This window comes from Canis lupus, chromosome 7, assembly GCF_048164855.1.
Source record: "Canis lupus baileyi chromosome 7, mCanLup2.hap1, whole genome shotgun sequence".
Lineage (NCBI taxonomy): Eukaryota > Metazoa > Chordata > Mammalia > Carnivora > Canidae > Canis > Canis lupus.
In genome coordinates this window covers 26,030,080-26,174,258 of record NC_132844.1, presented here as the reverse complement: position 1 = coordinate 26,174,258, position 144,179 = coordinate 26,030,080, and the positions used below count along the sequence as shown (strand labels likewise).

The following is a 144,179-nucleotide window of genomic DNA, read 5'->3' as shown; positions in this document are numbered from 1 at the left end:
TAAATAAGTAAAGTCTTTTTTTTAAATCCAATTATACCATTTTGATGCTGCAGAAGCCACCAAAGCCAAGTTAAGAACCAAAGGTCACAGGTGTTTATCTGGTTGGAATGTTCATTTTAGCCGGACAAAAGCACCACAGTGTTAACAAATCCATAACTGAAGCAATAGGTATGTTTATATTACAGCATTTATTCTAGCTGTGTGTAAATTTCACAGGAAAAGCTTTCCAGTAGAAGTGTCTGGTCTAACCTCTTTTGTACCTGTCATATTTCAGGAGGTGAGTTTTATGGCTGTGATTTTTACTTGTCCTACTTTGGTTGCATAATAATGAGATTTTAAATCAAGGATTCTGCCTCTTGTTTGCTACCTCAAAACAAAGCTGGGATTCATGTGATATTTTCTTCTCTCTGCATTTCTAGGGACTGAATGTCCTTAATTTATCATGGTCAAGTTCTTGAGGGAAATGCACACTGGACACATGGGTGGGACTGGCTGGGTCTGAACAACACAGTAAGCTCATTTCCAGAAAGAAAGTCTTTAAGAAATTAAGGACCAAAAGTGATGCAAAGGAGAGTCGTTGATAGAAGGATACTTAGTAGCAACTTTACAAATAATTTTTGGATGGTTGGATGGATGGATCAACGGGTGGATATAAGCATCTTGGAAGAACCAATGGTCATAGAACGTAATGAGGGAGGAGATGCAATTATGGAGAGGAAATATGAAATAATAACCTTCCTTATTCCTTCTGTCAATTTTGGAGATTTTGTTGTTGTTTATGTATTCAGGAAATCGGGCAAAAAGGCAAATGCTTCACCATGACTGTCAGTCTTCAACAAGACAATACCAAATCTCTGGAGAAGGCAAAGCTAAGAAAGAATCTCAGTCATTCTAAGATTCCACATATACAATGGAGTTCAGAAAGTGCCAGAAAACTGAATCATAAAGTAAATGTAACTCTCAGTCTTATATACCCACCAAAGAAAGGGACACCATACCAGGCGGAGCAGGTAAGGTGAAAAGGTTGGGCCAGCTGAGGTTGCCCAGAAATTTCTGAGTATTTAAAATAGGTTCTCTCCTGGCTTAATGTTTGAAATTCATATTATTCAATGGTTTTCTATTATTTGAAACTTTTAGGTAAGTTTTTAATGAAAGTAGCTATGGCAGAGACTTGCCACTCATCAAATATTCTTTACTACCTCACATTTCCTACCCTTCTGCAGTTAGAAGGGACCACACAACTAGCTCTGAAAAATAGGCTGCAAGCAGATGTGGCTTTTGTCAAGCCAGAAAGAAGCATTTAAGAGCCAGCATGTGATCCTCTGGCTCTCTTCCCCTGATGCACAGACTGAAAAGTCCACATGTCCTAGATAGTGTAGCTAGAAAATGCAGATCCTCAGTTAGCTTGTGTCTCTAGACAGGAAGATCTCAAATTTCAATTCTTTTGCAAACTAGCTGAGTGATCTTGGGCATGTAACTTAATATCTCTGGACTCAATTTTCTCAACTGCAAAATGAGTATAATAATATTACCTATCTTGGAGTGCCTGGATAACTCAATAAGTTAAGCATCTGTCTTTAGCTCAGGCCATGATCCTAGGCTCCTGGGATGGAGCCCCAAGTCAGGCCCTCCTACCAATGGGGAGTCTGCTTCTCCCTCTTCCCTTTCCCCTGTTTGTGTGCTCTCTCTCTCTCAAAAATAAGTAAATAAGTAAGTATATAAATTAATAAATAATAACTCTTTTTAAAAAATAATAGTACCTACCTCAGAAATTCATTTAGGCTAGCACAGAGTAAGCACTCAGTAAATGCTATCTATTATTAATGATCTTAGGGATAATAAGAAAGGACACATAAGGGATCCCTGGGTGGCGCAGCGGTTTGGCGCCTGCCTTTGGCCCAAGGCGCGATCCTGGAGACCCGGGATCGAATCCCACATCGGGCTCCCGGTGCATGGAGCCTGCTTCTCCCTCTGCCTGTGTCTCTGCCTCTCTCTCTCTCTCTGTAACTATCATAAATAAATAAAAATTAAAAAAAAAAAGAAAGGACACATAATAAATACATCCTTTTGGCTTCTCTCTCATTTTTTAAGAAATGAAGGCAAGGTTGAACATTTTAAAAATAACTAAAAAGTGCTATAATTTATACTATCAGTTATGTGTCTTTTTTACCTTGTTACAGCATTCCCTTCCAAACTCACCACCAGCCCTCTATTTCAAAAAAGTCTACCACAACCACATTTTCAGATTACAAATATTTTTATCAGGTATTGATTTTTCTCTTTTAAAAGGAGTGTATCTTTCCAGAAGAAAATAAGAATAAGTGATATGAATTTACTGTACCATTTAATGACCATTTGCAGAAAGGATTACAATGAGAAAAAAAAATGCAAGAGAATAAAGGAAGAGTTTTGAATGAAGTTTTGACTCTGAAATGAGACTTCCAAACCTTCATAAAATTTGGTTCTCCAATTTAATTTACACCTAGTACATTATATTTATCAAACACTTCAGACTCACTAATAAAGCAATCAGAAATGAAAAAAGCCATGGTGATGCCCAAATTGTATATTGTCGAGATATTATCTTAACCATAATTTTAGGCTTAAATTTTCATGACCATTCAATATCTCTGTAGCTCCATTTTCACACTGGAGGGAGAGTGAAGTAATTCTGCTTCCACAATTATAGAAAGTTGAGAAATTGAATCAAGACTACATTTTCTTGAGGAAACTCAAAATGTAAACTGAAACTAATTAACCTTTAAGCACCCATTTAAGGTACGTGTAATATGGGGGCAACTGGGTGGCTCCGTGGGTTGAGTGTCTGACTCTTGGTTTCAGCTTAGATGATGATCTCTGGGTGGTGATCTTGTGGTCATAATCTCACGGTCCTGGAATCAAGCCCCCATGTAGGCCTCAGCACTCAGCACAGAATCAGCTGGGGATCCTCTCTCTCCCCCTCTGCCCCATCCCTTTCCTACACACACTCTATCTCTTTCAAAATAAATAAATAAAATCTTAAAAAAAAAAAAATAAGCATAACATGGAGACCACAAGCCATTTCCTCCATCCAGAATGTCTCTCTATTCCTTGCCTACTGGTGAGCTCTTTTTATACCATCCAAAGCCTCCCTTTTCTTTCTTACTTCTCCTTCATGCCTAGAAGTAGCTGGTCACTCCTCCCAGTGTATCCCTCCGCTGGCTGCACAGCCTCCATTTTTGGAGTAATGTTCGTTTGCATCTCTCCCTACCATGAAAGTAGGGTTCATGCCTTATATACCCTAGAGTCCCCCAAACTACACAGGCTCTTAAACTTCAATTGAACATACTTCTTGAACATTACAGAAACTACTGTCCAAATAGTTGAATATGTAGACAGTAAACAAGATGGTATAAATACATAATACGTATTCATTTTGTTTATGTACCTATTTTATACAGCACTTTGAGTCATCTATTTTAATAGATTTTATGAGTCTTGTTCTTCTACTAAGTAGTGCAGTGCTAGAGGATAGCAATTTTGTGTCATCTACACCTGTATACTCTCATATTATTCAAAAACAAGTTTTAAAGGCACTAAGTGCTATTCGCTAAAATTTAAATTATTATAGCAGGTATAAGTGCTAGATGACTATTCACTAACAAATGAAGTTAGGTCTTCGTGTCATGTGATTCTAATATTTATTACTGATACAGCCAATATACGTATCATTAATTGACCCAGTTCTTTCATTTACTATGATTCTGAGGCTAAGCACAAGACGTGTTCAGTTAAGTCTGATAGATCATCAAAGTGTCAGCAAAACTGCAGCAGCTTTTTTGGAAAGTCAGTCTACAGTAATACTATAGACTATGTCAAAAGTGTATTAAATTTCCTTTTTTAAATTCCCATTGAAATCACAGTCCTCATAATTCAAGAATCAGCATCAATTTCTTACCATCAATATTTCTTTCAAACCCAATAACTTGATATCTATCTCTTTAAAAACCTAAAATATTAAACTTCCCCATAATTTTCATATGATTTATACCCCTCTACTATGTGCAGTAATCTCCCCAACACACACTGAGATACTTTGCAAAATACTGAGAAGTTACCTAGTGATTCATCCTCAGTATAATATGAGATAGAAGCATAATGAAAAGGTAGAAATCAGGTTCTGTTTCCAGAGATTTTAAAACAATATCCAGACACTATTCACACAGAGCACTCAAATTTTTCCTTTTTCATTTCTTCTTTTTTTACATCCTCTTAGTGTCAAATGAGGAAAGATAGACCAACAAAAGTCTTATCCAACCTCTAATGCTACAGCTGAGTAAAGCTAGTCACTAAACTCAGAAACAGAATACTGTTGCTACTTATCAGCCCTGAGACTTGGGTAGCTCACTTCATATCACTGAGACTCAATTTCCCCATCTGTAAAATGGAGTAAATACCCTTCATCTTTATTGAACAAAAGGGTTTTCCAATAATTTAATAAAGTAATATATGTGAAGCATGCCTTAAATTACTTAAGAAAATAAAAAAGTAAATCATTAAACATGCAAGGAGGCAAAGAATATACCAAACATTTTCCTTATTTATAAGAAGTTTATTATTTCTAAGTAGATTTTAAAGATGCATATTGGTTGAACAAATGGATATATTACTCACAGTGGAAAGAACCATACCATAAACATGAAGCTGTAGAGTGTCTTCAATAATTGCTAAGGGGCCAGAGTGGGAGGATAATTGACAATGAAATTGCAAAACAGAAAGGAGATGTTGAGCTACAGACAGAGGAGCATGGTTCAGTGATGAAGAAAAAAACCTGTTTCACACTGGAGGAAGATACTGGCTTATGGAACACCTATGAGGCCAGAAACCACACAGTCGAGTCTTCAGTCATGCAATGAGGAAATACAGTGTGACAGCCAAATGCCATTTCAAGAATATCTCAAGTTCTTAACTTGCACTTATTGAACATTATGAGGGATATATGTAGATCAAAGCAAACCTTTGTTAAAATGTCTCCTCTCTGTTCACCTCCTTCCCTCAACCCTTCTCTCATGTACAACAGCCATTCTGGATAATATTCTTGTTCATCTGGGAATTACCCACTCTAGCTAGAAATAAGTATAAGTTAAGTATATGTCACCTCTCTCTCCCACCACAGTCAGAGGTCCAAGCATCTGGGAGCACAGCCCCTGCCACGCCACTCCCACCAACAACAATAATGATAGCCTCCTGTGCCAGGTATCTGGGAGGTGTCATTTGTCTCCTGCTCCCAGTGTTTTTTCTGGTGGTAATTATGACAAACGCCAACACTGTCTTCTTCATTTCTGTAGAGGCAGGAGAAGATTGTAGACTCCATGTTAATACTTTTTATCCCATCACTTTTGTTAAAGTTAAAGTTAGTACAGTGAGTTGGAAGTTCCAAATTCAGGGAGGATAGAGAAGGCTAGCTTGACATTTAATGGAGGGATCTGAACAGGCAGCTGGGGCACCATTGATGCAGGCCCATGATTCACAACGAACACAGTGACCAGGACTCTAGGGTTTATCTGATCACAAATGTTCTGATGAGGAAGTTATTGAAAAGTGGCCAGACCCATAGTATCAAATGCGTGAGTTATGTTTCCTGTGTGTCCTAAACATGGATCTTGAGACCTTGTGTTGGAGTTCCAGCACAGGTACACAAATATTCAAATATTCTTAACCAAAGAATGATCTGTATTTGTGTCTCTATCATAATAAAGACTTAGAAAAAACTTACCACACACTACTCCTAGCATTTTATGTATATTAAATAATTTAATTTCCACAGCAACAATATGAGCTAGTACTTACTAGTAATATCCTTATTTTTCAGATGACAAAACAAGACCCCAAGAAATTAAGTGATGATCCAGTGGCACAGCTAGAACTTGAGACCAAGCAATGTAGCTCCAGAATACTAGCTTTTAGGCATTACATTATACTGCCTCCCAATTAATGGTATAGAGCTTTTACTCAGATGGGACAGGAATAAAAGAAGAAAAAATGGTGTGTCCTCCTGAGATGGAAAATTATCACTGCAAGATATTTCCTTCCCTTCCTTTTCCTTCCCTTCTCCATTCTTAACACATTTCTAAGGAACAAAAGACAGAAATTAAAATGATGGTTCAGAGAGCAATGCAGTTTTTGGTGTGGACATTAACCATGTGAAAATTGTAAGGGAAGACTTGTGTTTGCAAGACTACTCATTAAGGATGGCCTAAAGACAAGTGTGCAACAATGCAATGCATGTCAGTAGTGTCTGCATTGTAACTACTTAGTGTTTGAGGTACAGGCCATGGACTGATGACATACTAGATACCAGGAGGGAGAATAGGGCCTGAACTTTTAAGGTAGCATGACCAAATTTTGACCAAAGCATTGCTGTACTTTTTTTAATCTCTGAGACTAAAAACACCACCAGCAGTCTGTGCCCTGGGCTCAACTTAACCCAACCTCAAAAGCAAGACATTTAATCATCTCGAAGATCTCTTGCATTTTTAAAATCTATGACCCTATAAGTATTAACCTAATTATAGCATTGGCCAAAATAGCCCAGTGCTCTGTCACTTAAGTCCCCTTGTCTCACATTAATTTCCACAGTTACAGGTAGATAAAATAAACTCACTACCAAAGTCAAGGCACCTCCTGACACCAAATGTGTTGAGGAACATAAAACATCAAGTTCAACATCTCTGGCACTCTGTCTGGCTCATTCTGACACATTCTGGCAGAAAAAAAAAGCTTGAACTGTCACAGTTTAGTTCTTTAGAATGTCAGCCTGTAGAACTCAAAGCCTAGAAGTTTTATTAAGACTTTTTTCTGTTCCAAATAAACAATAATAAAACGTGATGGAAAAAAACCCTTTATTTGCAGCTGAGTTATAGTTAATGATGCGACATAAGAAAAGCATTGTAGAGTGCAAAGCTACTAACAGATTCTGCCCCCTGAAATATCTGTACCTAAAACCACATCAGCATGCCTCAGATACAGGCTGAGCAGTTCACCAAAAGTTATATGGAAGTAGAAAGAAAAATTGGAGTAGGGAAGAGAAGGTTTTATTCTCTATTTTTACAAGACCTCTGAGAACATTTGAATGCTAACAACATATAACAAAGAGAGTGAAAGAGGCTCTTCTACTCACTGTTGAATCAACCTTTCTAAATTTCAGGCCATTAACATAAAAATATGTTACCCACTATAGGAAAATGTTTAAAGCAAAGGTTTACTTTTTGTGTCTTTAAATTACTTTGAAAAATATCAAGGCAGAAGTCTAAATGAAGTAATATATTCCTATTATGTTTGATTTCCAAGATTAATTTTATTTTTATACATAAAAACAATGCATGTCAGATTCAAATACATCGTAATTACTTAGTATCTAGACAAATGTGCTAACTCTGTGCATTAGAATCTGAGTTTATAACCTAACACTAGAACCAGTCAGTTTAATTTTAGCTCCTATAGCTGTCTTATAAACATGTACCCCCCCCCCCCAATATCATCAGAGGCAGGAAGAAAAGGGCTGGACAGGGCAACACAAGCAATGCACTTACTGCCAATTTCAGTTTGATGGGCACTCTATATAAGCAATGATTCAGACACCACCATGATCTCTGAACAGAAAAGCAGATCATGGTAATATTTTAAATCAATATTCAAAGCTCTTATTGATCATGATCATAAATCACAGCTCTTGGAGATAAGTTATTTGGACTGAAGAAGTTTCTTGATGCCAAGAACAATAGCTTTATTTTGATATTTTGTTGTATCTCCTCCACAGGCACATATAATTATTGGTCTATCCCAAAACATTTTGGAGTGTCAATTTTATTGGTGTTCATTTTTACAAATATTATTAATACATTTGTTAGTGTACTATGACAACTGCCTACTATAGTATAGTCTTGGGACTATCAATGTCTTTGTGGGTATAAGAAAGTGTACATCCCAGCCTTGCATGATGCTTATACAAACAAGTTACCTTGTGTGATATATTTTGAGGCAAAACACCTCAAATCAGTTAATAATTAATAACTATGACAGACCCTTGCCTTACTAAAACCACAATACTAATAAGATTGCCACAATTTTGGTTAAGCTAAAATGGTAGATTATAATGTCACTCTCAAGTCTCTCTCCCTCTGCCAATATGAATAAGGCAATAGGTCATCTTATAGGTGTCCAAGGAAGTTGGGTTCTACTTTCAGCCTCACTACTATAAAACTATAATTTACTTAAAGAATGACATTAATGTACATTTTCCATTTATGCCAAATGGAAAATCACAGGTAAAATTACTTTCTATAACCTCCTTTCAGTGGTGTTATTATAGTATCATTATTGTAGAATCCACATAGCATCCATTATTTGGTGGATCTCATTCCACTTTTGTGGTTGTGTTCATTAAAGGTCATCTCACACCAACATATTAATTTATCCTTTTACAGTAAGTTTCTCCAAGAATGCTGGGGGTTGTACTAATTATATAAATACATATTGAGAATGCACAGAATATCCTCCAGCCCTATAAAAATGTAATCAGTTACATAAACACACTTAATGGAAGTTTCACCAGCAAAAAAGGTAATCAAGCTAATAATATCAGATCAAAAAAACAAACCATATCACTATTTATCAAGCACTACACAACATAGATACAAGCAATCCCAGCACTAGAGAAATGTTCCACAATGAGGTCTGGTAACATATTATCATACTTTCTCAAGGCTTAGCAGCAACATACCAACAAAATGGTCTGTTATTGCCACCAGTAGCACACCAGGGTGACTTGAGTAATATGAAAAGAAATAAGTCCATCTATTTTAACAAATGCCTCTATCAACTGCAAAATATAGTGGCTTGAATAAGATTGAAGTTTCTTATTCTCTCACAGAGCCATGTGGATATGAATCAGCCTAGTAATGCCAACTATGCCATCTCCCATATTCAGCTCTAGGGTTGCCCACTTCTCACCATTCCCTAGTCAATATCAGGAGGAAAAGGAGGAGGGCGTCTAGGTCAAGTGAACTAATTTTGAAGGAGATAACCCAGGATTCACACATATCTTTTCTGTTCACATCCAACTGATTCATAATTAGCTGCAAGGGTGATAGGAAATGCCACTTCTAGCTGAGAGAGTTTTCTCTTACAAAAAGGAGGGGAGAAAAGATATTAGGAAGAAGTTATTAGTCTTTGTCACAGACCAACCCTCTGGTCATCCAGTATTCGTGTATAGCCTTTTTCACACATGCAGAGCACACTCACATCCCCTCCAAGTCCCCTCCAATTCTTTCAGCTCAAAGCCCTGGGTTTCTAAGTGTCTCAAGGTCCTTTCCACCAGGACCAAATGAGGCTCCTTACATTTCAGTGATCTATAGACTGATATGCAAGTATTCTCTCTCTCTCTCTCTCTCTCTCACACACACACACACACATGCACACACGCACATACACACACACATACACATTTGCAATGGTAGAGAAGGATCAGGATAGTTGTCATAAAATTTCCAGTTTATAAAAGACAGGAATGGCACACACATAGAAGTGAATGGCCTGCAGGAATGATGAATCCTGCTGACAGGATTTGTGAAGACCCCTGCCATGAAAGTATAGGAGATCCCTTGGTTGGAATGTGGTTCTGTTCATCAACAAGTACCTCCTCATCAATTATTCTCTGTGGTCACTGGCATTGTTCTCTGAATGGTTTTCTCTTGTTCACCATTGTAGTGGTTCCATAACCGAAGAAGTGATCCTTGATACATATGCCAGCTTTCTGCTGGTACACATTCAGAGAGAGGGAGGTTCCTTGAGAACAACCATAAGCTTTTGTAGGCCAGGTTTGTTTCTTTGGCAAAAGAATCCTCTAAAAATTGTGGTAAGCTCTTGTGGGCTTGCTTCTGTCAAGTTCCAAATGCAATAACCATTCCTAAAGTTCTCCTTCAAGCATAGTTCTTAAACTGAGTGACTCTTCTCTTTATTTATTGATCTCTGTATTTCCTCAATTTTATGGCAGCTACCCTAAGGCCATTCTAAACAATAAGCTTGGAAGGAAAAGCAATGCCCTTAATCAGATTCTTGTTCTGGAGTTGCTCCCTGGTCTGGATGTGATGTCTTAACAGGTCTGTGAGAAAAACTCTGAACAGTAGTTTTATCTTTAGAAGTTTGCACCAGAAGAGTTGACTTTTCCAACCTTATGAATCCCCAAATTTAATCTGCAGATCACAGGCAGAGACTTTCCTTTAGCAGATCTATATTCCTTTCCATCTCTGCTTCCAAAACTGGCTAATCCAATCTCTCTCTTCATCTCTGTTGTAAAAACAAGGAGGAAGAAGCCAAAAGACATCAAATGTTTGAGTTTTTCCATGTAGTCACCCTAGGTCAATAGACTCAGTAAGCATGTAATCTGTTATTGTATATTGGTTTTGTATACTTCCAGATTATTGTATACTGATTTTTACTAAATATTTTCCAGGTTATTGTATACTGATTTTTACTAAATATTTTTTTAACCATCTATAGTCAGCAGCATGAGAATTTGCAAGATATGTTGCCTTGCAACCCATTGTCAGACTGCTCAGTGTAGTTTTAACTATCATTATCTAGGACCTCATTTCTGGGTGTCTCATTATAATCTACCTATAATGAAAGGTCTCAAAACAGAGTGGCTTATAATAAGAATGAAGCTGAAAGAGATAACCAAGGCAAACAGGTGCTAAAGAGATGACCTAGAAATTACACATATTTCTGCTCACATCCTATCAGCTTAAATTTATTTATACGGCCACACTTTGATTCAAATATGTTTTCTAGCAGGGCAACCACCTGGCCCATTAAAACTAACTTGAAAGGAATTATTAAAAATAAAGATAGAGATGGTTAGTGAAGAGCAATCAGTGTCTGCCACATGGGAATTTCAAAATCTCAACCATTATTTTGATTCCCTGTTTTAACATGGGTTCCTAAGAGTCTGAAAAGCAGAATATGCAATGCAGTATTTCAAATAAAGACCAAAAGTCTCACCCTGGATTAGTTTACATTGATTACAACCCACATACATTTTACCATCCCAGATCTACCTCTTGTTTCCCATAATAGTTTATAGCCCATAAAAAGGAGCAAAGAAGGAGGCAAATTTAGCATGTAAGTCTATTGCTTCTTTTTGGAATATTTGTAGTTGAACATGGCCTTTATTATCTTTTCCACAGGCTGAAATTTTTGAAATTCTGTGTCATACAGCACTCACTCATTCGCTGTAGTGTCGTCTCTAGATAGATTTGGGAGTGGCCAGTGTTCAGAGTTTTTCAGCTCAGATATTATCCTCCTTCAGTTCCATAAATACAAAAATTATGATTCATGGGTATATGATTTAATCAAAACATGGTCACATAAATGTGCCATACAACATTCTAAGATAAAATGGAAGAGAAGTTCCCTACTGATTATAGTACATTGCCTCTTAAGTCAGGTGTCCAGTATACTATTTGAACCTTTTTAGTGGTACTTCAACACATACTACTTCTAGTGGTATAATTCCATGTTCATCTTGTGATTCTAATAAGCTTACTTCCCAGATACTTTAATACATGGAAGTGCAAATCTTGGATAAAGGATTCATAAAACGTTTAGCCATCTAGCATAAATTGAATATGATGCTATTATGTATGAAATGTAGAATTTAATAGAAGTGAGTTTGTCATCAAGAGATGATAATCTCTGGTTGAACAAAGCAAATCTTTTTAGGCCCGCAGGGAAATAGAACAAATGATAGAAAATTATGACTCAAACACAATGTTTTTCCTAAAAGCCTCTACTTACAAAGTGTCCCTCAAAAAACAGCCTCATTGGCCTTCCTTCAAATTCCTATACATACATTTCTATTCTCATAAGTAGATCTCTTGTGAGCTGTAAATCTGAAGGAATGGTGAGGTGATCTTGCCAGTTGTTTTTTAAAATGCCTGAATGGCAAATACTTCAACACTAATTAAAGAATTATGACTATTCTTCACTTTTTTAAAACCTAACCCCTATTTAGAAGGAAGAAACACACCTCTCATGCACCAGAAGATCACATACTGACAATATAAAAATTTTATCATATGGGCGGATACACAACATTCTTCATTTATGCCCATAATAGATATTCTAAACCAGTCGTAGCACCTTTTCCTACAAATGTCAGGAGTAGACTTAGAATCATTCTTTATGCAAAAATCCAATAAATTGTCATCTATTAGAGTAAGTCTTCAGGATAAAATCTATTCAATCATTCTCTGACAAATACATACACACATTAAGATCTAAAGCCATGCAACAAATTAGTGATAGATCTAGGACTAAGATCTGGGACTCCTATTTCCTGAGACTAGTGTCTTTTCTTCTATAAGGTATTATAGCTAATTAGTAAATTATAGTTCTAACAGCTTGAAATGCCTTTATTTGCCAAGAAAAAATTAATGCAAGAAAATGAAAAATTGATCCACAGCTCCCTGGATGGCATTTTAAAAAATTTGTGCTATAAAAATAATTTCTAAAAGCCCTTCTAAATTTTAAGAAGGTGAGAAAAATTGCTGTTAATTAAATGTTCAATTAATGCTTAGTATACATGTTGTGTCATTTTTAGGCTACATTTATGACACAGTAGAGCTATATACATGATGTTTCTTATATTTTATAGTATATCTGTGCTTTCTTGTATAATCAAAGTATATAGAATGTCAATGCCAATTTTATAGGCCTTCTATAAGGAATACAATGAACAGTATACTGATAAATTAGAAGAAATAGGTAGGATCTGTCCTGATCTTAGAGTATGGTTATGGGTTAGTCACTGATTTTTCTGCATCCTTGTTTTCTCATCATTAAGTTGAGAGGGTCTTTATGGTCTCTGAAAGTGCTCAAGCCCTATTGTTCGAAGTATAATTTTGTTGTTTTCAAATTATTATCTTTAGGATTTAGGATACTTAATTTAGGAGTTATGAAAATTGAAGTTTTGCTTTACAATGTACCTAAGATTTGGAAATTTGGCATCAATTTTGAAAAATTATATACCTCCTCATATATTTTTAAGCTGAATCTAAATATTACCTCAATTGTAATAGTTACAAAGGTGCAATTTCTAATATAATAATATTATTTATGATACCTAAATATCTATTAAGATAGAGTAATAGAGATCTACATCTTAAAGTGTACTTAGAGTTTCAGGTTTAGCCTATTCAGTTAATGAAACATAATTGCTATATGAAGTCTCACTTTCAAGGTCAATCCTCATGGTCAAACCAATTAGTCAAATCATACCTTTTTTTGCAGTTAAAAGTCCAACTTCATTTTTCAACTTAAGTACAAATGTCAATATGTGTTCCATAGCAGCACTTTTGTTTCTAAATCCCAAAACCAACACACTTAGAGACAAGGTGGGCACACAGCCAAGTTTGTGGCCTGAATGAAATGAGGGATTGTTCCCTTCCATTATTTTTGTTTGTTCGTTTTACCAAATCTAGGGTCTCTCATTCAAGAGCTCTACATCTTCAAACAAACCCTCTGTTTTAATGCCTCTAAGTTTTTTATACCCTGGTAAATGCCTCATAATAAGATTCAGATGGGCAAGAGGTGCACATTTCTTTTGTAAAGTAAGAGACAGTCAACTGTGGAAAAGGAAGCAGGAAAAGAGAAATGCTGACTATAGGAGTGGTTCTGGGACAGATCAGCTTTAGGAAGGGACACACTAGAAGTTGAGCACCTACAAAATGATTTCCTGAATGCTGCCTAAGCTGTGTATACCCCTGGGAGACTTATTTAAATACTTTATTTAAAGATATCTGGACTAGGATTCCTCTAAGAATATAAATATATTAATATTTAATAATACAAATATAAATATATTATATATTAATATATATAATTTTTTTTCCTCTAAGAAAGCAGCAAGTTATAAGATCCTCATCGAAAGAAGTGAGACAGAAATCAAATTCAAGTAAGAATTCACTTCCCAGGGCTCATTTATCCTCAAGTCCTCAATGCAAAACTGCTTGCCATGCCTACACATACATAATGGAAAAGAGGTTTCATCTTAGGAGCCCCTCCTACTAGCTGTAACTTGCTGGAGTTATGATGAGGTTTGTGAAGTTGAGTCTGAATTCTTCAAAAGAGTGAGAGAACCGATGAGCAATATTTGGCAGGATGGGGAAGTGACAGCATGAATGATGTCCTGGTCTTCCCCTCTTACAGTCAGAATGACTCAACCAAACTATTTTAATGTCATTAGGTCATCTCAATTTTGGTTCCTAGAATTCTGAAGGTACATTCCAAAGAATATTCATTTTTAAAGGATATATGCACAAGATTTTTACTTTGTCATATACGTAATATCATGTGTAAATGTAAACAGATTTTCCCCATGTAAGAAGAAAATATAGTGCATTTATCAATCGATTGAGAAAAATGGGATTTATTCACACATTTATTACTAGACAGACTTAAAAGGGAGTGCACATGTTTTATTTAAGATACTGAATTAATATTAGTATGGCTGGAAAATAAAGGATTAAGCAGTAAAGACCTCCTGGCAGAGACTAGGTCATGAAGGACCTGTAACCCACAAGGTTGATTCCTAAAACAATGGAAGCCATCGGCATTTTAATCTTATCTGTAGAAAACTCCCCTGGTGGCGGTGCAGGGAATATACAGACTAAAGGGCAGTAAGAAAGGAAAAGCACTTGAGAGACATGAGGTATTCTAACTGAAAGATAACGTTGAGCCCAAATAATAGTACTTAGAGTGGGAATAAAGACAAATGGACAGATCCAAGATTGTAACAGTTGGCATCTCCAGACAATAATTTGTTGGATGTAGGAATGGAAGACAGTGTTACTAAACCAGGGAATAGAAGAAAGGAGGACAGGCCTGGAGTGAAAAACAGACTCCAGATTTGGATATACAGAGATTAAGCAAGTTAGACATGTGGGTCTACAGCTCAGAAGAGAGGTCCAAGCCAGAGACAGAACTGGGGACTCTGAGCACAGATACCAGCTGAAGCTAGGGCAGTATGTGTAGTAGAAGTGAGGAGACTATGTAGTTGCGAGGGGGGGCGCAGGGCTAAAACAGGAACACCAACATTCAAGGCTGGTATAGAAAGAAGAGCTTGCAAAGGGGACTGAGAGAGATGAGAACAATTAAAGAACTGGAGTAGGTGGAGTCATGGAAAGCAAGGGCAACATGTCCCTCAGAAAGAGAGCATCACAAGTGTAAAATGCTGCCAAGCTGAAAGTCAAAAAGGACTAAGGTATGTGGACTGAATGTGTGTCAGAATATTAATGGGTGAGAGTTTTTTTTTCCCTGCCTCAGTCCTGTAAGAGAGAATGCAGTGGATTGAGAAGCAGAGAGGTAGTGAAGAAGGGAGCTGCGCTAGCTGTAGAGGGACATATGGGCTCCAGGAGAGTTTGTTACCAACACAGGGAAGATGTGGGCAGTTTTAAAATGATAGGAAAAGCGTGTACACAGAAATGCATTTAAGGACTGAGGAGACAGAAAGTATCCCGGATTTGAAGTGGAAGTAAGAAGAGGAGGCTTTGCTGAGGAGAGTTTAGAGGGGAAAGCCTTAGACACAAGGAGGAATATCACAGGAGGAAAAAGAGGGGGGAGGTTTGCTGATGGAGCATTAAGTTTGTAGACTCACTCCAACTCTCCTCTGAACAAAGCTGGAGGAAAGGTCAACGCCAATAGAACTAGGAGGAGCAAAGGATGGGGATGTAGGGAGATCCACGAAGAGCAGAGAATGTGTGAAGCAGCCATGAGAAGAAGAGAGAGAGGAGACTGTGGAAACAGAGTGGAGTTGTTCTGCAGCTTGGACATCCTTGTTGAGGCTGTTAGAATGAATTTATGGCAGCATCAGTCTAGGCGTACAATCTTTATCGGAAGCCAAATGCAGGCATCAGAGGGCAAGCAGTTGTACTCATCTAGGTTAGAGTTTTGTGGATGTGACAGAAATTAGAATTGGAGAGTCTAGCAAAAGTGTAGCTCAAGCAATAGTCCTGGGACTTTAACCGGATGAGGAGGAGGACTAAAAGTAATGAGAAAATAGTTTTTATAGCTGTGTTTATAATGCCTCAAGAATGAGGATACAATGGAGATGGACAAATTTAAAATACAGTAGAGGTCATTGATGGAATCAAGATCCCCAAGAAGATAAGAAAGAATGAAATTAATGTGTGAGTAACCGGATCTACTCTTAGGAGGAGAGGCACATGTTCCTCTGAGACAGTGAGAGACACATAAGGATTGATATAGGTGTAGAGTCATAGCTAAGCAGCATTCAAGAATGATCTGTTGAAGTCCTATTATTTTTGGTAAAATAAATGTTTACAAAAAATAAATAACTATTTGCCTAGTTTTAAAAGAATCTACACAGTAACTTAAACTGGTTAATTAGAGACAGATTGAGAGATCTTGGTAGTTTCATAGTAGTTAAAGTCAATACACTATGGAAAATGTAGTTTAGAAATTTTTGTGAGCAAGAAAATTTTCTACAACAAGTATTTTAACAAATGTAGGTCACTCTAACAAGCATTTTTAATCTCAATGTTCTAAGTCAACATTCACAAAACAAGATTCTTCAGCAAGCTGCTAGTTATTGTTTATAGTTTCAAACTCCCATTATGTTTTCTAACCAAGTTTGAATTAAAGAAAATGGAGCTTAGCTCTAAAAGGAACCAGAGGTCCTCGGAGAAATGGCTAATTTCAGGACTGGGGCAGGGAAAGTACAAAAAGAACCTGAACATGTTAGACCAGGTAGGGCAGTGCTGAAAACCTGATGGACTCAGACATGAAAAGCAAATCAGAGTCAGACCAAAGAAACTTACATAGGCTGAGTCTGGGATAATTTGAGCATTAAAATTAAGAATGACAGAAATGACTATAACCCCCCAAAACAGGAGTCCACACTAATAATTTTTTTAAAAAAGGGAAAGGGAGTGTATTATGGGTTGAATTGTGTTTCCTCCCAGCCAAAAAAAAATTTCATATATCCTAACCCTCAGTATCTGAAAGCATGATCTAATTTGGACAGAGAGTCTTTATAGAGGTAGTCAAGTTAAAGTGAAGTCAGAGTGAGCCCTAATCCAATATGACTGGTGTCCTTATAAAAGGGGATATTTGAAGGAAAATATGTTCTGCATCACTATTCATCAGGGAACTGCAAATCAAAATTGCAGTAAGATATCACTTCACACCTGTTAAAATGGCTAGAATCCAAAAGACAAGAGATAACAGGTGTTGGTGAGGATGTGGAGAAAATTTGAATATAAATTGGTGCAGCCAGTTGTGGAAAAGTATAGCTGTTCCTCAAAAAACTAAAAATAGAAATATCGTGATATCCAGTAATTCCACTACTGGGTATTTACCTAAAGAAAATGAAAACACTAATTTGGAAAGATATATGCACCTGTATGTTTACTGTAGCATTCTTTACAATAGTCAAGATATAGCAGCAATCAAGTGTCCATCCCTTGATTCGATGGATAAAGAAGTGGTATGTGTGTGTGTGTGTGTGTGTGTGTGTGTGTGTGTGTGTTATGGAATATTATTCAGCTGTAACAAAGAATGAGATCTTGCTATTGTGACAACATGGATGGAGTAGAGGGCACTATGTTAAGATGAAATATGTCAGTCAGAGAAAGACAAATACCATATGATTTCTTTTATGTGGAGTCTAAAAAAACAAAATAAATGAACAAAAAAACAGAAACAGACCTGTAAATACAGAGAACAAACTGATGATCCCAGAGAGGAGGGGGTCAAGGCATAGGCAAGATCAGTAAAGGGGAGTGGGAGATGCAGGCTTCCAGATGTGGAATGAATAAGTCACAGGGATCAAAGGTACAGCATAGGGAATATAGTCAGTGGAATCATAATAGCATTGTGAGGTGACAGATGGTAGCTACACTTGTAGTGAGCATAGCATAATCACTATGTTGTACACCTGAACCTCATGTAACATTGTGTGTCAACTCTGCTTCAATTAAAAAAAAAAAAAGGGTGGGGATATTTGAACACAGGGACATACATGGAGGGAAGACAATGAGAAAAGACATAGATAGAAGATAATCATCTATAAACCAAAGAGAGAGGCCTGGAGCAGATCCCTCCCTCACAGCCCTGGAAGGAGCCAACCATGCAAACACCCTGATCTCAGACTTTTCGCCCCAGAACTGTGGGACTAAAAATAAATAAATTACTGCTGTTTAAGCCACTCAGTTTATGGTATTTTGTCATAGCATCCTTAGCAAACTAACATAGGAGGAAAAGCCCTTTCTTCTAGTAAATATGAAAAAAAAAACAATAGAATTAGAACATCACCATAACAGTAACAGTTCATTCTGGCAAGAACTATCAGTAGATGCCAAAATGCATTGGGTGCAAGTTTGATTAGGACAAAATATTTGCACAGTTTCAAGGGAATCTCCCCAGAGATTACTTAATAATTGCAGAAATGGTAACTTCAAAAGAAGACTGGAAGACAGAGCCTCAACTAAGCCATAGAGTTAATATTACCAGTAAATGGGAAAAATTGACATTGTGTGAAAGATAACTCTTGAACATGTAAGCTGAATCTAATCATGAAGACGCACTATAGATACACAAACTGACATTTTATAAAACAACTGACCTGCACTCTTCAAAAGCATCAGTGTCATGAAAGACCAAAAAGTCTGTTCCAAATTAAGTGAGATAAAGGAGGGCAGCCCCGGTGGCGCAGCGGTTTGGCGCCGCCTGCAGCCTGGGGTGTGATTCTGGGGACCCTGGATCGAGTCCCACGTCGGGCTCCCGGAGTGGAGCCTGCTTCTCCCTCTGTCTGTGTCTCTGCCCCTCTCTCTCTGTGTCTATGAAAAGTGAGATAAAGGAGAAAACTAAATATCACACAACACATGATACAAGATTTAATCTTAGATCAGAAAAATAAACTGATGCTCAAATGCTTTGGCAAAAAAAAAAAAATAACAATAGTGATATATATGTGTGTGTGTGAAATGTAAGGAGTCTATTCTACTATTCCTGCAACTCTTCTGTAAGTTCGAATATTTTTCAAAGTAAAATGTTAAAAAAGGAATTAAAACAGAAAGGATCTATTCAAAATACAGTTTAAAATCATACCAAAAATTAAATTTATAGAAAATTATGTTTACATACAGTTAATCCGTTTCTTTTTTTTCAAAGAACAATATTTACATTTCAAACAAAATTTTATAATCAGTTGAGTATCTTGTTTACTTGACATTTGCTTTCTCCAGTACCCTGAACAATATTTGTACTTATTGTATTTGAACTATATTTGTACAAAATTATAGCACTCACAGAACTGTAAGATGGTAAAGATCACTTCTACTATAAAAGGAGACTTAAAGGGAAAAGAGGAAAAAAAAGAATTTATAAAACCTTTAGCTTTCCAGAAAATTTGTATAGCGTAATTTATTTGTTTAAAGGTTTTATTTATTTATTCATGAGAGACACAGAGAGAGAGAGAGAGGCAGAGACACAGGCAGAGGGAGAGGGAGAAACAGGCTCCATGCAGGGAGCCTGACGTGGGACTCGATCCTGGGTCTCCAGGATCACACCCTGGGCTGAAGGTGGCGCTAAACTGCGGAGCCACCGGGGCTGCCCTATACCATAATTTATATAGCATAATTTGCTGATTCCTAAATCACTTCTGAAGTATTAGTTCTTAATATTTATAATTTATATGACCATTATGCAAACACACATATGAGGAATAAGTGTTCCAATTAAATTCAAACTTCCAAATTCTTTTTTTTTTATTTATTTTTTATTGGTGTTCAATTTACCAACATACAGAATAACCCCCAGTGCCCATCACCCATTCACTCCCACACCCCCCCCGCCCTCCTCCCCTTCTCCCACCCCTAGTTCGTTTCCCAGAGTTAGCAGTCTTTACGTTCTGTCTCCCTTTCTGATATTTCCCACACATTTCTTCTCCCTTCCCTTATATTCCCTTTCACTATTATTTATATTCCCCACATGAATGAGAACATATAATGTTTGTCCTTCTCCGACTGACTTACTTCACTCAGCATAATACCCTCCAGTTCCATCCACGTTGAAGCAAATGGTATTTGTCGTTTCTAATGGCTGAGTAATATTCCAGTGTATACATAAACCACATCTTCTTTATCCATTCATCTTTCGTTGGACACCGAGGATCCTTCCACAGTTTGGCTATTGTGGACATTGCTGCTAGAAACATCGGGGTGCAGGTGTCCCGGCATTTCACTCCATCTGTATCTTTGGGGTAAATCCCCAACAGTGCAATTGCTGGGTCGTAGGGCAGGTCTATTTTTAACTCTTTGAGGAACCTCCACACAGTTTTCCAGAGTGGCTGCACCAGTTCACTTTCCCACCAACAGTGTAAGAGGGTTCCCTTTTTTCCACATCCTCTCCAAAATGTGTTGTTTCCTGCCTTGTTGATTTGCCCCATTCTCACTGGTGTGAGGTGGTATCTCATTGTGGTTTTGATTTGTATTTCCCTGATGGCAAGTGATGCAGAGCATTTTCTCATGTGCATGTTGGCCATGTCTATGTCCTCCTCTGTGAGATTTCTCTTCATGTCTTTTGTCCATTTCATGATTGGATTGTTTGTTTCTTTGGTGTTGAGTTTAAGAAGTTCTTTATAGATCTTGGAAACTAGCCCTTTATCTGATATGTCATTTGCAAATATCTTCTCCCATTCTGTAGGTTGTCTTTTAGTTTTGTTGACTGTGTCCTTTGCTGTGCAAAAGCTTCTTATCTTGATGAAGTCCCAATAGTTCATTTTTGCTTTTGTTTCTTTTGCCTTCGTGGATGTATCTTCCAAGAAGTTACTGTGGCCGAGTTTAAAAAGGGTGTTGCCTGTGTTCTTCTCTAGGATTTTGATGGAATCTTGTCTCACATTTAGATCTTTCATCCATTTTGAGTTTATCTTTGTGTATGGTACAAGAGAGTGGTCTAGTTTCATTCTTCTGCATGTGGATGTCCAATTTTCCCAGCACCATTTATTGAAGAGACTGTCTTTCTTCCAATGGATAGTCTTTCCTCCTTTATCGAATATTAGTTGCCCATAAAGTTCAGGGTCCACTTCTGGGTTCTCTATTCTGTTCCACTGATCTATGTGTCTGTTTTTGTGCCAGTACCACACTGTCTTGATGACCACAGCTTTGTAGTACAACCTGAAATCTGGCATTGTGATGCCCCCAGATATGGTTTTCTTTTTTAAAATTCCCCTGGCTATTCGGGGTCTTTTCTGATTCCACACAAATCTTAAAATAGTTTGTTCTAACTCTCTGAGAAAGTCCATGGTATTTTGATAGGGATTGCATTAAACGTGTAAATTGCCCTGGGTAACATTGACATTTTCACAATATTAATTCTGCCAATCCATGAGCATGGAATATTTTTCCATCTCTTTGTGTCCTCCTCAATTTCTTTCAGAAGTGTTCTATAGTTTTTAGGGTATAGATCCTTTACCTCTTTGGTTAGGTTTATTCCTAGGTATCTTATGCTTTTGGGTACAATTGTAAATGAGATTGACTCCTTCATTTCTCTTTCTTCAGTCTCATTGTTAGTGTATAGAAATGCCACTGATTTCTGGGCATTGATTTTGTATCCTGCCACGCTACCAAATTGCTGTATGAGTTCTAGCAATCTTGGGTGGAGACTTTTGGGTTTTCTATGTAGAGTATCATGTCATCGGCGAAGAGGGAGAGTTTGACTTCTTCTTTGCCAATTTGAATACCTTTAATGTCTTTTTGTTGTCTGATTGCTGAGGCTAGGACTTCCAGTACTATGTTGAATAGCAGTGGTGAGAGTGGACATCCCTGTCTTGTTCCTGATCTTAGGGGAAAGGCTCCCAGTGTTTCCCCATTGAGAATGATATTTGCTGTGGGCTTTTCGTAGATGGCTTTTAAGATGTTGAGGAATGTTCCCTCTATCCCTACACTCTGAAGAGTTTTGATCAGAAATGGATGCTGTATTTTGTCAAATGCTTTCCCTGCATCTAATGAGAGGATCATATGGTTCTTGGTTTTTCTCTTGCTGATATGATGAATCACATTGATTGTTTTATGTGTGTTGAACCAGCCTTGTGTCCCGGGGATAAATCCTACTTGGTTATGGTGAATAATTTTCTTCATGTACTATTGGATCCTATTGGCCAGTATTTTGTTGAGAATTTTTGCATCCATGTTCATCAGGGATATTGGTCTGTAATTCTCCTTTTTGGTGGGGTCTTTGTCTGGTTTTGGAGTTAAGGTGATGCTGGCCTCATAGAACGAGTTTGGAAGTACTCCATCTCTTTCTATCTTTCCAAACAGCTTTAGGAGAATAGGTATGGTTTCTTCTTTAAAAGTTTGAAAGAATTCCCCAGGGAAGCCATCTGGCCCTGGACTCTTGTGTCTTGGCAGGTTTTTGATGACTGCTTCAATTTCCTCCCTGGTTATTGGCCTGTTCAGGTTTTCTATTTCTTCCTGTTCCAGTTTTGGTAGTTTGTGGCTTTCCAGGAATGCGTCCATTTCTTCTAGATTGCCTAATTTATTGGCGTATAGCTGTTCATAATATGTTTTTAAAATCGTTTGTATTTCCTTGGTGTTGGTAGTGATCTCTCCTTTCTCATTCATGATTTTATTAATTTGAGTCTTCTCTCTCTTCTTTTTAATAAGGCTGGCTAATGGTTTATCTATCTTATTAATTCTTTCAAAGAACCAACTCCTGGTTCTGTTGATCTGTTCCACAGTTCTTCTGGTCTCGATTTCGTTGAGTTCTGCTCGAATCTTTATTAACTCCCTTCTTCTCTTGGGTGTAGGATCTATTTGCTGTTTTTTCTCTAGCTCCTTTATGTGTAAGGTTAGCTTTTGTATTTGAGTTCTTTCCAGTTTTTGAATGGATGCTTGTATTGCGATGTATTTCCCCCTTAGGACTGCTTTTGCTGCATCCCAAAGATTTTGAACGGTTGTGTCTTTGAAACTAATTCTCATTAGTTTCCATGAATCTTTTTAATTCTTTCTTAATTTCCTGGTTGACCCTTTCATCTTTTAGCAGGATGGTACTTAACCTCCACGTGTTTGAGGTCCTTCCAAACTTCTTGTTGTGATTTAGTTCTAATTACAAGGCGTTATGGTCTGAGAATATGCAGGGGACGATCCCAATCTTTTGGTATCGGTTCAGACCCGATTTGTGACCCAGTATGTGGTCTATTCTGGAGAAAGTTCCATGTGCACTTGAGAAGAATGTGTATTCAGTTGAGTTTGGATGTAAAGTTCTGTAGATATCTGTGAAATCCATCTGGTCCAGTGTATCATTTAAAGCTCTCGTTTCTTTGGAGATGTGCTTAGAAGACCTATCGAGTATAGAAAGAGCTAGATTGAAGTCACCAAGTATAAGTGTATTATTATCTAAGCATTTCTTCACTTTGCAAACTTCCAAATTCAATCCATCTTTTTGTGCTCAGAAATACCATTCAGACTCAAACAAAAGAAGAAAATTACATAATCCTATGCAAAGAAAGGTCTGTCTGGATCAAAACATGATGCTTGAGATCACTCAGTCCAGTAACACTTGCTAGGACCCAGAGTAATACTTTTTTTAATAGCCATTTATTTTACATATATATGGACTTCCATATTTTCCCTTGTAGACAATTATGATCAACAATTGGTTAAACAAATTGAGATTGTCATCAACTGTGAAATAGGATAACCCACAACTCTTTTCCCAACATTCTACAGTTAGTCTAATTCAATATTTCCTTGTAGTATTTCCTTGTATGTTCTTTCTGACATACAGTTATCAGAGTTCAGCTTATTGTGACAGCATCTAAGTCATTGTTAATCTCTCATTTGGGGCTCATGCTTTGACCAGTAGGAATCTCATGATCCAATAGTGTTTCATAGGCTACTGGCCTATAAAATTATGAAAAAGTAACACAGTAATATTTCTCTGATTCAGTCCCCTTCCATAAAATGAATTCAGGTAATAGACCCATGTAAGACCCATCTAAGACCATCCCACTTTTTAAGTCCTTTCTCCCAACTCAAAGCAAGAAAAATGCCTGGGAAGTCATGCACTAATGTCTTCCTCCTTATTCCCTTGTCTCTCCTGACTTCTCTGTATGTAATGTTTGCCAATATATCTAAGGCACAGGATGTTTCCAATGCCCAATAAAATCCCAGCTCACTGAGGATGCCAACTTGGTGTCAACACAACTGCTCAGGACTCCTTTAACATGTGCCTTTCTTGTCTATAGTAGATCTCAAAGCGGTATTGTATGTGTCCTCTTAGTTTGTCATTTTTAAGTTTTATTTATTTAAGTAATTTCTACATCTGACATGTGACTCACACTCATGACCCCAAGATCAGGAGTCACATGCTCCTCTGACTGAGCCATTCGGGTGCCCCTGTTAGTTTTAAATAGAAGCTCTTATGACACACACTTTAAATTTCTCTCTCTCTCTCTCTCTCTCTCTCTATCTCTTTCATACAATTCCCTCTTGATATCTGTTGAAAGATATCTGGGTCAGAAGCTTAAAGATTATCACATCTTGGTGCAAATATGTGCACCCTACCCCACTCCCACTTAGGCTAGAATTTGTGGAACATAATGCCACAGAGGAAGGAGCTGTACAAAGAGAGAGAACTACAGAGATTCACAAGAAGGGTCCACTCAAACCTCTGACTGAATTTTTTTAATTAAAGTACAGTTGACACACAATGTTACATTAGTTTTCAGTGTAAAATACAGTGATACAACAACTCTGTACATCATGCTGTGTTCTCCACAAGTGTAGCTACCATCTGACCATCACATAATGCTGTTACAGGACCACTGACTATATTCCTATACTATATCCCTTTTATCCCTGTGACTTATTCATTCCATAACTAAAAGCCTGTATGTCTCACTATCTTTCACTAATTTTGCCCATCCCCCTATCCTCCTCTCCTTTGATAGCCACCATTTGTTCTCAATATTTATGAATCTGTTTCTGCTTTTTGTCTGTTTGTTCATTTGTTTTTTTAGATTCCACATGTAATCATGTGGTCTTTCTCTGACTTATTTCACTTAGCATAATACCCTCTCGATCCATCCATGTTGTCACAAATGGCAAGATCTCATCCTTTTTATGACTAACATTCCACATATAGAATAGATATATCTGTCCATATATATCTATCTATCACATTCCTTATCCATTTATCTATCAATGGACACTTAAGCTGCTTCCATATCTTAGCTATTAAAATTATGCTGCAATTAACACAAGGGTGCATATGTCTTTTCAAATTAGTGCTTTTGTTTTCTTTGAGTAAATATCCTGTAGTGGAATTACTGGACCATATCATATTTCTATTTTTAGCTGTTGTTTTTGTTGCTTCGTTTCCATTTTCAGCTTTTTAAGGAACCTCCATACTGTTTTCCATGGTGGCAGCACCAATTGATATTCCCACCAATAGTGCACAAGCTTCTTTTTTATCCACATCCTCACCAACACTTGCTATATCTTATCTTTTTTATTCTAGCCATCTGACAGGTATAAAGTGATATCACACTGTGGTTTTGATTAGCATCTATCTGATGATGAGTGATGTCAAGCATCTTTTCATGTGTCTGTTTGCCATCTGTATGTCTTTGAAAATAGAAGAATCTTCTATTCAGGTTCTCTGCTCATTTTTAAGTTGGATATTTGGGGGGTTTTGGTGTTGGGTTGTATTAAGTTCTTTACATGTTTTAGATATTAACCCCTTATAAGATATGTCATTTATAAATATCTTCTCCCAATCAGTAGGTTGCCTTTTTGTTTTGCTGATGGTTTCCTTTGTTGTGCAAAAGCTTTTTATTTTACTGTAGCCACAATAGTTTATTTTTACTTTTGTTTCCCTTGCCCAAGAAGATATATCTAGAAAAATGTGGCTAAGGTCAATGTCAGAAAAATTATTGCCTCTGTTTTCTTCTAGGATTTTTATGGTTTTAAGTCTCACATTTAGTCTTTAATCCATTTGGAGTTTATTTTTGTGGATGATGATAAAAATGGTTCATTATTTTTCAATAACTGTCCAGTTTCCCCAGCACATTTATTGAAGAAACTGTCTTTTCCTTTTTGTATATTCCTGCTTTCTTTGTAATAGATTAGTTGACCATATAAGCATGGGTTTGTGTTTGGGATCTCTGTTCTGTTCCACTGATCTATGTGTCCATTTTGTACCAGTACCATACTGTTTTGATTACTATTCTTTGTAGTATAACTTGAGATCTGGGATGTGATATCTCTAGCTTTGTTGTTCTTTCTCAAGATTACTTTGGCTATTTGAGGTCTCTTGTGGTTCCACACAATTTATTATTTGTTGCAGTTCTATGAAAAACTCTGTTGGTATTTTGATTGAAATTGCATTGAAACTTTAGACTGCTTTGTGTGGTATGAACATTTTAACAATATTAATTCTTCCAATCCATGAATAAGGATGGATTTGTTTGTATCATCTACTTTGAATTCTTTTTTAAAAATATTGTATTTGTTTATTTGAGAGAGAGAGAGAGACAGAGATAGCGACAGAGATAGTGACAGAGATAGTGAAAAAGAGTACAAGCAAGGAGGAGAGGGAGAAGCAGATTCCCCCCTGAGTAGGGAGCCTGATGCAGGGCTGAGCCACTCAAGAACCCCTATTGAATTCTTATCTACCCATAAATGTAATGGAAACTCTATGAGGCTGATAAGGAAACTCCAGAAAACAAAGACTGAACAATTCCCAGTTCTCACTCAAGGCTGAGAATGGTTCACATTACCACCTGCCAAGGTACAGAGACTTTGTAATACATGGACTATTGGGTAGAGTCCTCAGAAGGATATCACCTTAACAAATAAGCCCATAAAGACTATTCTGGACCTGACCTAACAAATTTTAAAACCAACCTTTAGGAGAACCAGACTAATACCAAGTAACTAAACTGTGCCAGAACGAAGGCCTTGAACCAATACTCCTTAAAGGAATAAAATACAGGGGCGTGTGGGTAGTGCAATTAAGCAACCAACTCTTGGTTTTGGCTCATGTCATAGTTCAAGCCCCACGTCAGGCTCTATACTCAGCACAGAGTATGCTTAAGATTCTCTTTTCCTCTCTTCTACCCATTTCCCCCCAACAAATAAATAAATAAATCTTAAAAAAAAAAAAAGAATACAAGTCAACATCTAACAAAATCATAATGTGTAGCATCCAACCAAAAATTGCTAAGCATTCAAAGAGATAGGAACATATAACCCATAACCAAAAAAACTCAATCAATATATATAATTTGAAAAAAAAATTAACAAATGAAAAATCAATCAATAGATATAATTTTAAAAAACAAAATTAAAAGATGATGAAATTAACAAATGAGGATGTTAAAATAATTATTATATGATCTGACATACATCTAATTGTAATCCCAGAGATGAGTAAATAATTTTTAAGAAATAAGGACTGGACATTTTTCAAATTTGATGAAAGCATAAATCTATAGGTCCAAGAATAAGGATCAATGAAATTCAAGAGTTAACATAAGTAAAACCATAGCAGGACACATCATAATCCAATTACTAAAACCCAATAATGAAAAGAAACTCTTAAAAGCAGTCAGAGAAAAATAGAAGGATATAGAAAGGAAAAAAATAGGAATGGCAACAGAATTCTCATCTGCAGTTATGCAAGCCAAAAGACAATAAGACTACATCTTTAAAGTGCTGAAAAACTTCAATAAATAGTTTAAATAAAATATTGGATACAAATGATGAGAAAACAAGTTAACTGGAAAACAGAGCTAAGAAACTCTCACGGAATGTCGTACAATGATTCATTCACTCAATGATTATTTGAATGCTAATATGCATCAGGCACTGTTCTTGGCATTGGCGATATCTCACAGAGCTAAATAGAAAAGTTCTTTTTCTGACCTTGTAGAGTTTATAACCTAGAGGAGAAAAAGTAATAATCAAATAAAACAAAAATAAATATATAATGTTGTGTCAAGTAATAGGTTTGAAGAACAATAAAAATAAAATTGAGCTAGAGACTGAAAATAGATGCAATTTTAGATAAGCTTCAGAGAATTTCTGAGAAGATGACTTTTGAGCAAATACCTAAAGGAAGTGATGATTTATGAAAATATCTGAAAGAACATGATTGACCTGCCAAAAAGTGGCAACGAGATGGCTCAGAGAAAGTGATGAAAACTATGAAATAGAGGTTAAGAGACACGGAAGATAGATAGGAGATCTTAAAGAACTTAGTGTAAGGATAGAGGAAAGTTACCATTCAAAGAAACCATGACTGATAATGTGCCAAAAATCATGAAACATGTGAATCATGAGATTGAAGAAACATTCTGAATCCCAAGTAAGAGAAAAACATCCACACCCAGACAAGTTATAATGAAACCTTGGAATACCAAAAACAAACAAATAAAAATCTTGAAAACAACTCTTCATGGTAAACTGTTTTTTTCTCACTCCTCATGTTTCCTGGATTTTCTCCCCAATTTATGCCTCATCCTAAAACAAAGAGAAGTGACTAATGCAACTGAAGAGAAAGCAGACATGCCTGGCTCTTTATGAGTATTTTCCTATATGCTGAAGAAAGTGTGTATTTTGCCTTGTGTGAAAGGACCCTGCATCTACAGAGAAGGTGTGAGGTGATCCACTGTGTCAAGGATTATGTGATTTACAATTGTAGTTTATTCAAAAGAACATCCAGCTCTGACTGCAGCAATCAAAAGAATAAGCTTTTAATTTTCTACCCTTTAATATTTATAATAAAGTAGTGAAATTTCTAAAGTCCTAAAGAAAACTATCTTCATTTATTAGTCAAAAGCTGACCAATATAATCTTAAGATGTAAAAAATAGCAATGGTTGAATTACTAAAATAGCATAGAAAATTTGAAATATCACTTAGATTTCTTCTCAAAGTATGTTTTTTGTGTACTTTGTTTCCACTAGCATTTCTGAATTGTTTAGAAAATGCCGTTTTCCCCCCGTGAGGTGAAATTTATATAAAATTAACCATTTTATTTTTTTAAGAGTCTTATTTATTTGAGAGAGAGAGATAGGAGAGAGTGAGCATAAATTGAGGGGCAAAGGGAGAGAAAAAAGCAGATTCTCCTGCTGAGCAGGGAGCCCAATAAGGAACCAGATCCCATGATCCCAGGATCATAATCTGAGCCAAAGGCAGACACCTAACCGACTGAGCCACCCAGGTGCTTCAAAATTAACAATTTTAAAGTGAACAATTCAGTGGCATTTAGTGCATTCACAATGTTGTGCAACTACCACATCTATCTAGTTCCAAAGCATTTTCATTATCCCAAAGGAAAACTCAAGTTCTCCAACAGTTACTTCCCTTTCCACTCCCACCCCACTTCCTAGGCCCTGGTAACCACCAATCTGCATTCTGCCTCTAAAGATTTATCTATTCTGGACACTTCATATAAATGGAATCACAAAATATGTATGATTTTACTTTTGCACTCTTTTACTTACTCTAATGTTTTCAAAATTCATTCACATTTTGAAATGTATCAGTACTTCTTTCCTTTTCAAAACTGAACAATCCATTGTATGTATATACCATAATTTGTTTATCCAGTCACCCGTTCATGGACATTCAGGCTATTTCCACCTTATTCTGTTAGGAGTGTTGCTGCTATGAGTATGCATGCACATCTATTTAAGTACTTGTTCTCAGTTCTTTGGTATATAGGACTAGAGCTTTAATTCAATGTTTAATTTTTTAAGGAAGGCACGTTTTTTTAAACTTGAAAATGCTACATTAAAAAAATGCTACATTATATTCTGTCATAATTCTAAGATATTCAGTTATCCCATTCAACTTTTGTCCTAAAATAATATTTTTCTCACTGTTTTCAAACACATCATTTATTTTGCACGGGTTATTACATATAAGTATAAATGACTAGAGAATTGCTACACACTTAAACACTTAAACGCTCTTCAGCAAGTGACATCTATATTTTCAAATTTCAAAGATAGTCTGAGATGCTACTTTATTGGAAAATAACATTTTTTAACAGCTATGTGCTATTTGATATAGTAAAAACTTCTCCCAAGAACATGATTTAGTTCAAATTCTGAAATGAGTATTTGTTAAATTTAGATTTATAAGCCTGTAAAACAATCTAGTGATAATTCTGGTGGTTCTTTTTCATTGGCTGGCATTCAAAATCTATTATTTTATTTCTATCCAACTTAACTGAGTGCTATCTGATCAAACTACCTGGACCTATAGTAAGTTAAATATATTCCTAGCAAATTTAATCTCTTATCACTTATATTAGATGAAATCCACATTATAATTGTAATTCCAAAGGTAAAAAAGTACAACATTTTCTAACATTTCTTAATGGTCAATTTTCTTTACTATCCACATACCTTATTTCCAGCATTAAGGTATACTTTGAAATCATCCTAATTTTACAAACATTATATGGTTTCATTCATTTGGGAAATATTTTTAAAAATAGTGAAAGGGATTAAAAGGGAAAAGAGAGAAAATGAGTGGGAAATATCTGTAAGGGTGACAGGATATGACAGACTCCTAACTGGGAAACGAACAAGTGGTAGTGGAAGGGAAGGTGGGCAGGGGGACCGGGTGACTGGGTGACAGGCACTGAGGGGGGCACTTGACGGGATTAGCACTGGGTGTTATACTACATGTTGGCAAACCAACTCCAATAAAAAAAAATATACAAAAAAAAGTTTGATTATATGCAGAGCAAAAAAAAAAAAAAGAAATTATCCTAATTTTAGTCTTTAATCATCAGTTCTCTCACAAAGTAAAAAATACAACTACATTCTTGAATCATCATGATAGTTTTGTCGTCAGAGCACTTGTCACCAAATAACTGCCTTTAGCTGAAATAATTCCTCATTTATGAACCATATCATGATTTTCATTTACCTAATCTGGCTATATGGACATATAAATACATATATCCACCATCTAATAGATAAAATTTTAAGAAAAGAACACCAAAAAAAGCTCTGATTATCTGGTATTTCATTTTTTCTAGCCACCACTTAGAGTCATTATACCATGAGGAAAGCAGTATTGTATACTGGGTAAAACCCAGATCTAAACAAGTAATCACAATGTATATCATGATTGCCACAACAGATATGTGACAGGTATAGAGCTTTACAAAGGAGGAGAAAAACTGCTGACTGAGCCTGGGTGTCCCGTGCTTTCCCAGAGAAGTAACCCTGACAGGAGTTTTACACAATATACAGGGAATTACCAAACACATAAGGAGGGATCATGATTAAATGCAAGGCTCAGAGGCCAGAAGCACCATTGTGGCTTCAGGAATCACAAGTCTGCTGCTTCAGAAAGTGTTAAAGATGTTAACCAGAAGAGGTAAACAGGGGCTAACCCACATGCATCTTCACAGGCCATGCTAAGGAGATTTAACTGAATTCTGTAGGTAATAGGAGCTACTAAAAGGTCTTAAAGGAGAAAGGTCGGGAGCTCTTTGCTTAGTCCAGTTAAGACATGACAGAGTTAGAGTGAATGGCATTTAGCAGTGACAAAGGAAAAGATGGAGTTTGTACATATATGTAGGGTACCGGGGTGCCTACTTGGCTCACTCAGGTAAGTGTCTGCCTTTAGCTCAGGTCATGATCCCAGGATCCTGGGATTGAGCCCCACATTGGGCTCCCTGCTCAGCAAGAGGTCTGCTTCTCCTTTTCCCTCTACCCCTCTCCCCTGCTTGTGCGCTCTATCTCTCTCTCTCTCTCTCAAATAAATAAAGAAAATGTTGAAAAAAAGAAACAAACAAACATCTAGGTAGGGTATAAGATGATCAGATCTCAGTGTCTGATTAGAAGCTCAAGCTGAGGTGTGGCAGGGGTAAGGGAGAGAAAAGTAGAGTATGATTCCTAGGTGGAACTTGTCTTGGGTTGAGCACAGTTCAATCTTTGCCATGAATTTGTGACCTTGGTATCCACTCCTCACAAGGAGGAGTGAGGTGAGGAATGGCTCCTTCCAGGACAAATATGCTCTAATCTGACTATGAACCTAGCCTTTTTGGGGACACAGAGGGACAACTCCAGTGTGAGCAGGAGGCTGGAGGAACAAAGATCGCCATAAAAACCCAGGCTTGCTTGTTATGAAAGACATTTAATATTAATAGCCACAACTTCTCAAACATCTTTAGATACAGACTTGACAAGTTTGAAGCCCTAACATTCACTTAGGTTGTGTATAAAAGGAAACAATAATGTTAGTTTTTTTAAAAAAAAAACATGAATTTTGAGGGTACCTAGGTGCTTCAGTTAGTTAAGTATCTGACTCTTGATCTGAACCCAGGTCATTTTTTTTAAAAGATTTTATGTATTTATTTGAGAGAGCACAAGCAGGGTTCAGGAGAAGCAGAGGGAAAAGCAGGCTCCCAGCTGAGCAGAGAATCTGACATAGGGCTCAATTCCAGGACCCCAGGATCCCAGGATCATGGCCTGAGCCAAAAGCAGACACTTAACCTACTTAGCCACCCAGGAGCCCCTCAGCTCAGGCCTTGATCTCAGGATCATGAGTTCAAGTCCTGTATTGGGCTCCATGCCAGGCATGGAGCTTACTTAAAAAAAAAATTTTTTTTAATATACATTTCTATAAAACTCAGTATCTACTATATTGTACCTACTTTACTCTTAATAAAAATCAAATTCAATTGCTTGATTATGATATTCTGAGCATTGGAAATTAATTTCACTTATACCAACATCTGAAGGAACATGTAGTAATCAATAGAGTATACAAAGTGCTTGCCACAAAAGGTGAACCTTAGTTTTCTCTTCCTCTATAAAAGACAAACAAGCAAACAACAAATCCCCAAGGAGCTTATAAATGTTACAGGAAGTTTATGGGTTAAGCCAGACTTTTGTAAAGCTAATGATTTTTCAAAGTTCTTACAAAATTAATTTACTTGATCAAAATAGCAACATTCCCTTCCTTTATACAGTTTTCTTCCTACAAAATCAGTTTAAATATATGATCCCTAATACTATCAACCAATAACCCTCATTCTTCCTGTGTCCAAACTATTTCAAAATTTTGAGTTATATGCCCTTTTATATCATCAGGGTCTCAAAATCTATGACCTAAGCCAAAGGCAGATGCTTAACCATCTGAGCCATCCATGAACCCCTCAGAATCTATGGTTTTTTAATATGAGTGCCCATGGTAAGCAAATAAATGTTAATGCTTCTACTAACGGTGATTAACATATAAACTATAAACAGGAAGCATTGTATAATCATAATAAAATCAGAAATTTCATCAAACGCCAATAACAGTCAACTTAGACTTCTTTTTAACACAGGAAATATTATTACAAGTTTTTAGTCTGTGGACTATAGTGCTTCTAAAACAAACAAAAAAACTCAAAAGCCGTTACCAAATGGTTTTCAAAGTTTTCTGCCTCAACCACATTCACATGTGCAGCCAATTTCCCCAATAATATGTATTCATTCAAAAAATACACTGAATTCCTTTTATGTGCAAAGCACAGGCATGTTTACTTAACTATACAGAAATAAATACCACTGACAAGGCCCCTATCCTCACAGAGATTAAAACCTCCTGGTGGAGATAAATAGTAAATTAGCAATATAAATGTAAATAGGACTAATGGGTAAAAGAAAAGATGTAAAATGCCATCTGCCATCTTGTTCTTTCCACTACTGACCCCCAGCCCCAGTCCCAACTTTTTCCACATGCTAAGATAAAGATGCCCAAGTAACTCTGGTAGCTATTTAACTCTTTATTATGCCAATGGAAGTAGCAGGCAAGATAGTAGAAACAAAGAAAAACTAGAAAATCCAAAGATGTTAATGATAGAGTGGAAATAATAGAGCTGCTTCTAGAAGGAAAAGAAGCACTATTATAAAAAGAGAAACAGCTTTAGTTGACTGCATTTTGATCACCTTTGCTGGCCATGATGGAGTTACAGAGACTGGATTTATCCCCACCTCCCATTCCCCAGCTGAAATAAGTAGAAAAATGGACAAAATATATGAAACAATGGCTTTGTGTTTTCTCAAGAAGAGGCAGTAAAATCTGTCATTGTTTTTTACAGAATGCCAGATTGTGTTATAATTGGGCAGTATCTTTAGAGATTTGGGGCCTAAGGTACAGTACTCATCTGGCCTCAGGCAAAACACTTCATATTTATGCAAGGAGAGCACTTTTATTCTGACAGAAGAAATACTGCAATTACCCAGCCCAGAAGTAGAAAGTGACCGTTTTTAGATATTAACATGGAGCCAGAGGGAAATGGACATTACCCTAGGAATGCTTAATGGATTTACCAAACTGAGTAAGCTGAAGAAACTGGTAATCTATTAATAACCCATCTTTCAAAGACATCATATTTCTTAAGCAATTAGGGTCCCTGGATGGAGAAGGAAGTGAATGACAGACAGACAGAGTACCTCAAGGTCTTTGCCATGTTCCAAACACTAAGATCAGATCCTCTGGAGATTCAGCTGTCACTATGGGACAACTAGCTAAACATGCTTCAGATGAGAATGTTACTTGAAATTTGAGAAAGAAGGCCAAGCATCCTGTAGGCACTGGGACTGAGAAGAAAGAAGCAGAGTCATCTTTGGAGAAATGCTGCTAAAATGGATGGAAGCAACAGAGAGAAATCCTACTCTCTAAGCATGATCCCGGCTGGCCACTAGGTGTGATACATGTAGTCCAAACGCCCAGGACCTCCATAGCTGCTTCAGATACCTTCAGAATCCTATAAAGAGTGAACCATGGAATGGAGAAGACCCAGATTTCACAACTTGAATTCATATACCTGAGCCAAAGTGCCCAAGTCAGAGGTCACAAGCTGGTCACAATTGACCATTAAAATATTTTATTTGGTCTACATGGTGCTTTAGAAATCAGAAAATTTTTCACAAAAATTTAGATTTCTGGCTTCTCTGAAAAGGTTAGAAAATCGGCAAACACTGAATAAAGGCAGTCTCTTTTATTTACTGGAGTATGTACCCTCCAGTCACTTCTCTCCCCACCTTTCTCTATGATCTTACATACAATGTGGTAGCATCCTTCCCTATTTCTTTCTTTCAAATAAACCAGTTTTTTTGTTTTCTTTTTTTTTTTTTTGAGGCAGTGATGAACCCAGCCCCCAGCAAAGTACTCTCACTTTTGAAAACATTCTTTTGCAGCTAAGGGTGACCAGATGACAATGTTCTAGCCAGTGGAACATAAGGGGAAGACTTCTGAAGATTATAAGAAGCTTTTCCTCATAAAAAAAGGGGTACACCCCATGCCTCCTTCTTCTGAACTTGATCCAGAATGTGATGAATGCTTTTGAAACAACCATCTTGTCAAGTGAATAAATCCAACTAGCGGAACTTAGTCCTCAGGCACTGGACTGGACTTGGAGAGGTCCAAGTGAAGTGATTATATGTCAGCTGTCTGAATTCAGGCCCTTAACAAGCAAGAACCCAGGGGAGGAGAAACAGAACGGGCCTGGAGGTTGAATTGGGGAATGTAATTTTGCTAATTAGAATGCAGTAGATTCACTCAGCACTTTCACTGTGACCACCCAGACATCATTCCTTCGACATTCCAGAGATCCTGTCTTCTTTCTTAGGTAGGATAATGTGTCCCTGGAAGGAAAGAGGATAAATTCCTCACTGTCACATTTTCCCCTTGGAAAGTTCCAAACTCTGTTTCATCTGGCATCAAGTAGTCAGATTTTTATTCAGAATCAATTTTTTATTTTCTTAATGTATCCATGGTTCTCTTTATCTTGTAATGGCACAACTTTTATAAATGTCATGGTCAGTCTATCAGTGGAAATAAAGTTATAGAGATGAAAAATAATAGTATATAGCAAAATTTATTTCTATCTTACATAAAAGTGTGAAGTTAGGAGTGCAGGACAGACATGAGGTTGTTTCCCAAATCCTCAGAGATCTAGTCTCTTTTCAGCTCACCACTCTGCCATTCTAAGACAAAGTCATACTCTGTGAGGTTCAAAATGGCAGCCATTGTATCCATGATTCAGTCAGCAGGATGGAGGTAGGGATGAAGAAGTGTGGATTAAAGGTATGTAATAGTTGCCTTTTAAAGAAGATTAAAGAAGATTCCCAAAAGCTACCACAAGATACATACGTTTACATCTCATTGGCCAGAATTTGGTCACTTGGTACAAAGAAAGCTGGTAGAGTCATTATTTTTATTGTCATAGTGGCTAACAAATAAATTAGTAATAATGGAAGAACTGAAAAAGGTTGAGAGAGATCTATCAATGTCTGCTATAGAAAGTTATAGAAACTGCCCATGAAAATTCTTTCCTATCTACAAATATATATATGAATTAGTCTTTTCCTTATTTAAATCAGTGGGTAACTCAAAACAAGACACTATTTTTAATATACAATTGTCATTAATATCTTTTACTGAATATACACTTGGACTTTGTAATATATCATGTCAAAAAATTATCCACTAAAAATTTAAGTGAAAAAAATAGCAGTACATTGTTCTACTGAGAACAGTTATTTATCAACCTTTCTGATCTGTGTCAAACTTAGAGGAGGAATATATTTCAGTGTAGTTTTAATTTTATTTGTATTTTAAAATAAGTCCACTAAATAACACAACTTATATATATATATATATTTTAACAACTTATATTAATCCATTTAGAGCTTTCCTTCTAAGATCTTAAAAGATAAGATACAGCCATATAAGGTGCCTGGCTGGCTCAGTTGGTGGAACATGCAACTCTTGATCTCGGGGCTATAAGTTCAAGCCTCATGTTGGGTGTAAGGTTATTTAAAAATGAAAACTTTAAAAAAGTAAAATTTGATAAGACACAGCCACAGACTTGAATTTAACTTGCACAGGAGTTCACTTATCTGCTTAGGTACCTCATAAATTTACTGTCTATTATCTCTGTTTCCAAATATATTGAATCTGATGTTTGTTTGTATTTCCTGAAAAGATGTTTCTTTATTTGGCATGACTAGAATTTTAAGAAGACAGTAATATCTAGCTTTGAGAGATTTCTCTATATACCCTTTAGCATATAAAACCAATAAAAGTGAAATTATTTGTAATGAGCATATGTATTCACTCATTCATTCTTGTTAGTTACATAATAGTACACATAGACATACTGTTCTAATCTAATGTAGAAGAGCATATGTACATGTAATATAAAAAGTATGGTATGGAAATATATCTAAGTATATTAGAATGATTATGTAAGTATGCCAAAAATCTCACTAAATCTCACTAGAATTGAGTTAGTCTGCTTTATCATAAATTTCAATAATATATTTTAAAGAAATTTCAAATTAATTAATTAGAACCACTTGGGATAATGACAAAGACAATATTGTAAATTCTTTAATAAAAGGTTAAACCTAATTTCATAAGCATATTGTTGACACAACTAATAACATAAATTTATAAGTATTTAAAACTGCTGTATATACTGCCTTAAATAAAAGGTGCAGGGATCCCTGGGTGGCTCAGCAGTTTAGCACCTGCCTTTGGCCCAGGGCGCGATCCTGGAGTCCCGGAATCGAGTCCCACATTGGGCTCCCGGCATGGAGCCTGCCTCTCCCTCCTCCTGTGTCTCTGCCTCTCTCTCTCTCTCTCTGTCTATCATAAATAAATAAATATTTAAAAAAAATAAAAATAAAATAAAAATAAAAGGTGCATAAAATTTGGTACGTAGGGACACCTGGGTGGCTCAGCAGTTGAGCATCTGCCTTTGGTGTGAGGTGTGGTCCCAGGGTTCCAGGATCAAGTCCTGCATCCAGGTCGCCACAGGAAGCCTTCTTCTCCCTCTGCCTATGTCTCTGCCTCGCTCTCTGTGTCTCTCATGAATAAATAAATAAAATCTTTTTAAAAATTGATACTTAGGTTTATCAGTTATGATATAGGAAAATTGCTTGTAAAAAGTACTTCAAAAAAATAGAAGTTGATTTCTATCTTCCACAGTAGTGCCACAAAGTCATTCAGATTCCCTCTGTCTTGTTGCTCCATCATTCCACAGTGTATTCCTTTTGGTAGCATGATAAAAACTGGCCCATCAGCGTCGTGTCTACATTCTAACTTCAAGGGAGGAGGAGATGGAAAGCAAGCAATTTCTTTCTTAAAGGACATGACCCAGAAGTTGCACACATCACTGCTGCTCTCCTCCTGTGGTGTAGGATTTAGTTGCCTCCCCACATCTGCAAGAGTGTCTGTGAAGTATAGTCACTAGCTTGGTGGCCATGTGCCCAGCTAAACTACAGGGGATCTTAGCAGTCTCTGCCTTACCTAATCAATACATTAGAAAGATGTTAACTGAACAAGGTAATTAACAACTGTTGTAGAAAATCAGATCATAAGCATATATGACCTCTCATATCAATTAATAAAATGATTAACTGAGTATTAAAAGAGTTTTTGTCTTTGATCTATTATTTCAAGAAAGTTGGAGATGGAGTCTTATAAAACTATTTATCAACACGTAGGAAATACCCAAATTTGGTTGCTAAGTTACCATTTTATTTGATATGAGTTAAAAATCTAACTGAATTAAGTAATCTTTAATAATAGGCAAGAAACTTCTTATGTAAACTTAAACTAACCTAAATTAATTCCAAATAATGATTGTAAGTGGTTCTAAACAAACCAGTCAAATAAGAGGGCAGTGCTTAAAAAAATAAAAGTTATTGAAAGAATAAATATAAATTATCATGTTTACTTGAATTATTTTCCAATTTCTGACTCTTACAGACTTGGTAATCTTTTCTGACAAGTCCCACAAGAAGACATATATATGAGACGTATGGATTCATTGGCATTCTCAATTCAAATTACAATTAAGAAAGATGTGCATCACGATGAATTCAACAGAGCAGACAGGGATTTACTGCCTCCTCTTTCCTTCACTTGTGTTAATAAGGGGAAAACAAAACCATTCTAGATGTGTACATCACTGAAGTCATCTTTTGAAAGAAAAAAGGAATGGAGGGAGGGAGGGGTAGAGGGAGGAAGTAAGGAGAGAGAGAGATAATCCCAAGTAGGCTCCATGCTCAACATAGAGCTCTATGTGGGACTCAGTCTCACAACCCTGAGATCACGACCTGAGCCAAAATCAAGAGTCAGATGCTCAACCAACTGAGCCACCCAGGCAGCCCTTCTTTTGTGGCCTTTAAAGAGTGCTTTAGATATTTACTTGAAACTACAGATTTTTAATTCAGATGTTTACATAATAATAATAAACCTGTCATTTTTCAAAATCTTTTATACAAGTTATTTGTATTATAATTTTATTTAACTTCATTCCTATTTAATTCTTATTGTCAAAAACCTTGAAGAATCCGTCAAAGGAAACTAACAAGACAAGCTGTCTTCTAATCAAGAGGGTACCTTTGGCTGTCTGACATGAAACTAATTGCACAAAACATGCCATTCATTATCGATTGTATAAAAAATATTTTTTAAAGAACACGGCATTTCTCTATGGCAACAGAAGACTAAAACCTTACTTTCAATGGCACGGGTTTTTAAATTGTGTTAGAAGTTGAGATGAACATCTCTTCTGAGCTCCATATACACAAGTAAGCTGAGGCTGTCCTGTCATGTCAGTCTGGAATGGTGGCTCACCACTTTCCTTTAAAACAAAACAACTGACTACTGCAAGAGAGAACAACCTCCTCTTGGGAGGGGAGTCTCCACTCTAACTTCAAGATTCCTCTTTGAGCATTCCTACTACCACCTTCCTGGCTTCAAGCATTGACCTCCATTAATAACCAGATCACTGGGGCACCTGGGTGGCTCAGTGGTTGAACCTCTGCCTTTGGCTCATGTCCTGATCCTGGGGTCCTGGGATCGAGTCCCATATCAGGCTCCTCACAGGAAGCCTGCTTCTCCCTCTGTGTCTGTCTCTGTCTCTCTGTGTCTCTCATGAATGAATAATAAAATATTTAAAAAGAAATAACCAGATCACTGAAGGAAAACAAAACTCTGAAAATTCACTAAGGCTTTATTAAAGACTACAATAAGAAGGAAGTAAATACGGAGTAACATATAGGGTGCCTGGGTGACTCAGTTGGTTGACCATCTGACTCTTGGTTTCAGCTCAGATCATGATCTCATGGGTTGTGAGATCAAGCCCCAAATTGGGCTCTGCACTCAGTGTGGAGTCTGATGACTCTCTCCCTCTGCTCCCCCCCACCAACTTGCTCTCTCTCCCCCACTCCCTCTCCAATAAAAAAATAAATCTTACACACACAAAAAAAAGGCAAGGAGTATAACATGAAACTAACTAAATAACAGCTCACAGGATACTGTGGCAATGGTGCCATCCTCATGTACTTTTAGAAAGAAGATGGAACTATGATTCCCACATTATTTCCTTCATCTCTCTCCCACACCTGTTTTTTTTCTCCAAACTTCTTTTTTTTTTTAAAGATTTTATTTATTTATTCATGAGAAACACAGAGATGTGTGAGAGAGAGGCAGAGACACAGGCAGAGGGAGAAGCAGGCTCCATGCAGGGAGCCTGATGTGGGACTTGATCCCGGGACTCCAGGATCACGCCCTGGGCGGAAGGCAGGGGCTAAACCACTGAGCCACCCAGGGATGCCCTCCTCCAAACTTCTGAGATGCAATCATCTCACCATGAGAGAATTTCCTGACTTTTGTGTCCAAAATGGATACACATAATTGATTTTTTAAATTAAAATATAATTTGAAGAGTATGCTATATGACAATATTTGCTAATATTGCTATAAAGTGATCATGGAAATGCCATTTTTGTAAGGATTTTATTTATTTATTCATCACAGACACAGAGACAGAAGCAGAGGGAGAAGCAGGCTCCCTACAGGGAGCCCGATGTGGGACTCAATTCCAGGACCCCAGGATCACACCCTGAGCCAAAGGTAAATGCTCAACCACTGAGCCACCCACACATCCCAGAAAAGGCATCATTAAGCCAGCTCAAAAAGTAAGTTGTAATCTCAGGAACAAAATAATAATTAGGTGTTCAGTGTCTGTCAAGGAATTAGCATTAAATCAATCACATACATGATCAACTGGATATAATTAAGGGGTAATGCTGGTGTGAAGTGTTGCCTGCCCCATTTTCTTTTTGTATTGCCTGACTGAGCCTCTCAGGCCAGGCTTTTCTCCCTTAATGTTTTACTAATGGAATTCCAGCACTTTGCCTTGAAACTGCAGGCCAATTTGAATTCGCAGTAAGAAAATTTTTCAAATGATAATAAGAAAATATTATTCTCTCTTCCTCTACAGTTGCAGAAATGGAGATTTAGCTTTGTGACACAAAATTGAACTTACAAATGTAATTTCTAACAAATAAATCTCCTAAAATATCTGGCCTTCAAAGAAAATTGCTATACCCTATAAAAATAAACTCTAACTTCTATAAAAGCTGTAACTGTAAATGATGTCTAGGAATTGTTTTTCCAAGTATTAATATTTAAGCAAACAAAAAATTCCTTATTGCCCAGGAATTTCCCCCGTTTTAGCATAGGAAGTCCCATATCCCAGGAAAACTCTGTCCTAGGTAAACCCATGGTTGGCCGATGTAATCGACACCTTCATGTTCTAGAAGGTATAAATGCAAGCTAATGTTCTTTCTAAAGTCAGAAAAGGATTATTGACATTTAGTTCTTCTCCCTCAAGCAGGAAAATTTTAAAACCTATGATTGCAGTATTTCTTGTTAAATGATGAGGTTAAGAATTTGTGCTTCATTTAATAATGCAAGCAACTGTAATCTATAAATAAGCTAATATGCTCCAAATGGGCATATATTTTTATGCTCAAATATTCATAACAAAAGGAAACATGTTAAATAAGTCTGTCGTGTAATAAAGCAGATTTATGATTAAGTTTAAGCTGCTAATTAGTAATAATTATGGTGTTCACTTAGAATTTAGTGGGACTTTGAGTAGAATGGATTAATGGACTCAATACATTTCAAAAATTTCAATTTTTTTTAATAGGGGTGCCTGAGTGGCTCTGTTGGTTAAGCATTCAATTCTTGATTTTGGCTCAGGTCATGATCTCAGGGTCTTAAGGTGGAGCCCCAAATACAGCTCCACACTCAGCAGGGAGTCTGTTAGAGACTCTCTCTTCCTCTCCCTCTGCCCTTCCCCCCACTCATGTTTTATCTCTCCCCCTCTCTCTCTCTCTCAAATAAATAAATCTTTAAAAAATAAAATTTTAAATTTGCCTCCCCTTCACTGAACCCTGTAGTGCTAGATTAGAATCAGAGACATCAGTATGAACTCATGTTTAACTTTATATAAATACAGATACAAAAACAAGTATAGACATGTGTATGCATAGGTTAGTGCACTACATATATTACCTAGCTCTCTCTGCAGAAGAGGACCTAGAAACAATGAGAACGCAATAGCAGTAAGCACATCCAGTTCCTGGTCTTGGATCTGCAAGCAAACTTAAGAGCTTTCAGTAACCAGAGCTGGAACAATTTGAGCAACAAAATAAATAACATAGTATGGGATCATAACATAGAGTATGATATAAATGTGAGATTACACTAAATTTTTAGCAAAGGAATTAAAGAAATGGCTGAAATAAAGAGTGTATATAAGCAACAAATATTTCCCAAAAAATTATAGAAAAAGGAAGGCAGTTGGAAGTTTCTGGCAATTAATTAATGTAGATGGAAACAAATATAGACCACATCACTCATAGAAGGAATCAAAAGAAGAGTGACAATTTCCCACATCAGATCCTGAGGATGTTCAATCCCTGAAGATGTCAGATCCAGATTTGGAGTACAATTGAAACGGCCGAACAAGGGCTTTAGTTAAAAGTTTGTATGTAAAATACTTATTTCCTCCATTGCCTTCCACGCTCTAGATGTAAAATCTTGGGAAGATGCCCATTCCCCAGAGGGTCTGTTCTCTAGGAAAACTGAGAGGTTCCAGAGAAGAAATGATCTCTGAGATCATAGATAATATCCTCAGAAATAGCTGAAAGACTTGGTGTCTATAAAACAAGAATTAGATACTGGTTCTCCCAGTTTCAGAGGTGAAGAAGAAAAATTGAAAGATGCAAATTATCAGAGAAATAATACTAAAGAAATTCCCAGAAATTGAAACACAAGTTTTTATATTGACCATTCCTGCCGAGTGTCCAACATACTGAAAGAAAAACAACAAAACAAAACAAAATGTAGGGAACATTATTAGAAACTCTGTTACACCAAATCTGAATAACACAAATGAGAAAATATAGGTTATTTGCCAAGAATAAGAATAGCATGTAGTTTCTCCTTGGTAATCCTGTATGTATAATACAGTAGACCAAAACCTTCAAAAATATGAGTGAATATGATTATCAGCAATTAATTCTCCACTCTGCAAAATTATCAGTCAAATGTGAGGTAGAATAAAGATATTTTTGTAAATACATGAATTCAAATAAATTCTCTTCAGGCCCATCTTTTCTAAGGATTCTACTTGACAGTATGCTCCACAAAAATAATAAGCTAACCATGAAGAAGAAAGTTAAGGAAACCTGATATGGTAGATTTAACCTAAAAAAAAAAAGTGGAGAGTCTCCAAATGGTAGCTAAATAACATGTTCAGGGAACAGTCAGGCCAACCATAAAGAGCAAAGGAAGACAGGACCTCAAGTCAACTCCAACGACTTAAAGGAATAAAGGGAAGGAAGACAACTAGAATACAAAACATCATAGACCACTTAGAAAAATTAAAGGTATGTGGATGGAATTTGGCCAAAAGAAAAAAAAAAAAAAAGAATACCAGAGTACCTAGAAAAAATTTAACCTATACAGTAATGAAAATATTCATATAAGTACTGGTTTCTGATCGCTTAAAATAGCAATATATGTATATTGGAAAAAATGGAGGAGAGGAGTGAGTATCCCAAAATTGATAAGTCCTCACCAATCAAAACAGGAAGTCAATAAGGAATTTCTCAACTTGATTACTAACACTATAATCGTATAAACATATCATTGTAAGTAAGGATATAACCACTGAAAATAAAGCAAACAAAAGCATTAAAAATGATCGCTTCTTAAAAAGCAAGAGGGGCGCCTGGGTAGTGGATCAGATGAGCAGCTAACTCTGTTTTTGGCTGAGGTAGTGGTCTCAGGGTTGTGAATCAAGCCCCTAATCAAGCTCCAGACCCAACAAGGAATCTGCTTAAGACTGTCTCTCCCTCTCCCTCTGCCTCTCCTCCTGCTCTCTCTCTCTCTCAAACAAATAAATAAATCTTTTGAAAAAAATATGGGGGGGGGCACTGGGTGGCTCAGTCAGTTAAGTGTCAGACTCTTGATTTCCACTCAGATCATGATCTCAAGTTCTTGAGATCAAGCCCCACATTGGGCTCCCCATTTAGTGGGAAGTCTGCTTGAGGATTCTCTCTCCTCTCCCCCCCACTCACTCTCTCTCTCTCTTTCTCTCTATCAAATAAATAAATGAATCTTTTTAAAAAAGTTCTCATCACAAGACAAAAATTATGTAAGGTGATGGATAACTACAATTACTGAGGTATTAATTTCACAATATATACATATATCAAATCATTGTGTTGTATTTCTAAAATTAATACAATGTTATAGTTAATTATATCTCAATTTTTTTAAAAAAATGACTTTCTCAGTGGGTAATGGGCAGTGGAATGTGAGTTTTTATTAAAAGCATTCTATGACTAAGTAATTTTTTAAATTTTGTACGTGTTTCATATTAAATTTTTGTATTTGAAAAACTAGAATATTGGAAACTTCACATCTTAGAAATCAGAGAAATGATACTAGAAATTTGCTCATCCCAGAGATGAGCAGTAGACACGTCCCTATTTACAATGCCCTCATATGTCCAGCACCTGTTAACATGACATGTGCCAGGTTATATCATTGTAAAATTTTGGATCTTTTTTTCTTTCTTTTTCAACAGATATTTTTCAATAGATATTTTTCCTGAGCATCTAGCAGGTGTTAGGCATCATTCTAGGTCTGGAGCTATAGTAATAATCAAAACCAAATTCTTACTCAATGGAATTCATTCAGGGGTTGGGAGGAGCAGGCAATATAACAACTGAATACAGAAAGTGTCAGAGATGGTAAGTGCTTAAAATGAAAAAAGCTGAAAATTAAACATAATAATTTCGTAGTAAATTTTGCATGAATTAAACTATCAACCTGATAATATTTCCCCAACCCGAGATTCCAGCTATTCTTAAAGCTACTTAAAAGTTGAAAGAATAAACCAATAAATTATTGGTTTATACAATCATATAAATATTTTATATATTCAAAAATAAGCAAAAAAAGGATTAAATAAGAAGCAAACACTAAAACTTAGTACAAATACGAACAATCCACATTGTGTATAAAGTTGGTATAACTACACAGAAAAAGGAATGAATTAAAGTAACTTTGAACACAATACTTTGATCATATACACTTAGAAGAATATATTTCAAGGACAAAAACAAATAAATTCTCCTAAATTCATCAATTCTTAACAAAATTCTTCTTTTACATGATTGTATAAAATATCCCAAAAGTCAACATTCTTTAAAGGTATATTCAAGAAGTCTAGTTCCCACCCTACACCTTCCTCAATTCTCACCCACCTGCTTATGTAATCACTTTACTTTTGAGTTTATCATTCCTATGCTTCTTTTTTGAAAAACTAAACAAAGTGTATGTGTGCTTTTATTTATTTATTCTTTATTACACAAAAGTTCACTGCATACCCTGTTGGCACCTTGCTTAATTTTTTTTAATGACATATTCTGGAAATCATTCCATATAGTTACATAAAGATCTGCTCTATCACTTCTATAATGGCAAATTAAACCATTTTGTGGTTGTTAAACTAATCTAAGAGTGGGGTATTTAGATTGTTTCTGGTATTTTACTAATACAAGTCATTTTGCCATGATTAGTTTGGGGCATTTTTGTCTTGTGTTCAGGTGTATCTTTAGGGGCTTACTTTTTAGTGTTTGGCATAATGACTGGTTAAATGCTAGAGAAATAGTATGATAGTTATCTATACAATATTCAATTTCTCCTACCCACTAATAGAATCCTGGATTAATTATAAGCCTCAGTATGCCAATTGAAAGACTATATTCCTTACTATTAAGGACACAAACTCAACAAGGAGAGGGTTTTGTTGTCCTACTGTCCTCTGCATTATTTCTGCCTAAAACTTAAACAAAATGTCTGGAACCCCATTTGCTACTTTGCACCATAAGACAACCTATAAAGTTGGAAATCTAAATACAAAGGATGGGATAGAAGAGAAATGATACACTGGGTTCTGGTCCTAAAATGCCTGCCTCCAGACTTCTTTAATATGAAAGAGAAATAAATTTTTATATTGCTTGAACTATTTGCTTGAATTTTTCTTATAAATAGCCAAATAAAATCTTAGTGACATGGAAACTAGTACTTAAAAATGGAATGCTACTAAGTATTTAAGCCAAAGAATGTCAACAGTTAGTGAAGGAACAGCAGCTAGGAAGCTGGTGATCCTTATAATGAGGTAGCAAAATACTTAGTCAAATGCTTGCTTCTGAACTTTGGAAGAAGGTCCATGTTCTGATAGAGACTTCAGTGTTAAGGGTAATAGTTGGAATATTCATAAAGATCCATGTGCTGGCTCATATTTGTCATTTTTAGTAAAGTCTACAAGGGAGAGACAAACTCAGATCAGAACTACTACATCTATAAAGTGAGATGAAAGGAAACACTGCCTTAGTGAGGAAGGTGTTCTCTGCCCGAGGTCTGCAATCTAAGTTGAATGAAAGACCCACAGTTTGAAACTTCCAAGCTACGAAAGCAACCACTGCTTCCACACTTTCAACCAGAGCAGTAATGAGAGGTGTCTATAAAACTGCAGTCTTAACAGAATTTAAGATGGAAGGTGGATCTGTTGGCAATGACAAGATTGAAAGTGCAGCTTCCTAATAGAGACATTATTTCAAATCAGCCTTCAAGTTGAGAATGTTGGCCAAAAGTACAAGTTAGAAGTCCTCACGCTTTAGAATTATCTGTCTATGGGATAGCTAGGGTAGTATCATACTCTTTAGAATAGATATAAGGCCACCACAGCAGTCCCCAGACTATAACCATGAAAACTGTCCCTGCTTCCTTGATTTCTACCTTCCAGAGTAAAACCAGCTGCTACTAATGCTCAAGTGTTTACCTTAAAGCAGTTATAGCAGAAATGCTGCCCTGGGAGGGGGGGAGGATCTGTTATTGTCAGGAAGTCTAGCTGCTAATGGCTGCACTAACAGCAAGTTCACTAAATCAGAACACTCTTCCAGCTGGGTCTTGCTGACCAATACAACGTTATCTCATAATCCCTGATTCCTCTTAAATCAAAAAACTTGAATGCTGGTCTTTGACTCTTCTCAAGGGAAGGAAAAAGCATCTGCTTTTTTCCTTCTCTTGATTAAAATCTGCTTTGCCTTTTTTCAAATAAATCCCCTGGGTGAAATCATCACAAGGCAACTTGAAAAATGGATGGAACTTAAATTACTTGTACTTATTTCAAGCATAATAAACAGCATGCACAAAGGGATGGTGGAAAGAAGGCTCAAACCTGTCTGAACAACAATGAACAGGTTTGGCTGAGGCTTTAGGCACAGGAGAAGAGATATATTTGGGGAGGGCCTTGAAACCAATGCTAAGACATTTGGACTTTGTCCTGTAGGTGACAAGAATTCATAGAAAACAGTGGATGCTGATTGCAAACACTGTTTTTGTACAATTTATAGAGCAATGCCTAAAACTAAATCATGGAGTCAGCTCAGGACCTGTACAATACTGCACAAGTTCAACCGAGGACAGTTAATAAGCAAAATGGAGTAAATTAGTGGTTAAACTAGCAAGCCTCTTTCATGCTCACTAGCACAGGCAGCAATGGCAGGGTGAAAATGAGGCCAACTCTTCTTGTTAGGAAAAACTCTTCTGTTTGAATCTCTACAGAATCAGACAAACCAATGAAGAGCCTTATGTAGCATATCATGTATTATCCCAGGCACCTGGCTCAGTGGTTGAGCATCTGCCTTTGGCTCAGGTCATGATCCCAGGATTCTGGGATAGAGTCCCACATCAGGCTCCCTGCAAGGAGCCTGCTTCCCCCTCTGCCTAGGTCTCTGCCTCTCTCTGTGTGTCTCTCATGAATAAATGAATAAAATGTTTTTTAAAAAAATGATATATTATCCTTGCCAATTGAGAAGTTCTTAAATGTTGCCTTCTTTCTCTCCATCATTACCTGATAGTGGGTCAGCATTGGAATGCAGCTAGGAGCACCAAAAGTCAGATTTGTGACTCATCCACCATCCGCATTAAAAATCTCTTCAAATACATGGCTAAGTGACTATTTACGAATGCACTGGCAATGCCTAGCCAAATACAAAGACGGAAACCCTCCTAAGCTTGCTAAGCAATTTTGAATTTTTTGCATCGATTTGTATAGTTCTTTCTATAAGCCTTAATCAAAATAAGATACAAAATATTTATGTCCAATAGACTGTGTCACATCACCCTGAGAGTGCACTATAATTTTTCTGAACTTTTGACAATGTGATCCTGAAACATGGTGTAATCTTGGAGAATTTAGTGAACAGCCATTATACCCACATCTGTGCAGTCATCTTGGCTGCAAGATGACAGTTTAGAATTTTGTCTCTAAACTGTCAGCTCCAGATTGCAAATTTGATCTGCCAGTTCATGAAGCCGGTCTCAGAGAGAGACCATTAGTCCTGGCTTTAAAAAGGTTTTGGAAAGCAAAAATGGATTCAAAGGTAAAATGAGTATTGAAAAACAATGAAAAAAAAGAAATATACTCTCAGTGTCTCTCTAAGCAACAAAATAAATTATCCTAACATGAATGCAAGAGGAATATTACTATTTGTTAGAGCTTATCTTCCTCCCGCCTTCTCTCTTTCTCTCTTTTTACCACTCTCCTATTTGGTTCAGTACATTTTTTAAATTATGTCTTGCCCAGGGCAAAGATAGTTTCTGTTGGTGCTTCCCTCTGGAGGAAAAGCAGGGGTGAGTGTCATCTGAAGGTAGACAGCATTTTATTTGTTCTGTTGAAATCCTGGCACACTGCAGAGACTTGATAAAAGCTTAAAAAAATAAGGAAGAAATCTCCTATCGGTGGTACCATCAAGATCAATGTCCATGGTTATACTGAGAAAAAAATTTTTAACTCCACAAACTTCAGAGTTTGTGTTCCCGTGGATACATGAAAATCCTTCTGAATTCAAGCATTTCAGAGTTCCGATTATGATTTTTTTTCCTCCATAAAATAATATTTTCTGCTCCTAAAAAGAATGCAAAGCTATCAAACAAATTAACTAGACATTATCTTTTTGGCTTAAAGATTTGTTTAAATTAGTAATGTTCTCTAAATTATAGAACAATCTCCTCAGTGAGATAGCATACTGTATTAATGTAGAGACAAAGGTGATTGTCTGGTACAGAAATCCAGGAGCTCTTACTGGGCTACCAGATATTGTGAGTTGAATCGTGTCCCTAGAAAGATATGTTAAAGTCCTAATTCCTTGTACCCAGTATATATGACCTCATTCAGAAATAGGATCTTTGCAGATGTAATTCAGTCAAGATGAGATCACTAGACTGGGCCCTAATCCAATATGACGGGTCTCCTTATAGGAAAAGAAAAATGCCATGTGAGGACAGAGACACAGCAAGAACACTGTGTGACAAAGGAGGCAGAGATCGAGCTGATACAGCTGGAAGCCAATGAATGTCAAGGATTGCTGGCCGCCACCAGAAGCTGGAAGAGGCAAGAAAGGACTCTACCAGAGTCTCAGATGGAGCATCACCCTGCCCAAATCTGGATTTTGAACTTCCATCATCAAAACCTGTGAGAGAATAAATTTCTGTTCTTTTATTTATTTATTTTTTAAATTTCTGTTCTTTTAAGCCATTTACTTTCTGATACTTTGTTACAATATTCCAGGAAATATAACAATACTGTATTAGAACAATGGCAGGAAATAGGAAGTCAAGCTGGATTGGGAAAAAACACAAATTTCTCTCAGACAACTTGGATTTGTATCTTGGTTCTGCCACAATCCTGGTACATGTATATTATGGTTATCATTATATGCTAATAAACTGTTTTTACCTGAATTACAGAATGATTAATCCTTAAATAAATCGTCAAAGTCTATAATCCCATGCAAGTGGTCCAAGAATCAAGAGTTGGACTAACCCAACTATTCTAGACTGCTAGGGTTACTCTGATATGTCCTACCAAACAACCAGATATATCACTTTGATGCTTTAAAAATAATTTTGTTTCTTGATATCACAGATTTTTTAAAGTTTCCACTTGGCAGATTTTAAAACAGTGGTGAGAAAGTAGGTAAAGTGTTAATAACTGTAATGAAGGCAAGTTAGAATGACACTCTGTGTATGTATGTGTTATTGTTGATAGTCTCACTTGAGATAGTGAGATTGGCTTTGTAGACCACTGCAATGGATTGAACTGTGTCCCTCTAAAATTCATTCATTGAAACCTTAACCCCTCATGTGACTGTATTAGAGACAGAGCTTTTAAGGAGGTAATAGGCTTAATGAAACCATAAGGGTGGAGCCTTGATCCACTAGGACTAGTGTCATTATAAAATGAAAGAAACACCACATCTATCTCCCTCTGTCTCTCTTCCTCTCTCCCTTCCTCCCTGCAACCATCTCTGTCTGTCTCTGTCTTTCTCTTTCTCCATTATGTGAGGACAGAAAAACACAGTCATCTGCAACCAGAAAGAAAGTCTTACCAGAAACCGAACCAGGATAGAACATCCTTGATCTTGGACTTTACAGTCTCCAGAACCATGAGAAAATACATTTCTTTTTTTTTTTTTACATTTTTTTATTTAAATTCAATTTGCCAACATATAGTATAACACCCAGTGCTCATCCCATCAAGTGCCCTCCTCAGTGCCCACCACCCAGTTACCCCATCCCCCCATCCACCTCCACCTCCCCTTCCGCAACCCTTTGTTTGTTTCCTGGAGTTAGGAGTCTTTCATGGTTTGTCTCCCTCTCTAGTTTTTCCCACTCAGTTTCTCTCCTTTCCCCTATAATACCTTTCAGTGTTTCTTATATTCCAAGTATGAGTGAAACCATATGATGATTGTCCTTCTCCGACTGACTTATTTCACTCAGCATAATACCCTTCACTTCCATCCATGTCAAAGCAAATGGTGGGTATTCATCCTTTCTGATGGCTGGCTAATATTCCATTGTATCTATATGCCACATCTTCTTTATCCATTCATCTGTTGAAGGCCATCGTGGTTCCTTCCACAGTTTAGCTATTGTGGACATTGCTGCTATGAACATCGGGGTGCAGGTGCCCTAGGCTTTCACTACATCAGTCAGTATCTTTGGGGTAAATCCCCAGCAGTGCAATTGCTGGGTCGTAGGGTAGCTCTATTTTTAACTTCTTGAGGAACCTCCACACTGTTTTCCAGAGTGGCTGCACCAGTTTGCATTCCCATCAGTAGTGCAAGAGGGTTCCCCTTTCTCCACATCCTCTCCAACATTTGTTGTTTCCTGTCTTGTTAATTTTCCCCATTCTCACTGGTGTGAGGTGGTATCTCATTGTGGTTTTGATTTGTATTTCCCTGATGCCAAGTGATGTGGAGCATTTTTTTATGTGCTTGTTGGCCATGTGTATGTCTTCTTTGGAGAAATTTCTGTTCATGTCTTCTGGCCATTTCATAATTGGATTGTTTCTTTCTTGGGTGCTGAGTTTGATAAGTTCTTTATAGATCTTGGATACAACTTCCTTATCTGATATGTTATTTGCAAATATCTTCTCCCACTCTGTATGTTGTCTTTTAGTTTTGTTGACTGTTTCTTTTGCTGTGCAGAAGCTTTTTTTTAAGCTACCCAGTCCGTGTTATTTTGTTATGGCAGCCTGAGCAGTCAAAGACAACCATTAAACATCTGGCAAGGTAAAAAAAAGGGCTGCATAATATGAACAGTTAGAGAAAATCTATTCTAAGACAAAACTACTGTTTTGAAAATACGTTGTATCTGAGTCTTCAGCAACATTTTGGTTCTCTTTTTAACACATTAAGGAATCCTTTGGGGAAGTCTTTGGAAAACACAGATTCCTAGGCTACTGGGGGCCATAGCCTCAGAGATTATGATTCAGTAGATCTAGGGCAGGTTCTGGGTTTTGTTGCTTTTGTGTTTACATTCCCCAGATGATTCTGATGCATCACCAGGTTTAGAAACTTGCTGTGCCAGGGAAACATATCAGAAGGAATAGAGTTAATAAGTGAAATCCCCTTCTCTCATATTTTCTTCTCTTCCCCTCAAACCTACCTATCCCTCACCTACCTTTTTCTTACCAGTTAAATGATTTTAAGTTCATCAGAGTGTTGGATTGAAATCAGCATATAGAAATTTTCTGATAAACAACAAGAAACCTGCCACTGTCTGGTCCAACAATTAGACAGTGTACACAAAAGCAGAACACAGATGTGGGGAGGCCACATAATTAGTTGTCTGCTCAAGAGGTCTGCCACAGACCTCCTGATACTTGTATTCAAAATGGCCTTCTAGGTTCTTCTATTTACTTTCTTTTTACCTTTGCACTTTTTTTGTCTCCCAGCCTAGAAACAGGTGAAATTCCAACATTCCTTTTCCTTCCTGACCCTCCTCGAGTTAGTCATCAAATCCTATTGATCATGCCTTTTTAAGTCTGTCTCAAATACTTCCCTTTTTCTATATTATCCATAACCTCTTATTTCTGATTCATATAACTTAACACATATTTACTAAAATAGCTCTGATTTTCCTTGCTTGCAGTCTTGACCTGCTGTGATCCAATCCAGACTAAGATCCTTCATACATTTTATAGTGCCCGGCAGGGTTGCTCTTCCTTTCAAGGTAAATTTCAATCGTCTTACCTCAGCCCTGACTCCTAAACACACACCCCAGGGCCAGTCACACTGAAATATTTTATTTGCTGAGCACTTTATCCTATTATTCAAACTAATTTCACAAATTAGCTATCATAAATTGCCTCTCTGCTCAGACTAGGACTTCCTCAAAATTTGTCCATACTCATCATTCCTTCCAGGCCATCCTAAATACTGCCTCCTTCCTGAAATGCTATAGATCTTCACCTATAGGGTTAATAGGAAAAAATCATTTCTGTGAATAACTCAAATCTCTGAATAGGCCTGTTTTGGGTAAGAAAAGAATATGGAGAGGTAAAAATCAAGCCTTGCATTGTGCCTCTAGAGCCTGGGATATGAAGTAGAGTCTGATGAAGCTATGATAAAGACAAAATCCAGTGCTTGGAGGTAGTCAGCTCTGCATCCCTTATCTCCCCAATGACTCCCCAACAGTGCTGCGGGAGGCACAGTCTTTCCTTCACCATTCAACACAGCCATGGAGAACAAAATGACCATGAAGGGAAGGCTCGAACCATCTTCCAAATAAGGAGCCATTGAAGCTGTAACATCCTTATAATGTAAGGATAAGGGAAAGAGTTGAAAATCCACTGAGAGAAAGGTAAAATAGCAGAATATTCCACAATTGGTGCTGCCATTATGATGTTTGAAGTTCCTAGGCCTGAAATTTCAAGACAGGCTCTTGTGGAGAAACTCTATCTACTTTCCTTCCAAGGACTCACTTTGGGAAGTACTTGGTGATAATAATTTCCAGAGCCTGCTGTAATTAACTTTAAAAACCTTTTTAACCTGCACCCCGATTTTATAGCAGCAATGTCCACAATAGCCAAACTGTGGAAGGAGCCTCGGTATCCATTGAAAGATGAATGGATAAAGAAGGTGTGGTATATGTATACAATGGAATATTACTAAGCCATTAGAAAAGACCAATAGCCACTATTTGTTTCGATGTGGAAGGACCTGGAGGGTATTGTGCTGAGTGAAATAAGTCAATCTGAAAAGGACAAACATTATATGGTCTCATTCATTTGGGGAATATGAAAATTAGTAAAAGGGAATAAAGGGAAAGGAGAGAAAATGAGTGAAAATATCAGTGACAAAACATCAGACACCTAACTCTGGGAAACGAACAAGGGGTAGTGGAAGGGGAAGTGGGCAGGGGGTTGGGGTGACTGGGTGATGGGCAATGAGGGGGGCACTTGGCGGGATGAGCACTGGGTGTTATGCTATGTGTTGGCAAATTGAACTCCAATTAAAAAATTTTTTAAATAAAAAATAAAAATAAAAAAATAAAAATCTTTTTAAATACCAACTCTTTCTGAAAGGATTGTGGCCAATTATCTCTGTATAGACACATGGCACACATGGAATTCCCATGCTAACCCAGTCACCTGTGAATTCAAGAATTTGCTGGAACTGAAGTAGATTTGGGACCCTCAGACATGCATTCTTTTCCCCTCAGACTCAGAGAAAAATAATTATGTCTCCATGGTGCTTTTACTTCCAGTTTTAGTATACTCCTTAATACAAGTTCACTGATTTTCTGTTTCCTATCACATCAGGCTTTGTGTCAATCTTTAAGGAGGATGCTAATGATAAAAGCACCAACTCTGGAGTCAGGAGATCCAGGATCTAATTAATACAGACCCTGCCTCTGGCCAGATGTGTGGCTTTGGAAATAGCCATACACACGTTTCTTTTTTTTTACTCAGACAGAAAAATCAGCCATACATAGGGCGAGCCTACACGTCTTTCCAATTCGGCTTAGCCCCAATTCCTTCACAGAGGCTTCTCTGCTCCTTTAGCTCTTTCATGTAGTAATCTATTTAAGTGCTTTCTCTTACCTTGACTTTGGAGTTCCTTGAGGGAGGGACAAGACATATGTCTTTCAAACTCCCAAGCTGGAGTTGTTTAAGAAATATTTCTTGGAAATGTTTCTTGGAAATGTTAACTATTTCTACTCTTTACTGAGTGAACTGCTTCTCATGATTATTTTCAGTGAAGAAGCACGTTGATCACTAGCCACTGCCATTACCACTAGAGCCTGAGGTTTGGTTCCATGATAGGGTTCTCCTAATCCACCTAGTCTGCCTTACAGATTTCTTTATGGAAATAGAGCATGGAGAAATAGCCAGTGTTTGCCCAGAGAATAGAGCTTTTTCTTAGTGCAAGGCCAACTGTACCTATGAAGTTGGACCTTGATGACATATTCTCATCAATTAAGCTAAGCAACCTAGATTCATTATTTTGTTCCTTATATCCTGAGGTTGGTGAATACCATTAGCCAATAGAGTGAATGGGTTTCTTTTTCTTTTCAAATTTTTTATTTAAATTCTAGTGAGTTAACATACAGTGCAGTATTGGCTTCGGGAGCAGATTTCAGTGATTCTTCACTTACATACAGCACCCAGTGTTCATCACAACAAGTGCCCTCCCTAATACCCATCACCCATCTAACCCATCCCCACCCATCTCCCTCCATCAACCTCAGTTTGTTCCCTGTCCTCAAGGGTCTCTTATGGTTTGTTTCCTTCTCTCTTTTTTCTTTTTCCCCCTTCCCATATGTTCATCTGTTTTTTTTTTTCCTTGAATTCCACAAAGGAGTGATATCATATGTATTTGTCTTTGACTGACTTATTTCACTTAGCATAATACTCTCTAACTCCATCCCACATCATTGCAAATCACAAGATTTCACTTCTTTTGATGATTAATATTTCATTATGTGTGTATATGTATATATATATACATATACACACACACATCACATCATATCACATCTTTATTCATTCATCAGTCAATGGACATTTGGACTCTTTCCATAGTTTGACTATTGTTGATAACGACAAGTAAATATTTTAAAGAGAAAATGCCTTCATTCAAAAGCATCGATGGAGAATGTCATCAATTGATAATTTTTTTCTTAATATTTTTGTCACCACCAGGCACATCTCTATAGAGCCCCTACTGGAATCCCTCCTTGGAGGAAGTACATTCAGCCATATGACTTACTTTAGCAAAGGGAATATGAATAAGAGTGATTTATCCTATAATGAAGTAAAAGCTTTAAGAGCCATAGTGATATTCTATCATTACTCTTCCCTCTAAGGATTGGTCTGACCCCATCAGCCTAGACTAGGTCCCCTAATGAACATGGGAGTGGACCTGCTGCAGCCAATCACAGCTAATGTTTACTGTGGGCAAGATAAACACCTTTGCTGTATGTCTTTGAAGTTATGCTTTGATCCCATAACATAACTTACTAACAGCTGATTAGTGTAGAAAGTTACCTATAGACATTTCATCCTCTCCCTCTGGCCTTCATCACACCAAAAACATGGAATGCAATTTGAAGTTCAGTCTTTAAAAGCAACAGTAGGGCAGCCCCGGTGGCCCAGTGGTTTAGCGCCACCTTCAGCCCAGGGTATGATCCTGGAGACCCGGAATTGAGTCCCACATCAGGCTCCCTGTGTGGGGCCTGCTTCTCCCTCTGCCTGTGTCTCTACCTCTGTGTGTGTGTGTGTGTGTGTGTGTGTGTGTGTGTGTGTTTCTCATGAATAAATAAATAAAATCTTAAAAAAAAAAAAAAAAAGCAAGAGTAAAGAGGCACCTGGGTGGCTCAATCAGTTAAGCACTTGACTCTTGATTATAGCAGGTCATGATATCAGGGTTGTGAGATGGAGCCCACATCTGCTTAAGATTCTCTTTCTTTCTCTCTGCCCTCCCTCTGCTCCCCTCCCCACCCAAGTGCTCTCTCTCTAAAAGCAAAACAAAACAAAACAAAAACAGCAACAGTAAAAGAAATAAGAAGTATGTCATAGGGTTGTTGGGATTGTTTGGTAGGATACCAGACACAGAGAACCTAGGATTGTGTAAGCTCAGTAAGCATGAGCTCCTCCCCCACCACATTTCCTTCCTTTCCCATTTTATTTCTACTTCCGCAGTGGAGGTAGGAAACTACAGGCAAATGTCTACTAGAATATTGATTTTTCTCCATACTGGTGACATTAAAAAGATCATATATAGTCCTAACCATAAGAATCTTCTAGTCTGACTAGTATGAGGAAAATGCAACATATGTATGCTTGCTTTCTCATATAAAGTAAATTTCCAACATCCAAGCAGAGAGCTAACAAATGAGATTAGGATGTGTTTTGGGGATGGATACAAGCTATTGTTCATCATTTTTCCTACTCCCCACCACTACCAACCACCCCTTCCTATACACACATAACCATCACCCATACCTCCAGCTGGTATTCCCTGATCTCAAGGCTGGATTAGACTGCCCTCCTTTGTGTTTCCACAAAACAGTGTCGTTCCCTCTTCTCCCAACTATTATTTAAGATTGGGTTTGTTACTTTGTGAATCAGCTTTCCCATTAGATTCTATGGTGCATCAAAGAAGAAACTGTTTTCTTTATTGTATTCCTAGAAGCTGGCTCATGCCTGGTAAAGGGTAGGTGTTTATCAACATTTTGAATGAATGAATGAGTTTTATCAATTAATTCCTTCATATGACTTCTGAGTTCTCACCACAAATTGATAAATTTGTTACACTATGTGCCCAAGTCTTCAGTCAATATCTTTATAGATAGTTTTTTAACTGACAAGGAATTCGCCATTATGAAATCAGCATGTAATTTACATATACCTACAATCTTAAAGTGCTCCTAGAATCCCATGGAAAATCAAATGGGCAATCTACAAATTGACAAAAAAAAAAAAAATCTACAAATTGAATTATCAGCTCCTAGTTAAGCAGATGTTGACTTTTATTAAAACTGGTAAAGTATATTCTAGAAATTAATTGTTTGAGAATAACCATGAACCTCATGCTAAGGTATGATGTATGCTAAGTTATGTTCAGGATACCTTATATAAGATATGTTTCCAAATATATAAGATATGTTTCCATAGTTGCTAACGCTGTAATAATCAAAGAACAATTAAGCTAATTTCCTTTTAAAAGGACCAAAATGAAGTCAAATTTTATTCATCTTTTGAAAAGATTCTGGAGTTGCCAGAATAGGACCATATCCTCATTTACCCCTGGGCTATCTAAAAAAAACCTTGATCCTATGAGGTTCTTTTTTAAAATCGGGAAATATTCTTGTTCTATTTGTTTTTACATAAGAGCTCTATCATCAAACATATTTCAAACTGATGTCTTGGAAGTCCTATCTTTCTTTGGTAGGAAAATACCCTTCCATCCCATCCTCCTGTTTGGCTTTAGTCCACTGAAGCCTTTTCTCTTGGTGTATTAGGATTAACAGAAGCAAATCACAATTCGAGACTAGAGTTTACCAACCTTCCTTTCTCTTCTTCAGTGAAATTCCCCTTCACACCACCACCCAGCCCTTGCTGATACTGAGAGGCACTTCAGAAGGCAGGAAGAAGGGCATGCATGCTTGCTTTCTGAATTGAAGAAGACGGATTTCATTTGTTTTCGAACAGCCAAGCTACCAAAAAATTAAATCAAATCAAATAAAGCCTTTTCAATTCAGCAGTAAAATCACACACTAGAAAGGGAAGTGTGAGACAGGTATTTTGGGGAACTATGTAGGTTGTCTAGAGGTTCCAAAGTCCTTTCAACTTGTATCAGGCTATTTACAGATCATGTAGTCTGCATAGGATTTGCTATTCTATTTTTGTAAGTCCCCACCTCTCCCATCTGCCAGGGTGGTAGTTCAAACAATCTGATTGTGTTTCTCCCAAAATATCAGGGAATCAATCTACATAAAGCTTCAAGGTTTCAGAGCTACCCAAGTTCCCCTCCGGACAGTAACCTACTAGCCCCCAGGAAGCTTCTTTCCGCAGTGCCAGAATCCTATAAAGTCCCTCCCAAGTCAACTCTTCTGGCCTTGCAGCAGGTGGATACTCCTGGAACACTGCAAAGGGCCCAGAGACTTGTCAACCTGAAATCTCACCTCCAACACTTCCCCTTTTCTCCTCTGCTTTCTCCACCTCTCTGCCCCCTTCCACTTTACCCTACCCCAATGTTCCTCTACTTCTTCCTCACCCTCTTCTTCCCATCCCTCTCCCTAAAGCACCCTGTGGATGTTGACTGTAATTTTTCCAAGGCAAGATGAATAATTCACTTCCGTAGGGTTTGCCTGGAGGAGCCACAGAGACGCCAAGTCCAAATCTGCCAACTACCGTATTCCCTCTCTCCCCCCAGCCAAGCCTGGCCACAGAAGAGCGGCATGGGACCTGCCTTTCCTTGCAGTATCTGGACCCTTCTCCTCCTGGGCCGCCCCCAACAACGGGCTCTGGAAGCGGGGGCCCTGGTCCACGCCACCAAACCCATAGGCCAGGCTTATAGCATGGACAGCGCCGCCCTCTAGTGTTTGCAACCGGGAGCCCTGAGGGCGCTGCGAGCTCCAGAATTTTTCTTTTACAGCCTAAGCAAGACCTGAAGCACCTCGGAGCTCCGACCCCCAAGTTCTCCTCCACAGCCACGGCCTGCATTGCACCCCGGCTCACCTTTTCGTCCCACCCACCACCACCCCCCCTCGCCGTTCAGTGTTGCCTGGGCGCTTGCAACCTGCCGGGTGATTTAGCAGACTGCCCCCTGCTCCTGCTCTGGTTCCTGCTCCTGCTCCTGCTCCTGCTCCTGCTCCTGCTCCTGCTCCTGCTCCTGCTCCTCCTCCTCCTCCTCCTCCCAGCTCTCGCTCTCGCCTCCTCTTCCAGTCCGGGCGCCCAGACTTCGCGGAGCGCAGCGCCCGCCGCCCGCAGCGCCGCAGGGCCGCCCAGGCCGCCGCGCTCCAGGCTCCTGCTGGCCGCAGCCCGGGGGCACCGGCGCGGGCAAAGGACGCTCGGGGGCCAGCACGCCCTGAGCTCAGCGGGCCCCAGAGCCCGGCGCCGCGAGAAGCCGGGCTGTGATACGGCTCCGGACAGAAGCGAGCGCGTTCCGAGGGAGACTTCGGGAGCCAGCGGGGCGCCCCGGGTCACCCAGTGCGCCCGCTGCACGCACCGTCCACAAGGTGAGGGGCGCACGCTTCCGGGGACCACCGCGGCTTCCCTGCGCACCCCCTCCCCGGGCCCGGGGCTCAAGCGCCGGCTTGGAGAGGTTGGCGCGCTCCGGGGCGCGCAGGCGGCGGGGCTGGGGCGTGGGGAGGGAGAGCGCGGGGGTCGCGTGGGCGCGGTGCCTCCCCTTGGACCTCTAGGGAGGGGACGCGGTTCTCGGTTAGCGACCTTCACACGTGCGAAGCCGAGTGTCGACACTGCGTTTAAGAATTCTGTCCTGCCTCCTTGCCAAAGGATTTGAGGCGGCTCGAAGATGAAGGTGGGAGGGGTGCTGGGGGGGACTTGGGTGGCGATGACGCGCAGATGGGCGCGCGGCGAGGTCCGCTGGAGGACCAGGTGATCGCGAAGCCACGCCGGTTGAGAGACCTTTGATTAGGAGGGACTGTGCGGTTGCTCCAGCCCTCAGAAAGTAACGAGGTGCTTAGTCCCGATAAAGAAAATACCCAGATGGGTAGGTGATGGGGTTGACTGGTTTTTCTTAAATTACAAAATAAACCTGGAAAGTGAGAGTTGAAATGGGAAGTTTAGTTAGTATCGTTAGTGTCGCCACCCGGCAGGGCAAGGTGAGAGACTGGCCCCCCGCGTAATGGAGACGAAAGGGCATCCAGGCCAAATGGAAGGGGGTTCTGCTCCCTATCACAGGATGATGAGGCATGGTTTTGCATAGTTAAAATATGCATACTTTTGCATTTTTATTTTGGGGGGCTGGGTCCAGTTTTGGATAGAACCTTATATGCAACTGAACCCTGCTTGTCCTTGAATTAGAAAGATGAGGCAGAGGGTGTCGGCATCCCAGGATGCTTCTTCCTAACCTTCCTCACTGTCCTTCCCTGCCTCCTGCACCAAATCTCTCTCGGAGTCCAGGAGGGAATGATAGATGGTCAAAGAAGTTGGGGGTGGGGTGTTTTTCCCAAATACCTCAGGGTTCTCTATCATTCTTCTTTTACCCCAAGCCCCAATAGCTTATGCTCCTGTTCTGAACTTGACCTTACGCTGCCATACGTTTTTCTGTGGTTCCACATTCAGACATAGTGTGAGTGACCTTAAACGCCCACAATGGACCTATGAACCTGAGGCTTCCCTGACTTTATCGTTTACCGGGCAGGAAGCAGGGACCTGAGTCTGGTTCCCTGCGCAGCCTCTTCCATGGGGAGCATATTTGAAATACCTTTGAAATACATGCTTGAAATTCAGAGAGGAAATTATTAGCCAGCTTTTCTGCACTTGCTGGTGCACTTGTAGTCCTGCCGAATTAAATGAGATGACCCTGTCTTCAACAAATAAATGAGCGGAGGCTTTAGAGGCCCACTAAACATTAGTTAGGCAAGTGCAGAAAATCTGCCTGCCTGCCTGCCTTTCTCCTCCCTTCAGAACTTTAGCCCCTAGACTGCAGAACTGTGAAAATGAAGCAAGCCTCCCGAGTGGGACTCAGTTCAATTTCTGTACCATGTTTAAAGCAAAGTGTGTTGCTTATCTCTGAAATTGCATCGCACCTCCACAATGAACCATTTTGCTGCCTCGAGGTGGGAGAAGTACTTCTGCCCAGATATTTCATCACTAGAGAGCTATACAGAGAAACCCATTCAAATCCTGACTCATCATTGTTGATAGAATTTAACTATTATGTCATCATCACCTGATATGGGCTTTTGAAGCCCAGGGATTGCTACAGATCTCTGTATAAATTGAGACTTGTCATTAAAGAGTTGGAAAGGAGCTCAAAAAATAATGTAGCCAAAACTATCGTTCTCAGAGCATTGGTGAATGCATGCCTAAATATTCCTTTAGGTGGTAATTATTCCTTCCATAAAGATTTCCAGGGATGAAAACTTCACAGGTTATTTTTATATTAAAAAGTATTCAAATTGACCATTTATATCTACTAAACTGGCAAATTTAAAATTCCACAGGACAACATAGCAAACAGTAAACTCAAGTTTTCATATTCTCTTCTGCCTGTGGTGACCTTCCTTGGGGCATATTCCTAGCCAGGTGTTCCTCAGTATCCTCCCAGACACACCATTTCCTTGGGCACATGTTGACACATATACCACAACCTCCCTTGATACTCACCCTGATGTCACCTTGTTAGCCATTTTGGTACCTATCAAAATATTTGCTCCCCATCTCTTCTTACTGATGCCTGGTCAGCGTCAATTATGTAAATAAATATCTTTTCTTTTGAGGTAAGTAACCAATCGGGATTTCTGAGAGATAAGTATTTAGGAAGAAACAAAATCTAGGACACACTGCTAGCTCAGGTGACACCACAATATGTTCCCATTCCCTGCATTTGATGACATTATTATTGGAGAACGCAGTGAGATTACCACCAGCAGCACCTCATTCCCAACTGGCTGAAGGTCCTCTCTATCAACATATTACACCACCACCACCACCAAGATTCCAGGATTTCAGATTGAAAGCAGATCCCTTTACAGAAAACCTTAGGCCCTGACCTGATGAATTATCTTCTCATTACTCAAGCATCTGATTCCTTAGTCCTCACCTTTATACACACATCATTTTTTCATGTGTCTTTGGTCCTTCTTGGAACCTTTTCTATGCCACCCTTTAAAAGTAAAAGATCTAAAGCCAATATTTTAAATATTAGCTTTATATTTCTTCCATTTCTGATTATTTACATGAGAAAATAAGCTTGAGGCTGTTCAAGAGGTGAATTTCAACCCAATGTGGATTTATTGTTCATACCATATGCTATCAAGGCCATCTTGGGGCATCTCAGGCTGTGCACTCCTTTTTTCTCCACCTCCCACATTTTTGTACATATGAAATTACATGAACATTAACGTCAGGAAAACACTGAAGATAAGTATGCTCTATGAGCAAGGAGGGAGCAGATGGATGAACAGGGAAGAGGGGGAGATGGAGCAGCAGCTCTTTAGAGTGGCTAATGACTCCCTTATTCCCTCTTTCCTGACTCATTGAGGTGAGTGAATTTACCAAACTCCATCTTCCTGGAAATGAAAAGATGTTCATCAATATTCCATCTACTTTTCATAATTTAGTATCCCTTTCCACATTTTGTGGATTAAGAAACTGAAAATCAGAATTTATAAAGATCATTTAGTCAATTTGGTATACTCCTAGATCACAACAAATTGGTAGCCTTGAGAATTCTATTTCTAATACAATTTGATTCTAATCTTGTTTTTCACTTTTAGTGCTCTCTCTCTCTCTTTCTTTTTTGTCTTGCCCACTATGGATTACCTGATTCATTATGGTCCTTATTCTAATAGATTTCATTGCTTTTATTTCATGGTTTTATTCTCCTAAAATATGCCAAATGAAAAATAACACAGCCAGAGGAAAACTTGTACAGGTTCATTGTTAGAGCACTCTCCTGTTGGTCAGTTCTCAATACATACAGTTGTAGGATTTGGAAGACAAAATCCTTTAGAAAAGCTGTAAAACCTAATTCTTCTACATCTGGATCATTTTAAACTACAAGTTGTAAGAGGAATGAGCATCTCAAGATTCTAGTTATTGGTACAGACCAGATGTAGGGTCTTTATGAAATCTGGTATGAGAAGGAAAGCGTTTTTATAGCAAGAAGATAATATTTTGAAAAAAAAAAAAACAATAGAAGCTTGCAGTTCTAAAACTCCCAGATCCTTCTAATGACCCCATCTACCTACAGTGCCCAAATAAAGTAAAATCAGACCCTATGAAATGTCTTTCCATAGCTGCAGCTGTTCTTTATCCCTTTATCAGATAATAGGCATGTGGTGATATTTCCAAGGGATTTGGGAACAATCTAACTTAAAACATTAAAATATGAGTTTTGTTGGGACAGCTTGTCCAAGAAAGTCACATTTGTATCAATATTTGTATTATTGGGAATTGAAGACAAGCCAGGGTGTCTTTGGGGAGCAAACTCCACCAAATGGATAATGAGATTTACAGATAATACCTCTCAAAAAGTTCAGGTGTACTACCCAAATAAGATCCAGGGTTATCATAGGTCCATTAATCTGCACTAGTGGGAGGGGAGAAGGGGGGAAAACTAACATATGATGAGTGTCTGGTATGCTTCAGGAACTGCGCCAAGAACAGCACATACGTTCTTATGTATCCCTTTCAGAGAGTGGCAAAAAATCCAGATTAAGTGAAGTGAACAGACACAAAGAAAATACCTAGAGAGAAATTTTTAGAAGTGTGCTGGTCATTGAGTGAATCCTATGAATTTGAACTTCACCTTATAGGCCCAAGGGAATTATCATAGGATTTTTAAATATAGGTATTAAGAATAATGTTCATACAGGGAAGTATACAAATCATAATTGTTAAACTCAGCAACTTTTATCAAAGTGAACATACCCATATCACTAACCACCACAAGATAAGAAATGGAACATTGCCACTACACAGGTTCCTTTCCTGTGCCCATCCATCATGACTTCACTTCCTAAATGTAACTACCTGCATTCCAATATCACAGACTGTTTTGAGCTTTATACCTGTATGAATTATACAGAATTATATCTTTTATGATCTGTTTCAGTGTTATATTCATGAGATTCGTTCATGTGAATGGTTATGCTAGTAATTTGTTCACTCATTGCTGTTGTTATACAGCATTGTGTTGTATGAATGCACCACAAGTTAATGATCCATTCTACTATGGATGTGCATTTCGGTTGTTTCCAGTTGTTTGTTTTGTTGTTGTTGTTGTTGTTGTTGTTTTTGCCATGATAATGCTTTATTATGGTATTTAAAACTGTTGGCCAAAATAATTAGTTTTACTTCACTCCCACTGCACTACGGAGTGGAAAGGAATAAGCCTGGAGGAGGCAGTTATTGTGTGAGTCTAAGCCAAAGTGGTAGCAATAGACATGGAGAGAGCGAAACAAGAACATGATAAGTTAAGGCTACAGTGGAAGAAGGAAATGATAATTGCAGATATTATTAGAAAAAAGTCTGTGTTTCTCCCCTGGATCCTCCCACCACGCCCCTTCCTCCTGTAAAAGCACCCCTTATGCGCCAAATTGTAACTGTTAGTCGCCTAAAAAGAAACATGAACTACTTCATGTTTCCTGAACTGTTGACCTATGAATCATTTGCTTTTCCCTTCAATTTTGTCTCACAATTACCAAAAAAAGGAGGAGATGATAATGAATCAGCTAAAACTTTGTCTTACCTTTTAGACTACAAGACAGAATTTAAGACAAGAGAATGGAAATAAATGAAATAGAATGTAGATGGGCTTAGTCTTGTTCTGGTTGGTTCAAGAGGACAGATTTAGTTTAAAAAAATGTGCAGAAAAGCTGATTCCAGCACTTCATGGAAGAACTGTCTAATCCTATCTCAAACAGAATGTCTGTGAGGTATGCACTCTGCAGCTCTGGGAAGTACTGTATGTTTTGGGACATGTCGCAGGTTGGGTTCTCTATGCTGTAAGAAAAACATAGTCTTAGATGAGGTTTATTGTGCATGATGTTGATTAGGGAATACCCTTGGGAACCACACTGAAGGAAGAGAAGGAAACAGGATTGGACTGACGGAGAAACTGAGCTGCAGCATAGACCCAACAACAGCCTCAGCCAACTCCATGGGGAGTCTGAGCTAAAATGATCCATCAGAGTTGTCCCAACCTAGGCCAACCCCTTCCTCCACCAGGCACTGAGTGTGAGCTGCCCCAGGAAGAGTGCTGTCTTGGGAGGGACAACTCTCTAGAAGCCAAGGACATCCAAAGGGGGATGAAAGCTATCCTGACCCAATCTCAGCAGCTGGTTACAAGATTTTTCTTGAAAGAGGGATCTGGGCAGTATGTCTCTGTGTCCATCTTAGGACATCTTTTTATTTGGACTTCAACTATGGGGGATTAAACTGGACAACCTTTCAAATGCCTTCCAACTCTGAGATCTGCATTTACTTATTTCATTAGACTTTCCAGCCTCCTTTGAGGTTTTCGTTTACTTATTTCATACATCCAGGTTTCTAAGCCACTGAAGAGTTTACAAACTGTTGTAGATAATTTGCCATTTCACCTTTAATCTCTCCTCCCTCCCATTTCAGCAAATAAACATATCACTTGAACCACTGAAAGAGGAAGGAAGGCAAGAATTCCTATGAACATATGTGATCCCTTGATGCAGAACTTCCCACAAGAAGGGAGAAAGGGCAGACTACCAGCTGTCTTTGGAAGGAGCTTTTTAAATAATCATAAAGGTGTGTGTGTGTGTGTGTGTGTGTGTGTGTGTGTAATGCTTGAAACAGACTTTGCCTTTGCCATAACTGCTCCTTTTATGATTGGACCTGCACGACAGCTGAAATAGAAGAACTCTTATCAAAAACCTCTCCTTAATATCTCTGCGTATTCAATTAAGTAACATAGTACCCTACAAAGGGATTTTATGCTGTACACTTTTGACAAGAAGCTGGCTGAAACTTGGCAGCTTGAAGAACCTCTCAGAAGAGATTCTACTGGGGAAACCCCTGCTCTCACATCAGACACAGCAATTTCTGAGCTGGAGATGCTGCCTCTGACCTAATAATTCATTGCATCTTTACCTTCAATCCTGGGGCTGCTGCTCCCAGCTTTACCACAACTGTATTTAGTAAACTGCTACCAAGAGCCACTCCACAAAATTTCTATGGCCCAGAAAGGACAAAATTACACTGTTTTCTGCATCCATCCCAGCTCCACTCCTGAGTACTATTTTGTTTTTTCTCTCACAGTTTAGTCACCTTTCAGAAATAGTTTTTGTATCTGCAGAAGCATCATTATGAAAGAAACAAAATCTTTTAAGAAAATATCACTAGTTTTTTGGCCTTTGTTTTTTTTTTTTTTTTTTTTTTTTTTTTTTTTTTTTTTTTTTTTTGGCCTTTGTTTTATTGATATTGTGTAGAGTTCTTATTCTAATTCTGCAGTTTGCTTCTGTTGATTGTAATCTGATGTTCTCCCCTCACTGTCCTTATCACCTAAAGTAATTCTTTGATTGCTCTGTATTTCAGTTGTGCCATGTCTAAGATGTGAATGACAATTCCTGCCTTATAGACCTATTGTGAGGAGTAAAGAAAAGGTAGTACAACATAAGCCATGAAGAATGATAGGCAGTATTACAATTATCATTATTATTCTTCTGTGGGGTGTTGTGTAAATAATCCTGACCTAAACTGAGGTGAAGAATGTGGTCCTGGCCTTGGAGAAAATAAAGAGAGATGAGTCCAGGCCATGTTCCACTGCGCTGAACCCTTTTGGCAAGATTTTTTTCCCTTTAAATTACTAAACATTGCTTCAAATCAGATATAAGCCCCAGACAATGCTATGCCTGCTATTTTCTCCAACCACTGAATCTCCATACCCTGAATCCACTCACAAATACCTTCTTTATACATGCAGGACAAGATACTGAACCCAGTATGTGACTTTGGTGTTCCATTTGCAATTGGTCTGCACCTGGAAAGTCATGATTTCTGCACACTCTATCATGGTGCCTCTCAAATCACCTGGAAATCATGTTAAACCTTATGTTCATGGTCCCACCTCAAAGTTATTAATCATCATGGTAGGATGAGGCCAAGAATTTAAACTTCTCACAAAAATCCCACGTGATAGTGATGCTGCTCACAAGCAAACAACACTTTGTATAGTGGGAGATCTATGGGAGTGAGCAAGACCACAAAACTAAATGTTTTTGTCACAGCTAAAGAAACATAAAAATATGTGAAGGAACTTACTCTCAAAGAACTACAGACCTGATGAGAAACATGTCATCTTTAAACAAGAAAGCATGTTGCTGTCATGTTGCAGGTATTTTTTTCTTTTTTTATTGAAGTTCAATTTGCCAACATATAGATGTTGCAAGTATTTTATTACTACAGTCCTCTTTATGGGAGAGGCAAACTGCCTTTATAAAAATGAGCAAGAATATCACATCAACGAGACAATGGCCATCTCAAAGGATACCAAAAGTTTACAAAATTCAATACAGAGTCATAATTTTTTAAAAACTGGTAAACCAGTAAACTAAAAATAGAGATAAATTTTTAAGTTAACAAGAAATAGAAAGGAACTGTTTTTCACACTAAGAACATCTTTCTCAAACAATAGCCAACATCATGCTTATTGGTAAAACACTATACAGGTAAGACAAGGATGCCTGCTAATAGCACCACTATTTAACACTCCTCTGAATGTTCCAATCAATACAATAGAAAGAAGGAAAAGAAAAGAATTGATGTAAATTTATAATACTAGTCATGCAGTAGCTATATTATTACTTAGAGATGATATTATTATCAACTAAGAAAACACAAGTGAATAAATAAATGCCATTTAAAAGTGTGTGAAAATTCAATAAGGTGTCTAGCTATAAAATATACAAAAGCCAATAGGTTGCCTTATTAGCAACAATATAATTGTAGGAATTTGTACTAAGCTTGCAAATCACTGGGGAGAAAATAGGCTTGAGAAATGTAAGATGATTCGGTCAGAGTCCAAGAAGCATAAGAATTGAAAGCCCACCTCATCTGAAGAAGATGGAGGAAGAGGACCCTGCAGGAAAGGACTCCACATTCCAAAACTCATCCCTATGAATTCTATAATATTTATCCCTCCACAATCTCTGACAACACAATGTGATGTTGTAATTAACTCTCTCCTGTATTACTGTAAATGAACAAGAATAGTTTACTTACTTAACTAGCTTACATCTTAAAACCTCATTACATAGTACAAATTTTAAGGTTGAACTCTCATACTCAAGGAAATCTTTGTTACCTGCATGAGAATTTGGCATTTAGTAATCCATAAGTCTCTCCTGCTCTATTGTCCAGTGCAATTTAAGTAAACATTCAGGGAAAGAAGAATGATTTCCTTTTTTATTATGTTTTCATTTGATCATTCTGTCCCTCTGAACCTAATTCAGTTCCTTACACAGATGCTTTTAAAACAATCAAGTATTAAATATATTCAATTAGTAATTAGCAATTTTGCAAATAAATTTACAAGATACACTCATTGGCTAGCATATTTTTAGCATGTTTTATTTCAAAGATTCTAAACCTAAAGGAATGTAATCTCCTGCTTCCTTCTGTGACATGATAAAGCCTGTTTCTAAGGCCATCTGAGACCTTAATTTATGCCCAAGGCATTGGAAGACCAAAATATACTCACCGTAGGGTTTGGTCACTTACATGTAAATAGAGCACCTTAAAAGAAGGGATGAAAAATGACTTTAAAGGAAACAAAAGTATCAAACCTCAGAAGACTTGATTAGTTTTTCAGCTTGGAAGCAGAAGCAATGTTCCCATGATACAGATGGAGCAATTTTCTCCGGCATATCCATGGCAATTTATGCCTTCATACCAAAAGATGGCCAACCAGGTCCCACTGACTTTTGGATAATCTCTCACATTGCCTCAATTGTACTAAATGCCTCTTTCACAGGCATATATAACATTGGTATGCATTTAATTAATAATTAAATGATTGTAAAATTGTTATTATGATAGCTACACTTTACTATTATAATATTAAAATATGTAGTATTTGCAGCATATGGTTTGTTTAATAAAAAATGAGTATGAGTCTAAGAATGAGAAGGATGGAGCAGATACTTAGAGTCAGAAGATCTGGGTGAGTGTCCCAGCCTCCTGGGACACCATTTGTCATCAGTGCAATAGGACAATACCTGCCCTGCCTCCCTAGCCTCCTTTTAGGGAAGTTTCTCAAATCAAGTGTGCTGTTGGAATTCATCCTTTATATCATTACTGTGTTAAGTCAAACTGCATCTTGTCTTACTCCTAGGGCACAAGTTCTAGTGTCCAATGAGCCAGGAGCTCTGCCACTTAGTAACCACTCACTTTTGGAAAAATTTCACCTCTCTAAACCTTCATTTCCTCATTTGTTAGACAGGGCTGGCATAAGAATACTATCTCATACGGCTACTGTGAGAATTTAAAATATGTATTAGTCATCTATTACTGCATAACAAATTTCCCCAAAACCTAATGGATTAATACAACAGACTTTTTCTCTCACAGTTTATGTGGGTTGGGAATAAACTGGCTGGATCCACTGGCTCAGGTTTCTCACAAAGCTGCAATCAAGGTGTCAAACAGGACTGCAAACATCACAAGACTCAACTAGAGGAAGATATGCCTTCAAACTCACTCATGTAGCTATTGACAAGCCTCAGATCCTAGGTGGCTGTTACCTGGAGACTTCAGTTCATTGCCACATGCACCTCTCTAAAAGGCTATTATCAATAGGGCTTGCTTCTACCAGATGTTGCAGCTTGCTTTCTCCAGAGCCAGGGCTGAAAGCATGAGATTCCAAAATGGAAGGCACAGCCTTTTTGTAACAATTTCAGACGTGTCATCCCATCACTTCTGCTATATTTCATTCTCTAGACACCAGTCACTAGTGCCAACCCATACTCAAGGAGAAGGAGTTACATAAGGGCAGGAAATACCAGGAGGAACAGATCATTAAAGCTGCTTACCACAATATGATAATACAGTAAAAGCTGTTTGATAAGGGCTCAATTCAGTATCAGCTGCTATGACTACCTCAGTACTCCTCTTAGACTGAAATTAGACTATGTAAAAGAATTTGTAAAATATAAAGATCAATGCAAAATCAAGATTTTGTTAGGTGTTTCTAATTTTTGTTTGGTTAGTTAATATACAATGTAATATTAATTTCAGTATACAATACAGTGATTCAATACTTCCTTACAACATCAGTGCTCATTACAAGTGCACTCCTTAATCCTCACCACCTACTTAATCCACTCCCTCACCCACCTCCCCTCTGGTAACCATCACTTTGCTCTCTATAGCTCAGATTGTTTCTTCGTCTCTCTCTCTCTCTCTCTTTTTTTCCCCTTTGCTCATTTGTTTTGTTTCTTAAATTCTACATATGAGTAAAATCATATGGTATTTGTCTGCCTCTGACTGACTTATTTCATTTAGCATAATACTCTCTAGCTCAAAAAAAAAAAAAATACTCTCTAGCTCCATCCATGTCTTTGCAATAGCAAGATTTATTTCTTTTTTTATAACTAAGTAATCTCTCTCTCTCTCTCTATATATATATATATACACACACATATACATATATGCATATACATATATATATATTTGAAGTAGCCTTTTGGTTAGGTTTATTCCTCGGTGTCTTATTGCTTTTGATGCAATTGTAAATGGGATTGATTCCTTATTTTCTCTTTCAGCTGCATCTAAATAAAAAGCAAAGGAGACAATCAAATGTATAGAAATTTATAGAAATAATCATTCAAGCTACAGCTTGAATTTTCTGATATTATATCAAAACTAAATAGTCTAGTGAAAGACCTGTACTTTTAAAACTATAAAACATTGATGAAAGAAATTAAAGATGACACAAAGAAATGGAAAAACATTCCATGCTTATGGATTGGAAGAAAAAAATATTCTTAAAATGTCTATACTACCCAAAGCAATCTACACATTTAACGCAATCTCTGTCAAAATACAAATAGTGTTTTCACAGAGCTAGAACAAATAATCCTAAAATTTGTGTGGAACCACAAAAGACCCCAAATAGCCAAAACAACCTTTAAAAAGAAAAGCAAAGCTGGAGACATCACAATTTCATACCCCAAACTGCATTACAAAGCTGTAATCATCAAGACAGTATAGTGCTGGCACAAGAAATAGACGCATATGTTATTGGAACAGAATAGAAAAACCAAGAAAAGAACCCACAACTATATGGTTAATTAATCTTCAACAAAAAAAGGCAAGAATATGCAATGGAAAAAAGACAGTATCTTTGATAAATGGTGTTAGGAAAACTGGATAGCTACATGTAAAAGAATGAAACTCAAAAAAAAAAAAAAAGAATGAAACTCGACCACTTTCTTATACCATATTCAAAAACAAATTCAAAATGGTATCAAAAAGACCTAAATGTGAGACCTAAAACTATAAAAATCCTAGAAGAGAACACAGGCAGTAACTTTTTTGACATCGGCCATAGCAACTTCTTTCTAAATATGTCTCTTGAGGTAAGGGGTAACAAAGGCAAAAATAAACTATTAGGATTTTATTAGTTTTATTAAAAGTAAGAACCTAGCTTCACATTGCAGGTGGTGATATAGAACTGCAAACCAAGCATTAAGATATCTGAATTCTACACCTTACTCTGTGAATGACCTTGACAAAACTATTTGTTTTATACCTTAGTTCTAAGACCAATGATAATAACAGCTTTACCAGGACAAAATGAGATAATCCATATGAAATTATGCTGAAAAGTAAAGAAATAAGGTTATGATGGTGATTGTGATGGTAGTGATGATGATGATGGTGATGATCACAATGATAAACATGCTTACATATTTCAGCAACTGCTTCTTGGTCCTCTATTGACAACTAAACTAAGAAGATGTGATTTTTATCAGTTTTGTTTTAAATGTATGTATCAAATCCAGTTAGTTTTATATGGCTTAATTTTATCTTGCTTTGCACATTAGATGTGCTGCCTTGAAAAATGGGTGCGAATAAAATTCTGGGAAACTGACCGATAATTCAAATTCACAGAGAATGTGTGCATGTATCTAGTGGAATTTTACAATGCACATGTAATATTGTGGTATAATTAATATTTTTGTAATAGAAATGATCTTTAAGTAGCTTGAATTTTCTGATATTATATCAAATGCTATAGAATTCGGCACACCTGTGTAAATATTCTTCTAGTATATAATCAAGCTTTATAGCGATTGAAAAAAGAACTCACAAAACAGCCTTTTGAAGTAGGCAAATATAACCAAACCTTTATTATCTAAAAGAGTGGGGTTTTTTTTCATTTTTTTAACCCTTTATTTTTTTATTAATTTTTTAAATAATAAATTTATTTTTTATTGGTGTTCAATTTACCAACATACAGAATAACACCCAGTGCTCATCCCTTCAAGTGCCCCCCACAGTGCCCGTCACCCATTCACCCCCACCCCCCATCCTCCTCCCCTTCCATCACCCCTAGTTCGTTTCCCAGAGTTAGGAGTCTTTATGTTCTGTCTCCCTTTCTGATATTTCCCACACATTTCTTCTCCCTTCCCTTATATTCCCTTTCACTATTATTTATATTCCCCAAATGAATGAGAACATATAATGTTTGTCCTTCTCCGATTGACTTACCTCACTGAGCATAATACCCTCCAGTTCCATCCACGTTGAAGCAAATGGTGGGTATTTGTCATTTCTAATGGCTGAGTAATATTCCATTGTATACATAAACCACATCTTCTTTATCCATTCATCTTTCGATGGACACCGAGGCTCCTTCCACAGTTTGGCTATTGTGGACATTGCTGCTAGAAACATCGGGGTGCAGGTGTCCCGGCGTTTCATTGCATCTGAATCTTTGGGGTAAATCCCCAACAGTGCAATTGCTGGGTCGTAGGGCAGGTCTATTTTTAACTCTTTGAGGAACCTCCACACAGTTTTCCAGAGTGGCTGCACCAGTTCACATTCCCACCAACAGTGCAGGAGGGTTCCCTTTTCTCCACATCCTCTCCAACATTTGTGGTTTCCTGCCTTGTTAATTTGCCCCATTCTCACTGGTGTGAGTTGGTATCTCATTGTGGTTTTGATTTGTATTTCCCTGATGGCAAGTGATGCAGAGCATTTTCTCATGTGCATGTTGGCCATGTCTATGTCTTCGTCTGTGAGATTTCTGTTCATGTCTTTTGCCCATTTCATGATTGGATTGTTTGTTTCTTTGGTGTTGAGTTTAATAAGTTCTTTATAGATCTTGGAAACTAGCCCTTTATCTGATATGTCATTTGCAAATATCTTCTCCCATTCTGTAGGTTGTCTTTGAGTTTTGTTGACTGTATCCTTTGCTGTGCAAAAGCTTCTTATCTTGATGAAGTCCCAATAGTTCATTTTTGCTTTTGTTTCCTTTGCATTCGTGGATGAATCTTGTAAGAAGTTACTGTGGCCGAGTTTAAAAAGGGTGTTGCCTGTGTTCTTCTCTAGGATTTTGATGGAATCTTGTCTCACATTTAGATCTTTCATCCATTTTGAGTTTATCTTTGTCTATGGTGAAAGAGAGTGGTCTACTTTCATTCTTCTGCATGTGGATGTCCAATTTTCCCAGCACCATTTATTGAACAGACTGTCTTTCTTCCAATGGATAGTCTTTCCTCCTTTATCGAATATTAGATGACCATAAAGTTGATGGTCCACTTCTGGGTTCTCTATTCTGTTCCATTGATCTATGTGTCTGTTTTTGTGCCAGTACCACACTGTCTTGATGACCACAGCTTTGTAGTACAACCTGAAATCTGGCATTGTGATGCCCCCAGATATGGTTTTCTTTTTTAAAATTCCCCTGGCTATTCGGGGTCTTTTCTGATTCCACACAAATCTTAAAATAATTTGTTCTAACTCTCTGAAGAAAGTCCATGGTATTTTGATAGGGATTGCATTAAACATGTACATTGCCCTGGGTAACATTGACATTTTCACAATATTAATTCTGCCAATCCATGAGCATGGAATATTTTTCCATCTCTTTGTGTCTTCCTCAATTTATTTCAGAAGCGTTCTATAGTTTTTAGGGTATAGATCTTTTACCTCTTTGGTTAGGTTTATTCCTAGGTATCTTATGCTTTTGGGTGCAATTGTAAATGGGATTGACTCCTTAATTTCCCTTTCTTCAGTCTCATTGTTAGTGTATAGAAATGCCATTGATTTCTGGGCATTGATTTTGTATCCTGCCACGCTACCAAATTGCTGTATGAGTTCTAGCAATCTTGGGGTGGAGGCTTTTGGGTTTCTATGTAGAGTATCATGTCATCGGTGAAGAGGGAGAGTTTGACTTCTTCTTTGCCAATTTGAATGCCTTTTATTTCTAAAAGAGTGTTTTATGTTTGATTCTTGTGCTACCTACATTTCTTCTTTCATTGTACAGTGACACAAATTTAGCAGGTACAAAACAAGTAAGGGTTCAGCCAACTCAATTTAAGGGGTTATTTTTCCCTTTGCTTAAAAATGTATTACATATTCATTGTAGAAAATATGGAGATACAGAAAAGTATACAGAAGAGAATTTAAGGTACTTCTAGTCCAACTAGCAAGAGATTTTCACTATTGATTTCTGCCTCTGGTGCTTTTCCTCTATATGGATAGAAATTTTTTAAATAAAATTAGAAACATACTATGTTTATATCTACATTTTTCCAATTAACATTATATCTTTGATGCCTTCACATGTAATTAAATATTCATTTAAAACATCACTTCTAGTAAGTATGTAACATTCTACCATATTGATATACCATAAGATTTTACCAGCCATTGCTACTGGACTTCTGGGTTGTCACCAGTTTGTTGGGTTTTTTTTTAACATTTTATGTCAGAGTATAAAAGAAAATTTTACATAGACTTTGTTCTATATGATTCTGGTTATTTAATAAAAGTTCTATAGCAAAAGATTCCTTAAAGTCATTAGGAGGAAATAAGGTTTGATAATTTAAGTGTGGATAGGATTTATATAAACTCCATGGTCTTCTCTTACCCCTCCCTGCCCATTCCTCTTTGGTAGAAATTTGTAGGCTATATTGCTGGAAAATGCCAAAAGAACAGTCTAATTGTAGTAGCCAACTGTCATATTTTTGCCCACCCAACATCCATCCCCCTCCTCTGGGAATAGTGGCCTGATTTTCCTTGAGGAACCACATCTCCTCATTCCCAATTCATATGGATTAGGTCAAATTGAATGTACCCTTTGCTCCAAAAATTACAGGTGACCTAGACCAATCACAATATCTTGTTCTCCGGGCCACTGTGATTAGTTCAGGTATGGCCCATGATTCAGAACAAACAAATCAGAGTCAGTGAAACTCAGTACGGAGGTTTACATGTGCCATCAAGGCATTCTGTTTGTACTGGCTTTGGAAATTTGAGGATCTATGCCTGGAACTACTGGAACCCAATTTAATGAGAACCCCCTAAAGATAAAATCTTACATGGAAGAAAGAAGAAATGGAATGAGATTCTTGATTTCTACTGTGTCTGCATCCACCTGTGCCTGAGCTATGGACACTGAGGTTTCATGAGCAAATACATTCCCGTTTTTACATAAATCAATTTAAGAGGATTTCTGTTTTATGTCTTTGAAAGGATCTTCACTAATCCAGAGGTCTCACACCCTCAATTGATGAAGATGAGTTTTGGTTAAGATAGTCTAAGTATATACTTTATAACTTTATGAGTTGTGGCTAAGGCAGATTCTGGAGCTGGAGCCTAGTGCTCTCCACTGCTCACTGTGTAACTGAGGGAAAGTTACATGACCCTTCCCCCACCTCAGGTTCCCTACCTCATTCTCCAATGAAGAGAATCCTATTGCTTACCTTGGAGGATTTTCTAAGAGTTCAGTAAGCTGGTGTGTAAAAAGTGCTTAGAACAATGCCTGGTACCTCATAAGTGCTGTGTAAGCGTATGCCTGCTGCTGCTGTTGTTTTTTGGAAGCAGAAAGTGAAACACAGGGGAATAAATTTCACTCATGCAGAGATTTATCTGCCAAGCTAAAATTCAAACTTAGGTCTTCTTTCTTCTCTGCTTGGTGTGCCTTCTCAAAAGTTAACCACATCATCATCTTTATTACAGAGATTTACGCTTTAAGCTTTGACAGGGTTTCTGTCCACATATTGAGTATTTCTGTGAAAAGCATTTGAGGGAGTTCTGAAGGCTACAGAATAGGTGTATGTTACAGCAGTGACCAGACCCTAGTGTTAGGTCTATTGGTTATTATAACTTGTAACTGAATAGCTTTTATTATAATAAATCCTATTACATTTACTGTTAAGTCCATTGATTTAATTTTAAAGTTAAAATACAATCTTTTGTAATTTCTATCTAACAAGTGACTGAATAAGGAATATTTGGTACCTTTTGCAGTCTTTTTTTAATTTTTTTAAATAAAGTATACCTTCCCACTAACCAGTTGGTCTTGTGGAATGTTTAAATCATTTGGCTCTCAGTCAGTAGGTTCCCATTACCTTTTGAGTGCTGGGTAAACGTGTCTCCTGGGGGAGACAGCTGGTCTCTCCTAAATGTAAATCAGATTTCACCATCTCTGGCTTGGAGAGAACATGGCATATGGCAAATGAATACACAGCTATCTGGTGAATATTTCCACCAAGAATTGGTGGAAAATACTTAAATGCAGAGTCAATAACACATTTTCTAAATAAGAATATTATGTTCAGGGGTGCCTAGGTGGCTCAGTTGGTAAAGCATCTGACTCTTGGTTTGGGCTCAAGTCATGATCTCAGAGTCATGAGATAGACCCCCAAATCAGGCTCCACATTGAGTGTCGAATCTGCTTGAGATTCCCTCTTCCTCCCCCTCTGCTCCTCCCACACTTGAGTAGGTGTGTTGGGTTCCCTATTTAGTTGTCTACACTGATCAAGCTAACCAGAAAATCTGTTTCTCAGTCCTTAGCTTTGTACTTCACCAACAGAGCTTTTGAAGTATTTGTGTTTTTCTTTCATAAAGGGCTCTTAAAGTTTTTTTCTTAGACTCCAAAGTAAGTAATTAATTTAAATAGCATTACTTTCAAACTAGGCTTCTGAAAGCCATCAAACATCATAATTAAATCTAAATTGGTAATTTTTTTCCTTAAAAGATGCAACTTTTAAAACCAGTGCCATTTCCTATGTGAATCTAACTATATTGATATATGAACTCCAGGAAAAATTACCACTACAGAAAAAGACTAGAGGAATATTGGTTGTTAAGCAGATAAAACACTTTTTTAATTTTTTGTTTTACTTTTTTTACTTTTTTAATTTATTTTTTTCCTTTTTTTTTTATTGGTGTTCAATTTACCAACATACAGAATAACCCCCAGTGCCCGTCACTCAATCACTCCCACCACCCGCCCTCCTCCCCTTCTACCACCCCTAGTTCGTTTCCCAGAGTTAGCAGTCTTTACGTTCTGTCTCCCTTTCTGATATTTCCCACACATTTCTTCTCCCTTCCCTTATATTCCCTTTCACTATTATTTATATTCCCCAAATGAATAGGAACATATGTTTGTCCTTCTCCAACTGACTTACTTCACTCAGCATAATACCCTCCAGTTCCATCCACGTTGAAGCAAATGGTGGGTATTTGTCATTTCTAATAGCTGAGTAATATTCCATTGTATACATAAACCACATCTTCTTTATCCATTCATCTTTCGTTGGACACCGAGGCTCCTTCCACAGTTTGGCTATCGTGGCCATTGCTGCTATAAACATCGGGGTGCAGGTGTCCCGGCGTTTCATTGCATTTGTATCTTTGGGGTAAATCCCCAACAGTGCAATTGCTGGGTCGTAGGGCAGGTATATTTTTAACTCTTTGAGGAACCTCCACACAGTTTTCCAGAGTGGCTGCACCAGTTCACATTCCCACCAACAGTGTAAGAGGGTTCCCTTTTCTCCGCATCCTCTCCAACATTTGTGGTTTCCTGCCTTGTTAATTTGCCCCATTCTCACTGGTGTGAGGTGGTATCTCATTGTGGTTTTGATTTGTATTTCCCTGATGGCAAGTGATGCAGAGCATTTTCTCATATGCGTGTTGGCCATGTCTATGTCTTCCTCTGTGAGATTTCTGTTCATGTCTTTTGCCCATTTCATGATTGGATTGTTTGTTTCTTTGGTGTTGAGTTTAATAAGTTCTTTATAGATCTTGGAAACTAGCCCTTTATCTGATAGGTCATTTGCAAATATCTTCTCCCATTCTGTAGGTTGTCTTTGAGTTTTGTTGACTGTATCCTTTGCTGTGCAAAAGCTTCTTATCTTGATGAAGTCCCAATAGTTCATTTTTGCTTTTGTTTCCTTTGCATTCGTGGATGTATCTTGCAAGAAGTTACTGTGGCCGAGTTCAAAAAGGGTGTTGCCTGTGTTCTCCTCTAGGATTTTGATGGAATCTTGTCTCACATTTAGATCTTTCATCCATTTTGAGTTTATCTTTGTGTATGGTGAAAGAGAGTGGTCTAGTTTCATTCTTCTGCATGTGGATGTCCAATTTTCCCAGCACCATTTATTGAACAGACTGTCTTTCTTCCAATGGATAGTCTTTCCTCCTTTATCGAATATTAGTTGACCATAAAGTTCAGGGTCCACTTCAGGATTCTCTATTCTGTTCCACTGATCTATGTGTCTGTTTTTGTGCCAGTACCACACTGTCTTGATGACCACAGCTTTGTAGTACAACCTGAAATCTGGCATTGTGATGCCCCCAGATATGGTTTTCTTTTTTAAAATTCCCCTGGCTATTTGGGGTCTTTTCTGATTCCACACAAATCTTAAAATAATTTGTTCTAACTCTCTGAAGAAAGTCCATGGTATTTTGATAGGGATTGCATTAAAAGTGTATATTGCCCTGGGTAACATTGACATTTTCACAATATTAATTCTGCCAATCCATGAGCATGGAATATTTTTCCATCTCTTTGTGTCTTCCTCAATTTCTTTCAGAAGTGTTCTATAGTTTTGAGGGTATAGATCCTTTACATCTTTGGTTAGGTTTATTCCTAGGTGTCTTATGCTTTTCGGTGCAATTGTAAATGGGATTGACTCCTTAATTTCTCTTTCTTCAGTCTCATTGTTAGTGTATAGAAATGCCACTGATTTCTGGGCATTGATTTTGTATCCTACCATGCTGCCAAATTGCTGTATGAGTTCTAGCAATCTTGGGATGGAGACTTTTGGGTTTTCTATGTAGAGTATCATGTCATCGGCGAAGAGGGAGAGTTTGACTTCTTCTTTGCCAATTTGAATGCGTTTAATGTCTTTTTGTTGTCTGATTGCTGAGGCTAGGACTTCCAGTACTATGTTGAACAGCAGTGGTGAGAGTGGACATCCCTGTCTTGTTCCTGATCTTAGGGGAAAGGCTCCCAGTGCTTCCCCATTGAGAATGATATTTGCTGTGGGCTTTTCATAGATGGCTTTTAAGATGTCGAGGAATGTTCCCTCTATCCCTACACTCTGAAGAGTTTTGATCAGGAATGGATGCTGTATTTTGTCAAATGCTTTCTCTGCATCCAATGAGAGGATCATATGGTTCTTGGTTTTTCTCTTGCTGATATGATGAATCACATTGATTGTTTTACGGGTGTTGAACCAGCCTTGTGTCCCAGGGATAAATCCTACTTGGTCATGGTGAATAATTTTTTTAATGTACTGTTGGATCCTATTGGCCAGTATCTTGTTGAGAATTTTTGCATCCATGTTCATCAGGGATATTGGTCTGTAATTCTCCTTTTTGGTGGGGTCTTTGTCTGGTTTTGGAATTAAGGTGATGCTGGCCTCATAGAACGAATTTGGAAGTACTCCATCTCTTTCTATCTTTCCAAACAGCTTTAGGAGGATAGGTATGGTTTCTTCTTTAAACGTTTGATAAAATTCCCCCGGGAAGCCATCTGGCCCTGGACTCTTGTGTCTTGGGAGGTTTTTGATGACTGCTTCAATTTCCTCCCTGGTTATTGGCCTGTTCAGGTTTTCTATTTCTTCCTGTTCCAGTTTTGGTAGTTTGTGGCTTTCCAGGAATGCGTCCATTTCTTCTAGATTGCCTAATTTATTGGCGTATAGCTGTTCATAATATGTTTTTAAAATCGTTTGTATTTCCTTGGTGTTGGTAGTGATCTCTCCTTTCTCATTCATGATTTTATTAATTTGAGTCTTCTCTCTCTTCTTTTTAATAAGGCTGGCTAATGGTTTATCTATCTTATTAATTCTTTCAAAGAACCAACTCCTGGTTCTGTTGATCTGTTCCACAGTTCTTCTGGTCTCGATTTCGTTGAGTTCTGCTCGAATCTTTATTAACTCCCTTCTTCTCTTGGGTGTAGGATCTATTTGCTGTTTTTTCTCTAGCTCCTTTATGTGTAAGGTTAGCTTTTGTATTTGAGTTCTTTCCAGTTTTTGAATGGATGCTTGTATTGCAATGTATTTCCCCCTTAGGACTGCTTTTGCTGCATCCCAAAGATTTTGAACGGTTGTATCTTCATTCTCATTAGTTTCCATGAATCTTTTTAATTCTTCCTTAATTTCCTGGTTGACCCTTTTATCTTTTAGCAGGATGGTCCTTAACCTCCACGTGTTTGAGGTCCTTCCAAACTTCTTGTTGTGATTTAGTTCTAATTTCAAGGCATTATGGTCTGAGAATATGCAGGGGACAATCCCAATCTTTTGGTATCGGTTCAGACCCGATTTGGGACCCAATATGTGGTCTATTCTGGAGAAAGTTCCATGTGTGCTTGAGAAGAATGTGTATTCAGTTGAGTTTGGATGTAAAGTTCTGTAGATATCTGTGAAATCCATCTGGTCCAGTGTATCATTTAAAGCTCTCGTTTCTTTGGAGATGTTGTGCTTAGAAGACCTATCGAGTATAGAAAGAGCTAGATTGAAGTCACCAAGTATAAGTGTATTATTATCTAAGTATTTCTTCACTTTGGTTAATAATTGATTTTATATATTTGGCAGCTCCCACATTCGGGGCATATATATTGAGGATTGTTAAGTCCTCTTGTTGGATAGATCCTTTAAGTATGATATAGTGTCCCTCTTCATCTCTCACTACAGTCTTCGGGGTAAATTTTAGTTTATCTGATATAAGGATGGCTACCCCTGCTTTCTTTTGAGGACCATTCGAATGGTAAATGGTTCTCCAACCTTTTATTTTCAGGCTGTAGGTGTCCTTCTGTCTAAAATGAGTCTCTTGTAGACAGCAAATAGATGGGTCCTGCTTTTTTATCCAGTCTGAAACCCTGTGCCTTTTGATGGGGTCATTAAGCCCGTTCACATTCAGAGTTACTATTGAGAGATATGAGTTTAGTGTCATCATGATATCTATTCAGTCTTTGTTTTTGTGGACTGTTCCACTGAACTTCTTCTTAAAGGGGAATTTTAAGAGTCCCCCTTAAAATTTCTTGCAGAGCTGGTTTGGAGGTCACATATTCTTTTAGTTGCTGCCTGTCTTGGAAGCTCTTTATCTCTCCTTCCATTTTGAATGAGAGCCTTGCTGGATAAAGTATTCTTGGTTGCGTGTTCTTCTCATTTAGGACCCTGAATATATCCTGCCAGCCCTTTCTGGCCTGCCAGGTCTCTGTGGAGAGGTCTGCTGTTACCCTAATACTCCTCCCCATAAAAGTCAGGGATTTCTTGTCTCTTGCTGCTTTAAGGATCTTCTCTTTATCTTTGGAATTTGCAAGCTTCACAATTAAATGTCGAGGTGTTGAACGGTTTTTATTGATTTTAGGGGGGGATCTCTCTATTTCCTGGATCTGAATGCCTGTTTCCCTTCCCAGATTAGGAAAGTTTTCAGCTAGAATTTGTTCAAATACATATTCTGGCCCTCTGTCCCTTTCGGCGCCCTGGGGAACACCAATTAAACGTAGGTTTTTCTTCCTCAGGCTGTCGTTTATTTCCCTTAATCTATCTTCATGGTCTTTTAATTGTTTGTCTCTTTTTTTCTCAGTTTCCCTCTTTGCTATCAACTTTTCTTCTATGTCACTCAGTCTTTCTTCCACCTCGTTAACCCTCGTCGTTAGGACTTCTAGTTTGGATTGCATCTCATTCAATTGATTTTTAATTTCTGCCTGATTAGCTCTAAATTCTGCAGTCATGAAGTCTCTTGAGTCCTTTATGCTTTTTTCTAGAGCCACCAGTAGCTGTATAATAGTGCTTCTGAATTGGCTTTCTGACATTGAATTGTAATCCAGATTTTGTAACTCTGTGGGAGAGACGACTGTTTCTGATTCTTTCTTTTGAGGTGAGGTTTTCCTTCTAGTCATTTTGCTCAGTGCAGAGTGGCCAAAAGTAAGTTGTATTGGGAAAAGGAGAAAAAGAGAGGAGAGAAAGAAGGAAAGAAAAGAGAAAGAAAAAAAAGGAAGAAAAAAAACGAAAAAAAAAAGAAAAAGAGAAAGAAAAAGAAAGGAGAAAAAAGGGGGGTGGGGGAAGGAAACAAATCAAAAAGCAAAACAAAATGAAACAAACAAACAAAAAAAGAACCACGGGGGAGTATCTTCTGATTCTGTGTACTTTAAGTCCCTTGACTTCCCCTGGAACTTGTCCGTCTAGCTGGTCTTCTGGGGGAGGGGCCTGCTGTGCTGATTTTCAGGTGTTAGCAGTTGGGGGAGCTGCTGTGCCCCCTGCCTGGTGCAGGGCTCAGTGGGGGTTGTTTACCCCGTGAGGCCCCAGGAGCAACAGCCCCAGTGGCGGGGCCAGCTCTGGAGCCCTGGATTCAGCCCCCGCAGGAACTCCGGAGCTCTCCGTCTGCAGGGCCTGGAGGCTCCGGGCGGGGCCGCTGATCTTCTCAGCTGGGGCAGGAGCGTCCTTGCTGTCCTGAGCCCTCCGGGCCTCTCTGCCTGTCCCAGGGGGAGGCCGGATCCTGGGCTGTGTCCCGGCGCCCTGTGCTCCGGAGCCTGCGCTGTTGGATTCGCGCTCCCGGGCCGCAGCCCCCTCCGCGGAGCGGCCGCCCGAGCCCTCCTGAGCTGCTCCTGGAACCGCGCAGCCCCCTCCGCATGGAGCCTCTTCCTCTGCCCGAGCCCCTCCGAGCTGCTCCCACCCCGCAGCCCCCTCCGTGGAGTCTCCGCCCGAGCCCCCCCAGCTGCTCCCGCCCCGCAGCCCCCTCTGCGGAGCCCCCCCGAGCCCCCCGAGCTGCTCCCGCCCCGCAGCCCCCTCCGCGGAGCCGCCCCCGAGCCCCTCTGAGCTGCTCCGGGTCCCGCCGTGCGCGCTGCAGCCCTTAGGGAGCTCGGCGCACTCTCCCGGGGCGCAGGTGTCTGTTAGTGTCCCGGGGAGCCCGAGGGCATCCCCACCTCCTGGGGACGCTCCAACTCCCCGCGAGCCCCTTTCCGCCCGGGAAGGTCGGTGCAGCTCCTGCTCCTCCGGGACGGGGCTCTCCTGTCCTGGGGACACTCGCCCCGGCCTCAGCCCGGCTCCTCGCGGGCCCCTCCCCCTTGGAGGCCTTTGTTTCTTTATTTCTTTTTTCCCCGTCTTCCTACCTTGATAGATGCGCGAACTCTTCTCACTGTAGCATTCCAGGTGTTCTCTCTTTAATTCTCAGGCCGAATTCATAGATTTTCAGGATAATTTGAAGGTTTTCTAGGTAATTTGGTGGAGACAGGTGATTTGGAGACCCTACTCTTCTGCCATCCTGCCCCTCCTCCTCCGCCATGGGTATTCTTTCCTGCTTTGTCGAATATTAGTTGGCCATAGAGTTGAGGGCCCATTTCTAGGTTCTCTATTCTGTTACATTGATCTATGTGTGTTTTTGTGCCAGTACCTTACTGCCTTGATGATCACAGCTTTGTAATACAGCTTGAAATCCGGCATCGTAATGCCTCTGGCATTGGTTTTATTTTTCAATCTTCCTCCGGCTATTCAGGGTCTTTTCTGATGCCATACAAATCTTAAGATTATTTGTTCCAACTCTGTGAAGAAAGTCCATGGTATTTGATAGGGATTGCATTGAACATATAAATTGCCGTGGGTAGCCTAAACATTTTCACAATATTTATTCTTCCAATCCATGGGCATGGAATATTTTTCCATCTCTTTGTGTCTTCCTCAATTTCTTTCAGAAGTGTTCTGTAGTTTTTAGGGTATAGATCCTTTGCCTCTTTGGTTAGATTTATTCCTAGGTACCTCATGGTTTTGGGTGCAATTGTAAATGGGATTGATTTCTTAATTTCTCTTTCTACTGTCTCATTGTTAGTGTATAGAAATGCCACTGATTTCTGGGGATGGATTTTGTTTACTGCAGATAAAACATTTTAAAGTGATAGTAATGTTCCTCTTACATGTGTTTGTGCTAACTGATATTTATATTCATTTTCCAAGAGTAAATTGCAGATTGATGAAGAATATATTCAAAACTCAATTCACTAGAAGAAAAAGCAATAGATATGTCTATTTAAATATACCCTGCAAAATTGAAAAATGTTTATCTAATAATAATATAAATGGGATAATATATATAATGTCACCTAAGTTTTAAGTGGCTCACAATATCTTTAGCCCCCAGATTAACTACTGGCATAAGTAACAAAATAAAATAGAAACTAGATACAACTAGGCATTGGCAAATATCCTTTCATACAATTTTTAAGAATTCAGAGTAACTGCCCCTTCAGTGGTTTAAATTTCCTTAGTTGAGGCTCTCTTGATTAAAAGTAACATATTCCTACTTCAAATTAGCCTAATCATAATGGGAAGTTATTAGAAGATGCTAGGATATTTGGTAAAACCCAAGAGCCAAAACTAGCTGCAAGGAAGTTATCAGGAACCTGGGACTCATATGTATGTGTCTTTCTCCATCCCCCCTCCTATTTCCATCTCCTAAGCTGGATTTGTGTTTAGTACATCTGCAGCAATTTAGTTTATATGTTCAGTTTGAAATAATCCAGATAGAAAAGCAGTAAGTGTCTTTAATTTGAAGGTCCACATTTTTAGGAAAGAGACTGATTGGCCCAACCATAATTGGATGTCTACCCCTGGCCCAATTGATGATAGGCAGGGAGTGAGATTATGGAATGCAAACATGATTGCTGAGAATCTAGTTCTAGCAAGAGGTGAACAGTATTCAGAAAAAAATGAGAATATGGGTTGTAGATATAATCCCTCAAAAGTTGTCTATTCTTCCTTTGGCTGATACATGCACACACACACACACACACACACACATACTCACATACACACACACACAGACCTACGTTTACTTTTCTTAATTAAGAAGTCTCCCTGCCATATATGATTTAACTATCTTACATTGAACTATGCTCTTATCTCTTCCTTCCTATAGGGAGATAATCCAATCAGTCATATCTAACAACTGAAACCAAAAATGTCATCAATAGGCCCCTCTCCTCACAGTGAATGATTTCCAGATTTGTCCATTTTCCTTCTAGGTCTCAAGTTTTTTCAGACAATGCTTTTTTCCATTCTGTAATGCAATGCTTAAATGGCAAAATTAGAAAGCTATCAGAACCGCAAATGCTAAAAAAAAAAACAAAACAAAACACACAAATGCTCCCACATAGAAAAAATGCAAGAAACAAAACTGTTCACTGCAACACCACACATTGGTTATCAGACAACAGAATATATTGCATCCCACAGGACGAGGATTACAAGGTAAAGAATAGGATAAATATATTTTGTGGGCATCCATTGGTGTTGGGGTGGGTTCTTTGTTTAATTACCTACTTCACTACCTCATAATGCAAATGAAGGAATTCTTTGGATATGCCATGCTGAGTGACTCAGCCAATCAGTTCCACATTGTTCCTAGAGCTCTAATTGTAGCCTTCTCTACTGATACAATTTCTCCTTTAGTGAGATTCTTTTGATTGCCAATGCAAATATAACACAGATACAAAGCCACACACTTCCAGTTAATTAGGGAAATTTAAGTTAGAAGTTTATTGGAAGATACAGAGATGTATCAGTTAGCTTTAGTTGAATAACAAATGAACCCAAAACTTAATGACATAAAAACAACACCCTTTATTTAGCTCAATTTTGAAAATTGGCTGGGTAGTTTTTGTGGCCTCAGCTGGTCTCTGCTGAGATTACTCATGCATCTGCACACAGCTGACGGGTCAGTTACACGTCTATCTAGTGTGCTCTCACATTTCTAGGGGTTGGCAGGCTATCAGCCAGTGTAAAGGAAGTAGGTAGATCATGTGGTTCCCATCACCCAGTCACCCCAACCTCCCCCCGCCCACCTCCCCTTCCATTACCCCTCATTCATTTCCCAGAGTTAGGTGTCTCTCATGTTTTGTCACCCTCACTGATATTTTCACTCATTTTTTTTTCTCCTTTCCCTTTATTCCCTTTCACTAATTTTCACATTCCCCTAATGAATGAGACCATATAATGTTTGTCCTTCTCTGACTGACTTATTTCACTCAGCTTAATACCTTCCAGTTCCATTCATGTCAAAGCAAATGGTGGGTTTTGTCATTTCTAATGGCTGAGTAATATTCCATTGTATACATAAACCACATCTTCTTTATCCATTCATCTTTCGATGGACACCGAGGCTCCTTCCACAGTTTGGCTATTGTGGACATTGCTGCTATAAACATCAGGGTGCAGGTGTCCCGGCGTTTCACTGCATCTGTATCTTTGGGGTAAATCCCCAGCAGTGCAATTACTGGGTCGTAGGGCAGGTCTATTTTTAACTCTGAGGAACCTCCACACAGTTTTCCAGAGTGGCTGCACCAGTTCACATTCCCACCAACAGTGCAAGAGGGTTCCCTTTTCTCCACATCCTCTCCAACATTTGTGGTTTCCTGTCTTGTTAATTTTCCCCATTCTCACTGGTGTGAGGTGGTATCTCATTGTGGTTTTGATTTGTATTTTCCTGATGGCAAGTGATGCGGAGCATTTTCTCATGTGCTTGTTGGCCATGTCTATGTCTTCTTTGGTGAAATTTCTATTCATGTCTTTTGCCCATTTCATGATTGCATTGTTTGTTTCTTTGCTGTTGAGTTTAATAAGTTCTTTATAGATCTTGGAAACTAGCCCTTTATCTGATAGGTCATTTGCAAATATCTTCTCCCATTCTGTAGGTTGTCTTTTAGCTTTGTTGGCTGTTTCTTTTGCTGTGCAGAAGCTTCTTATCTTGATGAAGTGCCAATAATTCATTTTTGCTTTTGTTTCTCTTGGCTTCATGGATGTATCTTGCAAGAAGTTGCTGTGGCCAAGTTCAAAAAGGGTGTTGCCTGTGTTCTCCTCTAGGATTTTGATGGAATCTTGTCTCACATTTAGATCTTTCATCCATTTTGAGTTTATTTTTGTGTATGGTACAAGAGAGTGGTCTAGTTTCATTCTTCTGCACATGGCTGTTCAATTTTCCCAGCACCATTTATTGAAGAGTTTTTCTAGTGGATAGTCTTTCCTGCTTTGTTGAATATTAGTTGACCATAAAGTTGATGGTCCACTTCTGGATTCTCTATTCTGTTCCATTGATCTATGTGTCTGTTTTTGTGCCAGTATCGCACTGTCTTGATGACCACAGCTTTGTAGTACAACCTGAAATCTGGCATTATGATGCCCCCAGCTATGGTTTTCTTTTTTTAATATTCCCCTGGCTATTCAGGGTCTTTTCTGATTCCACACAAATCTTAAGATGATTTGTTCTAGATTTAAAATATCTACTATTGCTGGCACTTCTTATATTGGTTATCAAGATCAAATGAGATTATGTCTCCATGTGGTAGCACCTTGAAAACAGTAGAACGTTCTACATTTAAGAAGAAATGGAACTTCTCTCGGAGATACTTGGTAGTGAGATCAATTGTCACAAGTTATTTTATGCCAAGTGTCATCATACAAAAGTTAAAATCCCACCTTGGAAATGTAGATGACCACATGTGGAATTTTTGCTCTACCACCCCAGAATGCTGCTGCCCCTTGCAGAGTCTTTGAGGCTTTTTCTCTTAGCCTTTCTCCTTAAATAGAAACACTTTAATAAGTCCATCAGAATAAAGTTGAAGGCATACAAATTTAACAAATTTGGTTCTCCCAGCAAAAGCATTCAGAAAGCTTGCCAGTGGGTTCCAAAATGATTTGTCACACTGTTCTAGTTTAGACCCTTTGGGCCACCAATCTTCTGATACCCCTTCCTTGTTTTCTCCTAAATTTATTATTATTGTCTTCTATGATTTCCTTTGAATTTTTCTTTAACAGAGCTTGCTTTCCCATCCTTTAAGTTACTCCCAAACTGTCAAGAGGACTCTTATAAAATGTTAAAACAGCCAACCTTCAAATTATGTTCTGGATGTAGCAACTTTTCCCATTATTTTTCACATTCTTACACTTGAAATTTTTCCTCTACCTTTATTTTATTTTGATAAACTTCAAATCTACAGAAACGTTGAAAGACTAGTACAATGAGCATAAATATATCCTTCTAGATTCTCTAATTATTAACATTCTTCCACATGTATTTGTCTTCTGACTTTCTATATATAGAGAGAGATGATAGATGATAGGTAGATAGATTGATATAGATACACAAATTAAACATAAATACATTATGCATATTGATACATGCCTATGTGTGTTTATATACACACATACGATAGGTTGAGCTATTTGAAATGACAAGATGTTCTGGGCTCATCTTGGACTTTCTCTATATCAATTTGATGATCAATCAATCATCTATTTCTCCAAAGAGTACTGGTTTCTTTTAATAAAGAACAGTATTTAGAAACCACAATCTGAGCTTTAGGTGTACTTGTTACTGGGTGTTATTGCTCCTAGGCCTTTTTAATGAACAGAACTAGGGTATGCATAATGTATTTATGTTTAATTTGTATGTCTGTCTGTCTCTCTCTCTCTCTTTCACTGAGAGGGAATCAGAAGGCAAATAAATGTAGGAAAATGTTAATAATTAGAGAACAATGGGACGCCTGAGTGGCTCAGTGGTTGAGGGTCTGCCTTCAGCTCAAGGCGTGATCCCCGGTCAGGGGATTGAGTCCCGCATAAGGCTTCCTGAGAGGAGCCTTCTTCTCCCTCTCCCTATGTCTCTGCCTTTCTCTCTGTGTCTCTCATGAGTAAATAAATGATTAGAGAACAATTTTAAATATGTGTTCATATCAATCTTTCCAATTCAAACCAAGTACCCTAGAGGTCTTTTTCACCATCCCATTTCTTATTTGTGTGTATCTACCTTCTTTCACAGTGACAACTTTTACACAATTTCCAGCTACATACAGGTATTTACTCATGTGTTCTGTCTTGCAATACACACAAAATAGTTTCAGAATTACTCAACCAATACTACTGCTAACAATAAAGCATCTAAGGTCCAGATTTCTTTGCAGTTCCTTTTTTGCCCTTAGAATATATATTATTTTGAATAATATATTATTTTGAATATATTAGAGTTTGTGTAGAGCATGTGTCACTATTTTATCAATTTGATTATGTATATTCATTTCTATTTACACTGAATTTTATAATTTGCTTTTTTCCATTATTTTTCAATTAATTATTTTTTTAACCAAAATATTTACTTAGTTAAAAAGTCAAAACATATTTTCACAAAGTATACTCAGAAAAGTAAGTATGCCTACTCTTTGCTTCATTCTCACTCACTCCCTACAAGTAACAATTTATATTTGTTTCTGGCTTATATTTCTCATGGGCTTTTTTTTTTTTTCACAAAATATATATTTCAATTTTGTCTTACACAAAAAGTAGCATATAAGGTATGCTCTTATATACCTTACTTTTTTTGCTTATCAGCAAATCTTGGAAATAGTTTCATATCAGTTTATAGAGATCTTCTTGATTCTTTTTTCATGACTACATAGTCATTTTGTGGATGAAACATAGGTTATTCAACTTGTAACATATGCAATAGCTTTAAAGGTGTTTCTAATTTTTTACTTTTAAAATAATATTGCAATGGTTAATTTTGTGCTCTTTAACACTTTTAGAAGTAAATTCATAGAACTAAAGCTGCTAAGACTATGGTTAAACATCCCTACAAATGTTATAAATATGTATCAGCAATGTGGGAAAGTGATGTTTTCTCTCAACCTTGCCTGATAAAGCATATTGCCAAACTTTTAAATTTTTGCCAACATATTAGGTGAGAAATGATATTTCAGTATACTTTTTTTCATTTCTCTTGTTGTGAGTGAATTTGAAAACATGAAAACATGTTTAAAGGTCATCTACATATCTTTTCTATAAACTGTCAATTCATGTCTTTCATCCATTTTTTATACTAAGTTTGAGTCTTTTTCTCTCAATTTAGGAGTTCTTTTTATATTAGGGAGATTAGGCCTTTGTCTTCAATATGTGCTACAAAAATTTTCTCTCTGTATGTTTGTGTATGTCTGTGTTTTGCAATGTGACTTTTCTTAATGTAGTCAAATTTATTAATATTTTCTTCATTCCATCTGGATTTTGAATCAACATTATCAAGGCTTTCCCCTGGGTTATAAAGAAACCTATATTTTCTTCTGTTCTTGGACACTTACATTTTTATATTTGAAACTCTGATTAACTTGGAATTCTAGTACATATCTAATTTTATCTTTCTTCAATTTGCTATCCAGTTATCCCAATACCACTTATTTACAAGTCAATCATTTTGTCAGTGATTGTAGATGCCACTTATATCATAATCAAAATTTCCATTTGTACCTGAGTTTTTATTCTGTTTCACTGGTCTGTCTATTCATGCACTAATATAAACATGATTTCTTATTGCCTGGGTTTCACACAACAGCCACTCCTGTAAATTGATTCCTGTGAAGGCTAAAGTGAGGGAGTCCTATCAGGCTGAGTATCTCAAATTTTAATACTTGGAAAACTGTTTGGATTGACAGATCCTAAGGTTATTCCAATGATTCTGCCTTCTGGTATTCATGCTTTTGTATCCTCTCTTTCTCTTGACTATGAGTGAGACCTGTTATTTTCTTCTAGCCAATAAAACACAGCAAAGTTGATATCACTCCCTTTCTTATATTAGATAAAATTGAGTCTTGCTAGCAGACATACTCTCATTCTCCTGCTGGCCTTGAAGAAGCAACTATGCTGTGAACTATGGACTAAGCCACATGGCACAGAACTGTTAGCAGCCTCTAAAAGGCCCACACCAAGATATACAGTAATTAAGAAAGGCAAAAAGTTGCGACAAAAAGAAAGTATTAAAAGATGCAAGAGAAAAGACAAGTGCATACAAGGGAAACTCCATAAGGCTCTCAGTTATTTTTCAGCAGAAACTTGTCAGGCCAGAAGAGAATGGCATGATATATTCAAAGTGAGAAAGAGAAAGAAAGAAAGAAAGAAAGAAAGAAAGAAAGAAAGAAAGAAAGAAAGAAAGAAAGAAAGAAAAAGAAGAAAGAAGAAGAAAGAAAGAAAGAAAGAAAGAAAGCAAGCAAGCTACAGCCAGAATACTCTATCCAGCAAGGCTATCATTCAGAATAGAAGTATAGTTTCCCAGACAAATAAAGGAATTCATGACCACTAAACCAGCCCCACAATAAATGTTCAAAAGGACTCTTTGTGTGAAAGAGAAAAATAAGCAAGAGTAAGAAAAGTAGGGGGAAAAACAGAAAAAAATAAATATATCTATAAAAATCAGTCAAATGATTCACAAAATAAAAGGATGTAAAGTATCACACCATATACCTAAAACATGAATGGAGGACAAGTAAAAAATAGGTTCATATATAAATAACCATCAAATTAATATAGACTGCTATATATAGAAGAGAGTATGTATAAACCTAATGCCAAACTCAGATGAAAAACTAGTAATAGACATGCAAAGAATAAAGAGAAAGGAATCCAAGCATATCACAAAAGAAAATCAGCAAACCATGAGAGAGAATACAGAAACATCCACAAAACAGCAACAAAATGGCAACAGGTACATACCTATCAATAATTACTTTGAATTTAAACAGAGCAAACACAGCAATCAAAAGACATAGAGTGACAGAATGGATAAAAACTAAGATCCATCTATGAATCTTTTCTAACTACAACACTATGAAACCAGAAATCAGCCACAAGAAAAAAATCAGGAAAAAACACGTATACGTGGAGGTCAAATAACATGCTACTAAACAATGAATGGGTTAACCAAGAAATCAAAGAGGAAATATATATATATATATATATATATATATATATATATATATATATATATAAAAACAAACATGGAGACAACTGGAAATGAAAATACAGTGATCTGAAATCTTTGGGGGCATAGCAAAAGTGGTTCTAAGAGTTTATAACAACACCAGCCTACCTCAAGAAGCAAGCAAGAAAAACCTCAAATAAAAAAACCTAACTCTCCACTTAATGGAGCTAGGAAAAGAAAAACAAACAAAATCCAGAACAAGTAGAAGGAAGAAAATAACAAAGATTAAAGCAGAAGTAAACAAAATAGAAACTTAAACAACAACAACAACAACAATAGAATTGATCAATGCAACCAGGAGCTGGTTCTTTGAAAAGATTAACAGTCAATAAACCTTTAGCCAGACTCATCAAAAGAAAAAAGATAAAAGAGAGGGTACTCAAACAAACAAAATCAGAAATCAAAGAGGGGAAATAACCAATAGTACAGAAATAAAAATAATGATAAGAGAATATTATGAAAAATTATATGCCAACAAATTGGACAACCTAGAAGAGATGGATAAATTTCTTGAAACTATGACCTCCCAAAACTGAATCAGAAAGAAATCGAAAATTTGAACAGACTAATTACCAGCAATGAAATTGAATCAGTAATCAAAAAACTCCCAAAAAACAAAAATCCAAGACCAAATGGCTTCACAGATGAATTCTACCAAACGTTTAAAGAAGAGTTAATGAGTTAATATCTATTCCTCTCAAACTATTCCAAACAATAGAAGAGGAAAGGGATCCCTGGGTGGCGCAGCGGTTTGGCGCCTGCCTTTGGCCCAGGGCGCGATCCTGGAGACCCCGGATCGAATCCCACATCGGGCTCCCGGTGCATGGAGCCTGCTTGTCCCTCTGCCTGTGTCTCTGCCTCTCTCTCTCTCTCTCTCTCTCTCTGACTATCATAAATAAATAAAAAAAAAAATTAAAAAAAAAAAAATAGAAGAGGAAAGAAAGCTTCCAAATTCATTCTATGGGACCAGCATTACCCTGATACCAATACCAGATAGACATCATAAAAAAAAAAAAAAGACAACTACAGGCCAAATCTTTGATGAACTTACATGCAAGAATCCTCAGCAAAATACCAGCAAACAGAATCTAACAGGACATTGAAAAAAATCATTCACCACAATCAAGTGGGATTTATTCCCAGTATGCAAGAGTGTTTCAATAATCACAAATCAATCAATCAATCGCAAATCAAATTGATGTAATATGCTACATCAATAAGAGAAAGGGAAAATCCCAGATAATCATTTCAATAGACAATAGACACAGAGAAAGCATTTGACAGAGTACAATATCAATTCATGATAAAAGCCCTCAAAAAGTAGGTTTAGAGGGAACATACCTCAACATAATAAAGGCCATATATAAAAACCAAGAGCAAATATCATACTCAATGGGGAGAAACAGAGCTTTCTTTGTTCATAAGGTCTAGAACAAGACAAGGATATCCACTCTCACCACTTTTATTCACATCGTACTGGAAGTCCTAGCCACAGCAATCAGAAATGAAAAAAAGGAATAAAAGGCATCCAAATTGGAAAGGAAAAAAAAAGAAAAACAAATTGGAAAAGAAGAAGTAAAACATTCACCATTTGCAGAAAACATAATACCCTACATAGAAAACCCTAAAGACTCCACTGAAAAACTACTAGAACTGGCAAACGAATTCAGTAAAGTCACAGGATACAAAATCAGTGTGCAGAAAACCATTTCATTTCTATGAAATGCACCAATAATGAAGCAGCAGAAAGAGAAATTAAGGAAATCAATCCCATTTATAATCGGACCAAAAACAATAGGATACCTAGGAATAAACATAACCAACAAAGTGAAAGGCCTGTATTCTGAAAACTATAAAACATTGATGAAAGAAATTGAAGATAGGACACCAAAAAATGGAACAATATTCCATTCTAAAGGGTTGGAGGAACAAATACTGTTAAAATGTCAATACTACTCAAAGAAATCTGCAGCTTTAATGCAATTCCTGTCAAAATATCAAAAGCATTTTTCACAGAACTAAAATAAATAATCATAAAATTTGTATGGAACCACAAAAGACCCTAAATTGCCAAAGCAATCTTGAAGAAGGATAAAACTGGAAGTTTTGCAACCCCAGATTTCAAGAAATACTATAAAGCTGTAGTAATCAAAACAGTATATAGTACTGGCACAAAAATAGACATGCACGTCAACTGAACAGAATAGAGACCCCAGAGGGACACCTGGGTGGCACAGTAAGTTAAGTGCCCAACTCTTGGTTTTAGTTCAGGTTGTGATCTCAGGCTCATGAGATAAAGTCCCACAAGAGTGAGCCCCTAAAGACTGAGTGCCAGGGGTCAGTGAAGGATCTCAAGATGGCTGGGCGAAAACTTGCTCTAAAAACCATTGACTGGGTAGCTTTGGGGGAGATCAGACCCCGAAATCAGAAGGCCATTGCCAACTCCCTGAAATCCTGGAATGATACGCTTAACGCCCTAAAGATTCCTCTGCCAGAGGATAAATACACCGTCCAGGTGGATGCTGAGGAAAAAGAAGATGTGAAAAGTTGTGCTGAGTTTTTGTCTCTCTCAAAGGCCAGGATTGAAGAATATGAAAAAGAGCTGGAGAAGATGAAGAACATAATTCCATTTGATCAGATGACCATTGAGGACCTGAATGAAGTCTTCCCAGAAACCAAATTAGACAAGAAGTATCCCTTTGGCCTCACAAGCCAATCAAAAATTTATAAACGAGTTGGAGAGAAAGCCCTGGCCCTCATATTATAAACCTTGGACATTAGAAATAATGATATGGTGAAAGAAGGAAAGGAAGGGAAGGGAAGGGAAGGGAAGGGAAGGGAAGGGAAGGGAAGGGAAGGGAAGGGAGAAAAGAAAGAAAAGAAAAGAAAAGAAAAGAAAAAAAGAAAAGAAAAGAAAGAAAGAAAGAAAGAAAGAAAGAAGAAAGAAAGAAAGAAGAAAGAAAGAAGAAAGAAAGAAAGAAGAAAGAAAAAAAGAAAGAAAGAAAAAAGAAAGAGAGAAAGAGAAAAAGAGAAAGAAAAAGAAAGAAAGAAGAAAGAAAGAAAGAAAGAAAGAAAGAAAGAGAAAGAAGAAAGAAAGAAAGAAAGAAAGAAAGAAAGAAAGAAAGAAAGAGAAAGAAAGAAAGAAAGAAAGAAGAAAGAAAGAAAGAAAGAAAGAAAGAAAGAAAGAAAGAAAGAAAGAAAGAAAGAAAGAAAAAGAAAGACTGGGTGCCATGTCAGGCTCCCCACTCAGCACAGTCTGCTTAAGATTGTCTCTCCTAAAAAAAAAAAAAGAAGATTGTCTCTCCTTCTGCCCCTCCCCACCCATTCACACTCTCTCATTCTAAATAAATAAATAAATAAATCTTTTCAAAAAAAGGAATAGAAACCCCAGAAATAAACCCATGATTATATAATCAATTAATCTTTGACAACGAGGCAAGAATATGCAATGGGAAAAGACAGTTTCTTCAACAAATGGTGTTAAGAAAACTGGACAGCTACATGCAAAAGAATGAAACTGGACCACTTTCTTACACCATGCACAAAAATAAATTCAAAATGAATCCAGACCTAAATGTGAGACCTGAAACCATAAAAATCCTAGAAAAGAGCACAGACAGTACCTTCTCTGGTATTGGCCATAGCAACTTTTATCTAGATAAGTACCCTGAGGCAAGGGAAACAAAAGGAAAAATAAACTATTGGGACCATATCAAAATAAAAAGATTCTGCCCAGCAAAGGAAATAATAAACAAAACTAGAAGACAATCTACTAAACAGGACAAGATATGTAAATAACATATGATAAAGAGTTAGTATTCAAAATACATGAAGAAGTTATATAAATCAACACCAAAAACAACCCAATTTAAAAATGGGTTAGAATAGAATAGACATTTCTCCAAAGAAGACATCCAGATGGCCTATAGACACATGAAAATATGCTCAACATCACTCATCATTAGAGAAACACAAATCAAAACCACAGTGAGATATCACCTCATGCCTATCAGAATGGCTAAAATCAAAAACACAAGAAACAAGTGTTGGTGACGAGAAAAAGGACCCCTCTTGCACTGTCGGTGGGAATGCAAACTGGTGCAACCAGTTTGGAAAATAGTATGGAGGTTCTTCAAAAAATTAAAAATAGAATTATCATATGATCCAGTAATTCCACTATTGGATATTTACCCAAATAATATGAAAACATGAATTCAAAAAGATATATGCACCCCTATGTTTATAGCAACATTATAATAGCCAGATTATAGAAGCAGTCCAAGCATCCATCAACTACTGAATGGATAAAGAAGAAGTGGTATGTATGTGTGTGTGTGTGTGTGTGTACACAGTATAGATAGATAAAAGATAGATGATAGATAGATAGATAGATAGATAGATAGATAGATAGATAGATACTATATGTAAAAGAGAGAGAGACAAAGCAGGAGCAAACTAGAGAGCAAACTGATGGTTACAGAGGGGAGGTGGGTAGAGTGAAATAGGTGATGGAGATTAAAAAGTACACTTGTGATGAGCATTGTGTGTTGTACGGAAGTGCTGAATCACTATATTGTACAACTGAAACTAATTTAACACTGTATGTTAACAATAGTGGAATTAAATTTTTTAAAATAATGATTATCAGATATGGGGAAAATGATGCAACTATATACTGTCCACAAAAAAATAAATTAACTTCTTCTCATTCTATTCCTGCTTTTCCTTTTTCCCTCAAAAGGGAAAACTTGCCACAACACGAAATTAACTTGTATAAATGTTTACTGGCTTCTTCCTCAACTAGAATTCAGTCTTTGTGATAGCATAAGTTTCATCAGTCTTGTTCAATTTCAATTCTTCCAATATCTAGAAAAGAACTGACATAGAGTAGATGGTCAATAAATACTTAAATAAATATTTGGATGAGTGGGACAGATGCCCATCTTCTCTTGTACCATTCTTCTCAGCTGCACAATCCCAAAATGGCACAGCTACAAGGAAAAGTAGCAATTTTTTCAGGTTTTACATCTGCTTCTGAAGGACCCCTCTCTTCTTTGTTAGAGACACTTGTTTCAGGAGCCTCAGAGAATATTTGCCCATTGGAGAATCCTAGCAGTCAGAGACTTGAAAGGGAAGTATCCACTTACCAGATGTTGGCCTCACTCCTAAATAGTATGAGACAGTGTGTTAGAAATCTCCAGAAAAACAGAAAATCTCTCTTTCTCTCTCTTTTTCTCTCTCCATACATTATAGCTGTTTATTTCATAATAATGCAGAACATGGATTTTTTTTTCCAACAAGGGAGAACACAAAGGAATAACTACAGCCACCATCCATTACAGATCTATGGTCACATGTCAGATTGTGAGTCCCATCACAATGATGGGAGGCAATGATACTGTTCACAAGAATCCAAAATTGGTCTCAAAGTATCTCTGTCTACTTGCCGGAAGTAGTAAAGAAATGAATTATTCTAGAAAAAAATAGAAAATGTTAGATATAATAAGTCATGAAGGAAACAAAATTAAATAGCTCTCAGTAGTAAAAGTTTAAAAAAAGTATTATGAATTTATGCTTATATCCTTCTGGAGCTTGGATGTGATGAAAGAACAGCAGCATGTGACAAGTAGGCCCTACTTGAGGTTGAGGATAACATGAGCTTCCAGAATTGTCATTGTGACATGTACGATACTACTTTGTCCTTTGGGAACATCTTGAATTGGAGATTCATCCTCTCTCTTGTCCTATTCAACAGCTCCACTGGCTTCAGAAGTATCACTCCATCTACTACTGAGAGAGAGACAAAGACAAAGAGACAGAGATACTTATGTTAAGGAATTGGCTCACAAAATTAAGGGAGCTGATATGTCTAAAATTTATACAACAGGCCAGCAGACTGGAGACCCGGGGAAGAATTAATGTTCCAGCTTAAGCCCCAAAGCAGCCTGGTAGCAGAAGTCCCTCTTCCTTGGGAGACATCAGTCTTTTTTCTTTCAGGGTCTTTGACTGATTGGATGAGGCCCACCCTCATTATAGAGGGTCTGCTTGACTCGAAGTCTACTGACTTAAATGTTAATCTCAGCTTTAAAAAATACCTTCACAGGGCAGCTCAGGTGGCTCAGCGGTTTAGTGCCACCTTCAGCCCGGGGCCTGATCCTGGAGTCCTGGGATCAAGTCCCACATCGGGCTCCCTGCATGGGGCCTGCTTCTCCCTCTGCCTGTGTCTCTGCCTCTCATTCTCTCTCTCTCTCTCTCTCTCTCTCTCTCTCTCTCTCTCTCTCTGTCTCTCATGAATAAATAAATAAAATCTTTAAAAAAAATACCTTCACAGAAACATTTAGACTAGCATTTGGCCAAACATCAGGGTGCCATGGCCTAGCCAAGTTGACACAAAGAATTAACCCTCACAGGCAGGATGACAGAGCTTCAGTGGATACAAGTAAGGTAGAGGGTCCTGTGGTACAAGATTAGAAACAAGGGCATATGTGAAGAAGAAGAAAGTTTTATGTAACTTCCTGACAGATTCTGAACCTCTCTTAAGCTATTTTTTATGCAATTTTTGGAAAGAGAATGAGAGAACAGAGCCAAGTTCATTGAATCACTACGTTGTACACATAAAACTAATATAACATTGTGTGTCAACTATACATACATACATCTAGAGAGAGAGAAAGGAGATGGAGCCAAGTTCAGCAATGGGAGCCCTAGCTTTCCAATCCCATCTCAGCCAAGAGCTGATAGAAGCTAGGTAGCCCTGAATCCCCAACTTTGACTGTAGTGACCCTCCTCCCTAGTGGCACTCAATTCTTGAGCACTCCTGAGGAAGTAGTACATTGAAAGGGAGACTGTCTAAATAAGCAAACTTAAGTGGCACACTAAAAAAGCTGCCCAGATAAGTTTGAAAAGCTTATATTTTGGGTTCATATTATTCCAGCTGGTGACCTTCACCAGTAAGATTCCCTTTATGACTCAACTGAGGCAGATGCTCTGTTATCACAGGTATTTTGTCAGGCTCTAGGAGGCACAAGCGAGGAAAGGAAAGGATCAGATACAACCGCTTCAGGAAAGTGGGAGTTAATGAAAGGCCAGACCGGGTGTCAGAGGAACAGAATTCTAATAGGTTTTAACACCTCTCTGGATAATTTGGGACAAGATACTTCATCTTCAAGTCTCAGTTTCCCCTCTGATTCTCTCCCAGCCTTACAATTTCATAGGATTTCTAATCTCAGATGCTCTTCTGTTCATAAGGGCGTGAGGCACCTCTCCTAATGCCTGATGTTAACCCTGGGTGCCTTCAAATACACCACTGCTGCTGATTTTATTTCTACCACTTGAGTTCTGAAAAACACATGTTAAAAAACATTGATTTTCTCCACAACGGTGAGTCAGAAAACTGGTTCTGAATTGCTTTACACATACACTGTATGTTTATCTAATTATAAATGGAAATAGTACTGTGCCAGTGAGAAAAATGAAGCTAGGAACTATCAAGAGAATCTGGTCATATTTCCAAATATCATTACCTTCTTTAATATTTTGGCTTCAAATAAACTTCTAATATTTAGGGAGTTGATTTTTCTTTTTTAATATTCTTGCCGCTCACTTGATTCAGAAAATCTCCTGTTGCTATGGAAGTCAAATGGGTTTTTCATCTGTTTTAAAATCCTCTCTCATGCCTTTACAACTAAAAGGCAGACCTAATTATAATGCTAAGCATCTAAGTGTAAGATCTTGTATGAAATAAAAAGTACTTTTTCTGATTCAGTTTATTATTCCACCAGACTTTAACACTTTCCCATACTTTCACACACTACTTGAATGAGACTGAAGTTTGTCTAAAATCAATTATATGAGTTTAATTTGCCCAAGCTTAGGGTAAAATTTTATTACTTTTTTCCTGAGCATCTGGTTATTCTAATTAATTTTCTCTTCCTTATCAGTGGATTTAATGATTCACTTCCATGTCCTTCTTTTGCCAAGTGCGTCAGAGCAGTATTGATAGCCAGAGGTATCTCCTTAGCTGTTAAGAAACTCTGACTCTGGATGAAGAAAGCAAAGGAGTGTGCTGATCAGAAGAGAGATGAGGTCATGCCACTGAGTAGTGACTGTCACATTCATTTTGCCCTTGGATTTTGTAATGTAATACATGCACACACAAATATATGCCTCGTTGTAGGTATCCTTATGTTTAGAAATCGGTGGCAAGTGAAGACGAGGGAAGATTCCACATTTTTTAACCTAACCTAAATTCAGCTCCTTTGCAAAGCTTCATCTGAGGAACCCCTTTTAAATATGAGCCCTCTAATTACTCCAGATTCACTTAACACTTGGCTACTTATGTGCTTGTGCTGTCAGGCAAAGTCACAGGCTGACATCCACAGCAGGAAAGATAAGTAACAAATGCATGAACTTGTGGCACAAGATCCAGGCATACATGCTCATGATTGGCATTAAGGGAAATGTCAGACTTGCTTCAAAAATTAATAATATGATGTGAGTGCTTAGAATTAAGAATGGAGACATATTAAATCTGTATGACACCTGTCCATGGAAGGTGTGAAAATGTCCCTGGGCCACTGCAGCCCCCGGTAGGTTTATTTAGTACTTCTCTAAGGTACATTCTGGGTACATGGTTCATCCTCAGACACTGAGTGTCTGCCAATAATGAAAAATGTGTAGGAAAACAGGTGCATGTACATGAATACATCCATGTGGAAGGATAGCATCACCACCAAAAACTGTACTGAAGCTAATATCAAGCATGCAGAAAGAATAAATCAACAACCCATGCCTGTGCTTCTGTTTTGCCTTTAGTTCCCAAGACCAATCTTCTGAGTAAGAACTGCCTTCCTTAAAGCATTTTTTCCATGTACCTTTTACTTGTTTACAGAAAATAGGCAAAGAAGAAAGGAATATAAAGCAGGTGAGATTTTATTTGCACATTAAGGAGAATTTCTTAGTGATAAACAATTGAATGGTTTAAATGTGGTTGTGTAATCTCCAGCCCTTGGAAAGGCAACACATAAAGAAAAAAATTTTTAAAGAACATTTACCTGAAGTTGTTTGGGTCAGAAATAACAAGGATTGAATGCAAATCATCTTAACTTGTTGTGAAACTGGCCAGACATTGACATAAAGAGATTAATATAATCATTTATCTTGTAAGTACTTGCCAAGAATCTACTATATGCTAAACACTGCATAGCACTGGAAACACAATGAACACTCTCTTTTCAAGGCCCTCATCATCTTAGGGGTAGGACAATGAGACATCCAAAAATTACTGTACAATTCAAGACATACTCCTAGAAAACCCTAAAAGGAAAGTGTGTACAGGGTACTCTAGAAAACAGAAGAGAGGCCCCTTACCTGAGGCACTTTATGCTAGGGAAGGCTTCCTAACAGTATGCAGCTTTCCAGTTCTAAAAATCATCCATGACTTTGATCTAAATCATCATTGATTTTTAATAAAGTTCATATAGCCATCTGTAGGAATAAAATAATATGCAATGGGATCATATCTTGGGGTGTGGGCTGGGTTTCACTACGAGCACACAAAACAAAAATCAAATATATTTACAATTATTTGGAAAATTCTTGCATGTTGTCCGTAGAATACTATTATGTGAATATATACAGTTTTGTGTTATAATTATATTCAATAATAAATATGCATAAATATGTGATGTGAGCAGTAAACATGAGAATCATATTCAGCTTAGCACAATGCTCTCAATGTGAGAGAACACAGGAAAATGTTATAGAGGGTCATACACCCACTTAGTGATATAGCAGTATTTAAATTATTTCTTCCTTCCTCTGTCTTTATATATTTTTTAGAGCATGAGTAGTTCGATTTGCCTGAGTTAAATAAGCGAATGGTGTGGTTACACTGCATTACTTGGACTTTTCTTAGCAACAGTAATAAATCACAATTTGAACCAAAGCCATTGAAGTACCTTAGGCAAAAGATTTTGAAGAGAAACCAGAGTATCTTTTCCAAGTATCTTAAACTCTCTTAAAAGTGATTCACAGTATTGAAGAACTAATGAAAAAGGACTAAAATAAACCTTCACAAATAACACGTTTGTTAATTTTAGTATCCTTATATATTCCTAATGTTCTGTTTTTAAAAAGGCCTTTTTAAAATATTTTTGAGATAGATAATGGAATATATAAGACTGTATTCCTGTGGATACATTTAAATGAAAAATAACAGCTTTATTTTGATATCTCAATATTCACATATGCTGGAAACTACATTGCTTGCAACTACTCAAATGTATAAGTTTTTAGAGGTCAAGTTAAGAGGGGGCAAGGGGTAGAATTTTTCACAATTCTCTTAAGGAGTTTGCAAGCAAAATAGTATGATCACTGATGTGCTGCATTTCAATGCTGTTGAATTTTCACTGATGTTGATAGATGTCCCACCTTAGTTCCCTAAAAGTTCAGTGTTAAGTAACATCTATTCCTGAAATTATGAAGTTATTTCATATGTAGGAATAATAGCTTTCCCATAAAACTACAATTAATAATTTAAAATTTATAAGTGAAACAATATGGTATCATTAAAAGAAATGAAAGGAACATCATTGGAAACATAGCCCCCAAATTTCCTGTGCCTCCTCTGCCCTTCTGATTGTGTCCTTCAGGCTGTTGGTTCAGAATCAAATCTGTTCAATTAAAATACCTTCTGCCTTGTTTCGTTTGACTAGAGGTACAGAACTTGGTGAAGAACAGACCAAGTTCTCCATCACTGAACCCACTCAATGCCCCACTTGAGGCCTTCTAAACCAGTCCTGACTTGAGGGACCCAGTATCTTGGGCTTCCTGCCCTTTCAGGGGAGCTGTCTGAGGTGGGGAGTCTCCATCAGTCCTGGGGAGTGCTCATCTGTGCTCTGACCAAATGTGTGACCAGCACTAACCACTGCCTCTAGGCAGTTTACCACCCTCTACAGGAGTGCTCCGACCTGATAACGAGGCTCCTATCCCTGGCATGAAAAGTATACCACTCCCTCCAACTTCTGTGAGTCCCAGTTCAGGGATTCTCAACGATGCTCAACTGAAAACATCAGAATTCCTTAGTGCAGTGTTTCTTAAACTGTTTTATTTATCTTGGAATTTTCTATTTTGTTTTGTTTTTTAATATCAGTGTCTGGCCCATAGATTCTGATTTAATGGTTGTGGGGTGGGCTACAGTCATTAGCATTTTGCAGAAGTTTCCCCGGTAGTTCAAATATGCATGCAGCCAGGTTTGAGAATCACTGCCCTACTAAGCTTCACAAATAATCCCAGTCTCACCTCCTCAAGTAATACCAACAGCCAGGCCAATCTATACTTCTGTATAACAGATGCTCTTTTAAACCTAACCATGCATAAAAACCAGCCCTTTGATTTGAGGTGATACAAATCATTTTGCCCAACAACTCAATTATAGTTACTTTTTTGATGTATGTTTTTTTTCTGGGTGATGTAATAAATATTTATTAAACAGTGTGCTATGCACAGTGACACAGAAGATAGAATCCCTGCCAAAAGGAGTTAGTAATCTTAATTAAGAAGACAAAATCATCAAACGGACCTGAGAGATTGTTTAGATTATCACTTCATTTTATATTTGAAAACTGGAAAAGTTAATCAAGTTGCTCAGTTACACATTATTAGCAGCAGAGCTGGGACTAGAACCCGGAACTCCTTACCTCCAATAATTTATTCATTCATTCCTTCAGAAAACATTTGTTGAGCACTTCCCATGTTCCAGCCACTGGGGATTCAAAGATGGATAAAAAAAAACACTCTTGCCAATAAGGAGCTCAGAGTCTGATGGAAGATGCTGTCACAAAAGCAGATAAGTATAGAGCTCAAGAGAGTGTTGTGGTATTGTAAGATCACAAGGGAGCAGTGCTGGCTTTTCTTTATTAGGAAAAGGTTCAGAAAGGAGATGATGTTTAGGCTGAGTTGTAATGCTCACTAGGAGTTTGCAAGGCAGAGAAAGGGCATTCTAGGTAAGAATAACCAATTTTTGTGAAGCTTCAAAGATATGAATATGCATTTTCTTTACCCCAAAGTTTCTAAACACTTCCATGGTCATATTCTTAAAGGACCTTTATCCTTTTAAAGGGTCAATATTTTGTTCAGGCCTGTTAAACAGACATACTTCTTCATAACCAAAAGCAATACAAGACACATAAAATGTACATCTCCTCTAGAGAAACATATAGCATCTGAATTGGAGGGGCTCTCAGAGATCATTATCTCAGCCCCCATGTGCACATGTGCCATAGCTGAGAAGTGATATAGTGTAATGAGCAGGAAGCCTGTGAAAACACAGACATAGTTAAAGAGCAAGAGCAATTACAGGTTAAAATTAGGTTATTATTCCCTTTGATGCCCTTCCCCCATGGCATATCACAAAATGTGAAAGCAAAGGGTAGGGGAAAAGAAACAGCAAATGGAAAGACTATACACTCTAGCCAGCCTATCACAGTTATAATATGGTATTTGAAAAGAAAAGACATTTCAAAAGGGCACCATTATTAATGCCACCAAGAAAGAATTGTAAAGTTGCAGTTTAAATCATTGGTTTTGTGCCAGTTCTCTTTTTTATATAAATATCAATTTTCACTGTGAGTTATTGCACCTTAATTTAGTTAGGAATACATTTTAAAAATGGCTTGCTAAAAGGTGTGATTCAATGGAGGGAGAGTATTATCAAGTGGTGCAATGATCCATAAATAGCTATTATTATTATTTAACATTCTTTAAACACCCACAATGAGCTAAGCCCATACTAAACTTCAGAAAGATATGCTTCTTCCTCTGACAAGGAAAGATTAAATACACAGAAGATAGGAGAGCTTAAATCTACTTAGGATCTGAAAGTTTATTTTTCTACTCCAACTTTTCCTTAGTTCACTTGTCAAATTAACATAATTCACAATATTAGATGAGGACTAATGATAGTTTCTCCTTACTTGGGTTCAGTGTTTTATATTTTACAAAGGGTTCTAAATGCATTTTTCATTAGATGAGGTGGCCAGATGGTCTCTGGAAGACGTGAGCACTAAACAGAGATAGTGTCATTTCAAGAGAAGACCAAAAACTTGGGCAGGAGGTGGGATCAGCTGTCCTGTCGGGTAGGGCAACAAAGGACAGTTGTGCTTTGCAGGAGGTGAGAGATTTTTCAGATAGGCAGGCAATATATGCACAAAACAACTCTCTTTCCCACCTCTTTTAGCCACTAGTTTTCCTCCTCGAAGGCAGTCACCATAACCACTTTCTTGTATGTCCTTCCATAGATAACAAATGCATTCACTAGCATGCAGTTTATATATGTGGCTCCATACTGTTCTGCACCCCACTTCTTTCTCTTATGGTATATTTTGGAGGTTATTTCATGCTGCATTAATCATTTTTAATGGTTGCATCATATATTAAGTACAAATGTACCATAATTTACTTAACTAGCCTACTCTTAAAGGATGTTTGTGGAGGGTTGTTTTGTTTGTTTCTGCAATATTCTGCTGTTATAATGATCCAATAAACAGCCTGTAGAAACAACTTTGCAAGTATATGTATATATGTATGTATGTATATATGTGTATATATATACACACACACACACATATATGTATGTATATAATATATAATTTCCTGTAAGAGAATTGCTGGGTCAAAGTGTATGTGAATTGATCATTTTGATACCTGTTGCCAAATTCACCTCTGAAAAATCTATATTGATTAAAATTCCCAGCAGTAATGTATAGGAGTGCTTATTTCCCCACTATCACTAACACAGTGTTATGGAAATTTGTGATCTTTGATAATCCAATAAGTGAAAAAGATCTCATGGTAGTTTCATTTGCCTTTCTTCTAATTATGAGGCTGTTTAAACATTTTTAAGGTTTAAAAAAACATCAATATTTCCTTTTCTGTGCACTCTGTTTATATACTCTCAGGTTTGTTTTGTGGTTTGGTTTGGTTTGGTTTGGTTTGGTTGTTAGTCTTTAGTACATAATCTGAATTGCATATATTTTTCCTAGCATGTCATTTGTCTTTTGACTTTTTTAATGACATTTTTTGCCTTACACAATTGTCTAGTTTTAATAAATTAATGAATTAATCAATTTGGGTTTACTTAATCTTTGTAAAAGTATTTGTTAATACAAGATTATTTTAAAAAGAAGCTCCTTCTTTTTCATCCAGTATGATGATTTTATAGGTAAATTACTAATCCGTTTGGAATTTATTTAATATGAGACAGGGATCTAACTTGGGGTTTTTTCTTGATGGCTACTAAATGGTCCAAACTTCATTAATGAATAATCACCTTTCCCCCATAATTTGAAATGCCACTACCATCAGATATTAAATGCTTTTATAGACACTAGTGCTATGTTAAGACTATTATTTAGTTTAGGGATCTAGAAATTCCTCTGAGTCAATTCACCACAGTTGGTGTTAAATATGACCTACTGAACCCAAATAGATGTGTGGGGCAAGGAATACATAAAAAGGAGTATGCAGAAAACAGCCAAAATGCCTAGCTGGAATTAAGATAGCAAATGGGTGGGGGGGCCTGGGTGGCTCAGTTGGTCAAGCATCTCACTCTTGGTTTTACCTCAGGTCATGATCTCAGGTCACGATCTCGGTGGTGAGATGGAGCGAAGTGTGGGGGCTTGGGATCCTTTCCCTCTACCCCTCCCTCTCTCTCTCTGCCCCTTCCTCCTGCTCATGCCTGTATGCATGTGCATGCTCTCTCTCTCAAATAAATAAATAAATAAATCTTTTAAAAAAATAGCAAATAGAAACAAAGAAAAGTTAAGATAAAAATATGAGGAAAAAGTAGAGAAGATTCCAAAACAAATGCTTTAACCTGTCTCATCTGTCTTCTGCTTACCTGTCTAGCCCAATGTTCCCCTTAACTCTACTTTCAGATTTCAGCTTACACATTATTTCCCCAGGTCTCTTTCTAACCCGGCTGAGACTGTGTCAGACATTGTCCTTGTGTATCTCTGCAGGATTCTGTACTTTAATATCTAGCAGTCTAGTTTCTTAATGCTTTCACCTCTGTTGGGGACATTCACCTTCACTCCCCAGTGTTTGTAGCTCTTAGTCCTGGTAACTAAATGTCTCTCCGTGTGTGTGTGTGTGTGTGTGTGTGTCTGTGTGTCTGTGTGTCTGTGTGTGTGTGTGAAGGAGGGGAAAGGGGGGAAATTGGGCCTAATCTTTTTTTTAAGATTTTATTTATTTATTCATGAGAGACAGAGACAGAGAGAGATAGAAAGAGGCAGAGATACAGGGAGAGGGAGAAGCAGGCTCCATGCAGGGAGGCTGACGTGGGACTTGACCTCAGGTCTCCAGGATCACGCCCTGGGCCGAAAACGATGCCAAACTGCTGGGCCACCAGGGCTGCCCTGGACCTAATCTTAATTAGGCGACTGGTGCTTCTTTTTTTCTTCTAATTTTTTTATTTGAGTATAGTAGACACAGTGTTTCATTAGTTTCAGGTGTACAACATAGTGATTCAACTTCTCAATATGTGATGCTATGCTCACAGTTGGTGCTTCTTATGAGAAAGACTCAACTTATTCCAGCACAGCCCTCACATTCCAGCTTCTGCACCCACTACTCGGTCAGAAACTCCCAAATACAGTTTTCCATTGGGCCCACATGTACGACTGTCAGCATAGCACCAGGTCCTAACAGTGGTTTCCATCTCACAGAGGAGCAGACTGGACCATAGTCTCCTTGGGCAGCCAGCTCATCTGAGTATCCTCAAGGTCAGCATTTGGCAAATTACAGTCCATGAGCCAAATCTTGCCCCTGCCTGGTTTTCTAAATAAAGGTTTATTAGAACATATGCATACTATGATAATAATAACTACACATATCAAATCCCTATTCTTAGAACTGATTATTTCACCCTTTTCCTTATATAGGCTCAATGATCTTCAGAATCTTTATAGATTATAAAAATCACATAGAACTCTCTAAACTCTGAAAGGAAGACATCATGAGTATAAGAGATTACTCTGAGTTCTACAAATAAAATTATGTTTTTATTCAGCTTCCAATTGTCTCTGCTGATGAGAGAATGCAAAGTAGTAGATAATCAAAAGTCACTTATATGTGTTTGGGGACCTTGTTCTATGATGAGTTCACAGTAGTAAATTTTCCTTCCTAATTGCATTTTGCCTACAGTGGCACCAAAATGAGTTTGGATTGTCTGAGCATATGTTAACTGGGTGATAAAGACCATAATCATTGTACTGGACAGAAACAGAGCCATTTAAAAATGTTTTAAAATGTTACTTCATATAATCCTCAAAGCAGATAATACACAAAGCAGAGGGGTATCAACTGAGTATATGAAATGTTTTGTTCTACTGCATCATTACGATTTTTAATGTAGCACTTTAATATTTATTTTGTAATAATTTTTAAAAGTCTTACCTACTTTAGTTAATAGGACTTTCATTAACTGTAAAATTTTATACCACTTGAATAATTTCATGTTTCAATTACCATCTTCTTAAAAGAGCTCAAGTGATAGCTAAAGCATTATTCATTCTATTCATAAGTTAATGTTTAAATTCTATTAGTGAAATATATTAAAAATTCTTTATGCGTTCTTCCACGCTTCATATTTTTAGCTATGCAGGGTTTAAAGGCCAAGGAGAGTATATGAATACTTTGAGCATTCTGAGAAAAAAATCTACCTAAACCAGATAAAGTAAACCACTTTTACAAGACTCTGGTACCCTTATAATGGTTGGTGATTGTGGACATTGACATATTGTTTCTGAGGCCAGGTTTCCCATTTGTATAAAAATCCCTGAAATATTTAGCATTTGATTCAATTACACATTGAGGAGCTGTCTTAAGAAAATAATTAACACAGGGATCCCTGGGTGGCGCAGAGGTTTAGCGCCTGCCTTTGGCTCAGGGCGTGATCCTGGAGACCCGGGATCGAATCCCACATCAGGCTCCCGGTGCATGGAGCCTGCTTCTCCCTCTGCCTGTGTCTCTGCCTCTCTCTCTCTCTCTGTGTGTGACTATCATAAATAAATAAAAATTTAAAAAAAGAAAATAATTAACACACCAAAAAAAGTCGTTGCAGCACTATTTATTATAAGGGGGAAAAAATCTAAATTTCTAGCAATAATAACATATCTATAATTTCAGAAATCATGTTTCAAAGACTACTTCATGACTTGGCAAGATGACTACAAAATAATTATCTTTAAGTGAAATGAAACGCACACACACAAAGGCAGAGAATCACCCCATATATCTATGGGAGGGGGCAGGAGCTGGATGGGGCAATACAAAAGAAAATTCGCTAGTGAGGAGCACCTGGGTGGCTCAATTGTTTAAGTGTCTGACTCTTGAGTTCAGCTCAGGTCATGATCTCAGGGATCATGGGATCAAGCCCCACATCAGGTTCCATGCTTGGTGTGGAGTCGGCTTGGGATTCTCTCTCTCCCTCTCCCTCCACCTCTCTGCCTGCTTACACTTTAAATTAATTAATTAATTAATTAAATCTTTAAAAAGAAGAAGAAAATTTGCCAGTGATTATTAAAATTGTGGGATGATGGATAATTTTTACTATTTATTTTCAACTTTTACCATCACAAATTTTTGTAATGCATTCATATAGCTTATAGCTTTTATGAGAGTTTTATTTCAATAACTAAAACTGGTTCCCAGGGCAGATAGATTAGGTAAACAACCCTCTTTAGAAAATGCTTTCTAGGGCAGCCCCGGTGGCTCAGCGGTTTAGCGCTGCCTTCAGCCCAGGGCATGATCCTGGAGACCCGCAATCAAATCCCTCATTGCGTTCCCTGCATTGGAGCCTGCTTCTCCCCCTGCCTGTATCTCTGCCTTTCTTTCTGTGTGTGTCTCTCATGGATAAATAAATAAGATATATTTTTTAAATGCTTTTTAAAGAGTCTGGAAGACTAAAGTTTATTTTATAGCTGCTGTTTCTCATTAGCCAAATAGTTGTCATTGTTACACTTCATAGCTTCATCTATGATGTATAAATTCTCTAGCAAGGTTGCATTCTTCCTTGGTGTTCAGTTAAAGGATTTACTTTCCTGGAGAAAAATATTGTGTTTCTCTCTCAAGTCTCTCCTATGCAACCAACCACCTTCTCATCCTAAATCCTTGGCTTAACACTCACAGTAGGTTCTAGGATCCTTGTCTGGAGGCAGGAAGATCTGTTAGGGGACTGCTGCACTAGTCTGCACAAGAAATGATAAATCTAAACCCAGGCAGTGTGTATGTGTCTGTGTGTGTGTGTGTGTGAGAGAGAGAGAGAGAGAGAAAGAGAGAGAGAGAGAGAGAGAACAAAAGATTCTATTAGCCCACACAGCCCACATGCATCCTCTGACTAGGATGATCTTCCCTTCATTTTTGCTCAGCCAGACCCTCCCATCCTTCAAGTTTCCACTCAAATGCCTTCTCCATAAAATCCTTGTGCCCATAACCAAAAATCATTTCATCTCCTTTTTCATTCCTTGCCTTTTTTGTACATACGTATGATTTTCATTTTGAAACAATCCAACCTACAGAAAAAAATGCAGTTATAGTATAAAGAACTTTTCTTAAACCATTTGAGAGTAAGTTGCCAAACTGATAATGTTCATCACCCCTGAGTACTTTAGTATATATTTCCTACCAAAAAAAAAAAAAGAAAACATTCTTTATATAACCACAGTACAACCATCAAAATAGGAAAATTGATATTGAAACATTAATACTATAATCCTCACTCAAGTAATGTTCTTTACAATAAAAAGATCCTGTTTGGAAGCAAGTGTTAAGCTTGATTACCATGTCTCTTTAATCTCATTCACTCTGGAACAGCATTTCAGTCTTAATTCTTATAATCTTGAGACTAGAAAACTATGGTCCAGTAGAACATGCACCAGCTTGGGTTTGTCTAGTGTTTCCTCATGACTTGAGCTAGGTTATGTATCTTTAATAAAAATACACAGAAGTTATGCTATTTTCCTATTAAGTAGTACATGACTGCAATTTGTTCTCTTATTGGTTATGTTTACATTGGTCACTTGATTATGATGATTTCTGCCGGTCTTCTCAACTCTGACGTTACTCTTTTCCCTTTGTAATTAATAATATTCTGTGGTGATGTACTTTGAGACTTTTATTCATTCATGTATTTTTATCAGTATGAACTCACTGTTATTTTTATTTGATGAACTATAATCCAATATTATCACTATTTATTTGAAGCTCACACTGATACAGAATGGACCAGTGGGAGACTGTTCAAAGTGGTTCTTGTGTCCTTTGACTCATCCTCATCATTCTTTGAGCATTTCCTTGTTTTGTGGTATAAGATGTTTCAAGCTTATTTGTACTTGCCTTGCCTCAGGCCTAGAATCATCCATTTCTACAAGGACTTTTGGCTCTTTTAACAATAGTATTTAGAAGCCAAAGTCTCAGCCATAGGAGTTCTTACTGCTTTTGGAGTATCAATGCTCCCAGGACCACACAGTGGACAGAGATTAGGAATCTTGGAATACTTGTATGTGCACATACATACAAATCTACACACATTTACATCTATAGTTATTAAGACATCGGTCTATGTTAAAACTCAAGGTTTTCAGAATATAATTTAACCTTCTAACTTCACTTTTATTATAGCTTCTCCTTTTCCATATTTGCAATTCATTTTTCCAAAGGTAAGGAACCAGGCTTCCATAAACTTTAATATAATTACTTATTTAAACACTTGCCTTATATGTAACCAGTCTCTCTCTTAGAAACTACTATCTCCCTCACATAGAAGTACTCCTTACTTCACTCAGACCACAACCACACGCGGATGTTCTCCCGACCTGTTCAGTCACGAAATCCCATGCCAAGTTACTCTACATACTCTCTTCACTGTAAACCCTTTTCAACCTGTTCTATCTCTGACATCCTCATGCTGGGCCACTGGCCCCCATGTGAATGCCAACTTTTACCCTGTTTGGGCTCCAATACCCATTCCAGGCCATCCTATGTCTGTACCTCTCACTCCACCAGGCTGCCCCATACATGGGCATCCTCTTTACTCTGTTTACAAATAATAAAATTTTTAAGTTAAAAGAAAAGAGACACTGGTAGAACTTTTAGTCTAAGGACATTCTAATACCTCAAATTCCTTGGCCAAACTCTGACTTATTAGAATATGTGAAATGCACTCAAGGAATAGGAATTCCTCCTTTTATACCCACAAGGCCAGTCATCAATGTAATCATTGTTTAAAAGAGAAAGTGTATCAGTTTTTCGTTATTAAATATCACACACATGTGCCCACACACTCATACTCCTTCACTGTCACTCATTCCTTTGAAGATCAAAAACTGGCAAAAGAGAATAAAATTATTGTATTTTTAATGAAAAGCACTGCCTATTGCACTCTGTTGCTAGAAAGATTCTTCTGATATAACAAGAATAATGGCAAAAACAAAAGGGATACAAGAAAGATATTAAGGAAGACAGAAGGAGGGAGAAAGATGAGAAAACAAGAAAATAAAAAGGTGGGAACAAGGAAAGTAGGAAGAAGAGAGACAGAATGAGGAAATCAAGAGAGAGGCTAAATGGGAGACATGGGAAAAGGGAGTGGCAGGATGCCAGTCAGGAGAGTCTGATTTGCCCACCAAATCCCATGGCAAAGGGCTCTAACTCTGTAATCAGCCCCAAAAGAGTGTCACTATCAAATGAAAACACCAATCTACTCCAAGATTGCTGACATGTCATTGAGAAACAGTTGGTTCATACACTTCCCTAATACACAACTGAATGAAACTGACATCCAGAAGTTTAGTACAACCAACTTCTGGATTTTATCTATATATTTGCTTCATGACACTTTTAAATTATTCCTACTTTGAGAGTCACTTTTGAAAACTATAAAAGTGGGGATCCCTGGGTGGCTCAGTGGTTTAACCCCTGCCTTCAGCTCAGGGCGTGATCCTGGAGTCCTGGGATCGAGTCCCATGTCGGGCTCCCTTCATGGAGCCTGCTTCTCCCTCTGCCTATGTCTGTGTCTCTCATGAATAAATAAATAAATCTTTAAAAAAAATAAAACTATAAAAGTATCAACATCTGCAAATGGTGAGAAGGTTCTCAGTCAAAACTTCAATAAGGAAAAATACGGATAATATATGTATAAGTGGAACACCTGCAATGCTTGGCATCCCATCTGATTTTCCTGCTTTGATAAAGGAAGAAATTACATGTCCTGTAAATAATTATGTCAACGCTTCAGATTTAATTCCCTACTAACCATCAGAAAGATGTCTTGTCTAGTGTTGTGGTTCTTGTCAAAACCTATTAATATAAAGGAATATAAAGTTTTTCTCTATTACATATATGATTGCTGGATTTCTAAAAAGTATTCTTGAAACACAATATAACTTAAGGCAAAACTTTTAGAGGAAAGGAATACCCATTCTCAGAGTAACTCAATAGAGTTAATTCATGGTTTATGTTAATTGACAGGTATTTTTAGCTGAGGTAAATCTTTCTATATACTTCCTACAGGTGCCATTATAAAACTACTGGAAAGATCAATCAAGAACATTAGTTACCTTCCCAAAACCCATTTCTCCTTCTTTCTTCCTAATAGAGTCCTGATTTTGTTTGGCTAGCTCTGCCCTCCCTCCCACTCCAACCCAGTGACTGAGGGATAACAGACCTCACTGTCAAGTTGTTCCTGCTTCATTGAAAGTAGTCAACATATGACATTGGTTTGGCTCCTGTTGTAAGTAGAGAAGTCACATGGTCTACACTGGTCCAATTATATTTGGGTGAAAGGGTTTCCTCTTGTTTAGGATGTGAATAAGAATGTATGTTGCATCAGATAGTGCTGGTAAGGATTTTTTTTTTTTTTTTGGTAAGGATTTTATAGCCACACGAGGTCTAAATTCAACACTGTCACACTGAGGATGACAGAGCAGAAATACAAGAAGAATATGGATTCTTGATTACTGAGTCAATCAACCTGACCAGAACTAATTCTACTTCTGGACTTTCTGTTATGTAAGATATTAAACTTTTTTACTATGTAATTTTTCCTTGAATTGGGATTTTTTTGCAGCCAAAAGCATCCTAGTTGATCAAACCAAGTCTAAGCTCCAATATGAAAGCCAGAATTGCAGGCAGATATCTATGCCAACCTTGTGGTACTGGGGAAAGTGCTTTTTATATGTTAGAGTCAAGAGTTATAAGGCTGTCTCAGTTTCCCTGCAGAAAGAAATCTGAAAATAATTGGAAGCACTGGAGACTTTTCGCACAGATTCCTTCTATTTAGACAACTTTAAAACTTAAATATGGATAAATGGATAAAGAAGATGTGGTTTATGTATACAATGGAATATTACTCAGCTATTAGAAATGACAAATACCCACCATTTGCTTCAACGTGGATGGAACTGGAGGGTATTATGCTGAGTGAAGTAAGCCAGTCGGAGAAGGATAAACATTATATGTTCTCATTCATTTGGGGAATATAAATAATAGTGAAAGGGAATATAAGGGAAGGGGGAAGAAATGTGTGGGAAATATCAGAAAGGGAGACAGAACGTAAAGACTGCTAACTCTGGGAAACGAACTAGGGGTGGTGGAAGGGGAGGAGGGTGGGGGGTGGGAGTGAATGGGTGACGGGCACTGGGGGTTATTCTGTATGTTAGTAAATTGAACACCAATAAAAAATAAATTAATTGTTATGAAAGAAAAAAAAAAAAAACTTAAATATGGGGCAGCCCGGTGGCTCAGCGGTTTGGTGCTGCCTTTCAGCCCAAGGCCTGATCCTAGAGACCCCGGATCGAGTCCCATGTCGGGCTCCCTGCGTGGAGCCTGCTTATCCCTCTGCCTGTGTCTGTTCCCCTGCACGCACGTGTGTGTGTGTGTGTGTGTGTGTGTGTCTAATGAATAAATAAATAAAATCTTTTAAAAAATAAAATAAAACTTCAATATGGACTCATGGTCCTCTCTTTTCTGGCATAGAGGAAATCAATAATGCCAGTTTGGGAAAGGTAAACTTACTGATTTGAGGACAATGAAAATTATGCTATATAAATTCAACCCAAAAGAATCCTGGAAATTCTGATATTCTTTGACAACAACCTACCTTCGAGTCACAGTTTTTAAGCACTGGCTGCCATCAAAATTAAAATGTCAAAATCAACTTAGGACCCAAGATAACTTTCACGTTGCTATGACAACTTCTTTTTCAAGTTTACCATCAGATATCTTAATTTGCTCAGAGTTAATATTTACTTTGGGAGTTTTTGGGGTAGGGGTTGGTAGAAATTAGACTTATTTCAATTATCTTCAGAAAATCCCTATTAGAGCTTATGTGATCTTTGCCAATCACAGAACCAATTTCTAGTTTAGGGTGCCTGGGTGGCTCAGTTGGTTAAGCAGCTGGCTTCGGCTCAGGTCATGATCTCATAGGTCTTGGTATTGAGCCCCATGTCAGGCTGCCTGCTCAGCAGGGACAGCCTTTGTTTCTCCCCTCCCTGCTCATGCTCTCCCTCCTCTCTCAAATAAATAAATAAAATCTTTTAAAAAATCAATTTCCAGCTTAGTAAAATAAATCATATTCAAAAAAACAAAAAAACAAAAAAAAATCATATTCAAATTTGTTATATATGTGTTTTATATACTGTTCTAGGGAGAAAAATTCTATTTTCATGTAATTCACAAAGGAGTCATGACTCAAAAAGTTAAAATTATTGCTGTAAACTGAGTAACAACTGTAGGTGGTCAGAGAAATTACCATGAAAAGGGAAAGGAGACAGAAAGAATAAAATAAGACATATTTTTAAAGTTTTGTCATGGTAAGTATAAGGGAGGAAAGATATAAGAAAAATGCCTGCTGGATATGGCAAGTAGTTCTGTATGTATTTGAATCTGTTACAGTTTGTTGTGGGAAACACAACAAATACATAGGAAGCCATTGGATCCTTTAAGATACTTAATGACAGTATATTGTATTGCATGTACAAATTAGATGTTTATCTGTCAGTCAAAGTCCTGGCAGGAAAGTAAGACACAATCAAAAAGGGTAATTGAAGATATTTAAACAAATGGAATACAGATTGCTCCTTGACTCACAATGGGGTTACATCCAGATAAACTCATCCTAAATTGGAAAATATCCTAAGTCAAAGATGCACTTAATATACCTAGCCTACCCAACATCAGAGCCTAGCTTAGCCTCCATTAAACAGGTTCAGAATACACGTTAGCCTACAGTTGGGGAAGATCATCTAACACAAAGCCTATTTTATAATAAAGTGTTGAATATATCATGTAATTGATTGAATGCTGTATTGAAAGTGAAAAACAGAATGGTTGTAAGTGTATCAGTTGTTCCCCTCATGATTGCATGACTGGCTGGGAGCTATGGCTGCCACTGCTGCTGCCTAGCATCAGGAGAGAGGACTGGACCACATGCCACTAATCCAGAAAAGATTAAAATTCAAACATGAAAGTACAGTTCATTACTAAGTATCACTTTTGCACCATCATAAAGTTGAAAAATCATAAACCCAAACCATCATAAATCAGAGAACATCTATATTTACCCCAAAAGTGGACAAGATTAAGGGAAGCCGCAGTGCTGGTGAAGGAGTCTAGGACTGGCAACAGTAAAAGCTATTAGCACTCCTAATCTGGAACAGGAAAGGGGAGGGGGTTTTCTCAGAAGCTAAACTAGTGAGACAAGCTCACCTGACAGGAACTATGACCTTAGGTGAGGGATGCAGAAACTCCCAAACAGCAGCCCAACAGGAAAGAGGCTAGGAAAATAAACACTATTTTCAGTCTCTCCCCATCCTCCAACCTCCTTACCAAAGCCTCTCATTGACCAAATCTACACAAAAACTGAGCAAAGAGGAGCTGGATTATCTTGTCTGAAGAGGCCAGACCATGAGGTCCCAAATAGGGTCAAGGATGGAAAAGGAATCTGACAGAACCAACAGATACCACCCAACACTGACACTGCCTGAACAACCACAGAAGGAAGACTCATTAAAAGATGGAGACATTTGGTTCTGCAACAGCTTTGGCATACATTTTGGACTAAGCTGTATATTTTAGAATTCTTTCCATTTTGTTAATGTTAGTTTTTAGTCATTATCCTTCATGTTGACAATGTTTGACTAAAACAAATACGTATCTCATAATCATTAACTTTCTAACAGTAAATCCAACCCTTTTTCCCTCAGGCAAAAATACTCTTCTAATTCCATAAACCTGGCACTACTTTATCACTGTCAAAGAATGAAGTGTCTATGTAAACTTAAGACAATTTGCTTTGATTCCATGTCCAACCTATACTCTTTCACATTGGAATCATATTTCTCTTTTAAGTTGTTATGAACATAAATTGTGTGTGGAGTGTGTGTAGGTGTGTACGTATAGTTTACTGAGCCAATCAATGGAAAATCCATGTATACAAATGATCTCAAATGCCACCATCAGCTCATCGTGTCTGTGTCTTTTCAGGAACTGACTGAATAGGTTGTGTGATGCAATGAAAAGTGTTCTGGGCTTTAGGTCTGGAGGCACTGACTATGATCAGTCTTTTCATTAACCAGCTATAGGACTCTGGCAAGCCCCATCTTACAGCTTGCATGGAATACTTCAGTCTTCACAGGGGACAAATAGCCCTTTCCTTTGTTCTAGAACATTGAAGAAAATATTAAAGATATTAAGGAGAGTTTTTCAATAGAGCTGAATTACAAAGTACATATCTACTCTAGAGCATAAATTATCCTCTTGATTTCTCATAGCTTTGTGGAGTCATTACTTAAGCATGTAAATATTTACCTGTGAAATGGTAAACAATTTTTGCAATTCAGGGAAATGTTAAGGTTCATGGGAAGCCATAATTGTTAGACTCAAAAAGTCATTGAGGATTTGCTGTATTTTAATGTAATCTGCTAGTGTCTTTATCTAATTTTAATTTAAAATAGCATATTTAGCATTCTCTATGTCAGTTTGAAAAAGGCCCTTTCAAACTAAAGCAATCAAGAAGCAGCAATACTGATGGTTCCTATTAGACATGAAATTAGGGACATGCATGAGAACCATAGAATTTTAAAGCTGGAAGTGACATCAGAGACTCTGTGCCTCAATTCCATTTATGGAAATAGAAGAGAAGCTGGTGAAGGGACTTGCCAGAGTGATAAAATAGTAGCATGCCTCTGCATGCTGAGCACCTCCACATGTCCCTCTAGCAACATCCACCAATCCCTCAGGAATGAGAACCAAGTAGGCTTGGCCTCAAATGTCAGTGTTCTCAAACTCTGTAACAAGGGCAATTGACACATGAATGTAGCATGTCTCTAAGCATTATAAAGCCCTCTCTCTTTCTTCTCTTATTTATAGACCACATTTTTTCATAAGTATCTACCTCCTCTTTCTTTCCTCCGTAATTACCCAATTGTCCCCACTCCAATTCCTTTTAGAACACATATGCCTTCTAATTGTGCTTTAGAAAATTCTCAGGATGCCTGGGTGGCTCAGTGGTTAAACGTCTGCCTTTGGCTCAGGGCATGATCCTGGAGTCCTGGGATCAAGTCCCACATCCGGGCTCCCTGCATGGAGCTTGCTTCTCCCTCTGCCTATGTCTCCGCCCCTCTGTGTGTGTGTGTCTCTCATGAATAAATAAATAAAATCTTTAAAAAAAAGAAAAAAAATCTTGACCTTTACTAGTCTTTGAGAAATAAAGAAAGTTTGGAGGCACTGCTCTAGACCACTCCACTTCTGTCTGAGACTAGATCTCCTGAAAACATTCTGAGATGAAGAAATTGTGTGCATAATGTTTGTTGCAGGTGCTTTCAGGAGACATACCTGTAAAGAAGTGAGGAAAGGACTGAGGGAAGGAGGACCCAGGGATGGGTCAGCCCTGGAGAGAGGTCTGGGATGAGCAGCACATAAATAAATAAAAATTAAAAAATAAAAAAAATCTTTAAAAGAATGCTCTACACCTTTTCAGACTGGTGGACCTAATTTGTGTCTTCAGTTTAATTATCTGTTTCTCTTCCAGACAAAGGATTTTTAAGGTGCTAAAGACCAGTCTGAAATCTAACTATGCAGAATTTAAAAGATCCTGAGCTTTCTCTCCTGGGGAAATAAATGAAATAAAGAAAGATTATGAAATATGAAAGTTCTAAAAATAATAGCCTGAAACTGGGTAATTTGAATAAAAGCCAGTCAAATCTTTATGGAATATAGCATATTACTGATTCATTATCAGATCACATAATTTAATTATATTCTACTTACCATGAAGTTTTCACACCCTAAACCTCCCAGTGTGAAGTCTATGTTATCTGATTAGAGAAAGTAGAAAAAGAAAGAAAGAGGCCATGCAAAAGAGAAGCTTAGTTAAGGATGGCAGGCTACATTGCAAATTCAGAAATATCTTTAATATGTCGAAGAAATGATGCAAATTTATCTTTTGTTTCCTTTAAATAAGCCAGGTTTGATTATCTTAAACTATTGAATAAATAGAATATTTTTCCCTTTCATCTTTTCTGGACTTGAGTCATTTACAATTTGTAACACAGAGAACGATTTTTCACATCTAATTTAACATGTAACTCTTTTTTTCGATTGAATTTAGAAAAAAAAAAAATTACTTCCTAAGACATAATTAATTTCTACAACATGTTGACTTAAGAGCTGCTAATTTAGGAACATACACATTCTTATTGCTAGGTTCTTACAGTCATACTTTAAAGATATTCTTCCAAGATATGTATATACCTCAAGTTCTAGAATAAGGAGGTTTTAGTGACTGAAAGATCTTGAGGAAAATATAAAGCTCTTATTTAAAAGTATGAAGTCAAAAATATCAGTAGTAAAATCTATGCTGAAAACAATCATGTACTTTTCTCCTAATGGGAGATTGTAAAATAAATATGCAAATAATGCTGATAGGTTAAATTGATGAAATAAATAACTCAATAAACACCCTAAAGATTATATAATAAATATGCAAATAATACTGATAGTTTAATCTGATGAACTAAATTGATAACTCAATAAACCCTTAAGGTTTACATGTATGTATGTATTTAAAACATTTCCTATAAGTAACAGTGTCCTGGGAATTATATAAAATGTGCTTTTAAGTCTGTCTTTAAAGGAGACATAAATAATATTTCATTTTAGGTAAATTATGCTAGGAACAAGAATATAAACTTGTGGAACATATAGTTTTTTATTTGTTTATTTGCCTCCTATCTCCAACAGTTGCAATAGTAACTGCCCAAAGTAGGTACTCATAACTATCTGCTGAATCAATAAATTAGGACAAGGTTAGTCGGGACCACAAGACAATAGTAAGAATAAGAAATGGTCCTGGCCATTCAATGAATATACTTTGCCTTAGAAAGAGAACTAGCAGATATTTAAAGCAAAAGGAGTTCAATCCAGGTTTGGGTTAACACTAAAACACTATTGACATCTATCCAAATTCTATTCACAATCTTGGGTTCTTACATAAATGTTCTGAATTCTTTTAAAATAGCACAACGGGCATAAGCCCAGAACCATGACAGCTTTGTTTCAACAGAGAGTTAAGAGACGGCCTGTTTATGAAATATCTTTACCATGAATTATTCATGGTGGGAAATCAACAAAATACTTACTAATTCAGCCATAATGCTTAACTGTGTTATTTGACCAAAAGATTGAAATGGTCTTGGAAAAGCCAGGAGAGAAATGAGAACTTGGCAAGAAATATGACCCCATGAAGTCACATAAAAACCCTAAATACTCCATTATCATCACTATTATATAATGTGCTTTATATTTTACAAAGCAAATTGGTACATATTATCTAGATTGATGATCATGACAACCTTGCGAATCAGGTACCAGTGCTGAATCATGTTGGAAGTTTGGGAGTGCTAATGCCAATCTTTTGCAATCTAACCAGTTGAAAATAATAATGATGATAATCATAATCATAATAATCATAGCTAGTACCTACATAGGACTTATTTAGGTGCCAAGTGTGACCTACATGCCTTTACATGTTAGCTTAGTTAGTCCTCCAAAAATCACAAGTCTCCAAATGGGAATCGAGGCATCTGCTTTATTCAAGTTGGTTGGCAAATTCACTTTCCACCTGGTTAAAAAAAAATGCATTTTTTGTCCCTCTCTCCTGCACTCAAGATAACCAGGGAATGATCATGCGGACTTTTCCACCAAGTGTCACGCTATAAAGCTGAAACAGAGAGAACTGAGGTGTAGCTAGAACCAGCTCACGTGGTCTGATGGTCTGTTTACTGACAGCCTGAGCATGTGAGCTCCAACCTGCCCTGCACCCAGGCAGGTCTGTGAGCTGAGGAAGGGGTAGGCTCAAATGCCAGACTTTCCCCAACCTCACACTCTCTCTTAAGTTTTTTTGGTAGGTAGAACATTGTTGCTGAATATGCTGCTGCTCTCTCCTGGGAAGTAAAGCAGATATTCCCTCTGCCTCCATAGGAAACTGCAGGGAAGAAAATGAGTGTTCCAGTCCATCCTACCCTCCAGCAACAGACAAATTAGGGAAACTGAGGACCATGTAGGCCTACTTTCTTCATCAAAGGCAAGGCATTGGCAAGTACCAAAGATTGGTCTTGAGTCCTAGGGTTCTGACTACAGAGTGCACATCATATTCACTCTATGCTGGAAACCTTGCACTCCGACTAATTTGATGAATGCTAAAAGGCAAACATTCTAGAAATCAAAACACTTGAATGTCCTTCTGAAAATGTTTTCATGACCTAACCAGATTCTCTTTTTCCCATAATTTCTTGTCAAATGTGCTGAAAACATATCATTCAAACCATTTCTTTCTGAGCCAAGTTAAGGGATGGAATAAACAACCAAAAAAGACAAAAATTGTAATTATACTTCATCTCACAATAGCATATTTAAAGTTGGACTCCTTCTGAATTTGGGGTATTTCTATTACTCAACAGGTACTCATTATATTGTAGAACAGGATAAGACATCTTTTGTTCATAGACTTAGTTACCAGTTGTGCCGAAAGCGCTACTATTTTGCTTTACTGAGTATCAGATTCAGGAACAGATATTATATTATTCTAGTACTTCTATTTTTTGTCAGTATTCATTCAGCAGGTATCCCAATATGGAGCTTCTTGTTAGTTTACTTTCCACTAAATATAGACACATAATTAATAAGTGCTGGGCCATAAAGTGCTTACTTACTGCTTATTAACTAGCTCAAATTGCAGAACATGAATAAATTTGACTGTATTTTGTGAGAAACAACTCAGAGTCTTTAACTTCCTAGTGAGAATAGACTTACATCACCTTCCAGGCTGGATTTTATATTTTACATGGGTGTATTCTGTAACAACTACTGCTGTTATTTGTGCTGTTATAGAGAAGGGAAGAAACTTACATCACTTCCTTGCTATGATTCTTATAAACAATAAACAAGTGCATAAAGGGTCACAATTCTATTGGTTTTCTGATAAGAGCTTCAATTCATAAGCATAGTGATTGGAAGAATTTGTTTTCCTATAAGCAGAACTGGAATTGAAATTAGATTGAATCAAGACAATGGTCTTAAGACTTTTACTGCCGTTTGGAAGGATAATGATTTCTTTTTTATTTCTAGGATAATAAAAAATCTTAGCTTTTCAGATATCAATCTAGGCTAGTTGCTAGTGATCCATCACTAGTCAATAATAGCTCTCTTCTGAGTCTAGACACCACCTATGAACTCCTCAGCCCAGCACCCCATTAGTCAGGACCCATGGGTTGGCGTTTATATGAGGTGAAACTATTTGCCTTTCCTATTACATTTGAAGTACCTCACATGTATCAGTTTAAGAAGAAAAAAATAAATATTATAATCCTATAATATTTACAGAGATATCAGTGCTCTTTCAAATTCTGATTAGTGCTGCTAATCCCTATAGACTCTTTCAACACTTTGCAGGAAAATAGTGAAATCTAATTAACTATATTCTAGAAGGACTTTTGCTGATAATAGCGTAGCAACTAAGTGGGTTCATCAAAGTAAAAAGAAACATAACAAAGCCCCCTATTGAGCATCTGAAAAATGGTATAACCAAGGAACTGATTTTTAATTTAATTTTAACTTAAATGGTCATCTGTGGCTGCCATATTGGATAGCCCAGGTATATAGAATCTTATTCTACCTACACAGTAACCTTGTGAAGTGGGTGATCTCACTAAAAAGAGAAGGAAGCTTGGAAATATTAAGTAACTTGCCAACATTATAAAACTGGAAAGTGACCCAATGTATACTTAAATCCAGTTCTCTGGGAATCCAAGTTCTCAGCTCTTTCTATGATACCACATCAAGTTCAAGGTAAGTATGAATCAAGAGGACAAACTCCCCAAACTAGTGATTGTACACAACCAACTAAAAGTTCACAATGGAAAATACACTACAAAGAACTGTCAAAATCTGAAATTTTATCCTACTTGTAAGCTAACAAATAAGCATGCCACAGTTTCGTGGAAGCCATCAGAAGACAAGAGATTCCTGAGTCAGAGTAAGGACTTTATTATAGCAGTAGCAATAGCCAGAGTATTAGCATTTTCTTGTACCAGTTTCCCAAGCCCAAACTCACATAGTGATGCAAAAGGGATCAAATGACTTGCACATTCAGTGAATGCATTACAGGTTGCAGACTAAGCTTAAAGAACCCAAATATTTCATAATGGGCAGTAAGCATCCTAATCATTACCCCAAAAAGAGGCATTATCTTTATCATACTAGACAATAAGCATGCCTCTCTTTCCTAATCTCTACCTTTCATGATTACTCTTTATGCAAATATCCTTAAAATAGTCTGGAACAAAGGCAATCCCAAGACTTGCATAAATGTGAGAGATCACACATCACTCATAACAAGTGACAAACTGGGAGAAAACCAGCAAAGAACAGAGGGAGATAACTAAATATCAACATGAGTATCAAAGTGTATAGATAAATGTATATGTTTGATAGAAAGATCATGTGTCCAAAGTTATGAGCAGAAAATGTTGAAACAAGAAAATTAAAGTGAAAGTAAATTTGAAAAATAATAGTGCTACATAAATGTCAGGAAACTGGCATTTTATTAGGCATCAACAGGACATTTTTATATATATTTTCCCTGAAACTAGAGGTTACTTCACTCTTGGAACTGAATTGTAAATATATGCACATACTCTTCTTCCAACCACCATGAAATTGTAGCATAAAAATCATTGGATTTTAGATCTGAAAGATGCTCAGAAATAATGAAGCCCTAATTATACAAATAGGGAAACTGAGACCCACCGGAATAGAATGTCTTTTTCAGGACCACACAACCAACCATCATTAGATCTCAGATGCATTCAAGGAAGTCTCTGCTCTTGACCCCTCCATTTCATTACAACTCACTATCTCTTATTTCTCACCTTGAAGTGGATTGGGCTCCCCTCAAAAAAAGGTACCTGCAAATGCCTTTGGAACTAATTGGAGCAGAGACAAGTGGAATGAGCTAGCAATGCCTCCCCAAGTGGAAGCCCGGTAGGAAGCCTTAGCTCTGCACTTAGCTTAAATCTTCATTCCCTTGGGTCTGCCACAAAGGCACGTTGCAGTGCAGAAGAGTCAAAAGAAAAAAATGTATGCACAGCATAGGAAGGAGCCCAGATCTTCTCTGAGAAGTTGAGTACTTCAGTGGTATCATTAAAGCTGGGTCAAAAAAAAGTCATTTCATTTTTTTTAAATATGCTAATATAACCTCGAGCACCAGCTCACTTAAATGACAGGCACTTCATAAAGTTCATTTTTATTATTCTCAGCTGAAAAGTAAATAACAATTCTACAGGTGTCCTTCATATTAAAAGGCTTTATTTGCTGGCAATAGAGACTCTCTATTGACTAAAACCTTATCTATACCTCACAGAGCAGATTGTTTTTCCCCCACACCTTTCAAAGAGGTGTAGCCAATCCATTCTACACAAAGGAAAACAATGTGATAAAAGAGATGATGCAACAACCGCCAACTGAAAGAGCTCTCGATAGCTAAACCTGGAACAATTTAAGCAAAAAAATAAATAGTGCAGTATTCGATTATAACCCAAAGAATAAAATAAATATTCATGAGTCCATATTGATAAACAAATAATGTAAATAAGCATCAACAGTGCTTTTTTAAAAAGATTTTATTTATTTATTTAACACAGAGAGAGAGGGAGCAGGCAGAGGGAGAGGGAGAAGCAGGCTCCCTACAGAGCAGGGAGCCTTATGCAGGACTCAATCCCAGGACCCTGGGATCATGACCTGAGCTGAAGGCAGATATTTAACCAACTGAGCCATCCAGGTGCCCACAACAGCACTTTTATAAAGGTAATTTTCCCAAACCTAGAGGCTACTGCTTCGTTGGGACTTAATCATAAATGTATAGATGTATAGTATAAATATAAATTATTGAATAAGTAAATAAGTGGTAGAGGAGAGACAAATCTTACAGAAGAATTCCAAATAATATATATACATATTCCCCCCTCCAGGAGGTGGAACTTAATTCCCTATCCTTGAAGATAGGCTATATTTAATGACTCACTTCCAAAAAATAGAGCAAGGAAAGGGAAAAATAGTCACTTTGCAGTGGAGAGTCCTGGCAAAAGCTGCCTCAACCAAGTGATGAAGGTTAACATCACCAGTGATATCACATGGATTTGATGTACTCTGATGTAAGGTAATGAGAAGGGCACTTCATTTTTTTTAATAATAAATTTATTTTTTATTGGTGTTCAATTTGCCAATATACAGAATAACACCCAGTGCTCATCCCGTCAAGTGCCCCCCTCAGTGCCCACCACCCAGTCACCTCTGCCCCCCGCCCTCCTCCCCTTCCACCACCCCCAGTTAGTTTCCCAGAGTTAGGAGTCTCTCATGTTCTGTCTCCCCTTCTGACATTTCCCACCCATTTCTTCTCCCCTCCCCTCCACTCCCTTTCACTATTATCTATATTCAAGAAGGGCACTTCAACTCCATGGTATTCTTTCCAAGTCCCATAACCTCAGAAAAATCATGAGAAGAATATCAGACAAACTAAGATGAGGAGACATTCTACAAAATACTTGGCCAGTACTCCCCAAGACCATTGAGATCATGAAAAACAAGCACAGTGAGAAATTTTCACAGAGCAGAGGAGACTGGGAAAATATGACTAACTACAGTGTGGCATCCTACAATGAAACTGATGGAAGGTATTAATGGAAAAAATGGCTAAGTCCAAATAAGGTCTGGAGTTTAGTTAATAGTGATGAATAATATTGCTTTCTTAGTTTTGATAAATGTGCTCCATAATGTAAGATGTTAATAATGGGGGGACACCTGGGTGGCTCAGCAGTTGAGCATCTGTCTTTGGCTCAGGGTGTGATCCCAGGGTTCTGGGATCGAGTCCTGCATCGGGCTCCCTGTGAGGAGCTGCTTCTCCCTCTGCCTATGTCTCTGCCTCTCTCATGAATAAATAAATAAAAATCGTTTAAAAAAAAAGTTGCTAACAATGGGTAAAACTGGGTGATGGGCATTCTCTCTGTGCTATCTTCGCAACTTCTCTATAAATTTAAAATTATAACAAAACAAAAACTTTATTTTAAAAAATAGATGATACAAATTTATCTCGCTGTATGCTCCTGCCTGGGGCATGACAGAGTTTGATAGCTAGCGCATTGCCTATTCCCAGAAGCACAGTTAAAGAAGGCTTGGGGAAGCTAACTGAGTTCAAAAGCCAGGAGTAACAAGAGCACACTGTACAATAAGAGGAAAAGCAATGTTTGTTCTTCACTGAATGACCTGAGTATTATTTGTGTAGTGATCTGAGAAGCAGAATATATTCTGAACATGACAAAAATTGAGGCTCTCCTTTATAGGTCAGCAAAAGTAATAAGGTAAAAGCCCAAACCAATAAACTAACCAGATTTCGAAGAAACATAAGTGTGCTGACTATCCAATAGAGTCTGTTTAATGGTGTAAAAGACTCAAATTAAAAACATAAGTTTTAGACAAACCCTTCAAATTTGAAAAATTCTCTAAATTCTCTTTTATGTTATCTAGGATTTTATAATGTCTGACATTTATATTATCGTTTCTAAAGTAGTAAAACCATTTTGCCAATAAATCGTATCTCCTTCTTGCCAACCAGTCCTCTAAATTACATCCTTTTCTAGCTCTCTGCTTTCAACCCTGAAGGTTTCAGCCCTAATCCAGACTCTCCAACCTTCGTCACCCCTTCCAAATCCCAACTAAATCCCATCTCTTGCTTTTGACACCTTGTTGGATTTGTCTTCTAAATAATAATCCCTTCAAAATGACTGTAAATACATGAATGGACATCTAGACTCTTTCCATATTTTGGCTATTCTGGGCATTGATGCAATTAACATTGGGGTCCAACAATAAATGAATAAATAAGATGTGATGTATATATACAATGGAATATTATTCAGGTATAAAAAATGAAATCTTACATTTGCAACGACATGGATAGAACTAGAGGGTATGACACTTAGCGAAATAAGTCAATCAGAAAGATAATTATCATATGATTTCATCCATATGTGGAATTTAAGAAACAAAACAGATGAACATAGAGGAAAGGAGGCAAAAATAAAATAAGATAAAAACAGAGAGGGAGGCAAACTATAAGAGACTCCTAACTATAGAAGACAAACTGAAGGTTGCTAAAGGAGAGCTGGGTGGAAGGATGAGGTAACTGCGTGATGGGCTTTAAGAGGGGCACATGATGTAAAGAGCACTGGGTATTATATGAAACCAATGAATCACTAAACTCTACCTCTGAAACTAATAATACACTATATGTTAACTGATTTTAAATATTAAAAATGACTGAATGAAGGAAGTGACTTAATGGGTTAAAAAAGGCATAAGTCTGCTTTCCACATCAACTTTATGTAGATGGGGAAAACTACCTTGCTCTTTTTCTCTTCATCTTTGGATAGAAACATATAATTGTGTTTCCAAAAGATGCAAGAAAGGCATGAGCATAACTTATAATACATGTGGTATGAATTTCCTTAAAAACAGACCCTAAAGTCAAATTCAACTATGAATGTTTAAAAAGGAACTATGTGAGGGAGATTGACTAAAGAATAATATTTTGATCAATATATATAAGACTTACATTTTGTTTCATCACTTTTATTGCTGAAGAATACATTTTATTTATTTTTAAATATTTATTTCAGAGAGAAAGAGAAAGAGAGAGAGCATGCACAAGCTGGGGGAGGGGCATAAGGAGAGGTAGACAAGCAGAATCCCTTCTGAGCAGAGAGTCTGATGCGGGGTCTCCATCCCAAGACCCTGAGATCAAAAGTCTGACACTCAACTGACCGAGTTACCCAGACATCCCAGCTGAAGAATATATTTTAAAGGGCTGGATTAAATATTCAAGGACACAAACACAGTAAATACCTCTTAGTTCAATATGAAGATAACAAATCCATTAGTCTATCTACATATGAGCATGCTCAGCAAACAATAGACTGAACAAATGTTTATTGAGTACCTCTTAGGTGTCAGGAAATGTGCCAGCACTTTGCCAAATGCTATCTCATTTCATTTTTTCTATAAATATGTAAAGTCGATATAATTATCCTCACTTTTCAAAATGTAAAACCAAGCATCCAAAAATTAAATCACCCAAGGATGTGTTACTTAAGGTAAATAATTAGTTCCTTTAACTGATAAACCCCAAAACATCAGTGGCTTAACACAATAAAATGCTGTTTCTCATTCGTATCACCATCTAATGCAAGTCAAAAAGGGAAAGGAATTAAAAAAAAAAAAAAAAGGGAAAGGAATATATTTTGCCCCACCTGATCATTCAGAGACCTCCTGCCTCCCAGGATATTTCCCCCATCCACTGGTGGATGGAGATTGAGAGCAAGTATAGTACACTGAAAGCATTGGTAAAGGTATAGGAAATTTGAACAATACTGTCAAGCAAGTTACATGGAACAATCATAGAATGTACATTCTCTTTAAACATACATATAACATCACCAATATAGACTACAAATGGAGCCACAAAACAAGTCTTAATACATTTCAAATGAAATCATACAGACTCTGTTTGTGAGCCTGAGTATGATGAAATTAAAAGTCATTTTTAAAAGAATACATGAAATCGTTAAATATTTTTGTAGTTAAGAAATGCACTCTTAGGGTAGCCTGGGTGGCTCAGCGGTTTAGCACCACCTTCGGCCCAGGGCCTGATCCTGGAGACCCGAGATCAAATCCCAAATCGGGCTCCCTGCATGGAGCCTGCTTCTCCCTCTGCCTGTGTCTCTGCCTCTCTCTGCGTGTGTGTGTCTCTCATGAATAAATAAATAAAATCTTAAAAAAAAAAAAAAAAAGAAATGCACTCCTAAATGTTGCATAAATCAACTAAGAGGGATCCCTGGGTGGCACAGAGGTTTGGCGCCTGCCTTTGGCCCAGGGCATGATCCTGGAGACCCGGGATCGAATCCCACGTTGGGCTCCCGGTGCATGGAGCCTGCTTCTCCCTCTGCCTATGTCTCTGCCTCTCTCTCTCTCCCTCTCTCTCTCTCTCTCTCTCTGTGACTATCATAAATTTAAAAAATAAAAATTTTAAAAATTTTAAAAATTAAAAAAAAAAAATCAACTAAGAAAGCATGAAGGGGGCAGCCCCGGTGGCACAGTGGTTTAGCGCCGCCTGTAGCCCGGGGTGTGATCCTGGAGACACAGGATCGAGTCCCACATGGGGCTTCCTGCGTGGAGCCTGCTTCTCCCTCTGCCTGTGTCTCTGCCTTTCTCTTCGCTCTCTCTGAATAAATAAATAAATAAATCTAAAAAAAAAAAGAAAGAAAGAAAGAAAGAAAGAAAGAAAGAAAGAAAGAAAGAAAGAAAGAAAGAAGAAAGAAAGAAAGAAAGAAACCATGAAGGAATCAGAAAATATTTCTGACTGAAAAATAATGAAAATACAAATACTAGAATTTGTAGGATGCAGCTAAAATAGTGCTAATAGCAAAGTTTATAATTCTAAATGCTTATGTTGGTGGTGAAAAGTTTTCAATCAACTATTTTAGCTTCTACATTAAGAGACTAGAAAAGAAGAGTGAGTTAAGCCCAAGTAAGTAAAGGAAGGAAATAATAAATATAAAGGCTGAAAGTATTTAAATAAAGAATAGGTAATATAGGAAATCAAGTCATTCAGAAACTGGTTCTTTGTAAAGATTAATAAAATTTAAAAATACTTACCTAGACTGATCAAGAGGAAAAAAATAAAATTATCAGTATCAAGAATGAGTGTAACATAGATATTATAGACATTTAAAATATATGAAAGGAATATTATAACTAATTGTATGACTGAATTTGACAACTTGATAAATGGACAAATTCCTTAAAGGACATAAATTACCAAAAGTAAACAAGAAAAAAAAATAGAAGTCCTAAAAAGCCCAACATATAGTGTTTTGGTGTTGTTGTTGATGATGGGTTTTTATTTATTTAAGGATAGTAAAGAAATTGAATTTATAGTTAAAAATCTCCCCACAAGGGATATCTAGGTGGTGCAGTTGTTTAAGCATCTGACTCTTCTTGGTTGAAGCTCAAGTTGTGATCTCAGGGTCATGAAATCAGCCTGCATTGGGCTCTGCACTCAGTGCAGAGTCTGCTTAAGACTCTGTCTCCCTTTCCCTCTACCTCTATCCCTGTCCTGTCTCACTCCATGCCTCTGCTCTTACTCTCTCTTTCTCTTTCATAAATAAATAAATAAATAAATAAATAAATAAATCTATCTTAGAAAAGACCTCCCCATGAGGAAAATTTGAGTTCCAAAGGGATCTGCAGGTACATTCCATCAAATATTTGCAAAAGAAATTATATTGATATTTCTCAAACCCCTTCAGAAAATTTTTATTTTTTTAGAAAATTTTTAAACTCATTTTTTAAAGCCAGCATAGTCTTGATTCTAAAACTTGCAAATCAATACAAGACATTTTCAGACAAATATCTCTCCCAAACAAAAATGCAAAACTCCTTAACAAAACATTAGCAAATCAAACTCAGCAATATGTATTTAAAAAAAACATCATAACTAACTGAAGCTTTTCCAAAACCGCAAGATGGGTTTAATATCCAAAAATGAATTACTAAAAAAAAAAAAGAATTACTGTGATTCACCACATTAACAGAATAAAGAAAAGATATCATAAAACTATCTCAGTAAACATTTTATAATATTAAATACCCATTTATTATAAAAACTATCAGAGACTTAGGAATTGAAGAAAATTTCCTCTAATAAATGAGATCTGAGAAAAACTTATAGCTAATGTATTAATGGTGAATGATGACCATTTCCTCCATCTGATATTGGGAAGAAGATAAGAATGTCTGCTCTCACCACTTCTATTCAGCATTTTACTATAGTTGTAGTCAGAATGACATGACAAGACAAAGAAATAAAAGCAATTAAGTTGGAAAAGAATTAAAACTATCTCTTTTTGCAAATGAAATTATTGTTTTCACAGAAAAATCATAAGAATCTACAAAATATCTACTAGGATTGGTAAGTCCTTAGCAAGATCACAGATTCAAAACCAATATCCAAAAATACATTGTATTTCTCTAAACAAGCAATAAAAATGGAAATTGAAATACAAATACAATTTACAAAAATATTAGAATACATATGGATATTCCTCTTTCTGCTACTTCATTATTAGTTTACAGAAACACTACCAATTTATGCACCCCTATGTTTATTAACATCATTATTTATAATAGCTAAGATCTAGAAGCAGCCCAAGTATCCACTGGTATCCACTGGTTTTATGAACACATAAAAAAGATGTAGTATAGATATAGATACACATACACAAGCACACACATAATGGAATATTACACAGTCACAAAAAAGACTGAGGTTTTTGTTTGTTTGGCCATTTTTGCCATTTGTGACAACATGCATAAACCTAAAGGGTATTGTGCTAAGTAAAATAAGTCAGACTGAGAAAGACAAACCCCATATGATTTCACTCATACACAGAATCTAAAAAACAAAACAAATGAATAAACAAAAAGCAGAATCAGGGCAGCGCCAGTGACCCAGCAGTTTAGCGCCGCCTTCAGCCCGAGGTGTGATCCTGGAGACCCGAGATCAAGTCCCACGTCAGGCTCCCTGCATAGAGCCTGCTTCTCCCTCTGCCTGTGTCTCTGCCTCTCTGCCTCTCTGTGTGTGTGTGCGTGTGTGTGTGTGTGTGTCTGTGTCTGTCATAAATAAATTTTTAAAATCTTTAAAAAAAAAAAAGCAGAATCAGACCTATAAATACAGAGAATAAACTGATGATTTCTAGAGGGCAGGTGGGTGCATGGGATGGAAAGAATGAATGAATGAGTGAGAGATGCAAGCTTCCAGTTATGAAATGAATAAGTTATGGGAATAAAGGCCACAGTATAAGGAATACAGTCAATGATATTGTAATAGCATTGTATGGTGACAGATGGTAGTGACACTTGTAGTGAGCATAGCAAAATACATAAACTGGTCAAATCACTACATTGTATACCTGAAACTAATGTAATATTGCATGTCAACTATACTCAAATTTAAAAATTAAATTTAAGAACACATAGGGATAAATTTAAAGAAATGTGTGCAAAACCTCTACACTGAAAATTACAAATATTACTGAGAGAAACTAAGAAATACCAAAATAAGGGCAACCCAGGTGGCTCAGCAGTTTGACGCCGCCTTCAGCCTGGAGCGTGATCCTGGAGACCCGGGATGGAGTCCCACGTCCGGCTCCCTGCATGGAGCCTGCTTCTCCCTCTGCCTGTGTCTCTGCCTCTCTCTCTCTCTCTCTCTCTCTCTCTCTCTCTGTGTGTGTGTGTGTGTGTGTGTCTCTCATGAATAAATAAAAAAAATTTAAAAAGTGAAATAATATTATGCCATTCAGTAAGAGCATCATGAAAAAGAAATTTTGTTAACATCTATTTCTGTTCACTATAAAGTAGCAAATAAAGTAGCAAATAAAGTTCAGATTCCTCCAAATACTAAAGTACATCCTACATATTATGTACCATTGTTCCATTTAAAAGATAAATTCTGGGCAGACCAGGTGGCTCAGTGGTTCAGCGCCGCCTTTGGCCCAGGGCCTGATCCTGGGGACCCGGGATCAAGTCCCAAGTCGGGCTTCCTGCATGGAGCCTGCTTCTCCCTCTGCCTGTGTCTCTGCCTCTCTCTCTCTGTGTCTCTCATGAATAAATAAATAAAATCTTAAAAAAAAAAAGAAATACCAAAATAAGTGGAGAATGCTATTTCTTTCTGGGAGAACACACAATATTGATAAATTTTAATTCTCCTTAAATTAGTCTATAATTTATACATAATGCAAACTAAAATTCCAACAGATTTTTGTAGAAATTGATAATTTGATTCCAAAATTTATTTAGAAATTCATAGAACCTGGAATAGCAAAAACAGGCCTAAAAAAAAGAACAAAGTTGGACTCCTACCACCTGATATCAAGATCTTAAAAGCTACAGTAATAAAGACAATATTATATTGGCACAAAGGTAGGTCAAGGAACAGAAGAGAGGGCAAAGAAATAAATTGACATATATGGTCGATTTATTTTTGACAAAGACACCAAAGCATTTCCTACAAAATTTGCTGAAATATCCAAACATCCACATAGGGGAAAAAGATAAACCTCAACATCTATGTCATACCCAAATGCAAAAATTTATTCAAGATGGTCATGAACTGTTGGTTTACAAAATTCAGGAATTTCTCAGGTGAAATCTGAAATTGGCCATTGAAAATGGAGGGCAAGAAGACTCTAAGAGACAGAACTTCCAGATTGGTAAGTGGCAGGTTTAATAACCAAGAGAAATTACACAAGTGGCCATGAGATGAGTAGATCTCCACACTCACCCTCCAGAATCTTTGAAGTTTATAGAGAAGACTTAACCTAGGTTCAGTAATGCATACCATCTCACCAACACATTGCTCTCTCAAGGCTGCATCTTTGAAAATAGCTCCCACTGTAGGAATGTAAGGCCAAGCCACACATTTCAAGGATGGGGGAAGGCAGGTGGTGAGATGCCTCTGATTGTCTGGGTCCAGCTCACAGGTCACTCAGTGGTCATGTCACCCTGATGACCTCTTCCACCATGAAAGCTTAAGGTATTAAGCTTCTAAAATAAAATATAGAAAAATATCTTAGTGACCTTAAAGTCATTTCTTGGGACACAGGAAGCTCTAATCATAAAGAAAAGTAGATAACTTAGACTTCATCAAAATTAAAATCTTTTGCGTATCAAAAGACATCATTAAATCAAAAGACATCATTAGAATCAAAAGACATCATTAAAAAATACAAAGGCAAAGCATAAAGTAGAAGAAAATGTTCACAAAACATTGTTCTGACAAAAGACATATGTCCAGAATATGTAAACGTCTCCTAAAATCCTATGTACTCTGTTTTGTTTGATTTTTATAATGATAATGTTTCCTGTTATTATGAATAACCTCATAATAACCACATGTCATTTCCCAACCACAATTCAAATAAGCAAGAAGAAGAAAATAAAGAGCCCCACACTCCAGGATCTCCTCTATGTCTGCCTTTGCTCCCAATGAAAACCAAATGAGAAACAAACTGCTATCCACCCTTTCTTTTCTATAGACATGCCAAGACAATTCTTTATGAAAGCTGAGGAAGTGAATTTAATGAACAATTGGAGAGATAAAATTAGTAGTATGAGGACAAGCAGCTGCTCCTGAAATTTAAAAAAAAAGGGGGGAAACTGATACATACTGAAAATTTTCTTTCTTTTTATTAAAGTATAGTTGACCTATATAGTATTATACTGGTTTTAGGTGTACAACATAATGATTCCACATTTATGCACATTATGAAGTGATCACCACAGTAAGTCTAGTTACTGTGGTGATCATCATACATTGTTATTACAGTATTATTGACTCTATTCCCTATGCTGCACTTCACATCCCCATGACTTTTTTATTTTATTCCTGGAAGTTTGTACCTCTTAATCCCCTTCACCTATTCCACCCATCCTCCTACTCTTCTCCCCTCTGGCAACCACCAGTTTGTAATATGTATTTATGAGTGTGTTTTTGTTTTATTTTGTTTCTTAGATCCTATTTTAAATATTTTTTAAATTACTTGAAGAAATTTGGGCAAAAAGAAAACAATCAAAGAAGAGATGAAAGGATATTTGTGATAAATTATCAACAGTTATTGAAAACCAATAAAAGCTAGATAAGATGGTGAAATTAAAAATGAGTGTAATAAATAAATAAATAAATAAATAAATAAATAAATAAATAAATAAAAATGAGTGTACTCATGACCTCTTTCTTATCCCTGGTGTACTGTAACTGGAGTAGTATAAATCAGAGGCTCTGAAGCATCTCAGTAAATGAGAGCAGCATACATTTTGACCCATTTGGTTTATTGTGATTCTCTCCTATTTCTGATTTCAATGAAAAAAATAGCTTTGGACTGCACTGGTATTTTCCATGTCGTAATCAGAGCAAAAACTAAAAGTTACAAGCCTCCCCAAGAAGTATCTGCATTAACTCCTGATAGGATATGGCCGTTTTTATCTATGATTATTGCAGCTAATTTTACATTGCAATAGACTAATGAAAGTTTGGTTTGTTGATATTGGTGTTCGGACTGGTTCTGCAGAGCATGTTTTAAGTGTTACAGCTCCTCCCCTGCCACTATGCAAAATGCTAAAGAGACTTAAATTTTCAGGTGCAATTTAACCAGCACTGTTCTAGTTAGAAATCATACTTCCTCCTAAGGAGTCAGTAGTGATTATAAAACTATGTGCTAGTTTCTTAAGAAGGTAAAGGAACCCAAGGACAATTGAAGTTGGATCATTTCCTGATTATGGCTATATTTTTGTGCCCTTCACGTCCCCAGTGTAATCTCTTAACCGTTCAAAGAATTCTATTTCCTTGGTGCCCCCAGCCCCACTGACTCCCAGCCTCTTCCATGACTGCTTTCCTGCTTCCTCTTTTACATTCCACTCACTCCAGAAATGCTCTGTGCCCCAATATGAAGGATGTAGAGTGCAGCAGCAAAGAAAACTGCAAATAGTCCAGTTTAAAAAGATAACCTCTCTCCCTAAACAGAAAACAACCTTGACCCTACATCTTCCTCCACAGCTACCTTATTTCTTTGCTCTCCTTTTCAGCAATACTCTTTCTTTTTAAAGATTTATTTATCCATGAGAGACACACAGAGAGGCAGAGACATAGCAGCAGAGGGAGAAGCAGGATCCCCACAAGGAGCCCGATATGGGACTCCATCCCAGGACCCTGGGATCACGCCCCAAGCCAAAGGCACACTTAACAGCTGAGCCACCCCAGGCATCCCTCAGCAATACTCTTGAAATACTTGTTCTTATTCAATGTCTCTATTTCCTTTCTTCTCAACCTTTCTTGAAACGACTATATTCAGCTTTCTTTTTTTTTAAGATTTTGTTTATTTATTTGAGAGAGAGAGAGAGAGAGAGAGCTAGAGAGAGCACGCAAACAGGGGGAGCAGCAGGGAGAGGGAGAAGCAGACTTCCCTCGGAGCAGGGAGACCAATGCAGGACTGGATCCCAGGACATGAGCCAAAGGCAGACACTTAACTGGCTGAACCACCCCGGGGCCCCCACATTCAGCCTTCAGTCTCCACCACTGCATCAAATAGGTCTTGTGAAGGCCATCGGTGTCATCCACATTACCCAGCCGAATGGTCAAGTCCTCACCACCCATAGCAGGTTAGCAGCATTTATACAGCTGATCACTCTTACTTCACACACTTTGTCCACCTGATTGTGCGATGGAATTATCTCTCATCGTGCCCCTCCACCTGAATAGCTGTTCTCCTCTGCTTTGCTGGTTCCTCCTTTTCTTCCTGACCCGTGATTAGGGAAGAGCCCCAGGGCCCAGTTTTCAGGCTTGTTCAATCTATAATTGCTCCCCAGGTCATTGCACCCAGCTATTTAAAAGATTATGTTCCACATGATGTTATGGAACAAACTTCAAGATATATTATTAAATGAAAAAAGATGAAAGATGGCAAGCTGAATGTATGCAGGAATTTGGAGTGACTAACAGCACAGAGATACAAAACTTAACTCCTATTTGGAAAGGCTTGGGCACAAAATAAGCCAGAAGTCACATTAAAGAGCTGACAATGTAGCCCCAACCAGTGATGTTTTTTCCAATTTAACTGGAGGCAGTTGAAAAGATGAATAAGACATACATTCCACCCTCCAGAAATGTATAGTTAGCTGGGAGGAATGAAAAATACACAGGGATAAAATAAGGAAGAAAATAGATGTCACCAGAGAAACGAGAATTAGGATGTATGAGAGCTCAAATAAATAGAGCAGCTTTTAAAAGCTTGAAGAAGCTGAACTCTTTGATTTATTTTTTACTTCATGTTTTCAAAATAACATTTCCTAATTGTCTATTATCAAACTAAAACTTTTAGAGTTTTCTGTCTCTTATCCATGCTACTCTCTATATTCTCAATCCTCTAACTGGAGTGGACAAGCCTATTTAGAACTACTCTTCTGGGGAAGGCTGGGTGGCTCAGCAGCTGAGTGCCTGCCTTTGGCTCAGGTTGTGATCCTGGAGTCCTGGGATCGAGTCCCTCATCGGACTACCTTCATGAAGCCTGCTTCTCCCTCTCCTTCTGCCTATGTCTTTGCCTCTCTCTGTGTGTCTCTCATGAATAAATAAATAAAATCTTTAAAAATAATAATAACTAAAAAAAAAATAAATAAATAAATAAAATAAATAATAATAATAATAACTACTCTTCTGGGGCACCTGGGTAGCTCAGCTGGTCTGACTCTTGATTTCAGCTCAGGTCTTGATCTGTGAGTTCAAGCCCCATGTTGTGCTCCATGCCCAGCTTTAAAAAAAAAAAAAGGAAAAAAAGAACTACTCTTCCAACAAGCCTTAAGAACCCAAGAAAAGGGCAGCCCGGGTGGCTCAGCGGTTCAGCGCTGCCTTCAGCCCAGGGCCTGATCCTGGAGACCCTGGACCGAGTCCCACGTCGGCCTCCCTGCATGGAGCCTGTTTCTCCCTCTGTCTGTGTCTCTGCCTCTCTCTCTCTCTCTCTTCTCTGTGTATTCTCATGAATAAATAAATAAAATCTTTAAAAAAAACAAGAAAAACATAACTTAGGATTCATGTTTGCAGGGAGAAAAGAACTTTATGTCATTTAAATAAGGAGAAAGGGGTCAAAATACAGAAATAAACATGTTGGTCACAAGGAGAAATGTAGAGAGGTTGCCCCAAGCTAATAGATGGTTCAGGTGCCACCCGGGTCTTTCTGATTCCAAAGCCCGTACATTTTCAATGTTACAGCCTGTCTCAGATATAAATGCAAGTTTAGACTGACTATAAAAGAAGGAAAAAATAACCAAGGAAGAAGAAAACATTTAATTTACAAGAAAGAATGTATTGTTGGTGGAGCAAGTCCCATGGAAGAATTAGAGAAACATGAATTTCATAGGATACATCCACAGAAATGCTGTAAAAGCATAATGAAAACAGGCTGAATGATTCTCATTTCACTGCAGAAAGATAAAGACTGTCTTAAAAACAATTGCCCCATTTTTGGTCTTTAGTGAAATTATTTTCTTTTACTTTCTATATCTAAGAAAAAATGATAACCACCTCCCAGTCTTGATTTTCGCCCAATGAGCAGAAAAAAATTAAATCCAGAACTAGATAGATCTCACCCTGGCTGGAGATTTTTATTCCTGCCCCCTGACTTCCAGTCCCCAGTTTACCCACTGATTCCCCACCTACTTCACTCTCCATTTCACACGAGTCACCTGCTCCTGCCCTCATTAAAGAATGTCTGTTAAGCCTAATCCACATCAATCTATGTCCTTTCTTATAACTGCCAAAATGCCAGTTTTCTTTGAAGTTTTCCTGGACCTAATCCCACAGAGACAATCAGAGGATTTGATTGATGTTCTGACTAGCAGCCATTGGGTGTGAATATTCCTATATGGATTTTTATTGTCTTGTTTTCATGAATATACATTCAGTAGTCTCCCCTTATCCACAGGAGATGCATTCCAAGACTGAATGCCTGAAGCGCAGATAGTACCGACCCATATATGGACTATGTTTTTTCCTATACTTACCAACCCAGGATAAAGTTTATCAGTTAGGTAAAAGAAAAGATTAACAACAATAACTAATAAAAAATAGAACAATTATAACATCATACTATAATAAACATCATGTGAATATGCTCTCTCAAAATACCTTATTGTGCTGTACTCACATTTCTCGTGATGATGTGAGAGGATCAAATGCCTACATGATGAGATGAAGTAAAGTGAATGACACAGGTTTTGTGATGTAATGTTAGGCTACTATTGACTTTCAGATGATTCGTCAGAAAGAGGATCATCAGCTTGCAGACCATGGTAACTCAAAGTGCAAAAGCAAAACTACACATAAGGGGGGCTGTTGTACTTTTTATAAAAAGTCCTTACAACCAGGTATCCAATAAATGTCACAATCTCACTGATTGCCCAGTTTAGTCACAGCTATCCAGGAGACAGATCATAAATGGTAGATAGATGATAGGTGATAGATAGATAGATAGATAGATAGATAGATAGATAGATAGATGATAGATAGATAGATAGATAGATAGATAGATAGATAGATAGATGATAGATAGATAGGAAGAAATTGAAAGAATACAAATGTTAACCAAACTAAACACATTTTTTTTAATAGGGAGTTCTTTGAGCTTGGTGATGATGCTGTTTCACAGTCAATTTACTGTATTACTCTGAGAACAATTTGCCATAAACATCAAAGTAATGTTGTATGCTTTTTTCTCTCTTCTCCAAAGAAATGCACAGTGGGATATGTAAAATGTCAGAAATAATTAGACAAAATCGCACAATTTCATTGTGACACTAAAATATCTTTGGAGTTGAACATTTGCTATGAAACTTTAGAACAGTTTTGAAGTCTGCTTATTATAAACAATATAATTTTTTCCTTAATGTCCCAGAATTTCTAAACATGATACAATGTAAATGTAGGTTTCCAAATAAAAAAAAAGTTTTATGTGTAAATGCATATATATTAATAAATATAAATAAGGAAGTAATTCAGGTGGCAAAATAGACTTTAAAGTTGGTAATATCTTCACGAGAAAGACGTTGGAAATTTAACTTTCTAAAAAGTGTCTTTTTTGTAGCTACACTTGTGGTTAGCACAGCATAAGGAATAGACTTGTGAATCACAATGTTGTATACTTGAAATTAAGGTAACATTGTGGATCAACTATACTTCAATTTTTAAAAAAGTGTCTTTTGAAGAATAATGTAAAACTGAACTTCATACCCAGAGATAAAAAAGAAAATTATATCAAAAATGTGTAAAGAATGAGTACTTAAATACTATAACATTTTGGGGGGGTGGGATGTGACTTTTTCGTTCATTAACCAGTAGCATACTATTTTCCAGGAACCCTCAGAAGAAATGCTGTGGTACTTCCCTTTACCCATATAAAATGGAACATAAGAAACTACATAGCTGAAGAAACTACAGTCTTCTTATAAATGAGAGGTTTGAAGTCTAAGTAGTTTCCAGCTGAGGGAAAAGAACCAGCTGCCTCTCCACAGTGTAGATTGAAACAGGGTAAACATGAATCTCACTAACTGTACCACAGAAGCCAATGTGGCTGTGAGACCCAAGACCATCACTGAGAAGATGCTCATTTCCGTGACTCTGGTGATCATCACCACCCTGACCATGTTGCTGAACTTGGCCGTGATCATGGCCATCTGTACCACCAAGAAGCTCCACCAGCCTGCCAACTACCTGATCTGTTCCCTGGCTGTGACAGACCTCCTGGTGGCAGTGCTCGTCATGCCCCTGAGCATCATGTACATTGTCATGGACAGCTGGAAACTAGGGTACTTCATCTGCGAGGTGTGGCTGAGTGTGGACATGACCTGCTGCACCTGCTCCATCCTCCATCTCTGTGTGATTGCCCTAGACAGGTACTGGGCCATCACCAATGCTATTGAATATGCCAGGAAGAGGACCACCAAGAGAGCTGGGCTGATGATCCTCACCGTCTGGACCATTTCCATCTTCATCTCCATGCCCCCTCTGTTCTGGAGGAGCCACCGTCAACTCAGCCCACCACCCAGTCAGTGCACCATCCAGCATGACCATGTCATCTACACCATTTACTCCACACTTGGAGCCTTTTATATCCCATTGACTTTGATACTTATTCTGTATTACCGGATTTACCATGCAGCCAAGAGCCTGTACCAGAAAAGAGGATCAAGCCGGCACTTAAGCAACAGAAGCACAGATAGCCAAAATTCTTTTGCGAGTTGTAAGCTTACACAGACTTTCTGTGTGTCTGATTTCTCCACCTCAGACCCTACTACAGAGTTTGAAAAGATCAACACCTCTATCAGGATCCCTTCCTTCGACAATGATCTAGATCACCCAGGAGAACGTCAGCAAATCTCTAGTACCAGGGAACGCAAGGCAGCACGCATCCTAGGACTGATTTTGGGAGCATTCATTTTGTCATGGCTGCCATTTTTCATCAAGGAGCTGATTGTAGGTCTGAGCATCTACACAGTGTCCTCTGAAGTGGCTGATTTTCTGACGTGGCTTGGCTATGTTAATTCTCTGATCAACCCTCTGCTCTACACAAGTTTTAATGAAGACTTTAAGCTAGCTTTTAAAAAGCTAATTAAGTGTCGAGAACATACTTAGACTGCAAAAAGCTGAAAGACATTGTTTTTACCAGCCTCGTGAATGGACAGAGGAAAGGGGTTCAACTTCTTAATTCTTGAACATAGTTGGTTCAGGAAAGTTTGTAAGTTCGTGTGGTCTTTCTGTTTATTTGTTCTGTTTTGTCTGAGGTGTGTCATCTGGTGTGCAGTTTTCTACCTCTGGCTTTATTTGTGGTACACGATTTCAAATAAACATTATCATATAAAGACAGAAATTTCATAGAAGTAATAATAAGGTGAAATAGTAACTACTTTTTTTTTTTTAGCCATTTCAGTTAATCCTGCAATTAAAGAATGCCAAAATGAATCTTCATTTGCAGAATTTCTTATTACTTATAAATCAAATATCTGACAACTTAACCTCGGGTGGCATTAAATCTGAGGTCATGGTTCCATATGCGTGCAAATTTTAGTAGGAATTGCATGACTACATAAAGCATTAATAAAAAAAAAATAAAAAGTGGTGTGCTGTCATCTGCTTGCAGACCTGAGCTAAAATCATTTACTGTGACTACATAGCCCACTCCTTTTAGGCACAAATAGTACAGCTGACGTGTCCTTTTTAGTTCAAGATTCAATATGCTTCCTCATTCTCCAAAAAGAACCTGGAATGAATACTCTGGCACTTTCCTAGGTCTTTGGTTATGAATATGGAATATAAACAAATACAAAATAATCTAAATCTCCTTTGGTCCATGTGTTGCTACATTACCTGATAGGCACATTGGACATTCTCCCATTCTGATTGGACATTCTCCCATTCTGAGAAGAATCCCACCGAATCTTGCACACATTCCCTCACTCTAGCAGGATTCAAGTGGGAGTACAAGCAACTTAACAGGGTGAAGTGATCCAATGAAGGAATATATTATCTAAAGAATTTTGTTGGAGAATGTTCCTCATTAAATTACCAGTTGTGCACTTGGAAAAACAAATACAAGTGGAAATTCTATGCTTACCACCAAGGCCACCCATTGAGGAAATTAGCATTAAATTGTATCCTCTGGGATCTTGGTGGCTTCATGCCAGACTGCACCCTGGGCCCAGGAGGCTGAAGATGGGACCTGATGCCACAAGTGCCTCCCCTGACCTGGAGTGACTGTTTCTCACCTCTTGTCCTCTCTCATCCACAGCTTCTCCCCATCTCCTCACTCTCCACAGGTCATCTCTTCTTTTCACTGAGAAGACATGGATTTGCTCCCTCCCTACCTCCATGTTATAGCCTTAAATCTGTGCCCTCTAACTTTTTCTGTAATCTTGCACATTTCTCCTGACCCCTGATTCCTCTTCCTCACTGTGCCCCCTCCTCTCTCTCCCTCTTCTCTTCTCCCCTATCTCTCTTCCTTTCCCCCTCCCTTTCTCCCATCCCCTCTCTCTCCCCACTTCTCTTTAATCTCCCTTATCAGTTTGCTCAAACGGACACTTCTCTGGCCCTACTTCCCACTCAAGTGTGTGCTTCCT

The 144,179-nt window shown here is 37.6% G+C and overlaps 1 protein-coding gene across 6 annotated transcripts; it reads left to right on the top strand.

Annotated features, from left to right (window-relative positions):
* The first annotated feature begins 48,537 nt into the window (after window positions 1-48,537).
* On the top strand, window positions 48,538-143,192 carry HTR1E (5-hydroxytryptamine receptor 1E). Of its 6 annotated transcripts, none has more exons than XM_072832144.1 (5): window positions 48,538-48,918; window positions 49,796-50,009; window positions 114,454-114,588; window positions 114,726-114,866; window positions 141,421-143,192. In XM_072832144.1, the coding sequence occupies exon 5, from the start codon at window positions 141,601-141,603 to the stop codon at window positions 142,696-142,698; it is 1,098 nt and encodes a 365-aa protein (XP_072688245.1). In that variant the 5' UTR covers window positions 48,538-48,918; window positions 49,796-50,009; window positions 114,454-114,588; window positions 114,726-114,866; window positions 141,421-141,600; the 3' UTR covers window positions 142,699-143,192. The 6 variants fall into 6 exon arrangements, 4 of the variants coding, with proteins under 4 accessions (XP_072688245.1, XP_072688246.1, XP_072688247.1 ...); XM_072832146.1 differs by lacking the exon at window positions 48,538-48,918 and adding an exon at window positions 48,930-49,168; XM_072832145.1 differs by lacking the exons at window positions 114,454-114,588; window positions 114,726-114,866 and having other exon boundaries at window positions 48,753-48,918.
* Window positions 143,193-144,179: the final 987 nt, after the last annotated feature.

What these genes read in the sequence shown, in the direction of transcription:
- HTR1E (XM_072832144.1), top strand. Translation starts at nt 141,601, where the DNA reads ATGAATCTCACTAACTGTACCACAGAAGCCAATGTGGCTGTGAGACCC.